General features: G+C 42.6%; 5 protein-coding genes across 12 annotated transcripts; 2 read left to right on the top strand and 3 right to left on the bottom strand.

The window, feature by feature from the left end:
* The first annotated feature begins 51551 nt into the window (after positions 1–51551).
* On the top strand, positions 51552–91580 carry rbbp8 (retinoblastoma binding protein 8). Of its 5 annotated transcripts, none has more exons than XM_046356006.1 (17): positions 51552–51690; positions 81556–81744; positions 81898–81940; positions 82358–82453; positions 82616–82728; positions 86786–86858; positions 87085–87242; positions 87435–87530; positions 87660–88165; positions 88656–88839; positions 88978–89066; positions 89209–89302; positions 89528–89695; positions 89875–89920; positions 90002–90092; positions 90407–90548; positions 91034–91580. In XM_046356006.1, exons 2-17 carry the CDS (start codon positions 81624–81626, stop codon positions 91132–91134), a joined length of 2121 nt encoding a protein of 706 aa, XP_046211962.1. In that variant the 5' UTR covers positions 51552–51690; positions 81556–81623; the 3' UTR covers positions 91135–91580. The 5 variants fall into 5 exon arrangements, with proteins under 5 accessions (XP_046211962.1, XP_046211961.1, XP_046211959.1 ...); XM_046356005.1 differs by lacking the exon at positions 51552–51690 and adding an exon at positions 77821–78057; XM_046356003.1 differs by lacking the exon at positions 51552–51690 and adding an exon at positions 78000–78104.
* Positions 91581–91582: 2 nt separating this feature from the next.
* Positions 91583–98732, bottom strand: LOC124039727 (transmembrane protein 241). Of its 3 annotated transcripts, none has more exons than XM_046356011.1 (14): positions 98624–98732; positions 98070–98116; positions 97857–97934; positions 97493–97574; positions 97197–97274; positions 97076–97101; positions 95099–95199; positions 94927–94972; positions 94786–94821; positions 94438–94472; positions 92636–92705; positions 92401–92494; positions 92069–92133; positions 91583–91851 (listed from the first exon to the last, which is right to left on the bottom strand). In XM_046356011.1, the coding sequence occupies exons 1-14, from the start codon at positions 98630–98632 to the stop codon at positions 91785–91787; spliced, it is 834 nt and encodes a 277-aa protein (XP_046211967.1). In that variant the 5' UTR covers positions 98633–98732; the 3' UTR covers positions 91583–91784. The 3 variants fall into 3 exon arrangements, with proteins under 3 accessions (XP_046211967.1, XP_046211966.1, XP_046211965.1); XM_046356010.1 differs by lacking the exon at positions 98624–98732 and adding an exon at positions 98412–98605; XM_046356009.1 differs by lacking the exons at positions 98070–98116; positions 98624–98732 and adding an exon at positions 98166–98405.
* A 10689-nt stretch (positions 98733–109421) lies between these two features.
* Positions 109422–127742, top strand: nsmaf (neutral sphingomyelinase (N-SMase) activation associated factor). 2 transcript variants are annotated; one of them, XM_046356002.1, is made up of 31 exons: positions 109422–109450; positions 110468–110554; positions 110667–110745; positions 110975–111039; positions 111123–111159; positions 111289–111339; positions 111474–111545; positions 111656–111703; positions 111922–111974; positions 112147–112276; positions 112419–112490; positions 112787–112895; positions 113102–113278; positions 113560–113639; positions 114844–114934; positions 115100–115163; positions 119609–119660; positions 119780–119900; positions 120009–120140; positions 120259–120301; positions 120413–120579; positions 120806–120917; positions 121039–121097; positions 121262–121329; positions 121436–121503; positions 121966–122089; positions 122246–122329; positions 122456–122606; positions 122885–122987; positions 124366–124475; positions 124630–127742. In XM_046356002.1, exons 1-31 carry the CDS (start codon positions 109437–109439, stop codon positions 124722–124724), a joined length of 2718 nt encoding a protein of 905 aa, XP_046211958.1. In that variant the 5' UTR covers positions 109422–109436; the 3' UTR covers positions 124725–127742. The 2 variants fall into 2 exon arrangements, with proteins under 2 accessions (XP_046211958.1, XP_046211957.1); XM_046356001.1 differs by lacking the exon at positions 109422–109450 and adding an exon at positions 109463–109635.
* A 72-nt stretch (positions 127743–127814) lies between these two features.
* On the bottom strand, positions 127815–132141 carry LOC124039169 (syndecan binding protein (syntenin)). The gene is made up of 9 exons (XM_046355074.1): positions 131940–132141; positions 131004–131062; positions 130820–130910; positions 130493–130602; positions 130056–130217; positions 129696–129871; positions 129336–129507; positions 129067–129158; positions 127815–128756 (listed from the first exon to the last, which is right to left on the bottom strand). The coding sequence occupies exons 1-9, from the start codon at positions 132019–132021 to the stop codon at positions 128702–128704; spliced, it is 999 nt and encodes a 332-aa protein (XP_046211030.1). The 5' UTR covers positions 132022–132141; the 3' UTR covers positions 127815–128701.
* A 7449-nt stretch (positions 132142–139590) lies between these two features.
* Positions 139591–142960, bottom strand: LOC124039168 (protein FAM110B-like). Its single transcript, XM_046355073.1, has one exon. It carries the CDS (start codon positions 142444–142446, stop codon positions 141370–141372), a length of 1077 nt encoding a protein of 358 aa, XP_046211029.1. The 5' UTR covers positions 142447–142960; the 3' UTR covers positions 139591–141369.
* Positions 142961–144179: the final 1219 nt, after the last annotated feature.

The raw sequence follows: 144179 nt of genomic DNA, 5'->3' as shown, positions 1-144179 counted from the left end.
TGGTCACTCTTCCATAAACCCCAGCTCTGTGGAGTGTACGGCTTAAAGTCTTCCTATGGACAGATACTCCAATCTCTGCTGTGGAGCTTTGCAGCTCCTTCAGGGTTATCTTTGGCCTCTTTGTTGACTCTGTGATTGAGTTTTGGTGGGCGGCCATCTCTTGGCAGGTTTGTTGTGGTGCCATATTATTTCCATTTTTTATAATGGATTTAATGGTGCTCCGTGGGATGTTCAAAGTTTCAGATCTTTTTTTAATAAACCAACCCTGATCTGTACTTCTCCACAACTTTGTCCCTGACCTGTTTGGAGAGCTCCTTGGTCTTCATGGTGCCGCTTGCTTGGTGGTGTTGCAGACTCTGTGGCCTTTCAGAACAGGTGTATGTCTACTGAGATCATGTGACAGATCATGTGACACTTAGATTGCACACAGGTGGACTTTATTTAACTAATTATGTGACTTCTGAAGGTAATTGGTTGCACCAGATCTTATTTAAGGGCTTCATAGCAAAGGGGGTGAATACATATGTACGCACCACTTTTCCGTTTTTTATTATTTTGCATTTTTTGAAACTAATTTGAAAATTTTTACTTCACACATTTGGACTATTTTGTGTATGTCCATTACATGAAAGCCAAATAAAAATCCATTTAAATTACAGATTGAATGCAGAAAAAATGGAAAAACGGCAAGGGGGATGAATACTTTTGAAAGGCATGGTAACAAATCTATATTTGAATCAGTGAAACAGGTTACTAAATGTTAACTGATCTTGTCACGCCCTGATCTGTTTCACCTGTCCCTGTGATTGTCTCCACCATCTCCAGGTGTCGCTTATTTTCCCCAGTGTATTTATCCCTGTGCTTCCTGTCTCTGTGCAAGTTTGTCTTGTATGTTTCCAAGTGAACCAGCGGTGTCCACATTCTCCTGCTTTTTGCATTACTTTTGTACCCGCCTACCTGACCATTCTGCCTGCCTTGACCACGAGCCTGTCTGCCTTGACCACGATCCTGTCTGCCTTGACCACGAGCCAGTCTGCTACTCTGTACCTCCTGGACTCTGATCTGGTTTTGACCTTTTGCCTGTCCACAACCATTCTCTTGCCTACCCCTTTTGGATTAATAAACATTGTAAAACTCCAACCATCTGCCTCCTGTGTCTGCATTTGGGTCTCACCTTGTGCCTTGATAGTACGAACTGGCCACCAACGCTGTCTTCCAGGCTTTGGCCAATGATGTGCTTCGGGACATTCTAAACCGGTTTGTGTGCATCTACCTGGACAACATCCAATTATTTTCCCGATCTGCCCAAGAACATGTACTCCATGTCAGACTGGTCCTTCAGCATCTCCTGGAGAGCCAATTGTTCGTGAAAGCTGAGAAGTGTGAGCTACTCTGCACTTATATCACCATTCTGGGATATGTCATTGAGGGCAATGTTCAGAAGGATCATGGAAAGGTGAAAGCAGTGGTGGATTAGCCTCAACCAACATCCAGGGTTTAGTTGCAACAGTTTCTTGGGTTTGCAAACTTCTACCACCGTTTCATTTGGTATTACAGCACCCTTGCGCCCCCCCTCTCAGCACCCACCTCCCCCAATGTACCGTTCAAATGGTCTCTAGCTGTCGACAAAGCTTTTGTGGATCTGAAGCATCGGTTCACCTCAGCCCCCATCCTCATCCATCCGGACCCCTTGCGTAAATTTGTGGTGGAAGTGGATGCTTCGGATGTTGGAGTGGGGGTCATCATGTCCCAGCGATCTGACCAGAAGCTTCATCCCTGTGCCGTCCTGTCCAATCGTCTCAATCCTGCTGAGAGGAACTACGATGTTGGCAGCCGAGAACTCCAGGTGGTGAAGATGGCATTGGAGGAGTGGAGGAACTGGTTGGAAGGAGCAGAACAGTTGTTCTTGGTCTGGACCGACCATAACTTGGAATATCTCTGTTCAGCCCTGCGCCTCAACTCAAGGTAGGACCGTTGGGCCCTCCAGTTTACAAGATTCAACTTTACCATTTCCTACCGTCCTGGGTCTAAAAATGTGAAGCATGATGCTCTCTTCCGCCTATACAGTTCCTCTGCCACACCCTCCGAAATACACCTCATCCCTTGCTGCCACTGTGGATTGGGGTATTGAGAATCTGGTTAGCGAGGTGCAACGCTCCCAACCTGGACCTGAAGGGGGCCCGGCTAAACGGCTGTTTGGCCCTAACCCAGTCTGGTCCCGGGTCCTGGAATGGGCTCATTCCTCCAGGCTGACCTGTCATCCAGGGTCCCGTCGTACACTAGCCTGCCTTCGACAACGTTTCTGGTGGCCCACAATGGTCCCTGACGTCTCTGCCTTTGTCACCGCATGCACTGTGTGTGCTCAAAACAAGACTCCACGGCAAGCTCCTTCTGGCCTCTACCGGTTCCTCATTGTTCCTGATCTCATATATCTGGACTTTGTCACTGGGCTCCCTCCGTCTGATGGCAACACTGTCATTCTGAAGGTAGTCGAACAGTTCTCCAAGGCCACCCATTTCATCCATCTCCCCAAATTACCTTCTGCCAAGGAGATGGCCCAGCTTATGGTGCAGCATGTCTTCCGGATCCATGGACTCCCGGTAGACATGTTCTCCGATTGGGGTTCTTGTCTCAGTTCTGGAAGGCATTCTGTACCCTTATTGGATCGTCGGCCAACCTGTCATCCGGATTACATCCCCAAACTAGCAGTCAGTCGGAGCAAGCCAACCAAGACCTGGAGACCACCGTAAGGTGCCTGGCCTCAACTAACCACACTACCTGGAGCCGTCAACTGGTCTGGGTGGAGTATGCCCGGAACACGCTTCCCAGTTCTGCCACAGGACTCTCCCCTTTCGAGTGCTCCATGGGTGTCAGCCTCCACTCTTCCCTGAACAAGAGCAGGCCAGCGTACCCTCGGCCCAGTGTATTCATCCCTGTGTTTCCTGTCTCTCTGTGCCACTTCGTCTTGTATGTTTCCAAGTCAACCAGGATTTTTCCCATTCTCTTGCTTTTTGCATTCTCCTTTGTTTAGTCCTCCCAGTTTTGACTCCTTCCCTTTTCTGGACTTTGTAACCGCCTGCCTGACCATTCTACCAGCCTTGACCACGAGCCTGTCTGTCACTCTATACCTCCTGGACTCTGAACTGGTTTTGACCTTTTGCCTGTCCACAACCATTCTCTTGCCTACCCCTTTTGGATTAATAAACATTGTAAGACTCCAACCATCTGCCTCCTGTGTCTGCATTTGGGTCTCGCCTTCTGCCTTGATAGAACTAGAACCATTAGAATTGGAGCTACAATTTTGTACCTTAATTTAGCCAGCTTCATTTTGCAGATGAGCCCTGCATGAACACATCAATTAACAATAATTACACTATACATATCAACACCTTGCTAACATTTACCCCCCCCCCCCCCCCCCCGCTTTGCCCTCAGAACAGCCTCGATCCATCAAGGCATGCTCTACAAGGTATCGAAAGCATCCCACAGGGATGCTGGCTCATGTTGACTCAATGATTTCCATTCCAGCAGCATTACAGTTATTGACACAAACCGTTGCACCTACTACCATACCCTGTTCAAAGTCACTAAAATATTTTTCTTGCCCATTCACCCTCATGTGAAGGGACATGTACTCAATCCATGTCTAAATTGTCTCAAGGCTTAAAAATCCTTCTTTAACCTGTCTTCCCTTTATATACACTGATTGAAGTGGATTTAAAAAGTGACATCAATAATGGCTTTGGTAGGCCACTCAAGGACATTCAGAGACTTGTCCCAAAGCCACTCCCACGTTGTCTTGGTTCTTGAGCTTAGGGTCTTTGTCTTGTTGGAAGGTAAATGTTCACCCCAGTCTGAGGTCCTGAGTGGTCTGCATCAGGTTTTCATCAAGGATCTCTCTGTACTTTGCTACTGTCATCTTTACTTTGATCCTGACTAGTCTCCCAGTCCCTGCTGCTGAAAAACATGCACACAGCATGATTTTGCCACCACCATGTTGGGATGGTGCCAGGTTTCCTCTAGACGTGATGCTTGGCATTCAGGCCAAAGAGTTCGATCTTGGTTTCATCAGACCAAAGAATCTTGTTTCTCATGGTCTTAGAGTCCTTAATGTGCCAAGCGGGCTGTCATGTTATTTTACTAAAGAATTGGCTTCAGTCTGGCCACTCTACCATAAAGGCCTGATTTGTCGGAGTACCGCAGAGATGGTTGTCCTTCTGTCAGAGTGACTATAGGGTTCTTGGTCACCTCCCTGACCAAGCCTCTTCTCCTCGATTGCTCAGTTTGGCCGGGCTGCCAGCTCTAGGAAGATTTTTGGTGGTTCCAAATTTCTTCCACTTAAGAATGATGGAAGCCACCGTGTTCTTGGCAACCTTTAACGCTGCAAGCATTTTTTGGTACCCTTCTCCAGATCTGTGCCTCGACACAATCCTGTCTCTGAGCCCTACAGACAGTTTTGCATTGTCAACTGTGGAACCTTATATAGACAGGTGTGTGTGTGCCTTTTATATAGACAGGTGTGTGTGTGCTATGATAAAATGTGCCCAATGGCTTCAATACAGTGGCAGTTGCATTCATATAGACAATATTGCCATAGACAATAACTGCATTGCAGTGCTAACTGTGGCACTAGTGATCCTGGTTCGAGTCCAGGCTCTGTCACAGCTGGCTGCGTCTGGGAGACCCATGGGGCGGCGCACAATTGGCCCAGCGCCGTCTGGGTTAGGGGAAGGTTTGGCCGGCCAGGATGTCCTTGTCCCTTTGCGCTCTAATGACTCCTGTGGCGGGCCGGGTACATGCACGCTGACACGGTCACCAGGTGTACGGTGTTTCCTCTGACACATTGGTGGGGTTGGTTTCCGGGTAAGGTGGTCATTGTGTCAAGAAGCAGTGCGGCGTGGCTGGGATATTCCCCTCTCCCGGGTCTGTAACAAAGTTGCAACGATGGGACAAGACTGTAACTACCAATTGGATACCACGAAATTGGAGAGAAAAGGGGATTTTAAAAAACATGCTTTTTGAAATATTTTTTCTTTAATCTAGATGCCCAGATATTTAATAAGCGGGGAAACGGTCAATGAGGGCAAAATCTTAAGTACGTATGCATAAATCAGTGATTTGGATGATTTACGTGATTTGGAAAATAACATATATTTACATTTTCAGTTCACCAAAGGCTTTCTGCAGGGGAATATTGCAGATTGAAGCTCTGACAGAGCCTGGTCCGCTGTGGGGGTAATAGCATATACCACAGTGTCATCTGCATACAGGTGAAAGTACATTTTTGTACAAATAAACCAACATTGCTAATGTATATGGTGAAACGAACCTGACCAAAAATCGATCCCTGTGGGACACCCTTTGTTATGTCCTGATTTAACACCATCTGTAAACACACACTGTGTTCTGTCCTTTAAACAGTTTTCAAACCAGCTACAGCAGCCTGGTCCAGACCAATTGATGAAAGCCTCTGAATAAGTAATGAGTGTCCACAGTGTAAAATGCTTTAGACAGGTCAATAAAAAGGGTTGCAAAGTGTTTGTTGTTATCCAAACTATTAAGAACATCATTTCAAACCAAAGAAGTAGCAGAGATGGTGCTATGACCTGGTCTGAAACCTGAATGGTGTACATTTTGAATACATTTTGTAGTTAAAAAGGATCTAAGTTGAGTATTTAAAAAGGATTCTAGACATTTTTGCTAGACAAGAGAGATTGGAAATGGGGTGATAACTATTTACGTCACACGGGTCACCACCTTTGTGAAGGGGGGAGTACATGGGCCACCTTCCAGAACCTGGGGATGGTACCATAAATAATTATAAGGTTAAAAATATGTGTTAAAGAATTTGCAATCAGAGGAGAAGAAAACATCAGCAACAAAGAATCAAGCAAATCAGCGTACGTAAATCTTGCACAAGGCATCTAGCATATCTGTTATGCAGGTGAATGAGGACCCAAAAGCGACTTGGCGAAAACAGAGTCTTTATTCCAGTAAAGGAAATAGGCAATACTCCTGGACAATCAGAGCAGAAAACAAAACATAAAAAACTTAATTCCACTCGTAGTGACGAGGACAGACTGGAGACTCGACCATTAACTGTAGGTTGCCTCGGGAAGGCACCGACCGTAGCAGACTCAGACACCTGCTCACACGCAGCATCTGAGGGAAACAAGACACGACAGGGCGAGACAAAGACACAGCACGGCGAACAATATACAAGGATCCGACAGGACAGAAATGGAAAACAAGGGGAGAAATAGGGACTCTAATCAGAGGACAGGATAGGGAACAGGTGTGAAAAGACTAGATGATTGAGTAGGAGAATAGGAACAGCTGGGAGCAGGAACGGAACGATAGAGAGAGGAGAGAGAGGGAGGGAGAGAGAAAAAGGGAACGAACCTAATAAGACCAGCAGGGGGAAACGAACAGAAGGGAAAGCAAAATGACAACACAATATAAGACAAAACATGACAGTACCCCCCCACTCACCGAACGCCTCCTGGCGCACTCGAGGAGGAACACTGGCGGCAACGGAGGAAATCATAGATCACAAACGGTCCAGCACGTCCCGAGAAAGAACCCAACTCCTCTCCTCAGGACCGTAACGGAAAACGATAAAAAGGGAAACTAGGGTACTACTCTAAAAAAAAAATGAGACACGGGTAGAGAACTGAAAGCTTTAGAGCAAACAGGACCAAACAGGCCAGGAGAGTAACAACTAGGGACAGACTGAGACACAGCAAAGGCAGGAACAAGAACAGGAGATATGCGGTGGCAGGGAACAGACTGAGACCCAGCAAGACCAGGAGCAGAAGCAGAAAAAAAAATTACCAGACTTATTCTGCGCGCAGTCCGAACACGCAGCCACGAAACGGCGCGTGTCACGCTCCTGAGTAGGCCACCAAAACCGCTGGCGAATAGAAGCAAGCGTACCCCGAACGCCGGGGTGGCCAGCTAACTTACATTTACATTTACATTTAAGTCATTTAGCAGACGCTCTTATCCAGAGCGACTTACAAATTGGAACTTGGCAGAGTGCGCCCACTGAAGAACAGCCAGACGAGTAGAGACAGGAACGAAAAGAAGGTTACTAGGACAAGCGCGCGGCGACGGAGTGTGAGTGAGTGCTTGCTTAACCTGTCTCTCAATACCCCAGACAGTCAACCCGACAACACGCCCAACAGGAAGGATCCCCCTCGGGATCGGTAAAAGCCACAGAAGAACTAAAGAGACGGGATAAAGCATGAGGCTTGGTGTTCTTAGTACCCGGGCAATAAGAAATAACGAACTTGAAACGAGCGAAAAACAATGCCCAACGAGCATGACGCGCATTCAGTCGTTTGGCAGAACGGATGTACTCAAGGTTCCTTTGGTCAGTCCAAACGACAAAAGGAACGTCGCCCCCCTCCAACCACTGTCGCCATTTGCCTAGGGCTAAACGGATGGCGAGCAGTTCGCGGTTAGCCACATCATAGTTACGTTCCGACGGTGACAGGCGATGAGAAAAATACGCACAAGGGTGGACCCCATCGTCAGTATCGGAGCGCTGGGACAGAATGGCTCCCACGCCCACCCCCGACGCGTCAACCTCAACAATAAACTGTTTAGTGACGTCAGGTGCAACAAGGATAGGAGCGGATGCAAAACGCTTCTTGAGGAGATCAGAACAACAATCATACGACCGGTGAGGAGGAAGGGAGTTGGCTCTGGACCGACTGAAGACCGACCGCAGATCATGATATTCCTCCGGCACTCCTGTCAAATCACCAGGTTCCTCCTGAGAAGAGGGGACAGAAGAAACAGGAGGGATAGCAGACATTAAACACTTCACATGACAAGAAACGTTCCAGGATAGGATAGAATTACTAGACCAAACAAAAGAAGGATTATGACACACTAGCCAGGGATGACCCAAAACAACAGGTGTAAAAGGTGAACAAAAAATCAAAAAAGAAATGGTCTCACTATGGTTACCAGATACAGTGAGGGTTAAAGGTAGTGTTTCACATAATATACTGGGGAGAGGACTACCATCCAAGGCAAACATGACCGTGGGCTCCCCCTAACTGTCTGAGAGGAATGTCATGTTCCCGAGCCCAGGCTTCGTCCATAAAACAGCCCTCCGCCCCAGAGTCTATTAATGCACTGCAGGAAGCTGCCGATCCGGTCCAGCGTAGATGGACCGGTAAGGTAGTACAGGTACTTGACGGAGAGGACCGTCTAGTAGCGCTTATCAGTCGCCCTCCGCTTACTGATGAGCTCTGGCCTTTAACTGGACATGAAATGACAAAATGACCAACGGAACCGCAATAGAGACAGAGGCGGTTGGTGATTCTCCGTTCCCTCTCCTTAGTCGAAATGCGAATACCCCCCCAGCTGCATGGGCTCAACGCCAGAGTCAGTGGGGAAAGATGGTAGTGTCGGAGAGAGGGGAGACACAGTTAACGCGAGCTCTCTTCTATGAGCTCGGTGACGAAGATCTACCCGTCGTTCAATGCGAATAGCGAGTTCAATCAAAGAATCCACGCTAGATGGAACCTCCCGAGAGAGAATCTCATCCTTAACCTTAGCGTGGAGTCCCTCCAGAAAACGAGCGAGCAACGCCGGCTCGTTCCAGTTACTGGAGGCAGCAAGAGTGCGAAACTCTATAGAGTAATCCGTTATGGATCGATTAACTTGACATAGGGAAGACAGGGACCAGGAAGCTTCTTTCCCAAAAACTGAACGATCAAAAACCCTTATCATCTCCTCTTTAAAGTTCAGATAATCGTTAGTACACTCAGCGCTTGCCTCCCAGATAGCTGTGCCCCACTGCCGAGCCCGACCAGTAAGGAGTGATATGACGTAGGCAATCCGAGCTCTCTCTCTTGAGTATGTGTTGGGTTGGAGAGAGAACACTATATCACACTGGGTGAGAAAGGAGCGGCACTCAGTGGGCTGCCCAGAATAACATGGTGGGTTATTAACCCTAGGTTCCGGAGGCTCGGAAGACCCGGAAGTAGCTGGTGGCACGAGACGAAGACTCTGATACTGTCCTGAGAGGTCGGAGACCTGAGCGGCCAGGGTCTCAACGGCATGCCGAGCAGCAGACAATTCCTGCTCGTGTCTGCCGAGCATCGCTCCCTGGAACTCGAGAGTAGAGTAGAGAGAATCCATAGTCGCTGGGTCCATTCTTGGTCGGATCCTTCTGTTATGCAGGTGAATGAGGACCCAAAAGCGACTTGGCGAAAACAGAGTCTTTATTCCAGTAAAGGAAATAGGCAATACTCCTGGACAATCAGAGCAGAAAACAAAACATAAAAAACTTAATTCCACTCGTAGTGACGAGGACAGACTGGAGACTCGACCATTAACTGTAGGTTGCCTCGGGAAGGCACCGACCGTAGCAGACTCAGACACCTGCTCACATGCAGCATCTGAGGGAAACAAGACACGACAGGGCGAGACAAAGACACAGCACGGCGAACAATATACAAGGATCCGACAGGACAGAAATGGAAAACAAGGGGAGAAATAGGGACTCTAATCAGAGGACAGGATAGGGAACAGGTGTGAAAAGACTAGATGATTGAGTAGGAGAATAGGAACAGCTGGGAGCAGGAACGGAACGATAGAGAGAGGAGAGAGAGGGAGGGAGAGAGAAAAAGGGACCGAACCTAATAAGACCAGCAGGGGGAAACGAACAGAAGGGAAAGCAAAATGACAACACAATATAAGACAAAACATGACAATATCACAAGTAGAAAGTCAAAAATAAAATACAAATATTCACTAGAAGTTGGAACTTCCATTGAGCCAGCTAGAGGATGGGAGAGCGGAAGGCAGTCGACTGGTTGACCTGGGTCAATTAAACCACCATATCTTTCTAATAAAAAGCCTCCCGAGATAAATTGCTGATAAAAAGCATCACTTATCTAATTTTTCTTTGTAACGACGCCAGAGTTTGACAACTTGCTTAGGCAGGGAAGGAGAAATGTTGCTATCTTGATTGAGGAAGTGCATCTATTTAGGAGCTACACAACAAATACAGTATGTCTTTAGATCAGATGTGACATACTGTATCGTGTCCCCACACCCCTCATGAAAAAGTGCTACTGAATTACTACACAAAACCTATTTGTGCAGTAGTAACTATGAAGAAAGTTGTAGGGAGTGCATGGTGAATGTGCAGTTTATGCACTACTCAAGATACACAAGTAGAGTTTTGTAGTTTTTAGTAGGAAAACGGTAGGGTTTCCAGTATTAATCAGTTGGAGATTTTCGCTTCCTGATGTTGGTAGTAAATACAGTAAGTACTCAAAACACTACACAGGCTTGACAATAGTAATCAGGTAGAGTTTTTACTATTTGATGTGAGTAGTAAATAACAAGTAACAACACTAAAGCCAGACTACACCAGCTTTTCACGACCGTAGAGGAAGACAAACAAGGAGTAGTTGGTTGTTGTTAGCTCGCCACTGTTTTGGACAATTCGGAATGAAGTCATCTTCCTTCCTTCGTCGTCCTGTATTTCAAAGCCCTTCTACTGGCACCATCTGTAAGTTTAAAATTCCTTTATGTTTTATGGATATTTTCATGTCATTGCATAGCCGTTTATATAACTTTGTACCACATACAAAAATATTGATATCCAAAACGGTCTTGTGTTTAGCCTAGCTGTTTGCTAGCCCCATTGAGATGTCGCTATGTAGCCTCTGTTAACTTTGCTAACTAATATGTTTGTGTGTCTGTATGCAAATGTGAAGCGTCCCAATTTATCACCATTTACTACTTAAATTACTACATAAATCACTACTGGTTTCCTACACATCTCAATAGCAATCGAGTAGTAAAACCAGTAGGTTTTGTGTAGATCTTGTGTAGTAGGGCTGAGTGGTGATTCAGTAGTACTTTTTGATGAGGGACTTCTCTGATAATGAATCCTTCATACTCAGATGAAACACTATCAAAGAGGTGTCAGGGTACAGGCTCACCTCCTCTCACTAAAGTTAGAGATATTTGTGGGTTTCTCCTCCACGCTTGAGGTACTGGCCAGGAATGTGTTCTTTTCCTGGTCCATTGGGATAGGCTAAGCTTGCAGGGGTCAGTCCAAACCATGCTGAGCTTAGAGTTTGTCTGGCCCGTTCCCCAGTGCTTCCCCAGTTACTGCCAGTAAACCAGTCAGTCTGCCAGCAAGACTCCAGTGAGCAGTCTGGACTCCGATCTATAGGTCTTTTGTTGCTCAGTCATTCCAAATTTGAGACACTACAACATATAATTTTACAGTTTGTTCTCCTTTTTCAAATATAGTACATACATTAGACAGACTGCATAGAGGTTTATCGTTTGTTCATGTTATTGGAAGAGATCTGGAATGATGGTAGCAGAGAAGCTTAGAGGGAAGAGAGGCTTAGAGAGAAGAGGCTTAGAGAGAGAGACAGAGATAGAGAGAGACAGAAAGAGAGGGCGAGACAGAAAGAGAGGGATAGAGAGAGACAGAGAGAGACAGCGAGAGAGAGAAAGACAGACATAGAGAGACAGAGAAAGAGAGGGAGAGACCAAAAGAGAGGGAGAGAGAGAGACAGAGACAGCGAGAGAGAGAGAGAGAAATAAAGATAGAGGGACAGAAAGAGAAAGAGAGACAGAGACAAAGACAGTGAGAGCGGGAGAGTGAGTTTAAAAATATATATATGTCACAGTATCTCCATTTTGAAATATCCTCTGCCTCAGCCTCTTTCAACACTGTACTGGCTCTCTTTATATCTCCTGGTGTTATGACAGCTGGGCGAGAGGAAAGATCCTGCTGGGTACCAATGTAGCTAGCGCAGCTGAAATCATGCTTATTTATCTTTCTTTGTCTCCTTCATATGACAATATGAGAACAGTACAGTACAGAGGATTTCCTGGTCACTCATTCAGTCTAGTGCTTCTCTAGGTCACAAACTCTCAGTGACATAATAGATTTGATATGGTGTACATGTAACGTGGAGGATGTAAAGATGTACTATGCAGAAATCCGCCATTTCCTGGTTGCGAAAATTCTAATAGCCTAATTTCAGTTTATTTGACAACACAAGCGAGTATAGTGTAGAGCAGTAGTTCCCAAATGTTTTATAGTCCCGTACCCCTTCAAACATTCAACCTCCAGCTGCGTACCCTCTCTAGCACCGGGGTCAGCGCACTCTCAAATGTTGTTTTCTGCCATCACTGTAAGCCTGCCACACACACTATATGATACATTAATTAAACATAAGAATGAGTGTGAATTTTTGTCACAACCCAGCTCGTGGGAAGTGACAAAGAGCACTTATAGGACCAGGGCACAAATAATAACATAATAATAATAAATTATTTTGCTCTTTATTTAGCCATCTTACATATAAAACCTTATTTGTTCATCAAAAATGGTGAATAACTCACCACAGGGTAATGAGAAGGGTATGCTTGAAAGGATGCACATAACTCTGCAATGTTGGGTTCTGTTAGAGAGAGCCTGTCTTAAATAATTTTCCACACACAGTCTGTGCCTGTATTTCGTTTTCATGCTAGTGAGGGCCGGGAATCCACTCTCACATAGGTATGTGGTTGCAAAGGGCATCAGTGTCTTAACAGCACGATTTGCCAAGGCAAGAAACTCTGAGAGCAACCCTATCCAGAAATCTGGCAGTGGCTTCTGATTAAATTCAATTTTCACAGAATTTTCCGCTTGTTGCAATTTCGATGAGGCTCTCTTGTTTAGATATTGGTAAGTGGACTGGAGGCAGGGCATGAAAGGGATAACGAATCCAGTTGTTTGTGTCGCCCGTTTCGGGAAAATACCTGGGTAATTGAGCACCCAGCTCACTCAGGTGCTTCGCTATATCACATTTGACATTGTCCGTAAGCTTGAGTTAATTTGCACACCAAAAAAATCCTACAGGAATCCACAGGAAAGACCTGTGTGTTGTCCTTGTTAATGCAGACAGAAAAGAGCTCCATCATAGCCTCAATTTTGTCCCGCACATTGAATATAGTTGCGGAGAGTCCCTGTAATCCTATATTCTTATCATTCAGGTGAGAAAAAAACATCACCCAGATAGACCAGTCGTATGAGAAACTCGTCATCATGCAAGTGATCAGACAAGTGAAAATTATGGTCAGTAAAGAAAACTTTAAGCTCGTCTCTCAATTTTAAAAATTGTGTCAATACTTTGCCCCTTGATAACGCTGCCCATATAATTGTATAATGCAGAAAATACACGAGAGTTCAGGGGCCTTGCTTTAACAAAGTTAACCATTTTCACTGTAGTGTCCAAAACATCTTTCAAGCTGTCAGGCATTCCCTTGGCAGCAAGAGCCTCTCGGTGGATGCTACAGTGTACCCAAGTGGCATCGGGAGCAAGAAAAAGCACATTTCTTGCAATTCTTCACTTTTTGTCATGGGGCAGGGATTTTTTTCCTGTTTTCTATCTTATCTCGTGCTTTTGTTCACATTTTGTCATGAGGCTGAGAGAAAATGTTACAGTTTTAAAACGAATTTGCTATCATATATGATCCCACGGGAGCTCACAAATTCCCTATCACAGGACATAAAAACATGTACAAATCCACAATTCAATTAAACAGAGGCTTGAGTCACTGCATACACACAGATCAGATCAATATTCCGCACAGGCAAAGAACATGTGTTGTGCAACACCTCGGGAGGGTGTACCCAGGGACAAGGAGAGTGGGTTCAACAGGCATACGGGCAACCTTGCCATAAACACATTTACGACCCATGGAAACACTTCTGAATTTGAACTAGGCCAATAACCCCACTCCCATCATCCCTGCGCATGTCAACCTTCACATGGTAATCTCTACAACAGGGATGGGCAACTTTGAAGGGGGCCACAAAAAAAATATGAATTCATCATGAGGGGCAACAGTTGCTCAGCAGCACTAAGTGGGGCCGCCAGTTGCCCAGCCCTGCTCTAGAACGGCAGGAACAGGCAGGTTAAATACTGAAGGCCACACCTTTAATTACAATCAAGAGTCTCATACACCTGGCACTGACAGACTGCATTCACCAACTCAACAGTTCCACCCTGTTACATACATACTATACAGTACACATGCCTGTTGCTCAAATGCATTACAGCAGGGGTGTCAAACTCATTCCATGGAGGGCCTAGTATCTGTGGGTGTTTGGTTTTTCCTTTCAATTAAGACCTAAAGTACCAGGTGAGGGGAGTTCTTTACTAATTAGTGACCTTAATTAATCAATCAAGTACAAGGGATGAGCAAAAAACCTGCAGACACTCGGCACTCCGTGGAATGAGTTTGATACGTGCATTACAGGAGAGACCAGTTTGACAGAAAAAGTACAAAAGACAGATTGATTTAATAGAACCTTACATATAGACCGAGTGAATGCATGGAGTTTAATGTTTATGCTCAGCATACAAAAACCATATGACACACACCACTGTCAGTAAATCACTCTTAATCCCTCCAACCTTGTCTCAGTGCTGCCCATTATTGTAATCTAGCATGCCACATATTAAACGGGCAGTTTACACTCATTCACACACAGCTTGTCACAATTTTCTCTCATTCACACTTGCATTATCACAAATACACACAGTTACACAGATAGCTGGATTGAATGGATCTACTGCAATGCTGGGTGGATGGTGCATGGCCAATAAATCTGACGGTGCACTTCTCTGTGACTAACAACCAGAGTGAAACCCAACACTGAGTCAAGGACAGGGAACCAGGAACATCCATCTCCCCAGGCATTAGAAGGCAGCCCAGCCTAGCACTCAGTCCCAACCACACTGCACTACAAAACAGTTTCACCCGGAACTCACACTGGCTACTCCCTTCACAGGCATTAATTACAAATTAGAATTACAAAAATCACGTATCAAAATAAAATATAGATTTTTGCAAAGTATTGTATTTCATTAAAATACATGTATTTTAAAATACAAACGTACATTTGCTTTGTGGCAGGCCGAACAGCAACAACATTCTCAGTAATGGTTACAGAACCGTCTTACTTTCTATGACTGTGATATGTTGTTGTCTTTCTATCTTGGTTGAATGCACTGTCACTCTGGACAAGAGTGTCTGCTAAATGACCAAAATGTAAATGTATAAGTGAAAATGAACATCTGTAAAGCACACTGGGTATTGTCATTGGTCTTGTTTTTCGGAGCGGGGAGTGCATTAGAATGATACTCAGCATGCTTTGCAATTGTTCATTTTTACACATTTACATTTAGTTCATTTAGCAGGCACTCTTATCTCACCATAGTGCCATAAGACTTTTGAGACCAATGTAGGGTGAAAAGGGGCTCCAGAAGGCCAAACTGCTATAAAGAAATGGTATAGAAAACTATTTTGTATTTTAATATACAAATGACAACTTTCGAAAGTATCTTGTTACATTATACATTGGAGTGTAGTTCAGGCCAGTGCAATACAACACACAAAATAATCAGAAGTAATTAAAATATATATTTCAAATACATGTGTCTGAATGTATGATGTCTGGTGTCTGATGTCAGGTGTCTGAATCCTGTAACAGAAATACTGCCCATCTATGACATCATCGACCATAAAAAAAAAAATTTAAATAATGAAATATGTGTAAATTCTATCAATTGATAACACATTATTGACAAGTATTGACAATGTGAGAGCAAGCCCAGTGGGGGTTACTGTGGATGATGATGTGAAACGTGAGATTTGGCTGGAGATCCATGTTTTAACCTTTTACTTAGATGTTTAAAGTCTCAAAGGACAGAGTCCCAGGGGGTAAAAAAAAACACGAAATAATAGCTGAGAAACTTATCAGATGCCAAATGTAACCTTTTGATTAAATGAGTGGTAGAATGTGGGCATACTGGCTACTGAAACAGTTTTTTTTTTTTTTTGTCTCTTGTTTAGGAGTTGACGTGAGATAGGCCGCTGGACTCACAGGCAGGGTTGGGGAGTAACGGAGTACAAGAAAGTGTAACTGTAATCCATTACCAGCCCAAATATTGTTATCAGATTAGTTACTTTAAAAAAACAAGATTATTATTTCTAAGATTACTTTTAAATTCCGAAATTATGTTTGCAAAAAAAAATATTCGACACCTTTCTTCTGTTTTCTCAATGACCTTCAAATCAGTTTGGTTCCGTCTGAGTGAATCTGAATAGAAATCTGAGACCACCATGATGACAAACCAAATACGTTTGATGGATCGCGGGGAAAGACCAGGAACATGCTTTTGTAGGCTACAGTCCAAGCTACAGTTTAATAAACGCTTGGAGGTAAGGAAGACAGCAGTGGTGTAGCCTAACTGCGATACGGATATCGCGTAGACCTATTATAGGCTACATAGCGCATTCATTTAGCAATTTGAGGTTTTTGTTGATAGCTGTTAACAAATGTATATGTGTATTTTAACCCAATACTGGTTCAACTGAAGAAATGTACGCTGCCAATCGTTGTTTTTGCGACCAGGGGTGTCGCCTATTCCTTAAGGAAACCATTTACCGTTTAAGAACCAAACGGAAGAAAATGGAGCAAAATTAGAGTTTCTATTGGACAAATGCAGGTATGTCCCGCCCCGTTTGTTTCCGTATAAGGATATTTTTACAACAGAATCGGTGTAATATATCAGCCCCGGTGGAAAATGCGCTCCTGCAAAAGCGGATTTCAGCCTATGGAATAAAGGTTAGAGTTCCTCCCTTCTAAACTGCCCCTGTGGTATTGTGCTCCATACAGTCAAAAACTAGTTTAATTTAGGAAGACCAGGAGTGAGGCTTTTATTGCTCCTTTTTCTTCTTCATAAGCCCAACAGAAACATGCTCGAACAATTTTGAACAGCTGCAAATTATCAATATATCATAGTGTCAATAGGACTAATTAAATGCAGCATATGGAATTGATTTCTCACATGCAAATAGCACTTTTCGGTGGTGCTCAAAGCATGCCATTCCAAGAGCAGCATTTATTTTTTAATTAGAAGACATGAGCCCAGTCAGTCTTCCGTGACAACAAAATCATAAACAGGGTAGGCTAATTAGTCTTTCGTTTTTGGGTTATGCTAAATATAAAATTCCACTGTGTTAACGCACTGCTTACTCTAAAGCTTTATTTGCATATTTCCTAGAATGCCTTGCCTTTGTCGTGAATTGGTGAGTTACCATCCATGACTGAATTTGTTAGTGACAGATATTCTTGTTCCATACATCAATTTTCAGCCCTGTGGACTTCAAGTAAGAACATAAGTTAATATAACTCAAATCTATTGTTTTAACACAATACTATTTGTATTTAAGGACTTATTTTGAGGGCTACTCTAAAAGGAAATACTTGTTATTTTGGATGAACCGGTTGCAGGCATTTGGTCACTAATACTGAACAGAAATACAGTGAGGCAAAAAAGTATTTAGTCAGCCACCAATTGTGCAAGTTCTCCCACTTAAAGATGAGAGAGGCCTGTAATTTTCATCATAGGTACACTTCAACTATGACAGACAAAATGAGAGAAAAAAATCCAGAAAATCACATTGTGGGATTTTTAATGAATTTATTTGAAAATTATGGTGGAAAATACGTATTTGGTCAATAACAAAAGTTTCTCAATACTTTATTATATACCCTTTGTTGGCAATGACTGAGGTCAAACATTTTCTGTAAGTCTTCAAGGTTTTCACACACTGTTGCTGGTATTTTGGCCCATTCCTCCATGCAGATCTCCTCTAGAGCAGTGATGTTTTGGGGCTGTTGCTGGGCAACACGGACTTTCAACTCCCTCCAAAGATTTTCTATGGGTTTGAGATCTGGAGACTGGCTAGGCCACTCCAGGACCTTGAAATGCTTCGTTGCCCAGGCAGTGTGTTTGGGATCATTGTCATGCTGAAAGACCCAGCCACATTTAATCTTCAATGCCCTTGCTGATGGTAGGCTTTGTTACTTTGGTCCCAGCTCTCTGCAGGTCATTCACTAGGTCCCCCCGTGTGGTTCTGGGATTTTTGCTCACCATTCTTGTGATCATTTTGACCCCACGGGGTGAGATCTTGCTTGGAGCCCCAGATTGAGGGAGATTATCAGTGGTCTTGTATGTCTTCCATTTCCTAATAATTGCTCCCACAGTTGATTTCTTCAAACCAAGCTGCTTACCTATTGCAGATTCAGTCTTCCCAGCCTGGTGCAGGTCTACAATTTTGTTTCTGGTGTCCTTTGACAGCTCTTTGGTCTTGGCCATAGTGGAGTTTTGAGTGTGACTGTTTGAGGTTGTGGACAGGTGTCTTTTATACTGATAACAAGTTCAAACAGGTGCCATTAATATAGGTAACGAGTGGAGGACAGAGGAGCCTCTTAAAGAAGAAGTTACAGGCCTGTGAGAGCCAGAAATCTTGCTTGTTTGTAGGTGACCAAATACTTATTTTCCACCATAATTTGCAAATAAATTCATCAAAAATCCTACAATGTGATTTTCTGGATTTTTTTTCTCATTTTGTCTGTCATAGTTGAAGTGTACCTATGATGAAAATTACAGGCCTCTCATCTTTTTAAGTGGTAGAACTTGCACAATTGGTGGCTGACTAAATACTTTTTTTGCCCCACTGTATAAATGCAACATGCAAGAATTTGAAAGATTTTGCTGAGTTACAGTTCATATAAGGAAATCAGTCCATTTAAATCAATTAATTAGGCCCTAGTCTATGTATTTCACATGATTCAGCAGGTGGGCCTGGGAGAGCATAGGCACACCCACTTGGGAGCCATGCCCACTCATGGGGAGACAGACCCAGCCAATAAGAATGAGTTTTTTCCCTCAAAAGGGCTTTATTACAGACAGAAATACACCTCAGTCCCCACCCCGTCTCTGATGATCCTGCAGGTAAAAAAGACAGATGTGGAGATCCTTGGCTGGCGTGGTTACACGTGGTCTGCGGTTGTGAGGCCGGTTGGACGTACTGCCAATTTCTCAAAAACGACGTTGGAGGCAGCTTATGGTAGAGAAATTAACATTAGATTCTCTGGAAAAAGCTCTGTTGGACAATCCTGCAGTCAGCATGCCAAAGCACGCGTTTCAAACCAAAGCATACCGGACCTATTTTCTCTCCATATCCCCGGACTCCCACCGCACGCTCTGAACTTTTTCACCTGAATCATTAGGGTTTGCACTAACAGGGATATAAATACATTTGTACACAACATTTTTTGAGAAATAAGCTTTTTGTGCATATGGAACATTTATGGGATCTTTTATTTCAGCTCATGAAACATGGGACCAGCACTTTATATGTTGCGTTTATATCTTGGTTGAGTGTTTGGTTATTTTTAAAAAGAGCAAGGTTTGTTTGCTGATAATGGGTTATTGACCCAGTGGGTCAGATCAGAAGACTCGAGGCTTGGTTTCACAGGGCTGTGGCTTTCAGGAAGTTATTTTTGGCCACCTGTGAGAGTTAATGTTGTTCCGGTTCATCTGTTCTGTTGAATTGTTATCACATGCTACTGGCCAACACTGACAAGTTTGTAGCTTTAATGAATCTTGCAGAAATGTATGAATTTCTTAGAAGTCCATGCAAATTCAAGCGTGAGATACCCAATGGTATATTAACCACTTTGTTACCTTATCTAAATAATATTGTTAATATAATCTTTTAACAATCTTTATTAAATCTGCAGATCCCTCCATGGTGTAGCAAGAAATTCAGGTTGCTGGCAACCGAGAGGTTCGGAGTTCTAATCCCATTGAGATGAACTTCCAAGAAATCAGAATTTAGCTGGTCTGCAAAACCACACCCATCACTATCATATTTCCCAGCATGATGTATTGCAGTTGTCTGTTTTTTTCAATATCTGTGTTTTTGCATGTACATTGACTGATTAATACATGAATTAATCTAATGTTACACCTATCATACATTTATAAACAAGTTGGACTTCCACCTGTTACTGAAATGGTTTTCCACATTACCTTTTTTAGCTAGTCTCATTAATGTGTATTCCTAACCCATGGCAGTCATTCTGAATGCAGATTGTGGGCATCCACGCTGGCGGGTTTTCAATCAAAATTAAACATTACCTTGCAAGCCAGCGTAATGTGACTCGTAATGTGACTTGATGCTGGTTTTAATTTAGTTTATGTTGGTCACCAGTATCCGAAACATAGTGAAGGCTGGCCACCAGCAAAAAAAAACAACTAAACAATGAAGGCTGGTCTGCCAGCATAACCAGCAGAGATAGGTAACTCCAGCCGTGGGGACTAGAGTAGTGTCACACTTTTTCCCCATGCCTTGCAAACATTAAAATGAATTGCATTCTAAACTGAATATCATGATTAGTTGATTATTGGAGTCAGCTGCGTTAACTGAGGCTGTGGCAAAAGCGTGAGACCAATCAGGCCCCCGAGGACTGGAGTTGCCTATCTGTATCGATGTGCACTGAGCGTAGGGAAGCAAGTTTAGGGAGTGAATACATTTTAATTAATAAATAAAACCAGAAACACAATCAGCGCACCAACATGAAACAGAAACAATGACGACTGGGGAAGAAATCAAAGGGAGTGACATTTAAAGGGCAGGTAATCAAGGAGGTGATGGAGTCAAGGTGAGTGTCAATATGCATGTACCGCTGGTGACAGGTGTGCGTCCTAACGAGCAGCCTGGTGACCTAGAGGCCGGAGAGGGAGCACGCGTGACAGTACTCCCTCCCGACCGCGATCAGTCGGATCACCGGGCTCTCCTGCCTCAGTCGGCTCTAGGTCACCAGGCTGCTCGTTATGGCGCACACCTGTCACCATCGTAACAAGCATCTGCGCTTCATCACTCACCTGGACTCCATCACTTCCTTGATAACCTGCCATAAATATGTCACTCCCTTTGGTTCTTTCCCCAGGCGTCATTGTTTCTGTTTCATGTCTGTGTGCTGTTAGTGTTGCTTGTTTGGATTATGTTTATTTTATTGAAACACTCACCCCCTGAACTTGGTTCCTGACTCTCAGCGCATATTGTTACACTGTCCATGCAGGTAGATCTGAGCTAGACCAGGTTGAACAGCATCCCATCAGCATTGACCACCTTGAAATGTATGTTGGTCTATGCTGTTTTTTTCAAGAGGGTTAATGGGGAGGTCTGGAAAGATGGCTCAGAGAGGAGATACGGGACAGAGAGGCTTAGAGAGAGAGAGAGAGAGTAGACAAGACTATTACGTTATCTAAAGTATCTCCATTTTGAAATGTCCTCTGCCTCAGACTCATTCAACACTGTACTAAGGCATGGATAGGCAAAATTTACAAAATACAACTACAAAATACAATTACAACATACCATAAAGATCGATGTATAAAAGTAAACTTCAAAATACTTGCATTTTGTAAAGTATTTAATTCAAATATATAAAATACATTTGTAAGCAGCAACAACATTCTCAGTAACAGTTTTCATAAATGTTTTACTTGCTATGACTGTGATATGTTGTTTATCTATCTTAGTTAAATGCACTGACTGTAAGTCACCATGGAAAAGAGTGCTAAATAACCAAAGTGTAAATGTATTTGTGAAAATGAACATAGCTAAATTAACTGCAAACCACACTGGGTATTACTATTGGCCTTGTTTCACAGGCAGAGCTCATTAGATTAATACTCAGCATGCTTTGCAATTGTTCCTTTTTACATATGCATTTATATTTAGTTCATTTAACATGCTCTTATCACACCACAGTGCTATCATACTTCTGATGCCAATGCATTGTTAAATGGAGCCACAAAATGTGAACTGGTATAGAAAAGTATTTTGTATTTTGAAATACAAATTGCAGCTCTCAAAAGTATCTTGTTACAAAATACATTGGAGTGTTAGTTTAGCCTAGTGTAATTTAAATGTCAAAATACTCATAAGTAATTGAAATACATATTTCAAATACATGTAACAGAAATACAGCCCATCTCTGTACTCAGGGATGGGCACAAATTACATTTACGAAATACAACTACAAAATACCATAAATATCAATGTATCAAAATCAAATATAATAAATACACTTTTACAAAGTATTGTATTTCAAGGTCATGAAAAGTCAAAATCATGTTTTTTATGAAAAATTCTTACAATTACTATTTTATTAAATTTGTTGATATTTATTACATTTGTTGATATTTGAATGAAACCAGATCAAAGTAGGATGACTAAAGTATGAAAAATGACTGTTGGTTCTACATTGATACAGTTTGATCATAAAGTTACTGGTCCCTTCCCCATGTCAAACACTTGGATTCAGGAGGTGGGATTATTAAAATGAACTCTCATTTGAATACACCTACTTCCGGCGCCGACAGAGATGGCCGCCTCGCTTCGTGTTCCTAGGAAACTATGCAGTTTTTTGTTTTTTTACGTGTTATTTCTTACATTAGTACCCCAGGTCATCTTAGGTTTCATTACATACAGTCGAGAAGAACTACTGAATATAAGATCAGCGTCAACTCACCATCAGTACGACCAAGAATATGTTTTTTGCGGATCCTGTGTTCTGCCTTACAAACAGGACAACGGAACGGATCGCATGCAGCGACCCCAAAAAAAAACGACTCCGAAAAAGAGGGAAACGCGGCGGTCTTCTGGTCAGACTCCAGAGACGGGCACACTGTGCACCACTCCCTAGCATTCTTCTTGCCAATGTCCAGTCTCTAGACAACAAGGTTGATGAAATCCGAGCAAGGGTAGCATTCCAGAGGGACATCAGAGACTGTAACGTTCTGTGCTTCACGGAAACATGGCTCACTGGAGAGACGCTATCCGAAGCGGTGCAGCCAACGGGTTTCTCCACGCATCACGCCGACAGAAACGAACACCTTTCTGGTAAGAAGAGGGGAGGGGGCGTATGCCTTATGGCTGACGAGACAGGGTGTGATGAAAGAAACATACAGGAACTCAAATCCTTCTGTTCACCTGATTTAGAATTCCTCACAATCAAATGTAGACCGCATTATCTACCAAGAGAATTCTCTTCGATTATAATCACAGCCGTATATATCCCCCCCAAGAGGACACATCGATGGCTCTGAATGAACTTTATTTAACTCTTTGCAAACTGGAAACAATTTATCCGGAGGCTGCATTCATTGTAGCTGGGGATTTTAACAAGACTCCCTAAATTTTATCAGCATATCGATTGCGCAACCAGGGGTGGAAAAACCTTGGATCATTGTTACTCTAACTTCCGCGACGCATATAAGGCCCTGCCCCGCCCCCTTTTCGGAAAAGCTGACCACGACTCCATTTTGCTGATCCCTGCCTACAGACAGAAACTAAAACTAGAGGCTCCCACGCTGAGGTCTGTCCAACGCTGGTCCGACCAAGCTGACTCCACACTCCAAGACTGCTTCCATCACGTGGACTGGGATATGTTTCGTATTGCGTCAGATAACAACATTGACGAATACGCTGATTCGGTGTGCGAGTTCATTAGAACGTGCGTTGAAGATGTCGTTCCCATAGCAACGATTAAAACATTCCCTAACCAGAAACCGTGGATTGATGGCAGCATTTGCGTGAAACTGAAAGCGTGAACCACTGCTTTTAATCAGGGCAAGGTGTCTGGTAACATGACCGAATACAAACAGTGTAACTATTCCCTCCGCAAGGCTATCAAACAAGCTAAGCGTCAGTACAGAGACAAAGTAGAATCTCAATTCAACGGCTCAGACACAAGAGGCATGTGGCAGGGTCTACAGTCAATCACGGACTACAGGAAGAAATCCAGCCCAGTCACGGACCAGGATGTCTTGCTCCCAGGCAGACTAAATAACTTTTTTGCACGCTTTGAGGACAATACAGTGCCACTGACACGGCCTGCAACGAAAACATGCGGTCTCTCCTTCACTGCAGCCGAGGTGAGTAAGACATTTAAACGTGTTAACCCTCGCAAGGCTGCAGGCCCAGACGGCATCCCCAGCCGCGCCCTCAGAGCATGCGCAGACCAGCTGGCCGGTGTGTTTACGGACATATTCAATCAATCCCTATACCAGCCTGCTGTTCCCACATGCTTCAAGAGGGCCACCATTGTTCCTGTTCCCAAGAAAGCTAAGGTAACTGAGCTAAATGACTACCGCCCCGTAGCACTCACTTCCGTCATCATGAAGTGCTTTGAGAGACTAGTCAAGGACCATATCACCTCCACCCTACCTGACACCCTAGACCCACTCCAATTTGCTTACCGCCCAAATAGGTCCACAGACGATGCAATCTCAACCACACTGCACACTGCCCTAACCCATCTGGACAAGAGGAATACCTATGTGAGAATGCTGTTCATCAACTACAGCTCAGCATTCAACACCATAGTACCCTCCAAGCTCATCATCAAGCTCGAGGCCCTGGGTCTCGACCCCGCCCTGTGCAACTGGGTACTGGACTTCCTGACGGGCCGCCCCCAGGTGGTGAGGGTAGGTAACAACATCTCCTCCCCTCTGATCCTCAACACTGGGGCCCCACGTTCTGAGCCCTCTCCTGTACTCCCTGTTCACCCACGACTGCTTGGCCACGCACGCCTCCAACTCAATCATCAAGTTTGCGGACGACACAACAGTGGTAGGCTTGATTACCAACAACGACGAGACGGCCTACAGGGAGGAGGTGAGGGCCCTCGGAGTGTGGTGTCAGGAAAATAACCTCACACTCAACGTCAACAAAACTAAGGAGATGATTGTGGACTTCAGGAAACAGCAGAGGGAACACCCCCCTATCCACATCGATGGAACAGTAGTGGAGAGGGTAGCAAGTTTTAAGTTCCTCGGCATACACATCACAGACAAACTGAATTGGACCACTCACACAGACCGCATCGTGAAGAAGGCACAGCAGCGCCTCTTCAAACTCAGGAGGCTGAAGAAATTTGGCTTGTCACCAAAAGCACTCACAAACTTCTACAGATGCACAACCGAGAGCATCCTGGCGGGCTGTATCACCGCCTGGTACGGCAACTGCTCCGCCCTCAACCGTAAGGCTCTCCAGGGGTAGTGAGGTCTGCACAACGCATCACCGGGGGCAAACTACCTGCCCTCCAGGACACCTACACCACCCGATGTTACAGGAAGGCCATAAAGATCATCAAGGACATCAACCACCCGAGCCACTGCCTGTTCACCCCACTATCATCCAGAAGGCGAGGTCAGTACAGGTGCATCAAAGCTGGGACCGAGAGACTGAAAAACAGCTTCTATCTCAAGGCCATCAGACTGTTAAACAGCCACCACTAACATTGAGTGGCCGCTGCCAACACACTGACACTGACTCAACTCCAGCCACTTTAATAATGGGAATTGATGGGAATGATGTAAATATATCACTAGCCACTTTAAACAATGCTACCTTATATAATGTTACTTACCCTACATTACTAATCTCATATGCATACGTATATACTGTACTCTATATCATCGACTGCATCCTTATGTAATACATGTATCACTAGCCACTTTAACTATGCCACTTTGTTTACATACTCATCTTATATGTATATACTGTACTCGATACCATCTACTGTATCTTGCCTATGCTGCTCTGTACCATCACTCATTCATATATCCTTATGTACATATTCTTTATCCCCTTACACTGTGTATAAGACAGTAGTTTAGGAATTGTTAGTTAGATTACTTGTTGGTTATTACTGCATTGTCGGAACTAGAAGCACAAGCATTTCACTCCACTCGCATTAACATCTGCTAACCATGTGTATGTGACAAATAAAATTTGATTTGGTAACATGTTATTCTCTTACCTAATTAAAATAAGTACCACATTGTAACCAACATTGGAGAAGGTGTGTTTGCAGAGGGATGTGGTTTAATTAAGCAATAAGGCCAGAGGGGGGTGTTGTATATGGCCAATATACCACCGCAAGGGCTGTTCTTAGGCACTGCAATGCAGACTGCCTAGACACAGCCCTTAGCTGTGGTAAATTGGCCATATATCACAAACCCCGAGGAGCCTTATTGCTATTATAAACTGGTTACCAACATAATTAAGGCAGTAAGTATACATGTTTTGTCATACCCATGGTATATGGTCTGATGTACCATGGCTTTCAGCCAATCAGAATTCAGGGCTCAAACCACCCAGTTTATAAATGGCTATATACTATAGCTACTCTACTGGTGCCAAAATTTGACTGTCTGTGTCAGCAAATGTAATCAAAAGTTTACACATTTCATCTATGGTAAAGATACATCATTAATGCAATTTCAATGTTTGAGTTGCTTTGTGTATCACCAAATTAGCTTGAGATGATTTGACAGCAACACTGCTCACTGCATCCAAGTTTCTTTACTTAGGCATTTCAAAGAGCTGTCAGTCAAGCGGAGCTCATAAATATAAGCTCCCAAGCCCACTCAGCCTCTTTTCAAACTTCTTGGTAGTTAGCCATTGGCGAAAAAGTACTTTTCTCAAATTCTGAGCATTTCTACCCAACTTTTTTTTCATGGGTGATATTTTAGTCACTCAAAAGGCTATTTTACATGGGAATCAGAATGACTGTTCAAGACCTTTTAATGAAAATACATATATTTAGTATTTTAAAATACAAAAATACATTTGCAAGTAGGTGGGCAAACAGTAACAGAATTCTCAGTAATGGTTACAGAAACTTTTACTTGCTATGACTGTGATATGTTGTTGTCTATCTACCTTAGCTGAATGCTCTGTCACTCTGGATAAGACCGTCTGCTAAATTAACTAAATGGAAATGTTTATGTGAGATTTAACAACTTTTGATACCAATGTAGGGTGAAAGGGGGCTACAAAATTGTTAACCTCTATAAAGAACTGGAATAAAAAAGTATTTTGTATTTCGAAGGTATCTTGTTACAAAATACATTGGAGAGTAGTTCAGCCCAGTGTAATACAACATACAAAATACTCAGACGTAATTAAAATACGGATTTCAAATACATGTCACAGAAATACTGCCCATCTCTGATTGTACTCTCCTTATGACGTGATCACGTGTGATCTCATGTGATTTTATTTGAAGTTAATGTGATAATTTGAAAACATTATCTTGTGAAATAAGTGTGACAACATGGGGATTTAAAATGTCAACATGTGATACCAAGAAACTACACGTGACAACATTTGACCACATGTGAAAACCAAGGTGTCAAATGTCATTCAGAATATTTTACTTTAAATGCATAGTTGACATTGCTTAAATTTAAACAGACACAGTCGCCTGCAGGTTTTATCTAGTTCCCCATTAGTTCCAGGGACACCCCCCCCATCATTTTTTTTAACATTGTGTCATAGTCCCCTGGATCCTTTGGGATTTAACCTCACTTGGATTTGAACTCACAACCTTTTGTTGTTAGGTAACTGAATTTCCTTCCCGCGGAAACACCAAGTCTATGTGGACTAAAGGTGACTAGAAATGTCACATGAAGTTTTTCAAAAACACATTTTCACAGGATTTCACATGTGAAATTTGGTGATTTTCCATGTTAGATAATGTGGTTTTTCCTTAAGGGGGGGGGCTCTGTACTGTCTCATTATCTCTCCTGGTGTTATGACAGCTGGACGAGAGGAAAAGTCCTGCTGGGTACCATGTAGCTAGCACAGCTACAGCCACGCTTGTCTTTCTTTGTCTCCTTCATATGACACAATGAGAACAGTACAGTACAGAATATTGCTCATTAGTCTCTCAATCAGTCTAGTGCTTCTCTAGGTCATAAACCCTCTGTGACCTAATATATTTGTGTTTGGTGTACATATTATACACAAGCCTGGCGCTCAAACGCATTACAAGCGAGACCAGGGTGACAAATAAAGTATGAAAGAGAGATTGATTTAATAGAACTTTACATACAGACAGAGTGAATGCATGGAGTCTAATATTTATGGTCAGCATACAACAACCATATGACACACACCACTACATTTACATTTAAGTCATTTAGCAGATGCTCTTATCCAGAGCGACTTACAAATTGGTGCATTCACCTTATGACATCCAGTGGAACAGCCACTTTACAATAGTGCATCTAAATCTATTAAGGGGGGGGGGTGAGAAGGATTACTTTATCCTATCCTAGGTATTCCTTAAAGAGGTGGGGTTTCAGGTGTCTCCGGAAGGTGGTGATTGACTCCGCTGTCCTGGCGTCGTGAGGGAGTTTGTTCCACCATTGGGGGGCCAGAGCAGCGAACAGTTTTGACTGGGCTGAGCGGGAACTGTACTTCCTCAGTGGTAGGGAGGCGAGCAGGCCAGAGGTGGATGAACGCAGTGCCCTTGTTTGGGTGTAGGGCCTGATCAGAGCCTGGAGGTACTGAGGTGCCGTTCCCCTCACAGCTCCGTAGGCAAGCACCATGGTCTTGTAGCGGATGCGAGCTTCAACTGGAAGCCAGTGGAGAGAGCGGAGGAGCGGGGTGACTTGAGAGAACTTGGGAAGGTTGAACACCAGACGGGCTGCGGCGTTCTGGATGAGTTGTAGGGGTTTAATGGCACAGGCAGGGAGCCCAGCCAACAGCGAGTTGCAGTAATCCAGACGGGAGATGACAAGTGCCTGGATTAGGACCTGCGCCGCTTCCTGTGTGAGGCAGGGTCGTACTCTGCGGATGTTGTAGAGCATGAACCTACAGGAACGGGCCACCGTCTTGATGTTAGTTGAGAACGACAGGGTGTTGTCCAGGATCACGCCAAGGTTCTTAGCGCTCTGGGAGGAGGACACAATGGAGTTGTCAACCGTGATGGCGAGATCATGGAACGGGCAGTCCTTCCCCGGGAGGAAGAGCAGCTCCGTCTTGCCGAGGTTCAGCTTGAGGTGGTGATCCGTCATCCACACTGATATGTCTGCCAGACATGCAGAGATGCGATTCGCCACCTGGTCATCAGAAGGGGGAAAGGAGAAGATTAATTGTGTGTCGTCTGCATAGCAATGATAGGAGAGACCATGTGAGGTTATGACAGAGCCAAGTGACTTGGTGTATAGCGAGAATAGGAGAGGGCCTAGAACAGAGCCCTGGGGGACACCAGTGGTGAGAGCGCGTGGTGAGGAGACAGATTCTCGCCACGCCACCTGGTAGGAGCGACCTGTCAGGTAGGACGCAATCCAAGCGTGGGCCGCGCCGGAGATGCCCAACTCGGAGAGGGTGGAGAGGAGGATCTGATGGTTCACAGTATCGAAGGCAGCCGATAGATCTAGAAGGATGAGAGCAGAGGAGAGAGAGTTAGCTTTAGCAGTGCGGAGCGCCTCCGTGATACAGAGGAGAGCAGTCTCAGTTGAATGACTAGTCTAGAAACCTGACTGATTTGGATGAAGAAGGTCATTCAGAGAGAGATAGCGGGAGAGCTGGCCAAGGACGGCACGTTCAAGAGTTTTGGAGAGAAAAGAAAGAAGGTATACTGGTCTGTAATTGTTGACATCGGAGGGATCGAGTGTAGGTTTTTTCAGAAGGGGTGCAACTCTCGCTCTCTTGAAGACGGAAGGGACGTAGCCAGTGGTCAGGGATGAGTTGATGAGCGAGGTGAGGTAAGGGAGAAGGTCTCCGGAAATGGTCTGGAGAAGAGAGGAGGGGATAGGGTCAAGCGGGCAGGTTGTTGGGCGGCCGGCCGTCACAAGACGCGAGATTTCATCTGGAGAGAGAGGGGAGAAAGAGGTCAGAGCACAGGGTAGGGCAGTGTGAGCAGAACCAGCGGTGTCGTTTGACTTAGCAAACGAGGATCGGATGTCGTCGACCTTCTTTTCAAAATGGTTGACGAAGTCATCTGCAGAGAGGGAGGAGGGGGGATTCAGGAGGGAGGAGAAGGTGGCAAAGAGCTTCCTAGGGTTAGAGGCAGATGCTTGGAATTTAGAGTGGTAGAAAGTGGCTTTAGCAGCAGAGACAGAGGAGGAAAATGTAGAGAGGAGGGAGTGAAAGGATGCCAGGTCCGCAGGGAGGCGAGTTTTCCTCCATTTCCGCTCGGCTGCCCGGAGCCCTGTTCTGTGAGCTCGCAATGAGTCGTCGAGCCACGGAGCGGGAGGGGAGGACCGAGCCGGCCTGGAGGATAGGGGACATAGAGAGTCAAAGGATGCAGAAAGGGAGGAGAGGAGGGTTGAGGAGGCAGAATCAGGAGATAGGTTGGAGAAGGTTTGAGCAGAGGGAAGAGATGATAGGATGGAAGAGGAGAGAGTAGCGGGGGAGAGAGAGTGGAGGTTGGGACAGCTCGATACCATCCGAGTAGGGGCAGTGTGGGAAGTGTTGGATGAGAGCGAGAGGGAAAAGGATACAAGGTAGTGGTCGGAGACTTGGAGGGGAGTTGCAATGAGGTTAGTGGAAGAACAGCATCTAGTAAAGATGAGGTCGAGCGTATTGCCTGCCTTGTGAGTAGGGGGGGAAGGTGAGAGGGTGAGGTCAAAAAAGGAGAGGAGTGGAAAGAAGGAGGCAGAGAGGAATGAGTCAAAGGTGGACGTGGGGAGGTTAAAGTCGCCCAGAACTGTGAGAGGTGAGCCGCCCTCAGGAATGCTCGTTGATGAACTCTCCGAGGGAACCTGGAGGGCGATAAATGATAAGGATGTTAAGCTTGAAAGGGCTGGTAACTGACAGCATGGAATTCAAAGGAGGCGATAGACAGATGGGTAAGGGGAGAAAGAGAGAATGACCACTTGGGAGAGATGAGGATCCCGGTGCCACCACCCCGCTGACCAGAAGCTCTCGGGGTGTCCGAGAACACGTGGGCGGACGAAGAGAGAGCAGTAGGAGTAGCAGTGTTGTCTGTGGTGATCCATGTTTCCGTCAGTGCCAAGAAGTCGAGGGACTGGAGGGAGGCATAGGCTGAGATGAACTCTGCCTTGTTGGCCGCAGATCGGCAGTTCCAGAGGCTACCGGAGACCTGGAACTCCACGTGGGTCGTGCGCGCTGGGACCACCAGATTAGGGTGGCCGCGGCCACGCGGTGTGGAGCGTTTGTATGGTCTGTGCAGAGAGGAGAGAACAGGGATAGACAGACACATAGTTGACAGGCTACAGAAGAGGCTACGCTAATGCAAAGGAGATTAGAATGACAAGTGGACTACACGTCTCGAATGTTCAGAAAGTTAAGCTTACGTAGCAAGAATCTTATTGACTAAAATGATTAAAATGATACAGTACTGCTGAAGTAGGCTAGCTGGCAGTGGCTGCGTTGTTGACTTTGTAGGCTTGCTGGCAGTGGCTGCGTTGTTGACACTACACTAATCAGGTCGTTCCGTTGAGTGTAATAGTTTCTACAGTGCTGCTATTCGGGGGCTAGCTGGCTAGCTAGCAGTGTTGATTACGTTACGTTGCGTTAAAAGAACGACAATAGCTGGCTAGCTAACCTAGAAAATCGCTCTAGACTACACAATTATCTTTGATACAAAGACGGCTATGTAGCTAGCTATGTAGCTAGCTACGATCAAACAAATCAAACCGTTGTACTGTAATGAAATTAAATGAAAATGTGATACTACCTGTGGAGCGAAGCGGAATGCGACCGGGTTGTTGAGTTCTATTCGGTAGACATTGGCTAGCTGTTGGCTAGCTAGCAGTGTCTCCTACGTTAAGGACGACAAATAGCTGGCTAGCTAACCTCGGTAAATTAAGATAATCACTCTAAGACTACACACTCTAAACTACACAATTATATTGGATACGAAGACAGCAAAGACAACTATGTAGCTAGCTAACACTACACTAATCAAGTCGTTCAGTTGAGTGTAATAGTTTCTACAGTGCTGCTATTCGGTAGACGGTGGACGTTTGCTAGCTGGCTAGCTGCTGGGCAGATGGCAGTGTAGACTACGTTAGGACGACGAAATACGATAATTACGCAATTATCTTTGATACAAAGACGGCTATGTAGCTAGGTAAGAAGAAATTGCTAAGATTAGACAAATCAAACCGTTGTACTATAATGAAATGTAATAAAATGTAATGAAAAGTTATACTACCTGCGGACCGAAGTGGGGATGCGACCGCTCGCTCCACCCGGAAGTCAAAAAAGAAAAAAAAAAAAAAAAAAAATCCTTTTAATTCCTCCAACCATGTCTCAGTGCTGCCCATTATGGTAATCTACAGTGGTTCATCCTTTGAAAATTGCGGCGTACTGCAGCACAGCTTGCGGGGTGCCGCAGAATTCTATGGCACGTTATTTAAGTGTCAAACATTGTTGCAAGAAGGATGCAATTTACCAGAAACTCCACCATCTCATCTACCACAAACGGTCGCGGCATAAACTCAAAACCTTTAAATTAAGAACCACTGTAGGTGCTACATATTTGATAGGCAGTTTACACACACACACTCACACACAGCCTACCACAATTTCCTCTCATTCACACTTGCATTATCATAAATGCACGCAGTCACACAGAGACCAGGGTTTAAATGGCTCCACTGCAGTGCTTGGTGGATGGTAAATAAATCTGACGGTGCACTTCGCTATGACTAACAACCAGAGGCGACACCCAATTCTGAGTCAAGGACAGGGAAAACTGGGACATCCATCTCCCCAGGCATTGGGGAGGCAAACCAGCCTAGCACAGAGTAGCACTCAATCCCAACCACATTGCACTACAAAACGGGTTCACCCGAAACTCACATCCTCCTTCCTTCACGTCATTGACTATAACTAGTTTCTAGGAAATATGTGTCAATTCTGTCAATTGGTGGAGAAAGATGTTAAATATTGACGACACATTATTGACAAGTACTGAGAATATGAGAGTAGGCCTTACCGTGGATGTTGATGTCAAACATCAGATTTGGCTAGAATGAGCGCATAATATTTTCCTGGACATAGGTTTCATGTTTTTACCTTACACCTATTTGTTTCTGAGTCTCAAAGGACACAATGTCCCACAGAGGTTAAACACACTAAACAATATAGCTGAGAAAGTCATATGTGGGAGTTCTGGCTCCTGAAACAATATTTTTTTAATGGGCTTTCATGCTTACAGTATGAGTTTATATGAGATATGCTGCTGGTCTCACAGGGAAAAAACGATCTAATAGAAGCTTTTAAGCACCATCCAACAGTTGTGAATCTGTACTCAATCAGAGATATGAATGTAGAACTACACACTGTAGCAAACTGTACATTTTGGGAACTATGAGCTCCAACAGCATGGAACTGTGGGCCCACAAGCAGGGATTTTTCAAAGTCGGGACAATCCTTGTCCAGCAGGGAAACTATATTTTTTATAGCTGAAAAAAATGATATTGCTGCCTTATTTGAGCTTAAAGATAACAATTTCATAAGTGAAAAGATTTTGGGGGAATTTTCTAAATACTTTCAATATTATTTATTTCCATGTCAGCTCTATGCCTGGAAATGCCGTTGTCCGGAGCAAATAATGGATATCAACTGAAAAAATGATTGTATGTTGTTTCTTACAATAACCCTCTGTGACTTTTAAGAATATTTCTCTCAAAACTTTGATTCCTAAAAGATGTGTCTGGAGACTTGATCAACACCGTCATATTTGTCTACAATCCTAAATTAGTCATGAATGAGCAGGGTCAGCTCATAAGGACCACTTACTCATCTCCTCATTAAATGTAGTGCTACAACACCACTCATGGTCTGTAAAGTTCTCTACTTTTGATTTAAACAAACAATATTAGAATCTCCATGGTCACAACCATAAACTGTCAAGTTCATCTGCCCGAATACTAAATTGCTACTGTGTATACCACTCGAATGAAGAAGAAAAAGTATATTTTTGTAAAACATTAACTCCGTCAGGTTTTTGTCTAATGTCAACTCCGTCACAGTGTTGAAACATCTGATAGAATGGTTATGTTTTTATTGGGGATTAATAGTTTTCCATATTTTACAAATGTTTGTGTTGAATTTTTATTTTAGAGACAAAAATATGAATGTTTTAAGTATCTGTTGTCAAGTATCTGTTGTCATTTGTAGGCCAGTTTGTAGCAACCTCATGATGGGTATAGGAAAAAATGTTTGTATTGTGTAGTAACCTAAACCCATCGATGTTACATTGAGCTGGGTGAATGTAATATCATCTAATAGACAGTCATCTAATATGCTGTAAAAGAAATAAGGCCATACTTATAAAAAATACAAAATTGTCCTCCCTCATCTTCAACGGCACTGGTCGCCACTGTACACCAGTGATCAAGTGATAAAATACCAAGCAAGTGTATACAATGGTATAGTCCTTCATACAGATTGGAATTTGGATTGTGTCTTTTGTCTATAATATATGGATGCAGGCTGGGGACTCATGACATAATGAGGGTGTCAGGTGATATGTTGGGTCATATATACTGTAACTTATCCAACAATATGAATGTGTTCATGTTTAAAACCAGTTTATAAGAGGACTTTCAAATAGTGCTACAATTATTATAATAATCATTATTTAACATTCACATTTCCCAGTATTTCTACACTTTTACCTCTATTTCTCATCTGATCAACAGCAAAGTCTACAACCAAGGCACTTGTGGTCACTCAAACAGGATATTTGCCTCAAACATCAACAGCAATGTTATTACATGATAATCCATGGGAATGTTGTATTAGACAGGAAGATATCCTCTATGTTAAATAATGACCAGAAAAATTCAAATATTTGTTGAGTAGATTTGAACTTGTATTTATTAAAAGAGAAGATTGACCTTGGGGAATATTTGTTTGTTGTTCATTAAACTGTGTGCTGGGAGGCAGATTGAACTCAGATTGAATTAATCTTTTCCCAACCATGTGTCCAATGCACAGCTGTGAGGCCTTCAGCACTAAGCTATTCACTAGTAAACAGAGGAAGGCTATATAGCCTCACCATAACTGCTACAGCTAAATGGGAGTATGAAATAGTATGTGTATAGAATTATATAAAGTCAAGTTTTAAAAAACAGAGAACCATGTGTTTTTATTTTTATTTTATTTAACCTTTATTTAACCAGGTAGGCTAGTTGAGAACAAGTTCTCATTTGCAACTGCGACCTGGCCAAGATAAAGCGTAGCAATTCGACACATACAACAACACAGAGTTACACATGGAATAAACAAAACATACAGTCAATAATACAGTAGAACAAAAGAAAACAAAAAGTCTATATACAGTGAGTGCAAATGAGGTAAGTTAAGGAAATAAATAGGCCATGGTGGCGAAGTAATTACAATATAGCAATTAAACACTGGAATGGTAGATCGGCAGAAGATGAATGTGCAGGTAGAGATACTGGGATGCAGAGGAGAAATAAATAAATACCAGTATGGGGATGAGGTAGGTAGATATATGGGCTGTTTACAGATAGGCTAAGTACAGGTGCAGTGATCTGTAAGCTGCTCTGACAGCTGGTGCATAAAGCTAGTGTGGGAGATGTGAGTCTCCAGCTTCAGAGATTTTTGCAATTCGTTCCAGTCGTGGGCAGCAGAGAACTGGAAGGAAAGACGACCAAAGGAGGAATTGGCTTTGGGGGTGACCAGTGAGATATACCTGCTGGAGCGCGTGCTACGAGTGGGTGCTGCTATGGTGACCAGTGAGCTGAGATAAGGTGGGGCTTTATGGCATTGAAGCTCTTCTGGAGGTTAGTTAACACAGTGTCCAAGGAGGGGCCAGAAGGGTTGTGATCAGAAAAGCAAGTTAAGAATAAATATGACTTCTATATAGTTATACTACTAATACTGTGACGTTCATAAAAAATCCACAGTTTTAACATGAATGGGATCATAGAATAACCCAAATGACTATAAACTCTCTCAAAACAAGTAGATTATGAGTAATTTTTATTTATTATTTATCCGTTATTTTACCAGGTAAGTTAACTGAGAACACGTTCTCATTTGCAGCCACGACCTGGGGAATAGTTACATGGGAGAGGAGGTGGATTAATGAGCCAATTGTAAACTGGGGATTATTAGGTGACCATGATGGTTTGAGGGCCAGATTGGGTATTTAGCCAGGACACCGGGGTGTTAAGTAACATACTAACTGCTTTAAAACTTTACACTTATTGTACACAATGACCAACATCTCTGAAGTATATATTGGAAATATTTCATCCTTTTGATTAAGCAATTGTGTGTTTACTGGTTCAGTTTTTCCATAGCCACACCTCGTTCTGTTTTTAATTGAATATTTGGACTGAAGTCATTAGTGAGGTCCTAGTGAGGTACGAGTATTTTCTTTCGAGCCTCTGAATACACATACAGGAGGGGAGGCGATAGGGACGGTGTGTCACCTTGGGAGGCCCTTGGTTTTCCACACTATTCTATTCCTAACTAGCTCACCTACATAGAACATTACCTCCCCTAGCCATACTGATAAGGCCACACCATTTCACTAGGGAGGTTATCACACTAGAGCAGTGGAAACAAAGCTTATTTGAGTCAAAATCACCTTCTGAGTCAAAATGCAAGCCGAGATCTACTTTTATATATATTTTTAACATGACTTAAGAAACATAAGCCTATGCAACACCAATGTATTAAAAACAGTACTGTAGTGATGAGGTTTGTGCAGTAGGCTATAGGCCCAAAACATTATATTGGCTTTGCTTAAATTGTCCTGATAATGCATTGTTGTTCTTCTCAGACCATTCAAAAAGTGTACATTTCAACATATTTGATGTAGGCTATGTGATCACACCGGTAATAGATCAGTTGTTGTATTATTTGTGAGGCACAGCTGAGTGAGCATACACTTACATGTAATTTTTATTTTATTTTACTGAACTGATATAGCCTGCATCTGATGGTCAGTCTCAATGGAGGGAAAGAGCAGCAGACTGAGGGTCTGCCTTTCAACGTCCCTCCGCTTTCGCTTTCCTCCAAAAAGGGACACCGTCTTCCAGCACAGCATTATTTCTGCCTCATGCACAAATTCATGATGTTACTCTTATGACCAGAAAAAGTGAAATATTCCTCAATATTAAAAAAGACCCAGGCTTCTAATAACAAAAATGCAAGCCTATTGATACACTTTCCTACTCATACATTACAACTACAGTGCTGGTTGTAGCACTCCTTCCATGACATAGACCGGCCAGGTGGTCGAGGTGATCCCTTATTGATGTCACTTGTTAAATCCACTTCAATCAATGTAGGATTTGTAAGCCTTGAGACAATTGAGACATGGATTGTATATGTGTGCATTCCCGTGGGGAACACTGTCGACACCTTGTAGAGTCCATGCCCCGACGAATTGAGGCTGTTCTGATGACAAAATGGGGTGCAACTCAATATTAGGAAGGTGTTCCTAATGTTTTGTACACTGAGTGTATGTTACCTTTACAATTAACATTGAATTGAACATTTGTCAGTCAGCCTCTCTCTTTTTCTCTCTCCCATCATTCCTCCCTCCACCTACAACCCTGGCACCACTTTCCCCATGAATTCTCTCCTCCTCTCCTCTATTGCTGCTCATTCAGCCAACCCCTTAGTTCACGGCCCACTAGCTCTCCTGTCTATGGTTCACCTCCATGCCCCTACTTTCCTGTGGTATGCTTGGGAGAGGGGCTAGCATTACCCAGGGAGAGTAAAGTTTCCCGAGGAGCGGCAGGGGGTCAAGTCTCTCAGGTTACCACGTGTTGGCAACTGCTTGCCCTGCAACCTCTCAGCTGACTGGCCACATACTGTATTTGTATGCTTGACGTAAGCGAATAGAGACATAGGGCTCCATTTCATCAAACTCGTATTACGGGGAAAAAATAGTATAGATTAAGAGAATGCACGGTCCAATAAATAAACCCATTCGTTTCATTCAATTGGTTTCAATCAGTAAGCATAGTAATGTAAGTGATTTCAAGCTTTTTCTTGGTGGGGCGCCATTGCATTTATTATGCAATGCTGGTTTGATTTACATTGAACCCACGGTCCAGTCAAGCCACTTTATTTGAAGGACCATTATATCATCATAACTGATTGGGTGATAAAATATGTACTGCACTTGGCATTGTGTTATACTTGGCACTGAAGCATTCATTTCATCAGACAAGCCAATGATAATATGTATTATTATTACTGACTATTATTTAATTATCTCTGCCATCAAGGATGTGGATATTGTTACACAACAAAGAGCTCTTGTTTAGCAAAAATCTATTATTTTATTGGAGCATGTATATTAGTGATTGAATATCACCATTTATTTTCACTTTGAAAATGTTTAGTGGTCTGCCCTGAACAGTTTTTAGTAGTTTCACTTGTGGATGTGGTGTAAGGGTGTGTGCAACAGTGCTGGTATCTGTTTTAAACAGGCATCTAACCAGAAGATCCCAATTTCATTTCAGTTGTTGATTGTATCAGTGTCTACTGCATGCTTGACTGCAGATACACACATCAGCTTGCACGCACACACATAAAACAACCCACATCTCCCTAACACATTCACGTGAAGGCACATGACATGTAACAGCATTCACATGCAAACACAGAAATTCACACAGACACACACTTTTTGAACATAAAGTTTTCTGGACACAAACTGGTGACTAAGTCAGTGGCACTGATGATAAATCTCCTTCAAAAGTTGATATTTGTCACATGTGCTCCCTCTCCGGCCTCTAGGTAACGAGGCTGCTCATTATGGCGCACACCATTGTTACGCGCACCTGCGCGTCATCAGACTCACCTGGACTCAATCACTTCCCTGACTACCTTCCCTATATATGTCACGCCCTTTGCTTCCATCCTTTGAGTTGGCGTCCTGAGGCTGGAGGCGAATGTATCTGGGAGGGGTACCGTCAGGTATGCACTCTCCCCGGCGCTCTAGGGCGCCATGCTCTTGCGTCTCAGCCGGATTGACAGGTTTCCCACGCCTCTGCAGAGTTGTCCGCTCCTGATCCCCGGGATTGTCATTTTGGTCGGTGGTTGGGGAAGGAGTACTGTCACGTGTGCTCCCTCTCCCGGCCTCTAGGTAACGAGGCTGCTCATTATGGCGCACACATGTCACCATTGTTACGCGCACCTGCGCGTCATCAAACTCACCTGAACTCCTTCCCTGATTACCTTCCCTATATATGTCACGCCCTTTGGTTCCTTCCCCAGGCGTCATTGTTTCTGTTTCATGTCTGTGCGTTGTTCGTGTTTCTTGTTTTGTATTATGTTGCGTTTTATTTAAAACACTCACTCCCTGAATTTGCTTCCCGACTCTCAGCTCATATCATTACAATATTTGGTTGCATCGACAACCAAGTAAAATGCAATATCACTTTTGATATACAATAATTAGCCTATTAACTTGTCGACAAGATAACTAATTATTTATTGTATTCACATCTCCAACTCAGCCAAAAATAACAGTTAAAGAATGAGATTAAGGCAATGGCTCAGATGGAACTATTTAAAGCAGGAGATACATGTCCTTTGAATATTGATATTTGGGTGCATTGTCAACAATAACTATTCAATATTACTTTTGTAATACAGTAAGCCTTTCCGCTCTTTCGGCCATCTTACAAACTAATGTAACATTGAAACTTAAAATGAGTATCGCATCCATGGTCTCATTTTGATGTGACTTTAACAATACATTTCTTCTTATGTAATCATGAAGCATGCATATTAAAAATATTACGCATAGGTCAACGCAGGTCTGTCGAAATGTACAATTGTTGTAATCTGTGCAGAATCTCAGCATCAATCACTTGCACCATGTATTTTTAACTGGATCGGTGCCCCGAAATCGGGACAAATGTTGCTCAATATGCAATAATATGACTAGAATGACGGTGTAAACAGCCAACTTCCTGGGACAAAGACATGTCTTATGTGGGCAGAAAGCTTAAGTTGCCTGGTTCTGCCTTGCCTGGTTCACCAACTACTTTGCAGACAGAGTTCAGTGTGTCAAATCGGAGGGCATGTTGTCCGGTCCTCTGGCAGTCTCTATGGGGATACCACAGGGTTCAATTCTCGGGCCGACTCTTTTCTCTGTATATATCAATGATGTTGCTCTTGCTGCGGGCGATTCCCTGATCCACCTCTACGCAGACGACACCATTCTGTATACTTCTGGCCCTTCCTTGGACACTGTGCTATCTAACCTCCAAACGAGCTTCAATGGCATACAGCACTCCTTCCGTGGCCTCCAACTGCTCTTAAACGCTAGTAAAACCAAATGCATGCTTTTCAACCGTTCGCTGCCTGCACCCGCATGCCCGACTAGCATCACCACCCCGGATGGTTCCGACCTAGAATATGTGGACATCTATAAGTACCTAGGTGTCTGGCTAGACTGCAAACTCTCCTTCCAGACTCATATCAAACATCTCCAATCCAAAATCAAAATTAGAGTTGGCTTTCTATTTCGCAACAAAGCTTCCTTCACTCACGCCGCCAAACTTACCCTAGTAAAACTGACTATCCTACCGATCATCGACTTCGGCGATGTCATCTACAAAATAGCCTCCAACGCTCTACTCAGCAAACTGGATGCAGCTTATCACAGTGCCATCCGTTTTGTTACTAAAGCACCTTATACCACCCACCACTGTGACCTGTATGCTCGTAGTCGGCTGGCCCTCGCTACATGTTCGTCGCCAGACCCACTGGCTCCAGGTCATCTACAAGTCCATGCTAGGTAAAGCTCCAACTTATCTCAGTTCACTAGTCACAATGGCAACACCCACCCGTAGCACACGCTCCAGCAAGTGTATCTCACTGATCATCCCTAAAGCCAAAACCTAATTTGGCCACCTTTCCTTCCAGTTCTCTGCTGCCTGCGACTGGAACGAATTGCAAAAATCTCTGAAGTTGGAGACTTTTATCTCCCTCACCAACTTTAATCATCTGCTATCTGAGCAGCTAACCGATCGCTGCAGCTGTACCTAGTCCATCGGTATATAGCCGACCCAATTTACCTACCTCATCCCCATACTGTTTTTATTTTATTTACTTTTCTGCTCTTTTGCACACCAGTATCTCTACCTGCACATGTTCATTTGATCATTTATCACTCCAGTGTTAATCTACTAAATTGTAATTATTCACTCCTATGGCCTATTTATTGCCTACCTCCTCATGCCTTTTGCACACAATGTATATAGATTATTTTTTTTCCTACTATGTTATTGACTTGTTTATTGTATACTGCATGTTTAATTCTGTGTTGTTGTCTGTTCACACTGCTATGCTTTATCTTGGCCAGGCTGCAGTTGCAAATGAGAACTTGTTCTCAACTAGCCTACCTGGTTAAATAAAGGTGAAATAAAAAAATATATTGTTAACCTACAGTGCCTTTCGAAAGTATTCGGCCCCCTTGAACTTTGCGACCTTTTGCCACATTTCAGGCTTCAAACATAAAGATATAAAACTGTATTATTTTGTGAAGAATCAACAACAAGTGGGACACAATCATGAAGTGGAACGACATTTATTGGATATTTCAAACTTTTTTAACAAATCAAAAACGGAAAAATTGGGCGTGCAAAATTATTCAGCCCCTTTACTTTCAGTGCAGCAAACTCTCTCCAGAAGTTCAGTGAGGATCTCTGAATGATCCAATGTTGACCTAAATGACTAATGATGATAAATACAATCCACCTGTGTGTAATCAAGTCTCCGTATAAATGCACCTGCACTGTGATAGTCTCAGAGGTCCGTTAAAAGCACAGAGAGCATCATGAAGAACAAGGAACACACCAGGCAGGTCCGAGATACTGTTGTGAAGAAGTATAAAGCCGGATTTGGATACAAAAAGATTTCCCAAGCTTTAAACATCCCAAGGAGCACTGTGCAAGCGATAATATTGAAATGGAAGGAGTATCAGACCACTGCAAATCTACCAAGACCTGGCAGTCCCTCTAAACTTTCAGCTCATACAAGGAGAAGACTGATCAGAGATGCAGCCAAGAGGCCCATGATCACTCTGGTTGAACTGCAGAGATCTACAGCTGAGGTGGGAGACTCTGTCCATAGGACAACAATCAGTCGTATATTGCACAAATCTGACCTTTATGGAAGAGTGGCAAGAATAAGATATCCATAAAAAGTGTCGTTTAAAGTTTGCCACAAGCCACCTGGGAGAAACACCAAACATGTGGAAGAAGGTGCTCTGGTCAGATGAAACCAAAATTGAACTTTTTGGCAACAATGTAAAACGTTATGTTTGGCGTAAAAGCAACACAGCTCATCACCCTGAACACACCATCCCCACTGTCAAACATGGTGGTGGCAGCATCATGGTTTGGGCCTGCTTTTCTTCAGCAGGGACAGGGAAGATGGTTAAAATTGATGGGAAGATGGAGCCAAATACAGGACCATTCTGGAAGAAAACCTGATGGAGTCTGCAAACGACCTGAGACTGGGACGGAGATTTGTCTTCCAGCAAGACAATGATCCAAAACATAAAGCAAAATCTACAATGGAATGGTTAAAAAATAAACATATCCAGGTGTTAGAATGGCCAAGTCAAAGTCCAGACCTGAATCCAATCGAGAATCTGTGGAAAGAACTGAAAACTGCTGTTCACATATGCTCTCCATCCAACCTCACTGAGCTCGAGCTGTTTTGCAAGGAGGAATGGGAAAAAATGTCAGTCTCTCGATGTGCAAAACTGATAGAGACATACCCCAAGCGACTTACAGCTGTAATCGCAGCAAAAGGTTGCGCTACAAAGTATTAACGTAAGGGGGCTGAATAATTTTGCACGCCCAATTTTTCAGTTTTTGATTTGTTCAAGTTTGAAATATCCAATAAATGTCGTTCCACTTCATGATTGTGTCCCACTTGTTGTTGATTCTTCACAAAAAATACAGTTTTATATCTTTGTTTGAAGCCTGAAATGTGGCTAAAGGTCGCAAAGTTCAAGGGGGCCGAATACTTTCGCAAGGCACTGTAACTGCAGTGTCCAATTTGCAGTAGCTATTACAGCAAACAAAATACCTTGCTATTGTTTGAGGATAGTACACAACAACAAAACACTTATCACGGTAACTGGTTTGTGTCACAATTATGAGTGAAGAGGTGTGGAGTCAGGCGCAGAGAGCAAAGATGTGGGAAAAACAACACGCTTTAATGTCCCGAAACACAACATGTACAAAGTGAAAACACAAATGAACAGAAATATAACCGGACAGCGTGTAACCCAAATTACAACAAAATACACTCAACCAACAAAACAGACGAACAAGCCCGCACGAAACAGAAGCGGGCTAAACAGACTATATATACCCTATCCTAACAACCAAACTAGAAACAGGTGCTACCAATTAGACAAAACTAAACGAACACAGAACAACGGATCGGCGATAGCTAGTAGACCGGCGACGACGACCGCCGAGCTCCACCCGAACAAGAAGGGGAGTCACCTTCGGTAATATTCGTGACAGTTTGATACATTCACCTCTGAAGGTAAATAATGTACTTGCATTCAGTAATCTTACTCTAATTTGTCATCCTGAGGGTACCAGAGATAGAAATGTAGCATAGTTTTGTTTGATAAAATTCATTTTTATATTTAAATGTAGGAACTGGGGTCTACAGTTTGACCCCACTGCTGTCTCTGGCTCCACACCCACCCCTCCTGGCCATCTAGATGTTTGAAGGTTAATGTCTTTTCTTTAGGGAAGGTACTGATCCAACATGTGTTATACATTCCTGGGTGTGTAAAATGTTTTATTACCAAATCAATTTTTTTTTTTTAAATCAAATCAAATTGTATTTATTTGTCACATACACATGGTTAGCAGATGTTAATGCGAGTGTAGCGAAATGCTTGTGCTTCTAGTTCCGACAATGCAGTAATAACCAACAAGTAATCTAGCTAACAATTCCAAAACTACTACCTTATAGACACAAGTGTAAGGGGACAAAGAATATGTACATAAAGATATATGAATGAGTGATGGTACAGAGCGGCATAGGCAAGATACAGTAGATGGTATTGAGTGCAGTATATACATAGAAGATGAGTATGTAAATAAAGTGGCATAGTTAAAGTGGCTAGTGATACATGTATTACATAAAGATGCAGTAGATGATATAGAGTACAGTATATACATATACACATGAGATGAATAATGTAGGGTATGTAAACATTATATTAGGTAGCATTGTTTAAAGTGGCTAGTGATATATTTTACATCATTTCCCATCAATTCCCATTATTAAAGTGGCTGGAGTTGAGTCAGTGTGTTGGCAGCAGCCACTCAATGTTAGTGGTGGCTGTTTAACAGTCTGATGGCCTTGAGATAGAAGCTGTTTTTCAGTCTCTCGGTCCCTGCTTTGATGCACCTGTACTGACCTCGCCTTCTGGATGATAGCGGGGTGAACAGGCAGTGGCTCGGGTGGTTGTTGTCCTTGATGATCTTTATGGCCTTCCTGTGACATCGTGTGGTGTAGGTGTCCTGGAGGGCAGGTAGTTTGCTCCCGGTGATGCGTTGTGCAGACCTCACTACCCTCTGGAGAGCCTTACGGTTGTGGGCGGAGCAGTTGCCGTACCAGGCGGTGATACAGCCCGACAGGATGCTCTCGATTGGGCATCTGTAGAAGTTTGTGAGTGCTTTTGGTGACACGCAGTCGTGGGTGAACAGGGAGTACAGGAGAGTGCTCAGAACGCACCCTTGTGGGGCCCCAGTGTTGAGGATCAGATGGGTGGAAATGTTGTTGCCTACCCTCACCACCTGGGGGCGGCCCGTCAGGAATTCCAGTACCCAGTTGCACAGGGCGGGGTCGAGACCCAGGGTCTCGAGCTTGATGACGAGCTAGGAGGGCACTATGGTGTTAAATGCCGAGCTGTAGTCGATGAACAGCATTCTCACATAGGTATTCCTCCTGTCCAGATGGGTTAGGGCAGGGTGCAGTGTGGTTGAGATTGCATTGTCTGTGGACCTATTTGGGCGGTAAGCAAATTGGAGTGGGTCTAGGGTGTCAGGTAGGGTGGAGGTGATATGGTCCTTGACTAGTCTCTCAAAGCACTTCATGATGACGGAAGTGAGTGCTACGGTGCGGTAGTCATTTAGCTCAGTTACCTTAGCTTTCTTGGGAACAGGAACAATGGTGGCCCTCTTGAAGCATGTGGGAACAACAGACTGGGATAGGGATTGATTGAATATGTCCGTAAACACACCAGCCAGCTGGTCTGCGCATGCTCTGAGGGCGCGGCTGGGGATGCCGTCTGGGCCTGCAGCCTTGCGAGGGTTGACACATTTAAATGTTTTCCTCACGTCGGCTGCAGTGAACGAGAGTCCGCATGTTTTAGTTGCGGGCTGTGTCAGTGGCACTGTATTGTCCTCAAAGCGGGCAAAATTTTTATTTAGTCTGCCTGGGAGCAAGACATCCTGGTATGTGACTGGGCTGGTTTTCTTTTTGTAATCCGTGATTGACTGTAGACCCTGCCACATACCTCTTGTGTCTGAGCCGTTGAATTGAGATTCTACTTTGTCTCTATACTGACGCTTAGCTGACGCTTAGCTTGTTTGATTGCCTTGCCGGGGGAATAGATACACTGTTTGTATTCGGTCATGTTTCCGGTCACCTTGCCCTGATTAAAAGCAGTGGTTCGGGCTTTCAGTTTCACGCGAATGCTGCCATCAATCCACGGTTTCTGGTTTGGGAATGTTTTAATCGTTGCTATGGGAACGACATCTTCAACGCACGTTCTAATGAACTCGCTCACCGAATCAGCGTATTCGTCAATGTTGTTGTCTGACGCAATACAAAACATATCCCAGTCCACGTGATGGAAGCAGTCTTGGAGTGAGGAATCAGATTGGTCGGACCAGCGTTGAACAGACCTCAGCGCGGGAGCTTCTTGTTTCAGTTTCTGTCTGTAGGCAGGGATCAACAAAATGGAGTCGTGGTCAGCTTTTCCGAAAGGAGGGCGGGGCAGGGCCTTATATGCGTCGCGGAAGTTAGAATAGCAGTGATCCAAGGTTTTTCCAGCCCTGGTTGCGCAATCGATATGCTGATAAAATTTAGGGAGTCTTGTTTTCAGATTAGCCTTGTTAAAATCCCCAGCTACAATGAATGCAGCCTCCGGATGAATGGATTCCAGTTTGCAAAGAGTCAAATAAAGTACCATAGCATTTTTGTATGTTCTCTATAGTTATGTACTTGAAAATGTATCAATTGACCAATTCGGCACATTTGGGAAAACTGGTGAAGAACACCTGGCAGACTTGATCTAAAATATTGTGTGATGATGTAATTCTTCAATGGATCAGTCTGAAACTTTGCATACACTGCTGCCATCTTGTGAACAACATCTAAATTACACCTAGAATCCTACTTCACTGTCTGGCCTTTCTCTTGCATTTCAAAGATGATGCAACAACAAACAAAAATGTTTTTTGGTTTGTATAAAAATTTTAAAAAATCTTGGTTTGTATTATCTTTTACCAGATCTAATGTGTTATATTCCCCTACATTAATTTCACATTTCCACAAACTTCAAAGTGTTTCCTTTCAAATAGTATCAAGAATATGTATATCCTTGCTTCAGGTCCTGAGCTTCAAGCAGCTAGATTTGGGAGTCATTTTCGGCGGAATTTGAAAAAAAGGCGCTGATCCTTAAGAGGTTTTTAATGTAATCTCAACTGCAATCCAGGTCATTCGGTTTTGCAATAACAGTGTTTCCCAACTCTGGTCCTCAAGAACTCCCAATTCCTGATTCATCTTGTCAAAGGCTTGATGATTAGCTGACAAGTAGAATCAGGTGTGCTTGTCAGGGGCCCCAACAACAATATGTACTTTTGGGGGTACTCAAGGATCGGAGCTGGGAAGCACTGTGCTATAAAATGAAGCACAGCGATAACACATTCATCTGTATAAGTAAATACAATATTTGAAGTGATATTCCCATTTGAATTTTGCTGTGCTTTTAAATGGTTGAAAGCCCAGTGAGACATTTGGGTGACAACTAAACCAAATATCTGACATAGTTTTTCCATTGGAATTTGGTTTAGATGGTTAAATGAATAGTTATAACACATCAGAAATTCTACTGACTTTTGGCTGTCTTTTGGAGTGGGTGAATATAGGTTATAATCTCATTGATCAACTTCTCAACCAAATTGTACCCAATTATCCACGTTGAAATGACGTGGTGTGCCCAGTGGGATTGTTGTGCAACAACAACAGTAGTTGGTCCCGCTTTAGAAAATGAATCTTTGTGGAAGGATTATTCAAATCCTCTCTTCCCCTGCTCCCTCATACACATGCAGCATATAATCGTGTGGACAAGAGATTCAGTGAAACCAGGAAAATATCAAATTCCCCAAAAGGTCTAAGCTTGTAGACATAACCTTTATAAACAAAGAGTCTTAGAATTACAAGATGGCCGTCTTAAAATGCTTTGGAATAATGCAAAAAATATATATATTTTATGCAATGTGTTGTGTGCGCAATAGTCAAGGGGTAGTGTGAGAGACAAAGAGCAAAGTACTCTATGCATCACAAAACATCCCTTGCACCTTACGGGAACATAGGCCTTTGCACTTTGGCACCATGTTTGTACAATAAAATTGGTTTGAATGTAAACAAGAGTCTATGCAAAGAGATCTGGTCATTGATAGCCCTATACACAAGCCAAACCGTTTTTTGAGGTATGCAAGGGACTATGGGGACATTCTTCAGAGACACTAGTGTATGACAGCCCTCATGCTCATAATCATTTTTACAGATTGGAGATTGGAGTGTGTCTCTATAGTGCCTGGATGCAGGTTGGGGCGTGAGATATGAGAATATCAGGTGAGGTGCATAGCTCACGCGCAGCTGCGCAATGTGTGTGGCGCCACCAAAGGACTAGGATCGTGGGATCGTGGCATATCTCAAGTCATAATTCAACTTCGGATGATATGGCTTGTATAACATTTGACAAGGACGTATTGATAGAAGATTTTATTTGTGAGAAGCAAATGACTTATTGCCCTCTCACTCTCTATCTCCTCTCTCTCTATATATATATAAATCTATCTCACACGCACATGTAGATGCAGTCTCTTACACTCTTTTGTGGTTTGTCTGTCTGTCTGCTTATGGAGACTTTTGGGGAAGTAGGTTTATACTTTTCACAGGAACATAAGCATGTGATTAAATAAAGCATCTGTACAGATAGGACCTTTACTTTCTCATAATGTGGAAAGTTCAGAAGGTGAAAAGTTCAGGCAATCATAACTTCAGCAGCCATGCGTTATATATAGATCGTATGAGGAACAAGGAAGGCTTCCCTTGGGTGAAACTAAAAATGTTTCATGTGGGTTCTTATTGTACTCTTATGTATTCCAAATACATAATAATAACACTCATTTTTTACAAATCATTTAATCCAACTGATGTACAAAATATTGGAACAAACATGGAACATTCACATGACAAATTCTGCATAAAGTGATAGATGATGACATCATTCCTTTGAGACAGCCCTGCACGTCTGGACAATACATTGACCTGCTGTACAAGTTAAAATGGTACTCAGTTACTGTAAACAGGAAAAAGGCTGCAGACGATATTGAACTGTTCAGTGAATTCACTCAGAGCTCACGGTCACCGGTCATGCGTCATGGGTATAGGGCCCTGAGCTGTTCCAGATCACATAGTCAGGGAAAACTCAGGGCCTCGTGGGAAGAAGAAGGAAGAGGGAGAGTTTCAAGGAAGAAAATGCGTTACTGCATTTATTGGTTGAGTTTTGATTGCAATTCAACTTTATTGAGTTAGAAATGCACCTGAGGCTCGATCCAAAATGTTGTCAAACTTTAGCTTTGGCAGCAAACATTGGAAGGGTTGACTTCCTATTTGACAGCCAATAAATGTACACAATTGATGTCTATAACATGGTAATATACATTTATTTAGTATTATGATGCATAGAGACAGTTTAGTTTTATATTTGTGTAACCAGTGTCTGCCGCTAAGTGTGTGGCCACACATCACATGATCTGCAAGATGTCCCTCTGTACATTGTATCACAGTGTTAAAATTCCACTCTAACAACAATTCACAGACATGTTCTTATGTAATCGTTTACATGTACTATACCTTCCACCCATAGACCCAGCGTTTCTAGTGACCGTATATATAACACACTCTGCACACACCAGCCGGTTGATTACTATGTGATGTGTTTTACATTAAAAGGAGAAATTCCATCGGAGGGTAAATGTGTAAAAAAAAAAGAGACACATGCTATGGTCACTTTGAGGTCATTTTGTTTCAGGAATTACCATGGTTATGTGAGCTATATGGATCACTCCAATATATTGGTATCACTCCGCGGTGGAGGGATACATCCGAGGTAAGGATTTACAGATTTTCTCTTGGGTACACCTGTGGTCCACCCCTATATATAGACCCCATGGCCACGACAAATGTTCCCTACATCATTTTTGAGGCGCCTCTAGCACCGTAGAGGATTGGGGTGATCCATATAGCTCACATAACCGTGGTTACATACATAACCTTCGTTATGTTTCACTATATTGGATCACTCCAATATATTGGTATACCCGTACCAGATTTAGTCGGTGCTAGAGGGACCTGGCCAGCCAGCGGCGAACGCTGGACCGAGACACAGGGGCCGTCAATGTGGAAGTGGGGTCCCGGCACAGTCCCCGGAAGGGGAGGCGATGCCCAGGACTTATGAACCAACTGCCGAGGGAGGTGGCACGTTTACCCGATAGTACCTAGCAAAGGAGCAAGAGCAAGCCCAGGCAAACAGGTCCACCTGCGCCCTCCCGACCTGGGGATGTAGGCTCCAGTCCCAAGGTGGCGGGCCCTCCCTCAAGAGCGTATCCACTGCCACATTCAGGATGCCAGATATGTGCCCTGCGCATAGATGCTAGATGTCCCTGAGCCCAGAGAAGGAGCTCCCGTGCCATAAGATGGAGACAGTAGGACCTCAGTCCACCCTGATGGTTGATGTAAGCCACCACTGTGGTGTTTCCATTGTCACCAGGACATCAGATGTGGAAGGATAGACCGCAGGGCCAGCAGTACAGCTCGGAGCTCTAGTGTATTGATGTGCCTGCCGCTCCAAGGAGGTAACTAACAGCCGCTGGCCGACCTGCCCTTGATCACAACCCCCAGCTGATCTGGGAGGCGCCTGTGCTGACTAGCTCCCGGCAACACATCCTCAGCATCTCCAGCCCACCTGAGAGAAAGGAGCGACAGCACCACCTCAACAATGCACTGAGGCATTGTGCGGTCACCTGCAGCTGGCGGTAAAGGTGGTGCTTCGGGTGCAGCCGGTGGGAGTTGAACCACCGTTGAAGAGGCCGGAGATGCAGCAGGCCCAGGCGAATTAGCAACGAGGCCACCGTCAGCAAGTCAGGGCGGATACCACCCGCCCCTGCCGAAAGTCGAGGCAAGATAAGATCACCTGAACCCTTCTGGTGGGCAGGCGTGCTCTGATGAGGACTGAGTCCGGTTCCATGTCAATGAAGGCCACCCTCTGGGACTCTTCTTGTCATTTACAGTAATGCCCAGCCCGCCGACATGGGTCAGGAGCATGTCTCCTGTCTGACAGGACCTGGGTCCTGGTTGGGGCACAAATCAGCCAATCGTCCAGGTAAATGAGGATCAACAATCCTCGGTATGTGAGAGATGCCAGGACAGCATCCATGCACTTTGTGAAAGTGCAGGGTGCCAAGGAGAGGCCAAAGGGAAGAACCATAAATTTGTAAGCCCTCCCTTCGAATGCAAATCGGAGGTACTGCCAATGTAATGGGTGAACAGTAACATGGAAGCACGCCTCCCTCAGGTCCAGCGTCACAAACCACTGGTCCCTGGACACGGCCTGCAACAATCAGGCTGGGGACAGCATGTGGAACCTCAGTACCTTGAATTACCAATTGCAGAGGTCCAGAATCGGTCAAATCTCTTTTTGAGACCACAAAATAAGTACAACCCACCTAGCCGTTCTGATATCTCGATCCTGCAGATGGCACCCTTGTCTTGGAGTGAGGAGATCTCCAACCGCAGGGTTTTCTTCTCCAGAGGGTCAGCCACCGTGGTGACATGATGGCCCCTGAAGTACGGGGGCCGGTACTGGAATTGGAGTCAGTACCCCTCGAGCATTGCGGACAACTCCCAGTGGACTTCACACCCTCCTCCCACTTTGTCCTTTGAGACCGGGAGAAGCGGCCGGGGAAGGTTGTGTCAGGGGTCCTGCCGGGGCCCGCCTCTCTTCTGATACCCTGGGTCCCCCAGGCACATACCTATGGTGGTGACAGTTGCTCCCCCGCAAGCTGTGCCCCTCCCCGCTGTCGCCCCTCAGCACGATATCCAGTGCATTGGCTACCCGAGTGAGTAGGCTCCTCATAGCCTCTCGATCCCCTGAGGGCGATGAAGACCTGCTCACGGTGGTGAACAGTGCCAGCATCGTCCCTCAGGAACAGCCTATCACTGGCCAACAGGGAACAGCAGTCGTTGCCATCGAAGCTATCAACCTCCTGAGGCAGGGCATGTGCCCTCCATTCAAGGTGGTCCCAGCGGTCCGACTCCTGGCCTCCAATCGTGCCATGCGTTCTGAGAACACCACACAAAACAGGCATCCAGTAGGGTGCTCCACCTCCCTCTCTGCGTGGCTCAAACCCAGGCAGTACATAAGGTATGCCCATCCCCAGGGGGGAGGCCACCATCACACCTGTCACAAATGTAAGCCATAAGCTCAGCCAAGCCAACAAGACCACGGAGCAGGGGTCCAACGCCCTGGGAGAGCTTATGTCGTGACGCGCTTAAAGGAATAGGAACCCAGTGAGGGATAAATTACCCAGTATCTCTGCAAAAAATGGGGAAGACCCGTGTGGGAAAAGCAGGCAGACAAAAAACAGCAACCAGGTAATGGATTTCTTTATTTGTTTTTGTTTCAGGCCAACTGCAATATTACCTAGCCGGTTTAATATCCAAGCAGGAAAAACAGCACCATATGATGGAGTAACTCCATTAAGGAACTCCAAAGTTAATGTCTCAACGCAGTAGAAATCCCACCACAATACTCTTACACTCTGCAGGGGAAAGAACAAGAAAAAACCCTGCAGGGTAATTATCAGAGAACCCGCGTCTACGGTGCTGGGAGCAGTATGTTAAAGCAATTCACAACACACACATAGACCAAGCTAGTGGGCAAGTTGGGTAAGGTAAATTACAGTTTGTGGCAGCAAGAGCCGCCATACTAATGGATACACACGGAGTCGTAGTGTAACGCTAATGAAGCACAAGTACGACAAACCATGGGTGGAAGGTACAGATCAACCACGTGCAGCAAGTGGAACACTCAAGAGGAGGGGCTGGCCATGTGGCCAGCTGCAAACAGCCAGTGAGTATACTTCCACGCAAGATATTACACTTACCAGTGACTTACCAAGCAAACTTCAGAAAGTTTGTACCTCAAACCATACGGACGTCTACAGAGAAAATGAAAGAGAACATGCGGCCATGGGGTCTATATATAGGGGTGGACCCCAGTCGTGAGACAGGTATACACGGGAGTAAATCTGTAAATCCTCACCTCGGATGTATCCCTCCGCCGTGGATTGATACCAATATATTGGAGTGATCCAATATAGTGAAACATAACACAAGTTGCGTGCAAGTAGTTATTTCTCATTAAGCCCCCTCCCAAACAAAATAGTCAGTGAGTTAGTGAACTGTGCTGTGCAGTAGGGTGAGATTGGGTTGGGTTGCCCCCATTCTCCAATCTATCTCTGACCCTTACAGCTGGCACTGTATGGCTTTCTGATAACTGCAGTGTCTCTCTTATCTCACTCTACAACTCTGCAAAGTAATACCGCTTGGTCATTCCACGAAATGAGTGCCTTTAGCATCCCTTGGATATTTTAAGTAGAAATTGTGTGAAAAAATATAGAATTTTAAAACCCTGCTATATTAAATGAAGTGCCCTTTAATATAAACCCCATGGAAAATTCAATAAATCTGATTTTTAATATGAATCAAGAAGACTTTATTAAAGTGCATTTTGAATGGTCCCTTTTTGCACCCTGTGTGTCTTCTAGGAAGATTTTAACCCACTTAACCCTAACATTTCTCCAAGTTGTAACAATCATTGTAAAACCCTATTTATTATGTTGCCTTGACAAAGTCATTTCTGGCTATTATTATTGATTTAATATGATTAGTGATTCATTTTAAGGTAAACTCCTGTTACATGAACAGAACTCTCGTTTTAATATGGTGAAACTATTCCTTTAGAAATATTATTTTAAAGAAACATTGAACATCTTATAGTCAAACCCTAGTGTAAAAGCAGGTGAGCTGGTTCTACTCTTTTTGGCAATTTTCTGGTGTTTTGTAGTGGAAAACTGAGTGGGTCTAGCATAACACATAACCCCTGTTATCCATAGAAACTTGCATTCAATTGCCCCTCCCTGTTGCACACAACAAGCTTCCATTCGCCCTGTCACATGGGGATTTATGGCTGATTTAAGATGAAATTGTCAACCCTGTTACTTTACTTGGTACTTACTATGATCACTTTTTTATTTAACTACTTGAGATGGGAAAATATGCTTTTTATTAAGTTGACCATGTGCTCTTTATGGCAGAATGTAAAAATGTTTTTCGTTTTTTGTACCAAATGACACTACTCAAAAGGCACCCACTTGGTGGAGTGACCCAGTGTCATGTACTGTATGCATATGGACTCATAAATGAACACATGCAAGAGACCATTCAAAGAGAAAATTACGAGTGAACTGAGAAAACAAATGTGTATACTGTATCAAATGAAAAATTGATAGCAATTATTTTGTCACATCGACAAAGCAAACAAGCATTATTTCAATTCCATAACTATTTATTGAATGTGCCCACTCTAAAACTGACAGGATGTTTTGTGATGCTTCCCAGACAATAAAAATCCCCAATTGTATTCTGCTCTGCTGTAACTCTCCCCTAGGCCCAGAGCTTGTGTAAGGATATTAGGCCTGACAGCTCCACAGTAATTATGACAAATGGCCAGACGTGAGAAAAACACTGGGGTTCAGGGCTTAAGCAGGAGGATGTTGCAGTGCTCGCGCGCTTGTGAGAGTGTGTGCGTGCATACAGTATGCCTTCTGCTTATCACACTTTTGCATCAATGTGAAAAGGTTAAGAGACGGGTAAGAGAAAGATAAGAAAATATCATTCGATTTATAGCATACTATCTTTTCTCTCTTGCTAAGATGTGCTTCAGAGACACTTGAGACACATTTGAGATGTTTCATAATAATAATAATAACATGCCGGATGAGTAAGATGAACTCAACTCTGGGATCACAGACAGCTGCAAAATAGAAAACCACTCCAGAGAAAGAAATGTTAATATAGTATGTATCTTATTGGTGAATATGAACAAAGTTACAGACAATACATTTTTGGGGGGATTGCTCATTAAATCCTCACTGAAATATTAATTGGATTAATACATTAAGAACACATTTATATTGTGTGTTTTGTGCTATTTTTGGGGGGATAAAAACTTTTACAAAATTGATCAGCTCAGTTTATTTTGTATTAATACCTGTTTTCCCATAATCAATCAATCAAATTTATGAAGCTATTTTTCATTCAAAAAGCATCATCAGGCATCAGAAAGCCGATTGGATTTTCCTTTCTCTGTTATGTTGTCTGTAGAGCCAGACAGCTACTGTACTGTACAGTCTCCAAACCGCATCATAAGCAACTGACCTCAATTCCTGTTTTGACATATGGTGATTCCGTGCAGAAAATGAGGGAAATCCGTGTAAAACATGGCATGACTTCCTCACAAACAGACCGTCAGCAGGCAGTGCATAATGGTGGTGTATATAAAACATTTGATTTGCTTGTTTGAATCAGGTAGCCAACAAGTTTCCAACTTAAAAAACTTTACACACAGACGGTGCTGTGAAAAAGTATTTGCCCCCTTTCTAATTTTCTCTATTTTTGATATCGAATGTTATCAGATTTTCAACCAAAATCTAATATCAGATAAAGAGAACCTGAGTAAACAAATAACAATTACATACTTATTTAATTTATTTCATAAACAAAGTTATGCAACACCCAATGCCCCTGTGTGAAAAAGTAATTTCCCCCGTAAACTCAATAACTGGTTGTGCCACCTTTAGCTGCAATGACGCCAACCAAACACTTCCTATAGTTGTTCAAATCAAATCAAATTTTATTTGTCACATACACATGGTTAGCAGATGTTAATGCGAGTGTAGCGAAATGCTTGTGCTTCTAGTTCCGACAATGCAGTAATAACCAACAAGTAGTCTAACTAACAATTCCAAAACTACTGTCTTATACACAGTGTAAGGGGATAAAGAATATGTACATAAGGATATATGAATGAGTGATGGTACAGAGCAGCATAGGCAAGATACAGTATATGGTATCGAGTACAGTATATACATATGAGATGAGTATGTAAACAAAGTGGCATAGTTAAAGTGGCTAGTGATACATGTATTACATAAGGATGCAGTCGATGATATAGAGTACAGTATATACATATGCATATGAGATGAATAATGTAGGGTAAGTAACATTATATAAGGTAGCATTGTTTAAAGTGGCTAGTGATATAATTTACATCAATTTACATCAATTCCCATTATTAAAGTGGCTGGAGTTGAGTCAGTGTCAGTGTGTTGGCAGCAGCCACTCAATGTTAGTGGTGGCTGTTTAACAGTCTGATGGCCTTGAGGTAGAAGCTGTTTTTCAGTCTCTCGGTCCCAGCTTTGATGCACCTGTACTGACCTCGCCTTCTGGATGATAGCGGGGTGAACAGGCAGTGGCTCGGGTGGTTGTTGTACTTGATGATCTTTATGGCCTTCCTGTAACATCGGGTGGTGTAGGTGTCCTGGAGGGCAGGTAGTTTGCCCCCGGTGATGCGTTGTGCAGACTATCACGTCGCTGTAGAGGAATTTTGGCCCACTCTTCCATGCAGAACTGTTTCAAATCAGCTAAATTTGTGGGTTTTCAAGCATGAACTGTCCAGCCACAACATCAGGGGCATTGGGTGTTGCATAACTTTGTTTATGAAATCAATTAAACAAGTATGGAATTGTTGTGTTATTTTTTCACTCAGGTTCTCTTCTTTTAATACTAGGCAGTTGTACAAAGTACTTAAGTAAAAATACTTTAAAGTACTACTTATTAAGTAGTTTTCTTTGCTACCTGTACTTTACTATTCATATTTTTACCAACTTATACTTTTACTTCACTACATTCCTAAAGAAAATAATGTACTTTTTACTCCATGCATTTTTCCCTGACACCCAAAAGTACTCGTTACATTTGGACAGGAAAATTGTCCAATTCACACTTATCAAGAGAACATCCCTGGTCATCCTACTACCTCTGATCTGGCAGACTCACTAATCACAAATGCTTTGTTTGTAAATTATGTCTAAGTGTGCCCCTGGCTATCCGTAAATACATTTTTAAAAAACTAGAAATTGAGCCATCTGGTTTGCTTAATATAAGGAATTTGAAATTATTAATATTTTTTCTTTTGATACTTAAGTATATTTTAGCAATTCCAATTACTTTTGATACTTAAGTATATTTAAAACAAAATATTTTTAGACTTTTACTCAGGTATTATTTTACTGGGTGACTTTCACTTTTACTTGAGTCATTTTCTATTAAGGTATCTTTACTTTTAGTCATGTATGACAAATGAGTACTTAGGTTTTAGGATGAAGATCTGATAACTTTCAGTTTAAAAAACAGGAAAAACTACAAGAAATTAGAAAGGTGGCAAATACTTTTTCTTTTTTCTACTTGTACATGTAAACCATTTGAGAGATAAAAATGAAATCATATCTGCGAAGTTAAGGACAAAAACTCATTTGAACTGTTCATGACCTTCCTAAGTTAGTTGCATGTCTGGACTGCTGAAACAGGCGCCAGATCGGTCCAATTCACCCTGAAAATGTGGCCAAATGTTTCCCTCTGGATACACGTACACACACGCGTACACACACACGCACACACACACACACACACACACACACACACACACACACACACACACACACACACACACACACACACACACACACACACACACACACACACACACACACACACACACACACACACACACACACACACAGAGAGAGAGAACATCTCAGAGCATATCTCAGCATTGTTGGCAAAGCAAACACAAATACCTTTTCCATATGAAGGCAAAACAGACGCTCATAATAAGCCTTTCCGATGGCCATCAGGCTTCCTCCCCAGTGAGCGGGCGGTGCATGGCAGGGCATGAGAGGCCGACAGGGGCCTCCTGAGGCCAATGTTATGTAACCAGTCAGCTTCTGATGAGCATACAGACAATAGCCTGTCTAGCCCACATTCACCCAGATAAGCACATGGTGCACACAAGGATGTGTGAAACATACTCCTCAGCCTGAAGTGTCCCCACTTGCGGCAACAAATAGCTAGCTTTTCACGTGGCACTGAATGGTAAGACCCTTCAGGACGGTGTGCTAAAAATCCGAATCAGGAGGAAGTAGTACTCGCTAAGCAAGCAGCGTGATATCCTTCACAGTTCTACCGTGACCTGGATCTACAGTTGCGCTCAGCACTAGCTGGAGTCGCTGTTGAGTAAGTTTGAGGGGTGAATGTAGCACGTGATGATGTGTGAAACGTACTCCTCAGCCTGAAGTGTCCACACTTGCGCCGACGAATAGCTAGCTTTTCTTGAGGTGCCGACTGGTAAGACGCTTTAGGACACGGATGATCAAATACTACAAAGTACAGATACAAAATAAAGTTTTGTAATGTATTTATTTAAAATACATTTATTTTGTATTTTAAAATACACAAAAAAAAATCTAAGTAGCCGGTCTGAGCAGCAACAACATTCTGAGTAACTTTTTCTTGCTGACTGTGATGTGTTATTGTTTATATACCTTAGTTGAGCAATTCACTCTCAGTAAGAGCGTCTGATAAATGACAAATGTGAATGTATAACTGCAAATCACACTGGGTATTATTATTGGCCTTGTTTGTGGGGGGAGTGCATTAGAATAATACTCAGCATGCTTTGCAATTGTTCATTTTTTACATTTACATTTTTTACATTTACATTTTAGTCATTTAGCAGACGCTCTTATCCAGAGCGACTTACAATTAGTGCATTCATCTTAAGATACTATAGCTCGGTGAGACAACATATCACAATCATATAAAGTACATTTTCCCTCATTTAAGTATTTATCAACCTTTTTACATATTCAAGTACATTTAGTTAATTTAGCAGACACTTATATCACCATAGTGCTATCAAACTTCAGATGCCAATACAGGGTGAAAGGGGATCACAAAATGTGAATCAATATAACAAAAAAGGTATATAAAATTATTTAGTATTTTGAAAATACAAATTACAGTGTTTAGAATATACACAATACAAAATACATTGGAGTGTAGTTTACACGGTGTAATTCAAATGACAAAATACAAAATAGAAGTAATTCAAATAAATATTTCAAATATGTGCCTCTTTCTGCTTCAGGAGGGCGGTCATGTGTGCTATTAGCGAGGCGGAGGTCCTGGGTTTGAGCCGAATTAGTAGGAAATGGTACTTGCTAAGCAAGTATCGTGACGTCCTTTACACACAAATATTTGAAGCGAGGAACTGGTTTTCCAAATAATATAGCCTTTACTTTGGCCGCCTCTCCTTCCAGTTCTCTGCTGCCAATGACTGGAACGAACTACAAAAATCTCTGAAACTGGAAACACTTATCTCCCTCACTAGCTTCAAGCACCAACTGTCAGAGCATCTTACAGATTACTGCACCTGTACATAGCCCACCTATAATTTAGCCCAAACAGCTACCTCTTTCCCAACTGTATTTAATTAATTAATTAATTTTGCTCCTTTGCACCCCATTATTTTTATTTCTACTTTGCACATTCTTCCATTGCAAAACTACCATTCCAGTGTTTTACTTGCTATATTGTATTTACTTTGCCACCATGGCCTTTTTTGCCTTTACCTCCCTTCTCACCTCATTTGCTCACATTGTATATAGACTTGTTTATACTGTATTATTGACTGTATGTTTGTTTTACTCCATGTGTAACTCTGTGTCGTTGTATCTGTCGAACTGCTTTGCTTTATCTTGGCCAGGTCGCAATTGTAAATGAGAACTTGTTCTCAACTTGCCTACCTGGTTAAATAAAGGTGAAAAAAAACAAGGATAAGCATCACACATCCAAATGTCTCAAATGTACTGCTGGTTCAGTGGCCCTGAGGGCATCCACATACATACATTTGGTTTGTTAGTCTGCGCGAAGTGATAGTGCCTTAAAATACATTAGCTTGAAAAAAATGGCAATATCAATGTTTGCTCCTTTTGAGACACTGTATCAACAAGATAGCCAGTACACTTCCTCAAAATAGTCAGAATTAATATTTCCTGTTGAGACACTGTATCAACAACATAGCCAGTATTAATCTATGATAATTCAAGAAATCTGTCATTAATTTAGATGTTTTTGCAGAGTAATCTTAGTCGCACAATTTTACATCTAAGATGTTTGATGCAGTATTTCTCAAGTGAAAAAGTGTGCATGAAAACGAGTTGTCTGTCATTAAATGACAACAAACACTTAATTGAAGAAACCCTACTGTCGACCAATCACTGACGAGGGGATGTAGATTTTGGCTACCGAACTTCGACAAGGCTCAAGGAAAAAATAAGCCGAAAACCCCTTGCTAAATGCTGCTAAACACCAAAACGAACAAAAACGCCACGTGAATGCAGTAATATAGAAGCTTACTGCTCGATTGTACAGCACAGCCCTTTATTGTGCAGTATATCGTGAGAAGAGTTCAGGAGGTTTATTCATTCTCGGCCACGCGAATTAGTTGTGCATTGACAATGAATTTTACCATCGAGTCACGCTTGCAAGCATCTGAAGTGAGAGTTGACTCGATTACACGACACACCCAAGCAGAGACAATCTGCTCTCAATCAGCTGATGATGGACTGACCTGTACATTTGACATTAAGCCTTCATTGGTAAACTACAGATTGATGCAATCTTTTGCATTTATTCACATGATCATTTAACCTTAACCTGTAAGTAGCAGTGCTTATTTTTTCAATATTAAAGAGGTCAATGACTGGTAAACATTCAAAAGTAAACAGCTGCTTAAACTGCAGTATTCCAAAATAGTTTTGGATGAAATGTCTTTCCGTCTGTTTAAAATGTTATTTTGGGCACCGCGGGGGCCGTTTACTGGACATAAAATCCCATCACACTACACATTCCAATAATACATTTGTATTCTAAAGTATCACAGGAGTAGAGATGATTTAGAGATTTTTTAAAAACCTTTATTTAACTAGGCAAGTCAGTTAAGAGCAAATTCTTATTTTCAATGACGGCCTAGGAACAGTGGGTCACAACAGCACAACATGCCTTGTTCAGTGGCAGAACGACAGATTTTCAGCTTGGGGATTTGATCTTGCAACCTTGCGGTTACTAGTCCAACACTGACCACTTTGCAACCTGCCGCCCCAGATGTTGTTGTTGAGTAAACTGAGTCAGTCTGGGGTTTTCAGCGATTTGACGACAGCTATGCTACTGCACAGTGAATGAAGTGTTGTACAGCTAAAAAAGATGGCTACTCAACTTGTCTCTATGCTGAATAGACATAAATAAGGGAAAATCTGTTCTTGCAGTGTTCCAATGAAACAACCTTCTGTGGCTAATATTTTAAGTCTCAACAAGAACTGAGCTGGATTATAATAGCATACTTATGTACTTCCATCTCCATAAAATGATTACACAGGAACAAAGGTCTGCATTTATTGCCGTTTAAGATTGGTGTAATTGTTTTAATCCACCAGTACTTTGCACCTGAGGCTTAGTTATGCTTCAGAGACACAAACATTCGAACGAGGAAGTCGCATAAATCCCGAACAGCCAGTCTTTTTAATTGTAATTCTGAAACAATGTAAACCATTATGAGAAGTGCTGAGTTGGTAAAGGCCTCTGCCATCACATTAATGGGTCAAGGTTACAGGTCTCAGGGCCAGTCGTGAGAAAGTAGATCTCATTATCTTAAAAATAGAACACAACGCTTTAATCGTCTTAGTGAAATCCAAAAGTATTACCACACACCCAAGCATTCACTATGGCAATTCCGTGTCTCTGCCTAGTCACAGACTCGTTGACATTGTTAGACAGGGTTACTAGGATTTCAGATTTCACATACTGTAAGGTGGACCCCAGTGCAGACCACAGAATCTCTTGAGAATCAGTGTTCACACAAGCATTGTTTCTTCCTACCCTATTGACTCCTGAATTTGACTTATACATGCACTAATTGTTCAAAGAATGTTGATACAACTTCTTACCATGCATTTGATTCTCTATTTTATCCTGTGATGAAAGACCTCTGTGAAGTCTGTTGAAAAGGGGGTGCTTTCCCCTGTGTAAATATAAGATCTAATTGCATTTCCTTATGTAGAAGTCTCAATTTCGAGGTATTTCCTGTATAAACTGTATACTGGGGGTCTACAATCCAGCGAGACCAACTTCATGCAATTAGAGTGATCATGCGAATGATAAGATAAACTGCATGCATGGCCCTCTGGAAGTCACGTCCCATAACGGAGCAAACGGTATACGAAGGTCAAACGTTCAAATAACCCCCAAGTCCACTTTGTGTTGGACAAACAAGATCCTCCAGTCTTGCCATGCTTTGATGTATGATGTTTATTGTCAAAACAGGCTTGGTCAAAACAGTGATCTAGACAAAACAAGATCTTATGGTTTCATTGCCGTGAAACACGTAGATTATCCTGAATTTCAATTTTGAGATTGGGTTCAACTCAAATTTTGGTTAAGTTTAAGGTCAGGATATTCCACACGTTTACAGCACTAATATGGTAGTTGCATGTGGTCATAAATGTCCTACTTCAATTATTCATGTTTTGTTATGTTCTGATGCATTACCATATTTGATTGATGATTTCCATACCCATCTGTCATGTATTTGACATATTTGACCTTTTTCCCCTGTAGAATAACAGGTGCTGTTAATTTCCCTAATAAATCTACAGTGAGATTCTCCCACAATCCTGCATGTTCTCAAAGCCCCATGGGTATCCCCCCCTTGTCTTTCTGGTCCCTGGCTCACTGGAGCTGGCTTTGGTTCTGCTTCCTCCTGAGGGGGGAGGGGAGTGGGCGGAAGGGGGACACTGTGCCAAGTATAATGTATGTGGGACGCAGATCAGGGTAAACCATGGGCATGGAAATAACAAGGCAAAGCTACTCACTGTTTGTATGTGCCCGATCCTGACAGAATGGGAACAAGAGGAATGCCTGCAGTGACATACATAATTTCATCCAGTTTACACCCAAATACATGGCTACTGTTTTCTAGAGCGGTTTTTATACAACAGTCGCAACCAGGGTGCGTTTTATTAAGAAATTCGGAGTTCCGACCATCGTCCCTAGTGTTGCCAGACAATCCTCCCAAGTGTCGTTCAGGTTCCCCAACAATGCATCACTTGCTTGGTGAGTGAAAAGCCGTCCTTTGGAATCACATTGGACCCGCCAGACAAAGGCTAGAATACAAAAGGTAGATTTTAGCATTCGTACCACATTCAACGGTCTCAAACTAGTCTTTTCACGATTCAATGGTGCTTTAGTTTAGAGGAGACCTTGTGCATAGATAGGGACCATGGCCAACTGTAATCTCATTCCATTCTGTGGTTCATAGGTTTTGGTAGCCATGACAACATGTTAATCTCTTATTATGGATTGGTGTCAAAAAATAAATAAATAAGCCAACCAACCAAGATCAGTGTTGGTTCTGTAAACAGAAATGGTTGGGGTTTGAGGGTAAGGGTGGTTTTCCTGATGGCAATACATGTGATGTACGCAAACATTCAAAGAAAGTTGGCAGGAGATTCAGACTGTGGTACATTGGTATTTAATATTATTGTCATAATGATTTTTCTTGTGGGCCAAACTCAGTGTGTGCTCACTTCATTACAGCCAATAGAAAAACAGGAGAAAATAGACAGGGAACATTGGATATTTTCCAAAAGCCCATGTCCATCCCCTTTTAGCTGGCTGGATCAGGGGAGAGCATAGGATCAACATACTGATTTTTCATCACTTCTAGCCTAGTACATCTGTCAAATGCAATTGAGAGTGCTTCCTTGATTGTAAAAGTGGTGGCACAACATCAGTTATATTTGCTTGAAACAAGTGTAACAAGAAAACATTCTCAGCAGTGTCGTAGCATTTTCTAGTTACTCAACTGTGGGCCTTTTCTAGTTATTCAATTGTTACCAAAGTTACCCTTGGGACAAACTCACAAGGACATGAATGGAATATCAATAGTTTACGGTTGGACAGTTTTCCGCTGTGGGCCCAAATGTTCTATGGACAGCTCGAAACCTGTTGGAACGGTTTTCATTCAGATGCCAATGAAGCTTGAAATTGCAGCCTCTCTCTCCCTCAGACTCTTATTGAGAGTCTGTCTTTCTTTGACAAAGCCACTTTCACTCTGAATTTTCTGCAGTCCATTCACCTTTTGCTTGAGAATGTGGGATGAATAGTAAAAAGTTCCTGAAGTTCATCTCCAAGTGACTGTTACAAAACCATAGACGCAGGATTTGTCCAAAGGGATGCTGAAAGTAATTTCAAGACTAGAGACATTTGTTATGTGTGTGAATAGATTCAAATCACTTTGATCTCACTGCTGGAAAACACGCAGTAGATACTGCAATGAGATGGTATCAGAGAATTACATTTTGGTTTGTTGTAGTTGCTTGTGTGAAGAACCCTAATAAGCAGTGAGCCTGTTTATTACATCAGCAACAGATATTACATTGTTGATTCTATTGACCTGTGACCTGAAAGTCAACTCCTTTTACTGTGTGTGTGTGTGTGTGTGTGTGTGTGTGTGTGTGTGTGTGTGTGTGTGTGTGTGTGTGTGTGTGTGTGTGTGTGTGTGTGTGTGTGTGTGTGTGTGTGTGTGTGTGTGTGTGTGTGTGTGTGTGTGTGTGTGCTTGCAATACAGTAGGTTGGAGCATCAGTTCATTTTACATTCTCTACTCATCTACTGTGTACAAGTTTGGAATGTGGTGCAGTGTTTTACATACCGCATAGATGTACTGTACCATTTGACCTTATCTGTGTGTGGCTTTATTGGTCCCAATGCTGTAGACAACTATGGCAGAGTTCCCAGATTTATAAAGATTTTTCACCCCTGTTCAGCTCTACGGATAACCAAGGACATCAGTCTACCACTTCCTGCAGTACCAACTTTATATTGCTCAATGTTAAATTATCTTTTAGCACTTGACAAAAAATATGCTTGGTGAAAAAGGTAATAATAATGTAATCTACCAGCTATCCATTTACAAAACATGACTATATATATTCAAGAGTAAACACATCAAAGTACATCAAAGTGCATCATAAATTGTCAGAATATGCACCAAACCTTTTGGCAACCACATACTGGTGGCTTGGTTTTTATTTTATTTTATTTTGAGTAGATTCTAATCCATTATTTAATCAGACCTGAAATCTAGATTGAATACAAAATGGGATTATGTGGCTCTTTACATAATGTAATACCTAAAGGAGGGTAAAGCCAATATCAAAGCTGAACCCTGAACAAAAGGACATCTTCTGCCTATGTGGCCCATTTCCTGTTGAAACTCAGGAGGAGATGTGCTGTACTGTACTGTGGTGAATACCCTATACAACATTCAATGCACGCCAGAAGAGACATCTGCATACCTTCATGCTTTAAACAGCTTTCCAGAAAATGTGTCAAATTATCTATATGTCCTCTAGGTTCTTTACTTGACCTCTATTTGCTGGAATATTGTAGTATTAGGGGTCATATGCAGATGAAAGGTACTGTAGCTGTGTCTATTCAAATCAACAAAATAAAAATACAAATCCTATATCATGAGCCAGCACTGAGTAAATCTAAATCTATCAACTGATACAACCAAGGTTGGAATAATAACAAATGTTCTTACCAAATATGGTTTGATATAAGAGATGTGTGCTACAAAATCAATTTGATGGATGAATCCATACCACTCTGATTATGTAAAAAGGTCATGAATCAATTACTGCCAAATGTATTGTCTGTGCTCAGTTTGGGTATTTTTTGGAACCCCGTCTGTACAAAAGCCTGTCAGGCAGAGAGGAGAGCAAGCACAGAAAAGATCTGTGTGTTTTCCTATTGGAGCAGGGAAATGTCTTATTATTTACCCTCCAAATGGCTCCCTTAATTTTTTTCAGGCCACTGGTCCATGACTAACTTCCAGTGCCCCCAGTCCAAACTGGCTGTCTCTCTGTGCTCTCTGTCTGCCTTATTTGTGAATTAATGTCCTACTTTCCTCCCTGTAACAACCCATCATGTCTTCATCTAAAGCTGTTACATCATCAGTAGTCGTCAGGGAAGCCCTATGGTTGATACAGTATGTTTGAGCTCAATTACTAGGAGTAAGAAGTCAATTATTATTATAACTGATGTCATACAGTACCAGTCAAAAGTTTTAGAACACCTACTCATTCAAGGGTTTTTCTTTATTTTTACTATTTTCTACATTGTAGAATAATAGTGAAGACATCACAACTATGAAATAACACGTAACCAAAAGTGTTAAACAAATCAAAATCTATTTTAGATTTTAGATTCTTCAAAGTAGCCAGCTTTTGCCTTGATGACAGTGTTACATACTCTTGGCATTCTCTCAACCAGCTGCACCTGGAATGCATTTACAACCATCTTAAAGGAGTCCCCACATATGCTGAGCACTTGTTGGCTGCTTTTCCTTCACTCTGCGGTCCAACTCATCCCAAACCATCTCAATTGGGTTGAGGTCGGGTGATTTTGGAGGCCAAGTCATCTGTTATCGCACTCCATCACTCTCCTTCTTGGTCAAATAGCCCTTACACAGCCTGGAGGTGTGTTGGATCATTGTCTTGTTGAAAAACAAATGATAGTCCCACTAAGCACAAACCAGATGGGATGGCGTATTGCTGCAGACTGCTGTGGTAGCCATGCTGGTTAAGTGTGCCTTTTAACTCACAGACAGTGTCACCAGCAAAGCACCGCCACACCATCACATCTCCTCCTCCATGCTTCATGGTGGGAGCCACACAAGTGGAAATCATCCGTTCACCTACTCTGTATCTCACAAAGACACGGTGGTTGGAACCAAAAATCTCCAATTTGGACTCATCAGACCAGAGGACAGATTTCCACCGGTCTAATGTCTGTTGCTCGTGTTTCTTGGCCCAAGCAAGTCTCTTCTTATTATTGGTGTCCTTTAGTAATGGCTGCTTTGTAGCAATTCGATCATGAAGGCCTGATTAACGCAGTCTCCTCTGAACAGTTGATGTTGAGATGTGTCTGTTACTTGAACTCTGTGAAGCATTTATTTGGGCTGAAATTTCAGAGGCTGGTAACTCTAATGAACTCATCTGCAGCAGAGGTAATTCTGGGTCTTCCTTTCCTGTGGAGGTCCTCATGAAACACAACTAATTTGCTCAAACGCATTAAGAAGGAAAGAAATTTCACAAATTAACTTTTAACAAGCCACACTTGTTAATTGAAATGCATTCCAGGTGACTACCTCATGAAGCTGGTTCAGAGAATACCAAGAGTGTGCAAAGCTGTCATCAAGGCAAATGGTGGCTACTTTGAAGAATCTCAAATCTCAAACATATTTTGATTTGTTTAACACTTTTTTTGGTTACTACATGATTCCTTATGTGTTATTTCATAGTTTTTATGTCTTCACTATTATTCTACCATTTAGAAAATAATAAAAAATAAAGAAAACACTTGAATTAGTAGGTGTGTCCAAACGTTTGACTTGCACTGTATATAACAGTGAATTAAGGATGACTTGCCATATGTTGTAACATGCAAAGCAGTACTATGACACTTGACACTGTCGACCATGTTCTGTTTCATGCAGGCGTTGGCCCCCTGCTGAGTGGTTTGACTGATGGTCCAACAGCCTCAGTGTTTCTCCAGCTGCCTTTAGTCTTACCAGAGCTGGATATAGTCATCAGTTCCAAGATGATCTTCACCTGATCTGTCTGAGTGGGCACGCGAAGAGAGTGACCCTGTACCCGTAGCGTGTTTGGGTGGATCCATCTGAGGGGCACGGTGGATGAGATATGGTACTCTTTGTACCCAATGACAGGCGGGGTGGTGATGCAGCCCGACTTACTAGATGTAACATAGTATAGTGTGATGGATAGACCACAACCACACCCTATGTGGAGAAGCTGAAGTTTACCACAAATAAATGTGTCAGAAAGATAGGTGTAAAGATTACCAGCATGATTTAGATCTATAAACAGGAACAATACCAGTGAAGACATCCACCTGCCTGCTCTAAATGTCATAAAAGCAAGCTAAAGATCCATTTCAGCCATACCCATCAAATAAATTGTGTTGAACAATAACATCTTTCATAGAAGCTCAGTCGACTGCAGACTTCCTTAAAATTTGTCATAAAATGGCTTGACGGTGAGCAAACAAACCACAAAAATGTACAGTATAACACTTTTTATGTGAAATGTTAAACATTTGTACATTTATTTTGCTCCTACACGCACAATCACAGCTGACGCCCAACTAATGAGGCCAACAGATACAGTAGCAAAATAAAAAGCCAAACAAAATGTTACATTCACAGCTGGACATTCAAATATGACCACATGACTCAAAAAGCTCTAGCAGGCTCTAGACAGCATCCATAAAACCAGGCTGCGCTGGGCCCTGAAGGACTGCAGTTGTTAGCCACTGACCTGACCTACAATATTAGACTCTATATATAGCCCTGACTGGCAGCTTCCTGAGGCTTGTGGTGCATCAAGGCCCTGATGACTGCCTCTGCAACTTCAAAGCAGCAGAGCCTACCATCACCTCAGTGCTATCCTGAGATCCTTCTGAATCTAATTACTGTACGTCTTAATAATGGACAGAGAGGCAGATCGCAATAAATCAGCTTCAGTACAGAAACAGACCTATTTTATGCAGCCATTTCCCTGTGTGCCAATTTTCTTTATCAGAGGTGATGTTTGAATGGAGGATGTTGACTTCAAAGATCAAATCGGTGAGATCAAAACATTTGATTAAAATTAATCTGTGTTTGGGGAGGTGGGGGTACAGCTTGTCGGTTGCGTAATGTCGCTTTGGTGGAGAACTGGGATCGTATCTGGGACTTTGACATACATCAGAGAGGGGACACAATGTGTTTGAAGTTCTAAATCCACAGTGTAGAGCACATACATATTAAGAGAAGCTAAAAAATATTTCTGAGGGAGAGACGGTGATTACTAATTTTCTGTTACATTTTTTAAATATGTATTTCAATTCTAAGTATTCTGTCATTTTAATTACATTGCACTGAAGGACACGTTAATGTATTTTGTAAAAATATACTTTCAAGAGCTGCAATTTGTATTTTCTAAATACAAAATACTTTGCTATACCATTTATTTGTAGCAGTTAACTTTTTTGGGCTGCCTTTCAGACTGCATTGATATCAGAAGTCTGATGGCAATATGGTGTGAAAGGAGTATCTGTAAAATTAACAATTGCAAAGCATGCTGAGTATTATTCTGAGAGCTGCCCTGAAACAAGAACAATAATAATACCCAGTGTGCTTTGCAGTTGTTCATTTTCACATATACATTTCCATTTTGGTCATTTAGCAGACAGACACTCTTTTCCAGAGTGACTTACAGTCAGTACATTCAACTAAAATAGATGAACAACATCCCAGTCAGAGCAAATATAAAGTTTATGTAAACTGTTTCTGAGAATGTTGGTGCTGTTTGGCTGGCTACTTGCAAATGTAGTTTAAATTGCACAATACATGTATTTTTATTAAATATAAGTATTTTGTAGTTTATTTTGATACATTGATCTTTATGGTATTTTGGAATTTTATTTTGTATTTTTTTCCCATCCCTGCTCATTTTATGGAGAATATGCCACTTACACAATTATGTTACTGGTATATGAAGCTCACTTTCTGACCAGTAAGAGTCATTGTACATTGGAATGATTTTGATGCATTTTGCTCTGGAAGGTAAATTAATATTTGCATTCTGTGTAGATCATGTAGAAAAGGCATCAGTTATTACCCACAATATGAGTGGGGCCTAAATGTGGGTAAACAAAATTCAATAACATTTCCTCAGATTCAATGATTCACAATTACAACACTGCACTCTCTAGGGGTGAAACGAGTCTCAAGTTAGTCTAATATTGACATAAATGCATGACTAAGTGAAAATTTGAAGTGGAAGTTTGGATTCGCCTCTAGCAAACATTGCCTTTTTAATTTAACCTTTATTTAACTAGGCAAGTCAGTTAAGAACAAATTCTTATTTACAACGACCGCCTACACAGGCCAAACCTCGGCCAAATGGCCGCCGCCCTATGGGACTCCCAATCACAGTCAGTTGTGACTGTGGATTCAAACCAGGGTGTCTGTAGTGACACCTCCAGCACTGAGATGCAGTGCCTTAGACAACTGCACCACTCGGGAGTGCCTTTACAAGAGAGAGGGCAAGGGTTACGGCAGGGGCGCATAGTAAGAAGAGATACAGCCAACAAACAACTTGTACATTTACGCCAAACTGTACATGTGGGAGAGAAATAGTTGTTACATAATGCAGACCTTTTTTCCCACACAAAATACACTATAAAGTGTCTTCGGGAAAGTATTCAGACCGGTTGACTTTTTCCCAAAATTTGTAGGTTACACTACAGCCTTATTCTAAAGTTGATTAAATTGTTTTTTTCCCCCTCATCAATCTACACACAATACCCATTAATGACGGAGCAAAAACAGTTTTTTATAATTTTTTGCTCATTTATATAAAAAATATTTAAAAAATACATAAATAGCCTTCATTTTGCAGAAAAAGAATAGACTGACGAGTTTCAGAAGATAAGTTATTTGTTTCTGGCCATTTTGCTGATGCTCCAGATACTCAACTAGTCTAAAGAAGGCCAGTTGTATTGCTTCTTTAATCGGCACAAAAGTTTTCAGCTGTGCTAACATAATTCCAAAAGAGTTTTCTAATGATCAATTAGCCTTTTAAAATTATAAACTTGGAGTAGCTAACACAACGTGCCATTGGAACACAGGAGTGACGGTTGCTGATCACGGGCCTCTGTACACCTATGTAGATATTCCAGAAAAAATCTGCTGTTTTTAAGCTACAATAGTAATTTACAACATGAACAATGTCTACACTGTATTTCTGATCAAGTTCATGTTATTTAATGGACAAAAAATTGCTTTTATTTAAAAAACAAGGATATTTCTAAATGACCCAAAACTTTTGAATGGTAGTGTAATATTCAGACCCTTTACTCAATACTTTGTTGAAGCACCTCTGGCAGCGATTACAGCCTCGAATCTTCTTGGGTATGACGCTACAAGCTCGGCACACCTGTATTTGAGGAATTTCTCCCATTCATCTATGCAGATCCTTTCAAGCTCTGTCAGGGTGGATGGGGAGCGAGGCTGCACAGCTATTTTCAGGTGTCTCCAGCAATGTTCGATCAGGTTTAAGTCCAGGCTCTGGCTGGGCCACTCAAGGACATTCAGAGACTTGTCCCAAAGCCACTCCTGCATTGTCTTGGCTGTGTGCTTAGGGTCGTTGTCCTGTTGGAAGGTGAACCTTTGCCCCAGTCTGAGGTCTTGAAAGCTCTGGAGCAGGTTTTCATCAAGGATCCGTTTATCTTATCTCCGTTTATCTTTGCCTCGATCCTGACTAGACTCCCAGTCCCTAAAGGTGAAAAACATCCCCACAGCATGATGCTGCCACCACCATGCTTCACCGTAGGGATGGTGCCAGGTTTCCTACAGACGTGACGCTTGGCATTCAAGCCAAAGAGTTCAATAGCATTTCATCAGACCAGAGAATCTTGTTTCTCATGGTCTGAGAGTCTTTCGGTGCCTTTTACTGAGTAGTGGCTTCTGTCTGGCCACTCTACTAGGCTTGATTTGTGGAGTGCTGCAGAGATGGTTGTCCTTGTGGAAGGTGTTCCCATCTCCACAGAGGAACTCTAAAGCTCTGTCAGAGTGACCATCGGGTTCTTAGTCACCACCCTGACCAAGACCCTCCTCCCCCGATTGCTCAGTTTGTCCAGGCGGCCAGCTCTTGGAAGAGTCTTGGTGGTTCCAAACTTCTTCCATTTAAGAATGATGGAGGCCAGTGTGTTCTTGGGGACCTGCAATGCTGCAGAAATGTTTTGGCACCCTTCCCCAGATCTGTGCCTCAACCCAATCCTGTCTCGGAGCTCTACGGGCAATTCCTTCGACCTCATGGCTTGGTTTTTGCTCTGACATGGGATCTTATATAGACAGTCATGTTCAATCAATTTAATTTACCACAGGTGGACTCCAATCAAGTTGTAGAAACATCTCAAAGGATGAACCTGAACTCAATTTCGAGTCTCATAGTAAAGGGTCTACTTATGTACTTATATACATAAGGTATTTCAGATTTTTATTTTGCAAAAATGTCTAAAAACATGTTTTCACTTTGTCTTTATGGGGTATTGTGTGTAGATTGTTGAGGATTTAATTTAATTTAATCAATTTTAGAATAAGGCTGTAACGTATCAAATTGTGGAATAAGTCAAGGGGTCTGTAAACTTTCTGAAGGCACTGTATATACAAAAGTATGTGGTCAGTTTGTTACATTTCTGCCCTGCTAGAGCTGCCCTGATCAAGTGCTGTTCTTGTGAAGTGGAAACGTATAGGAGCAATAACGGTTCAGCCGTGAAGTGGTAGGCCACAGAAGGTCACAGCACGGGACCATCTGACACTCACTACCGAGTTCCAAACTGCCTCTGGAAGCAACATCAGTTAAGAACTGTTCATCGGAACTTGGGTTTCCATGGCCGAGCAGCCGCATGCACACAAGCCTAAGATCACCATGCGCAATGCCAAGTGTCAGCTGGAGTGGTGACAATTTTGTGCTTCCAACTTTGTGCCAACAGTTTAGAGAAGCCCCATTCCTGTTTCAGCATGACAATGCTCCCCGTGCACAAAGCGAGGTTCATACAGAAATTTTTGTCGAGATTGGTGTGAAAGAACTTGACTGGCCTGCACAGAGCCCTGACCTCAACCCCATCGAACATCTTTGGGATGATTTGGAATGCTGACTGCGAGCCAGGCCTTATTGGTCAACATCAGTGCCCAACCTCACTAATGCTCTTGTGGCTGAATGGAAGCAAGTCCCTGCAGGAATGTTCCAACATCTATTGTAAAGCCTTCCCAGAAGAGTGGAGGTTGTAATAGGAGCTAAGGGGGGACCAACTCCTTATTAATGCCCATGATTTTTGAATGAGATGGTCGACTAGCAGGTGTCCACATACTTTTGGTCATGTAGTGTATGTGATTCCTATATGCTTCTCTGGGACCATAGGAAGAGATATTTTTCATGCAGGCCCTTGATGATTAACTCAGGGCTGCAACAACAGAAGGACAACCTCTGTACGACCTTAGTGTTTTTTGTGGCTCGGATATACATCACCGCCATGAACGCAGTGGTTGGATACCCTGCAGATGAGGCTGTGTTGACTCAGTGCTCCATCAGCTCAGTATATGTTACCGTGCAAGAAAACAAATGTCGGTGAGAAAAAAGGCACCCTCTATCTCTAACGGGGGGATGGGTATAACATAAATAAATCTTCAATCAACAGTTCTGCACTCTGAATCAGCACTCTTGTCATCTTGTCCAAAACAGCACCCCAAAAAAGATGGCAAAGATTGGGACCTGGTATCTGGAAAAAAGAGTGTAGCAGTTGAAAAAGCCATTAACGGTTGGAGATAAGATCGGTAAGAGGTAATGGACATAGAAACTGAATGGGACCGTTTTATACGTTACATAATCACTTGAAATAGGGGTGAGAGAGGTTGAAAGACCAAGGGGGAGAGACATGGGAGAGAGCGTCAAAGACAAAAAGATTGAGACATAAACAATGAGAGTGAGGGACAGAATAACTAACAGAGGTGCAATGAGAAAGAGAGAAATTGGGGACATAGAGAGAGAGAAGGAATAAGAGTGAGGAGAGAGGGGGGGGTGATAGGGAGAGATGTTTCACTATGAAAAGCCTCCGATATGTAGTACATGTAAATGTACTGTACAAGCCGCACTGTTCAACTGTGTCATGGTGCTTCTTGTAAGGAGTGGGGGTGGTGACCTTGAAACCACTGCGTCATAATGTAAACATTTAGGTTTCTGGCGCTGCCAGCTCTGCCAGCGATCAAAGTTAAAGGGCAAGACAATGTCACAATGTGTTACCGTCTAATCAAATCAGCTATTCCAACCTTCTTCAGCTTGTCTTACACATAACAGAAAATTACAAGAATATATTACAACAGGTCAAAATGGTGTGCAACAATGACAATACACTTTATTTAACCAGATTCAAGTTTTTGTGGGTTAAAACTAGAAGCATATCCCAGAGAAGGGAGATTAGGAGAAATATGGGCATAACATCTCATATCATGCAAAAATCAAAGATGCCCTCAAAACGACTTGAATGAAGCCTCTGCGCTTGCCTTCAAAATGACCTTTTGGCACTGTTGCCACCTAGAGGTGAGGGATAACATGTTTATTTAGTGGTTGCGGTAGTCTACAGGGTCATAAGGATAATTATATCATAGCTATTTCCATCCCCAGGCTGGACTATAGAGGGAGAACACAAGGTGCCTTATGTGACTCCGTCTGGACCTGAACTCTTGAAGACCAGTAGTTCTGAGACTCCCAAGTACACCTCTCCAAATTGGTCCGACTGAACAATGCCTTTTTTCCCTTTGTTACTGAACAAATATTTTCATAATAGCTCTCCACTGTAATGTTTATATGTACAAGTTATTTGTCCTCATTTTCGGTATGGTATGTTGTAATTGTTTATTTAGAGGGACAGAACAGTACATCCTGATGCTCCTCTGTTGTCCCTCTTCTCTTCCTAGGAAGTTGTGGAGGCGCCAGTGATAGGCTAAGTAAACTGTTATGGCTGATGCTTTTAGCGACCATTGACATGTCTGCAATATTAAACACAGTGATCCAGAAAGAGGATCAAAAATAAACACAAGCATGGACAAACAAATAGATGACTGTCACCAAGGAAATACATAACAATGCATGGTTATGACATGCAATATAGCCAGTGTCTCCAATCCAGGTACATCTGAATTCTATTAGCCAGCACACGATTTGGTTCTGTGTTCTATTAGTCATCTATTTTAGAATGGCATATGGGCAGACACCCTATTGAGGTCATAATGTCAAGATACAGTATCATACAAGATAGATGTTCAGTATACACCCCCCCCCCCCACCACCACCACCACCCCGCGCTTCTCTGTCTGCGTGTTGCTTGTATTAATCAGGGAAGCGGAAGTGTGTGTGTGTGGGGGGGAACAATGCTGGAGCCATGCTTTAGTCAGGATAAGAAACCCCAAACAAGGAGTTTAAATTAGAAGTATTCTCCTATGGGATACCCTGCTGGGTTTTAATTAGGGCAAATCTAATAACATCACACACACACACACGTGTGCACACTGCTACACATGCACGCATTCGCACACACTCTTTTAAGTGACTTAACTTGATGAACCAGGGGAAGGAAATGTTTACTAACACACAATCAGATGATTGCCCGGCTACGTACTTCCTGGTCGCATGACCTTCCCTGCATAAAAAACCCACTCCCTAATGAAAAACAGCACAAGTTGAATGAACCATTCATTTTCTGTGTATGGATAGTTAATACCTAATCATAAGTGCATATGCCCAGAAATGTCATACCACTAGAGTTAAAGGAAAGCTTAACCCAAATGTGTTAATCTGTCAGCAGATGCAGAATGTCTCTGTCTAGTAGACTGATATTGCCTCCTGCTGGAAAATGTTTGAAACTATTTGGTACTGCAATGGGATACGCATCACACACGTGGTGAGAACTAGGTATATTACTTTTTCACCGATACCAACATATATCCTTGTAACACATCCTTGTCTTTCTCTCCCTCACACACACACACACACACACGCACGCACGCACGCACACACACACACACACACACACGCACGCACGCACACACACACATCCCTAGTTGAGTCACAGCAGTGACCAACATCATATGACTGCTCTCAGTGGCCAGTCATTCTCCACTATCCCCTTCCTTCCATAGTTAACCGAGAACCGTGCAGACATAAGCAAGATTTTTGGATTACTACCTGCTGGTCAAGGGCACAAGAAATAACAACCAGTCTGCAGTGACCACACACAGCTCAACCCAATCTTTCCCAGTGAACAAACATGCTTTTTTATTTTACTAAGAGCTACTGGGCTAAAAGGCTACACTTAAAACATTTTTAGGTACACCAAATACCAAAATAGCTTATTTTGAGCATAGATTGAGCCAAATTAGAGACCAGAGAAAGACATAAAACATAATTGTGTGGCCATTCTTGGGCTTTAAAAGTAGTACACTGATGACCCCTTGTGTCAGTCTGAGGTACCTAGTCATCAGAGATAGAGAGGGCAATGGGCATCACATTTACATTTAAGTCATTTAGCAGACGCTGTTATCCAGAGCGACTTACAAATTGGTGCATTCACCTTTTGACATCCAGTGGAACAGCCACTTTACAATAGTGCATCTAAATCTTTTAAGGGGGGGGGGGGGGTAGAAGGATTACTTTATCCTATCCTAGGTATTCCTTAAAGAGGTGGGGTTTCAGGTGTCTCCGGAAGGTGGTGATTGACTCTGCTGTCCTGGCGTCGTGAGGGAGTTTGTTCCACCATTGGGGGGCCAGAGCAGCGAACAGTTTTGACTGGGCTGAGCGGGAACTGTACTTCCTCAGTGGTAGGGAGGCGAGCAGGCCAGAGGTGGATGAACGCAGTGCCCTTGTTTGGGTGTAGGCATAGAGTGAGGTACAGAATAGACTTGTTTCCTACATATGAAAGAAAAAAAATATGGTTAAAAAATATATACATTCGGGTCCTTTACCAGGGGTTAACTTTTTTCTCAGATAATATGCAGATAAATTCTACATTACCACCTTCATGATCAAATTCAACTTTAATACATTCATTATCATATTCCTAATATTGAGTTGCACCCCCCTTTTGCCCTGAGAACAGCTTCAATTTATCCAGGCATGGACTCTACAAGGTGTCGAAAGCATTCCACAGGGATGCTGGCCCATGTTGGCTCCAATGCTTTCCACAGTTGTGTCAACTTGGCTGGATGTCCTTTGGGAGGTGGACCATTCTTGATACACACAGGAAACTGTTGAGCGTGAAAAACCTAGCAGCGTTGCAGTTCTTGACACACTCAAACTGGTGCACCTACTACCATACCCCCGTTCAAAGGCTCTGTCTTGCCCATTCACCCTCTGAATGGCACACATACACAATCCATGTCTCAATTGTCTCAAGGCTTAACAATCCTTCTTAAACCTGCCCCCCCCCTTATCTACACTGATTGAAGTGAATTTAACAAGTGACATCCACAAGGGATCATAGCTTTCACCTGGATTCACCTGGTCAGTCTATGTCATGGAAAAGCAGGTGTCCTTAACGTTTTGTACACTCAGTGTACAGTGATTTGATATGTGTAAGTGAAACACAATTAAATGTAATTTGTACTTGTTTTTTTTATCTCATTCATTTTCATCGTGAAAAATAGGATGTTGAGGAATATTTTTAGTCATAGTTATTGTTGACTAAATTAACACTGGGCGACACGATGGCTCGTTTGGAGCATGAGCTGTCTGGCAAGACCATCATAACAGCATTTCATTCTAAACTTGCCAAGGCAAACTCACAATGCCATATTGTGGCTTGCTCTCCCACAGTTTGGCCAAGTTCTTCCTGGCGCCACTCCACAGGTTATTAGAGTAGTTGTCCTGCAGTTTGTTCTTATGCTTGTAGACGTGCAGGAAGAGGATGGAGAGGTAGAGAAAGAACACAATGAAGAAGGGCACAATGAAGACAATGACAAGTGGAGGGAGGACCCAGCCCCAGTAGTCTATATAGCTGAGGTAGTCCTGAAGGTCTCCCAGTCTTTCTACAGCTGGAACAGGCAGGAAACTGCTGGGCGTCAGTGCAGGAGTGATTTTCACAAGTCATCCTGGCTGTCTCTGCACAGCCACCAGAGATGGCCGAGGCATCAATGCTTTACGTCTGCCTTGGTCCACACCTACATCATACTAAAACCAGGAAGTAGAGAAACAACACATTAGCTTGTCTGCAAACAAATAGCCCACTGCAGGGATCATCAACTAGATTCAGCCGCGGGCCAATTCTTTCTTGAGCGGATGGTCAAGGGCCGAAACATAATTCAAAATACATTGTAGACTGCAAATTGACAGCAAGAAGCCCAAACCGATACAATATTTGACTAAAACAGAATCATTTCCAACCTTGTTACATTTGTATATGATCACGTTTCTCTATTATGTGTGGGAATACTTGGGAACAGACTTCCAAAATTAAAATAACTTTGCATAACTATTCAACTTAGAGGATGGCAAGGTTTCTATCAGTCACATAAACAAATATAAAGCTGGCTGTGTGTGTTATCATTTAACAACAGCTACATATTGATATAAACATTTGTATCAACAAACCTAAATTAGTGGGAACACCCCACGATGCCACATCTGGGGTGTATTCATTATGCCAATTATGTTGCAAACTGTTTCGTCTATTGCTAAACGTTTTGCAGCGTGAAACCGTTTACTCCAAACGAAAAACGTTTTGCAAAGAAAACGAGAGTTTCTATTGGATAAATTCAGGTAGGTCCTGCTCCGTTTCGTTCAGTTTGCTTTTATATAAGAAGATTTTAGCAACAGAATCGGAGTAATGAATGAAGCTGATACTGTGGTTTGGTTTACATCAGGGGCATCTTCCACTGCCCGTGTCTATTGAATTATCCGTGGCAAATAAACTCGTCTCTTTAGCTCTGATCTAAATAGTTTTCCGTTTTCATGTTTAGCTAAATCGGACGTGGAAGAGAAAGCGCTGTTGCTGACACTTGTTGCTTTTTAACATTGATCTGTCTTTCAAAAACATCGACCATGTGACACAAGAAGGGTTGTCATCCCAGCATGCAATGCGAGGCACGAATTCTAAAAGACGTGAGTGAACTCGAGCTAGCTAGGTACCAAATTGATTAGCCTGCTAGGTAAGTTGGGAAATTAGTACATTTTTACACATTTAAACACATAATGTATTTACCGTTGGCTATAGAGTCATGCCTTACTTTATTTGTATATGTCTGTCTAAGGTAACGATGAAATTGACTGTGTTTAGCTAAAGGTAGTTAGCAAACTAGTGTTGGCAAGCTGGCTGTCTTTACCAACTTGACTTTGCTTGCTATATATATATAGGGTAAAATCAATTCTAGGATTGTTAGGGAATAATGTATGAGTTAACTAAAGAGCTCTAACTAGGAAATTATCATAGCTAGCTATAGCCAGCAACATTTTTCCATTCAAAGAAAACTCTCTTCACCTCTCACCCTTGCCAGGATATCCCGACCCTATTGTTACGCTTGTTTACACTTAGCTGCACTGGGGTCAGAACGCAATCAAGGTTACATTAAGACACATTGGAGGGAGAGGGAAATATGGTTCGGAAAACTTAGGGATGGTATATGCCACTGTACACCAAATTTTACCAGAACAATATTGTGTGTAATTGCAGACTATTCTTAGGGTGCTTAAATCAGTCGTTTTTGATTACATAAAATGAAGTTAAGTCGGAGCTCCAGTCCGTCCACACTAGTAGCTGCTCAACTGCATCGCAAATCGTGGAGTTGAGTTTAAATGGCTACCCTCACCCCAACCTCCCACAACAGAAAATGATAGCCCCCCTCCCTCTTACCCAGCCACGCATGTGCCAATGCTAGATTTATATTGGTACAATTACAAGGGGCATAGCTATATCATTTTAGCAATTTAGCAGATTTTCTTATGTAGTATGACTTACACTTAGTATAGCCTAGTATTTTACAGTATAGCGACTTGCAGTATATCCTGCAGCAGCATAACCTATATTTATCTGTGCTGTGACCAATAATCTCTAGTGGTTTGCAGAGTGAGAAATACTGTTATTACCAATGGTCTTTGGTGTGTGTCAGTCTATTTACTGTAGGTGGTGCTGATGGCTAATAGTGGTAGGCTGCTATGCACCCAAGACTGAGAAGCTGGCCATTACGAGGTAGTCCTAGGTCAAATACTCTTCTTTCAAATACTTCAGCTGGACATTTATTTAGCATGGTACAATGGAGCTAATGAAATAGACCCAAAAGTGCAAACTTCAAGCTAATTCGTGTGCATCAGACTTTTGACCCAGGCCTGTCATGCAGCTCACAATCTGATTGCATGTCACCAGCATCTTTAATTTGACATAGGCCTAGTTCAGAGGAGGCATCAACGCATCACTGCTTTATATATTTATGAAAGCGTTTATTGCAGTGCCCCCACGTAGTCCTGCTGGAATGCATCTGGCTGGCACAGGCTTGTCTTGCAGGATGTCTGGGACATCACATACAACACCACCCCTTTCGTGCCCTTGCTTGTCAGAGAACAAAATCCCCACTGACACAACACTAGATCTTTTGTTTTCTTTCTTCCTCCATGTTAGTTATTTTAAGAGATACTTTTAATGAGTTAGCCTAATGTGTGATTTTGTTTTAATCTGCAGACAACCAAAGGTACAGGTGATATCGATATATTGCTGTCAATGGTTAATAAAAATGTATTATCCAAATTAACCTGTGACACTAAAATGTCCATGAAATTGGGCATTTTCCTAAAATTGAATATTTTTTTGTTTACTTCTGTGGGTTCAGTCTTTCAGAGTGGGGCTGAAATGTCATCTGAAATTACCCCGCTGCATTGGAGTTTATCGTCATTCATTGGCCCTGGATAGTTGTGAGTTGACAGTTAGGGCCTAACAATTAGCCTATACTAGTACACCCTAGACATTAGGCCTAGTTTAATCGTTTAGGAAGGATAGCACAGGCTGGAAGGATAACACAGGCTGCTTCACATTAAGCTAGTTTGGACAGTAGAGACCAGACTGGTATATACGCCTCGGCTTCTGGGTATTGCATGGGAGTGGAGTTAACGATCTTAATAGCTGCAGGCTACAACATTTGCCTTGTCTCTGCAAAGGCAGGGAGGAGTGTCTGTGCAGCTGCCATTTGTGTTTGCTAATGTATGTGCCTTTTTTTTTGTGTGTTTGGGCATGTGATTGTGTGTATGGGTTGTGTACGTGCATGTGTGCTCCTGTCTGTCTCCTACTGTGTGTGTGTACAGGTAGAGGGAGAGTGTGTTGCTATTCTTCTGAGCCAGCTGCTACACATCCCAAGCTCTCCCCCCTCTCCCCTCCCTTTTCCTTTTTGAGCCGACTGGCAAGACCAGTTTGTGTTTGATCGGGAAAACCAGCTCTTCCAGTTGTCCATGCCAACAAATTCTGGTATGATCCCAGCCAGGTCCCTGGGAATGCTCAAAACGCCCGGCCAATCCCATGAAAGGCATATTGGGTTATCACTGGTGGTAGTTTAGTTGGTATAGCAGTTGTTCCCTGGTTTCCTCCTCTCTATGAAGTTTGGATCTGTTGAGTGGCTTTTGTGTGCATTGAGTATACTTTGACTGACAGTTCATTCTAGTGGGGTGAGTGAACAAGGCTCTTTTATTCAGTTTGATATAGGAGGACATTTTGCCTGGTGAATATCAGTGAGGACTGTTAGCAGATTTAGTAGCTAGGATTAGGCTACAAAGTGAAATAGGCTAGTTTATCATGTCTATGCTCAATAATGGGTGGAAATATATTATTTGGCCTTAGTTATTGGATGATTTAATGATTATTATAAACCGGGTGGTTCGAGCCCTGAATGCTGATTGGATGAGAGCCGTGATATGTCGAACCGTATACCACGGGTATGACCAACATTTTTTTTTACTATTCTAATTACGTTGGTAACCAGTTTATAATAGCAATAAGTCATCTCTGGGTTTTGTGGTATATGGCAAATATACCACGGCTAAGGGCTGTATCCAGGCATTCTGCGTTGCGTCGTGCGTAAGAACAGCCCTAAGCGGTGGTATATTGGCCATATACCACAAAACCCAGAGATGACTTATTGCTATTATAAACTTATTGCTTATTTCTCCAATGGTGATTAAGCCAAACCTACTGTACCAGCTTGGGAAGGGACAGGAAAGAGAAGTCCAGGCAAGCTTGAACTGTGTGTGTGTGTGTGTGTGCGCACTCGCCTGCACTAATGTGTTTGTGCATTATGTGCTCTGGCTACATTGCCTTCAAAACCCGATTTACAAATTTGACTGCCCTTTAGGATCAGATATGGTCATGTGAATGAAAGAGAGGACTCTATGAGCATGCCCTGGATTGCAGTCACTTCTCAGTGTCTACATAAGCAAAATACTGGTTGTAATTACCTTGTATCATATTTGACCGGTATTGTATCATATTTTATTACAGGTATTGTAGTGACCTGTCAGTGCAGCCATTTCCTTTAGGGGCGCTCGTGAGTAAAATAGGGTCCTCTCTTGACTCATCTTACCCTCTGTTTTCTTTATCTTTTTTGCTTTCCCTTCCTCTCGCAGATTTCCGGTTTGGTGCTAGATGGAGTTGTGTATTGGCTGAGTGAAGCTACCAACCAGTGAGTGATTGGATGATGAGCAGTCCTCTGCTAAGTGGGAGCAGCCCCGGCTCCAGTGGGGCCTCGGAATCCACTGACCTCTTCAGGGACCTATGCGGTCGACTCAAAGACTGTCACGATAGTGCACTGCAAGGTAGGCCTACTGTCTACATGCCAGGGAACCTCCACCAAAACAACTAAGGCCAGTGGGACATGTTTAATACAACTATCAGTGTTAAGAGTACTTGTCAAAATAAATCATTCAACAATCCCCTTTTCAAGCTCTTTTTTTTTATCCTGTGTTTAGGTTTGCAAACCAAAGTGAACAAGCTGAAGAAGGAGCGATGTTTGTAAGTACAGTCATTTTAGTTGAACGTTGTGTTGATGATCAATGAATAGAATCTGAAACTTCATATTTTCTGACATTCTACTTGCCATTTCAAAGAGTGTGATTATTGTTTTACGGCCGCACTTAAGATGAGACCATTTTCCATTGACTCCCCGTCAGTGTGTAAGGTTTCAAATGTCACTGAGAAAGTCAGTCTGACAAAGGCCTCTTTCACACTCTTACTTCAGTAGTACAGCATTCTGAGCCCTACTCATTTACCAGGGCTCTGTGATGGGAATCCCAAAATATAATTCCTCTTGTACCCCAAGAATGCACATTCAAATACATTACTTATATACTCAAACACTCCCATGTTTATTAATTCAAAGGATTTAAACCAATGTGTTCCTTCCTTTTGTCCCCCCCTCTCACCCCGTAGAGATGCCCAAAGACTGGAGGAGTTCTACAGCAGACACCAGCAGTTGAGGGAGCAGCACAAAACCCTGCGGGACACTGTCACAGTTCTGGAGGACAGGTAGGTACCCCATCAACCTGTCTGTCCCTATTTGTCTGTCTCCCTCAGAGAAAAAGTCAATCTACCTATATTTCTCTCGATCTCTCCCTTTTGTTAGTCCTTTGGTTAATCTTTTCTCCTCTGTCTTTCTTCTTTCCCGTCTGTCTCTCTCCCTCTGCCCAGGCTGCGAGCAGGGCTGTGTGATCGCTGTTCTGTTACAGAGGAGCACATGAGGAAGAAGCAGGTGGAGTTTGAGAAAGGCCGTCAGCAGAACATGCGCCTCATCGCAGAGATCAGTGAGTTGTACATCATTCCCTTCTCACTTGCACATACCCTACATTCTGTATCTGAGATTCATTTACCTCCACACTGGTCCCTCTTTTACACAGGCCATACAGCTCCTAAGCTTTTGGCTAAAATAGGATATGATTATGACAAAGGATGGGGGCGGTCATGAGTCATTCACAAGGGAACTCTCTCACTACCACCCCCATCTCTTTGTCCACTGCACTCCTTTTTTTTCCTCTGTAATAGGTTCCCTCATAGATCTACACGTCACACAATATAGCCTTTCTCTTTTTCGCTAAGTCTGGGGGTAGCGGGGGAGGGGGAGACGGACACACAAGTAGTCTCTTTTTACATTGATGGAAAAGGCAAACCTGAATGATCTCTTTGTTTCCTAAGTTATCTCCCAAATGTAACATTCCTCCGTGCTCACAAAAGGGATGCAGTTCTTCCTCTATACCACTAGTGCTCTGCAAATAAATTGACTAAGCCCAATCACCGCTGTAGTAGGGCGATTCCATTGGGAGGAAGGATGTTTGACAAGCATTTTACATTTGTATCATAAATAATGTTTAAGCAAAATCATGATGAAAGTGGCCATTTTAGGCCTATACTTGCCTCCTGTAAGACCCTATGATCTGTGCATCTTGGTGTCGTTATACTTACAACATGATACAGACAACATCTTGGTGTCATTATACTTCTTATAGTGTGTTCTCAAATATGTATTATGTCTACATTCTGAAATACACTTTTTCACATTAATGTATTCAATTATAAAAAATATTAATTTGAATATTTCAAAATTACCCTTTTTAATTCTGTGTGTTTTTAGACATTGTTTGGAAAATTATACTCTTCAAACATGTCAAGTGTCCAGATTGGGCTCTCTGTACTTTTGAAGATCTAACCCATTTCATACATTTACATTATAGGTCATTAACCAATCAAAGCCCTACTTCAGGATTGTTTGCACATTCAGCAAATCACCAGCAGAGGGAGTTCCCTTTGAATCCATTTTACCATTCACTGTGTTGCTTGTGCTCATAAAATGTATCATAACTTCAAAATTTGCACAGAGCCCACTATGGAAATGTGATGTACTTGTTGAGTATATTGTTCCAAACAATGTCTTAAAATCTAAAAGGGTACTTTTGCCATATTCATATTTTTCATGTTGAATAATTGAATATAGTTTTATTTCAGAATCTTGACTTACTCTATTTGTTAGAGCACACTAATGAGTATAATGACATCAAGATGTTCACAGATGATACAGTTTTACAGGAGGCATGTATAGTTCTAAAAATGGCCACTTTCATCATGATTTTCTTAAATTCCTCCCAAATTAAGTTTGTGAAAATTGCAAGAACAATCTGAGATAGCTAAAATGTCATTTGCATAAGTATTCCCACCCCTTTGCTATGATACTCCAAACTGAGCTCAAGTGTATCCAATTTCCTTTAATCATCCACCTGTGGCCAATGAAGTTGTTTGTACATGATTTATGATTTAGAACAAAATGCGTCTGTCTATGTACACTACCGGTCAGAAGTTTTAGAACACCTAATCATTCAAGGGTTTTTATACATGTTTTACTATTTTCTACATTGTAGAATAATAGTGATGACATCAAAACTATGAAACAACACATACGGAATCATGTAGTAACCAAAAAATTGTTATATCAAAATATATTTTATGTTTGAGATTCATCAAAGTAGCCACCCTTTGGCTTGATGACAGCTTTGCACACTGTTGGCATTTTCACAACCAGCTTCACATGGAATGCTTTTCCAACAGTCTTGAATGAGTTCCCACATATGCTGAGCACTTGTTGGCTGCTTTTCCTTCACTCTGTGGTCCGACCCATCCCAAACCATCCCAATTTGGTTGGCAAAGTAGCCCTTACACAGCCTGAAGGTGTGTTGGGTCATTGTCCTGGTGAAAAGCAAATGATAGTCCCACTAAGCACATGCCAGATGGGATGGTGTATCGCTGCAGAATGCTGTGATAGCCATGCTGGTTAAGTGTGCCTTGAATTCTAAATAAATCACAGACATTGTCACCAGCAAAGCACCCCCACAACACCACCACCTCCTCTATGCTTTACGGTGAAAAATGCACATGCGGAGATCATCTGTTAACCCACACTGCGTCTCACAAAGACACGGCGGTTGGAATGAAAAATCTCCAATTTGGACTCCAGACCAAAGGACAAATTTCCACCAGTAACTCAGGGTCTTCCATTCCTGTGGCGGTCCTCATGAGAGGCAGTTTCATCATAGCACTTGATGGTTTTTGCTACTGCACTTGAAGAAAAGTTCAAAGTTTTTGAAATGTTCCATATTGACTGGCCTTCATGCCTTAAAGTAATGATGGACTGTCATTTCTCTGCCTATTTGAGCTGTTCTTGCTGTAATATGGACTTGGTCTTTTACCAAATAGGGCTGTCTTCTGTATATCACCCCTACCTAGTCACAACACAACTGATTGGCTCAAACGCATTAAGAAGGAAATAAATTCCACCAATTCACTTTTAAGGCACACCTATTCATTGAAATGCATTCCATGTGACTACCTTATGAAGCTGGTTGAGAGAATGCCATAGTGTGCAACCTGTCAAGGCTGCTATTTGAAGAAACTCACATATAAAGTATATTTTGATTTGTTTAACAATTTTTTTGGTTACTAAATGTTTCCATATGTGCTATTTTATAGTTTTGATGTCTTTACTATTATTCTACAATGTAGAAATTTGTAAAAAATAAAGAAAAACCCTTGAATGAGTAGGTGTTCTAAAACGTTTGACCGGTTGTGTATTTCAGAGCAGAAACTATACCATGAAGTCCAAGGAACTGGCTGTAGATCTCCAAGATAGAATTGTGATGAGGCATATATCTGGGGAAGGGTATGAAACATTTTCTAGAGTGTTAAAAGTTTACAAGAGCTCCATCATTGGGAAATGTTTAAAAAAAATATATGGAACCACCCAGACTCTGCCTAGCGTTGGCTGTCCGCCCAAACTGAGACACCAGGCAAGAAGGAGCTTGGTAAGGGAAGTGACCAATGACCACTCTGACAGAACTACTGAGTTCCTTAGCTGAGATGGCAGAACCTGCCAAAAGGACAACAGTCTCTTCCGCACTTCACCAAGTGCCACTCTCCCATAACGCCCAAATTGGTGAAGTGCTGTAGAGGCTGTTGTCCTTTTGGCATGTTCTCCTATCTCAGTGATGGCACTTCTGGAGTTGGCAAAAAGACATGCGAAAGATGGCGCATAAGTCAAAAGTTTGTGATCTGATGAGACAAAAATAGAACTCTTTGGCCTGAATGCACATTGAACCTTTTTGCCTGGAGATAACCAGGCACAGTTAATCACCCATCTAACACCATCCCTACCGTGAAGCATGGTAGTGGCAGCAGCATGCTATCGGGATGCTTTTCATCGGCAGGAACTGGGAGACTGAGAGGGAACAATTAATGGAGCCTAATGCCGGCAAATTCTTGATGAGGACCTGCTTCAGAGTGCAAATGACCTTAGACTGGGGTGAAGATTTGCATTCCAACAGAACATTGACCGCAAGCATACAGCCAAAGCAATGCTGGACAGGCTTCAGAGCAAGAATGTGAAGGTCCTTGAGTGGCCCAGCCAAATCCCATTCAAAATCTGTGGAAAGACTTTCTGTGGAAAGGCTGTTCACTGCTACTTCCTATCTAACTTGAGAAAATATGCAGGGGAAAATGGGAAAAAATGCCCAAATCCAGATGTGCAAAGCTGATGCAGACATACCCAAGACGACTCAAAGCTGTAATCGCCGCCAAAGGTCCTTCTACAAAGTTTTGACTCGGGTGTGAATACTTATGTAAATGAGATATTTCTGTATTTCCTCTTCAATACATTTACAAAGATGTCTAAACACGTTTTTACTACGTCATTATGGGGTATTATTGTGTGTGTGTATATGGGTGAGAAAAATACATATTGAATCCATTTTGAGTGGAATAAGTCAAGGGGTATGAATATTTTCTGAAGGCACGGTATATGTGGTTTGATGTGACTTCCAGTGACTGAGAGGAACAGCCTGCAGGATGAGAACAGAAAGCTGAGTCTTGAGTTGGATAGACTGAATGGAGCTCTGTGAGTTAAAACCATCCCCATCCGGCACTACAGTACTTTTGTAACCAGGATTGTTGATTCCAAAACAATATTCCTATTGCACATCGAGAAAGCATGGTTGAATTAGAGTTCTCACTTTGAGCTTAATACAGTATATTATTATTTCTGTGTATTATTAATACTTTTTATTATTAATATGGTGTGTTACGCCGTTGTATTTCTGTGGTGCGTCTGTTTTGGTTTCCAGCTCCGTGTCTCCTGAGCCAGAGGAGGCGGTGATTCCAGACTCTCCGCTGCAGAAGATCTCGCTGCCTGTGGTCAGCAAGATGAGGAGGAGGAAGGAGACCCACCACGTCCGCTACGCCGAGAAGTCCCTGTCTCAGTCTCAGAGCTCGGCGCTCAACGGTCAGTCTTGATTCATATAAAGAAATTCATACACAGGTACAGCATTCAAGGGTCACCCTCAGAATCAAACACACATGCAGGTGCGTGCACACTCAGTCACACTCACACACAAACACACTCAATATTAGTTTCTTACGATATCAGTTTCATAGACTTCATTGAAGTTCATTTTTTTTGTTTTCATAATGGTAGAACCAAGGAAAGGATTGCCCTCCCAAACCGCGCAGAGCCAAGGAAACTGCATACTGGTCCCTGAAACGTGTTACATGGACGCCACCCAGACCCAACGTAAGGCCTTCATTTACTAACTGATGTCTGATAACATGCGTTTGTAATTATGTTATTGCCTCTAAATGTCTGAGTGTCTTGAAAAGCACTGTAAAAAAAAATAATGTAGTATTCTTCTTGTTGATTCAGAGTGCAGCAGCCAGGGCCATGAAGGTGCTGTAGTGGCAGAGACGTGTCGCCTGGATCTCCCTGATGATCCACTGCCTATCCCCCAGAGAAAGGGTCCCCTCCTGGGCTGTCCCGGCACCACCACCACTGAGGACGGCTCCCTGTCCCTCCTCCCCCGCCTGAAGCTCATCCCCGCCAACGCCCAACGGCGCCACCTGGAGGGGATAGCCCGCATCGCACCTCTTAGAGCCACTTCCACCCCATGTGGCGCCTCTCACCGAGAGCTGGAGAGAGGCAAGAGGAGGAAAAGTAGCGAGAAGGAGGAAGATGAGGAAGTGGTTGACAAGCCTCTGGACCTTTCCGACTCCCCACAGAAGGCCCTCGTGCCTCCACTCAATGCCCAGAGAGGTAGCAGCGTCCCTGCATCAGAGAACCAAGACAGAGGCCAAAAGCAGCACATCCTATTTAAACATCCCTCTACCTCTCCAAGTGATGACCGATCCAAAAATGTGTTGCTTAGTCAGCAGGTAGAGCCATGATTTTTCATGTAATTTTCTTAACAAATTACACAAGATGTTATACAGGTACATTAGTCACATTTGAGCCTTGTTACATATAGATGGGCTCATCTGGAAATCCAGAACAAAAATCCTGATAAATCCAAATAACCAGTGACATAAAACCAAAGCACCAGAATTTTTGGGGGGTTTGTTTGATCATTTAAAACTAGGTACACATTACACAGAAAAGTACACAACTTATTTCCATTGTGATCCTCATGAAGGTCTATGTGGCAGGATAAAAAAAAAACAGATGCTAAAATGGCAGGTCAACTTGGTTATGTTAGTCGTCGCATCCCACAGTCTTTTGACAGACGATACCATTTGTTACGTTGTCTGTCTGAGATATTATAGATGGGTATATCAAGAGCTCTTTTTCTTGGACACGTTCACCCGTCTTATGCATCAACATACTACTGTTCCCGAGTAGCCCCAGCTTTCCTATTTGTCCATTTAGACCCACGATGTCCACCACGAGCCAATCAGAAAGCGGAGTCGGGAGGATACTGAAAAACTGAAGCAGACCTCTGTCCTGCAGGCCAACCCCTGTGCTCGTGTGAAGAGGAGCCCTCCACAGGACAACAATGGTACTGCATCAACAACACTGCCCTCCAATGCCCCTGAAACTCCACTGGGAAAAGGTATTGTGTTGCAACTCTGCATAATAGTCAATCATTGATACTGAAAATATTTTTTTCTCGATTGACTGGCCCTTAAGCATAGTCTAAGCAAGCAATTTGAGTAGAAATGTCATGTTTCATTTCTTACCTTTTGTTTAGCCAAGCTGATGCCAGCAGAGCAGATGTGGAGCCTTGACCCAGAGGCAGCCCTCTCCCAGTATGATGTAGACACCCCAACTTCAGCAGAGGTATGACGTTCACCAAATTCATCTGATACTTTCCTATACCCTCTGTGTATACCTGCAGTTCTTCGTGTGTGTGTGTGTGTGTGTGTGTGTGTGTGTGTGTGTGTGTGTGTGTGTGTGTGTGTGTGTGTGTGTGTGTGTGTAGCCCCCCTGTGAAGGTGAGTCTGTCGATATGGACTGCACCTTCGTCAGCCCCAGCCTGCTCCACCGAGGAGCTCCAAGAACCAGCTCTGTTACCGGTACAGCTTACTACATTTTCGCACAAAATCTTTGATACATTCCCAATCATCTGATTTTAATTTAATCAAATACGGTAAAGAGGAGAGAGCAATTAAATCCTTACTTTTATCTTTCAAGTTGCATTAGATCACTTCAGTGATGGGAGGAAGGACGGTTACATTCGAGCAGGACCCATATAAACAAACCAACCAACCATGTAACCAAACTCAAAACCCTTCTTTTAGGGATTGGTCAGAGAGCCAACGACAGCTTGGCTGAGATATTCGACCGAACAGGCTACGGGGACTACGAGTCATGTCCTCAGCATAACGGCTCATATTTGGACAAAGAGGAACCCCATCATGGGGAGGAAGAGTTTGATGATAAGGAGGAGGAGAAAGAGCATAAGGATGGTAAGGACTTTACACTGTATTTTCTCTATAATCTTGTATACTTGTTTCTTTTATTTGACCAGGCAAATTGTTTGAGAATGACCTGGTCAAGTAGTACAACACTTGAGATGAATTTGCGCATTCATTGTTAAATATTTATATCAATATTTTAAACTGTTTTATTGTCCTCTCATTAAAAGCACACATGCCTCAAAGTGGAACACCCAATGGAGAACACAAAGACAGGTGAGATTATAATCGTCAGACTAACGTAGAACACTTTCATGCTAGGTTTCTAAAAGGTTTCTTTGCCTCATTGTCCTGTAGTAAAAACCTATCGTTTGCACACGTGGAGGTGGTCCGCAAGAAAGCTGAGAGGAGGAAACTCAAGGGGCACACGTGTAAAGAGTGTGAAATCGTGAGTTTACACGACAGTGTTTTGATGTGTGGAGCTGAAAGTGCTTGTCCATGGTCATGTTCAGTACATTTACATTTGAGTAATTTAGCAGACGTTCTTATCCAGAGCAACTTACAGTAAGTAGTGAGTGCATACATTTTCGTACTGGTCCTCCGTGGGAATCAAACCCACAACCCTGGCGTTGCAAGCACGATGCTCTGCCAACTGGACCTCACTGCACCAAACTGAATAAATGTGGTGTTTTCCGTTTCAGAACTTTTTGCCAGATCAAACACAACCCATGATTTGTGACATATCTATTCCATCTCCCTCAGTACTACGCCGACCTTTCAGAGGCAGAGAGGGTGAAGAAGTTGTCAGCCTGTTCTCGGCACCGCTTCCGTTATCTTCCTCCATCAACCCCAGACCACTTTTGGGAAGTCGGCTTCCCTTCAACACAAACCTGTGTGGACAGAGGTATGCTACCCTACTCAATTGGATCCATTCAACAGAACGCAATGGTCATCAAATCCATAGTATTTAATACTGTAGTCTTCTCTACACAGAAGATCATACACAATTGCCTGATGATCTTCCCTAATGTTTTCCTGAACTTTCCAAAATCTCCCTGGTGTATTTCAGTCACGTCAAACCATTCTTCCTTCAGATTGAAATACTGTCAGACTGAATTGTAATAGATAGCCCCATGTAAACACTGGCTGATGATTATATCATTTGTCACACGGTTGCGTTGTTAGAATTTTCTGATATCAAAATGGGGTTGTGGGCCACAAAGGTTTACAAAGCCCTGGTATTAATTTTGACTGATGTCAGCACTGATTTCTTCTGAGGAGTGCATTGCTGTTGTCTCAGCCCTCAAAGGGGTATTTTCCCCCTTGCATTCAATGTCAACCTCCACTTAATGAGTTTAACAACATTGTGCTTCTTGTTTCTCGTACCAGGTTATGTAAAAGAAGATAATGATCCAGAACAGCGCTTAAGGAGGAGAAGACCTTACAATGCTCTCCCCCAAAGGCAAAGAGCAGAAGACTTAAACCAGTAGGGGAAAATACCCAATCAAACAATGTAAAACTGTATTTAATTTTCAGTGCAACAATCTGCCAGTATCATAATCCTAGTGCCTCAAAAGGTATACGTGTGCCTTTAGTGGTATATACACCCAGACATATTTCAGATTCTTATAATTGTTCAAAACAATTGAATGGACCATCAGGTCTCCCAATTTCCTCAACAAAAAAATGAATACAGAATATGCAGCAAGAACCTCTGCTCAGTTAATTATTCTTTGTGAAACTAATATGCACCACTGTCCCCATAGGGAAGAAGTACTTTACACCACTGCCTATGGGGACAGCCAAGGAACCCTTTTCAGTCTGTTTTATTTTGGTGTATTTGTAGAAAAAAAAACCTTAATGCCATTTTTTAAATGTTACTCGCCTTCAAGTATATCACATCCTAGGAAATTGTATTTAAGTTCAAATAAGCAAATATTTTAATGGAAATATATAGAATCTTTATTTCTGCTTTACAGCAAGTGGTAGAAAAGGCATAGTAAATGAAAAAGAATCTCAATTGAAGCATACATTCTTGTGATATCTGTTCCAAAAGCAAAACAATATCACTGGGAAATTGAGTGCAAGTAAACTCGTTGAAACATTTAGTGAGGTAGAAGTAGTTTCTTTCGCAAAGGTCTCATCGCACTTGGGAAGTACTTTCAGAGTACACCAGCAGGGCTTCTCCAACATGGCTGAAGAAAACACTAAGGAGCAAGCCAACACAAAATCACTGAAGTAAATAGTATACCTAAAAAATAGTAACTTCAACAAACACCATGATCACCAAACTTGATATAGGCTTTAAAGTAGCAGACTACAAAATGACTGAGTCTCCAGGGAATATCATCAGCTGCTATTTGTCTTGAATGTAAAATTGGTGACTGGATAGATAGACATTATTTACACAGGTAGAGAACTCACCAGCAGAAAGATGGCGTGTTAACTTCAATGTTAAAAACAAGTGGGGATAGGCATGTAGCAAACACCTAGACAGGGTAGAGCAAGACATGGATATGTAACTGGCACATCCACTGTCCTTGAAGGAAATCGAAAACAGAATGAATTTACTATTAAACTGTCGGTTTTATGACAATCGTTTACTTAGGTTATTACGGCAGGTTTTCTGCCAATTACTAATACCTTTTTCTGTAGAGGGGAGATGGTGGTAGAAGGTAACAAATAAAGAAAATAATCTTGTGGAAAATAAAGATATGTTTACATTGATCATTAAGTTGAGTTCTGACTTTCATTACCTTGGACAAAAAGAGCCAGACCCCGCAGTGCTCAAGGGGTAAACCACTCTTTAGTTTGACTGATGCCAACAGCAAGAAAAAACCCAACAAGGCACTGTGGAAGATAAGTGTTTAAGTTACTACAGTGTACAATGCCAAAAGTGTATATTTTAAAGATTTGGAAACCCTATTTGCAAGTTGATTTTGAGATTGCTTTTAACATGCGCAACTAGACATCTGAGTTTTAAAAAATTACCTGGCACAACAGCCACCGTGAAATCTTGGGGACAGGAGGAAAGGGAATTCCAAGGCACCAAATAGGTCACCTAGATGGAATAAACAAAGATAAACCCAGCCATCAAAACAGATTATGTTCTCTCCTCCAAACAGGAAGGGAGGGGGGGGTTGAGAGATGTAAAATCAGCACTTGACCAAGATTTAAATCAGTGTAACATTGGGATAACTGTCCCAATACACAGTTACATAATTGCAAAAGACCAAGAAGAAGGCATTGAAATAGCAAACAGCTGTTCATATACAGTCAATTCGGAAATTATTTAGACCCCTTCCCTTTTTCCACATTTTGTTACGTAAACAGCCTTATTCTAAAATTGATTACATTTATTTTTTACTCATTAATCTACACACAATAACCCATAATGACAAAGCAAAAACAGGTTGACATTTTTGCACACAAACAAAAAACAGAAATATCTTATTTACATAAATATTCAGACCCTTTGCTATGAGAATCGAAATTAAGCTCAGGTGCAGCCTGTTTCCATTGATTTTCCTTGATGTTTCAACAACTTTATTGGAGTCCACCTGTGGTAAATAAACAGACATGATTTGGAAAGGCGCACACCTGTCTATATAAGGTCCCACAGTTGACAGTCCATGTCAGAGCAAAAACCAAGCCACGAGGTCGAAGAAATTGTCTGTAGGCCTCTGAGACAGGATTGTGTCGGAAGCACAGATCTGGGGAAGGGTACCAAAACATTTCTGCAGCATTGAAGGTCCCCAAGATCGGTAACCTCCATTATTGTTAATTGGAAGAAGTTTAGAACCACTAAGACTCTTCCAAGAGCTGACCGCCCAGCCAAATTGATCAATCGGGGGAGAAGTGCCTTGGTCAGGGAGGTGGAAATGGGCGAACCTTCCAGAAGGACAACCATGTCTGTAGGACTCCACCAATCAGGCCTTTATGGTAGAGTGGCCAAACGTAAGCCACTCCTCAGTAAAAGGCACATGACTACCCGCTTGGAGTTTGCCAAAAGGCACCTAAAGGACTCGCAGACCATGAGAAACACGATTGAACTCTTTGGCCTGAATGTCAAGTGTCACGTCTGGGGGAAACCTGGCACCATCCCTACGGTGAAGCATGGTAGTGGCAGAATCATGCTGTGGGGATGTTTTTCAGAGGCAGGGACTGGGAGACTTCAGGATCGAGGGAAAGATGAACGGCGCAAAGTACAGAGAAATCCTTGATGAAAACCTGCTCAGGACCTCAGACTGGGACAAAGGTTCACCTTTCAACACGACAATGACCCTAAGCAGACATCCAAGACAATGCAGGATTGGCTTTGGGACATATCTCTGAATGTCCTTGATTGGCCCAGCCTGAGCCCGGACATGAACCTATTCGAACATCTCTAGAGAGACCTGAAAATAGCTGTGCAGCAACACTCCCCATTCAACCTGGCAGCTTGAGAGGATCTGCAGAGAAGGAGAGAAACCCCTCAAATACAGGTGTGCCAAGCCTGTATCATCAAGTCTTCCTGGGTATGAGGTTGTAGTCGCTGCCAAAACAAAGTACTGAGTAAAGGGTATGAATACTTGTGTAAATGTGATCATTTTATTTTCTAAACACGTTTTACTTTGTCATTATGGGGTAGTGTGTGTAGATTTAGGAACATTTTCAATTTAATCCATTTTAGAATAAGGCTGTGACATAACAAAATGTGGAAAAAGTCAAGAGGTCTGAATATTTTCCAAATGCACTGTAGCTACAGAACTATTTGATCGATTGGTGGGGAAGAGACGGTCCAAAGGTCTTACCAGTAGGGTGTGCAGCAAAGGCCAACAGCAACACACTAGTTTCAGGATTAATGACAATTAGCTTACATCAATTAATGACAAAAACGGATTGAAGAGTGCACTGCACATACACAAAAAGACACATCTCAGGTGACATGAAAGGACAGTAAAACTATGCAAAGACCCCAAAAGTTATTCCCCCTCAAACTTACTCTGACAGCAATTAGTGACAATAACTTGATTGCCTCTGTCTACTGAATCTATAGATTGTAACATTTGAACTTTTTACAGTCAATTTAAAAATGTTTGGACAATAAAGCAGTGCTTAGGCCATTAACAGTTTTTTGGAACAAAGTATTTCCCTCTTACCTGAACAAATAGTTGATGTATTGTTGTTCAAGGTCACTGTAATATAGATCATGAAAACAAACATGTTTCATAGTATTCACAACAGGAAACCAGTTTTTCAATCCTTTTTCTTACACAAGGGATACACAAATTATAGCTTACCTCAAATGACTGGACTTGAAGTGTGTCTGGAACACTCTATAGGCACCTGAAATTGATGTATTTCTGTATTAATATTGTGTTGCTAAGTGTATTCAGCGATTTATATTTATATGCTATACACTTTAAACATATGAAACAATCCCACAGCTGGTTTTATTCCAGCTAGACTTGCCAACACAGAAGAGATGTGCCAGGGCCCACATGTAACCACCAGGGTCAAACTGAGGGTCATAGAGGGGGAGGTTGATGGCCGACATCAACAGCAGACTCACACTAGAAAGAAAGCCAATAGCTTACAATTCCATAGTCTTCAAGGACCATCAGGCTAGCTTCCAACAGCAGTTGTATGGGGTATAATATAGTATTTCAAGGGGAAGTTAACCTAATATCCAAAATGTCCCAAGTGATTCCTTACATTGAAACTAGTTAAGTGGAGTTTGCCTTCTTTCCCTGCAGTCTAGAACTGGAAAGCTGCAAAAACGGGTCAGACTGGTGACGTGCCTTTGCATTGCTAGCTCTGCTCTGTTGTCAGTCAGTGATTGAGAAATCCGGAAATTGTGGACAAATTGTTTTATTGAAAGTGTATGGCCGAATGAGCAATTTTTTTTATCAAAAGTACTATCGGTTTTGAGTCAGGAAATGTGAACTTCTCCACCTAAAACTATTGAGATTATTTTATGTGGCTGACAGCAACAACAGTAGAAATTAAGATGGGTAACAACTGCGCGCGTTGTGTGGCCAACTCTGACGTATATGCCCTTATTTGGAGCTTTTAGTCACAGATGTAAGTTTCCAGAAGAGAAAGCGAGCTTTCGGAGGTATGTAGTCTAATTGCAGTTGAGTTGATCTTATTGTGTTGTCAAGCGCTTTACCAGTTAGCATATGTTGAGGAGATAATAGACCGTAATTGTGTCATCTTACATTGCAGAATAGACAGAATAAAAATGAAAGCTGTTACATTTTAATTACTTAGGATCGATCGGGTCTATTCACTTTTTTCTTCTCCATAATCTCTGATGTCTGTGTTGGCCAGCAATGGTTAATTCGCATCACATCATTTCACAGAGGTGCAACTTTGGTTTTAGAAGTGAGGGGGACATAATTATTATATATTTTTTTTATCCAGTCAGATAAACACTCCAAACAGCCTACCCTTCCGCTCGGAGGTGTCAGCATGGTCCTAAAGCACACCATTGCCTTGTTTTGTATCACATTCCAATGATAAAAACTAGGGGGGGACAAAAATACAATTTCACAATGTGGGGCATGTCCCACCTATCCCCAGTGAAAGTTGCACTCCTGACATTTCATGCTTTTAACAACTGTATAGGTTTGTGTGAAATACATGGCCCCAGGAACCACCTGGGGTAGGCATATTTGGTTGCATGTAGTCTGGTCTATTGTGTATTCGTAACCCCCACCTTCCCCTATCAATAGTGGCCATGAGTATCATACCAATATAATTACTTTTAGCCACGTGGCCATAAATGCATTACAGATAAAAAAAATATCAGCACCCCTCCAAGTAGTTTCTAAATCACTCGTGAGTATTTCATCGTCAGACCTGTCTGTAGGTTGTTATTTACTTAGTATAACTAATCTGAAACATTGTATGTCGTTGTGAATAAGGGCCTTAATCTATGCCATTTAGCAGACAATTTTATCCAAAGCGATTTCGACATGCGTGCATACGGGTGGCATGAGAATTTAACCCACTATCATGGCGTTGCAAGTGCCATGCTCTACCAACAGAGCTACAGAGGAGTTTTTACGTTAAGGGGTTCCCCCACGAGAGCTCAGTTGTTACCCATCTCCGCTGTTGCAGTCGGCCACATAAAATAATGATAAAATAATTGTTGTCTGACTGACAACGGAACAGATTTTGCAGTGCACAAAGACACGTAACCAGCCATGTGACCCGTTTTTGCAGATTTCCAGTTCTAGGCTGCAGGGAAAGAGAGGCAAACTCCACCTAACTAGTTTCAATGTATTGAATCGTTTAGGGAATTTTTTTATTTTAGGTATACTTCCCCTTTAAAGTCAATAAAACCAAAACAAATCCAGTTTTGAAAACTTACTAGCTACTTTTTCTGTTACACTACTGAATATCCAAACTTTTATTATATTAACGATAAGACTTGGAACAAACCTTAATAGCTTCATCCATGGAATTTGCTGTTAAAAAAAAATATATATATATATATATGTGTAATTGCGTGCGTATAATCGACCTTGCCCAAAGTTCAGTGTGGGTAAAAGCTTACACTTACCTCCATCTGGGTTAACTTCAGGATCAGGCAATTCACCACTTCAGAAGCATTGTGAAGAGTGAAGAAGAAAGGGATAGGCTGGAATATGACAAGCGGACATCTTAGATCAGTGTCTGTCATGATAGTAGGTATACAAAATCAAGACCTAGAGCAACGTGGAGACCTTATCCCATGGTGAGAGATGCCCCCATCATTTGGGTTCATTTGATTAGTGAAATCCTAGTGTTTGCCCAGTTCTACCTTAAAGTGTTGTTTGTAACAGAAAAGGCTTGCATGATTAGGAGTGAATGACTCACCAAGCGTGAAAGAGCTCTGGACCCTGCATAAATATTCCCTACAAACAGGAGGGATCCCGGAAGCCAGGAAAGTGCTGCTGACCTGTAGGATAATGGGGAATAATACACAAGGGATTAAAGTTCTGTCACTGCCATGGATTTTCATCATGGATTTCTTTTTTTTTTTAACATGAAGGGGGGGGGGTTAACTTGGCCCTGCAACCAATCAATCTCAGATCAATTTAAATTTCAGTCTTGTGATTTTGTTTTGCTTTAATTCCTGTCATCAACCACTAGAGGGTGGTCACAGTCAGACAGTGCCACCTTGGATAACCCCCTTGCATTCCCTAATGCTGGGAATACACAGGACAAATGCAGAGGTTACCTGGGAAAGCCACTTATATCCACCAATCCAAGCTTCCCAGAGAGCAGAAGCAGCAGGCCCCCAATAAAAGTCTGCCATCTGTACAGAATATAGGAAGATGTTTGTAGCATTATTAATTTGCGAGAATCATCCGTAAACTAATGCTCTAATTACGCAAAAGTTTTTTAATCGGAATATTGCAGAATATAACTAGTGTATACAAATGTTACTTACCCCTGAAATAGGGTTGGATATGTAAATTTCAAGACAGACAGGACATACTGTAAAACAAACGACAAAATGTATCTATATGGAATTAAGAATTACTACCTCAACTGTACAGCGCTGAACGGCGGTTTAAAACCCGGAAGAGACTGAGGTCTTGTTACAATGTTAGAATACAGCCACACATCGTTGCTTTCTTTATCTTTGATACAGCGACATACTTGCATGCCAACCAGCTAAAATCAATAATTGATCACTGATAAATCAAGCAACCGTTGTTGAGAGCATTGATGTTGTTAGGTCTGTTTGCCTGACTAGCCTGTATCTGTGGGAAAGCCAGCGAAAACTCACCTTATTCGTGAAATACGATACTACATAAAATAAACAAAACATTAGACCAGTAACATGTCTTTTGAAATGCATTTGTCTTTCTGTCTCTCGCAGTTAACGATTGATAATTTTACATCATCAAGCTTTTGGTTCACCCTCAGAATGGCCGGGTATCTTTGAACGGGGTTCGAAGTCATGACACGTCATCACACAACCAAGAAATTAACCCTTACCTTAACCATTCGGAACCAGTTTAACCCTATTCCAAACTTTTACCCTTATGGAGAGAACGCTATTTATAATATGGGTTACATGGATAAATTAAAATGGCTGACCCTCCCTTCAGCAAAATATATATTTACCTAAACCCTCCCTGAACGCTTGAGAGAGAAAAACAAAACAAGTGACCCTCCCCTATACCCAAAGTAATAATTAAAACATGTGGAGAACAACCTTTTACCCTCACTTCTTGGACAGACCAGAGCTGTATATGCAGTTTCAGAAACTGTTCAAACTGTATGCATTACATGGCAACGAAGCAAATTTGATGTTGCGCAGGGCTGCGGGCCAGAAGGCTGATGGTTCGCAGACCGCCATGGACAAGAGTAGGATCTTTATAGTAAAATCATTGCATGACTATCATCGTATTTGCAGGTCCGAGAAGAGAAATGGATATATTTCATGCAATTCTATGTGATTTTACATACTAGCTAAGTATATTTTTATACCACACAAATTACTCAAATTACAGGCAAAGAATGGACAAGTAGATAGGCCTGTGTTCATCTTATCATATTTTTCCAATGCCAAATCAGTGTGTCTTGTTTGCAACAAAAGTGTCTAAAAAATCTATGGATATAGCAGCCTATAACCTAATTTAATCTGTCAAACAGGTAGGCCTACCTCTTAATTCTTACATAGGAAGAAATAGCCATCAAGACACAGCCCTCTTGTTAGAAGTCTAATTAAAATTAAGACGTTTTAAATTAGTTATGCCTACTTTCAGCACCATGAGCTGTCCATTTCCAAATGATTGTGCTGCAGCTGCTGCTTCAAGTTTCAGCACCAAAATATAAATTACTCGAATCTGGCTTATTGTGAGTTCAATAACTCTAATTAAAATGAGACACAGAACTGAGTCTGCTGTTCCTCAGTACTGGCTTGTCAGCTTCAAGGGCCTTGATCTCCTCTGTGAAACTATCCCTCTGGGCATCTTTAAGCAGGAAAGTCTCCATGTCTTGCCTTGAGGGCTTGGGATCCCCAACAGTTGGAATCATAGTTCGGTACACAGACTCACAGAGCTCTTTCCAACTGTGAGGTGCTCCAGTCTACCTTTACAGGATCAGGAGTAAGGTTGACCTGACCACAGAAAGTAGATTTGTGAGCATTCAGCGGTGTCCTCTTCTCTTCTCTAGCTGTTCTGGGCATCACAGGCCAGGTGTCAGGCGACTGTTGTAGGACGGGTACACCTTGAGTCCAGTGGTTCACTCAGGTTAGCTCAGCCAGAGTTTTTCCCCCTCGTGATGACATCTGCTGGGTTGTTAGCAGTGTCGACATATCTCCACTCCCTAACGTGAGATATTGTATCTCAGCACCTCTGGAACTGACAAACACTTTGCAACGTCAAAACTTTTATTGCAGCCAGTGTAAGTCGGTCATTGAATCTGACCACAGGGTAGTCTTGCGGATCTCCGAAGTAAGCTCAGTTTTCAGAAGACGAGCTAGTTGTGTTCCAGTCAGGGCAGCACTGAGCTCCAGGCGGGGTATTGTGAGTTGGAGCTTGGGTGCCACACGAGATCTTGCCACGAGGAATGAGACATGTACTTGTCATTGGTCGTCCTCGGTGCGGAGATGGCTCTTTCTGGAGGATCGCAAAAGATGTGGATGTTGGTGGTCACTATGGCACTGTCTATATTTGGAGGGACATAACACCTAGGGATGACGACCTCTGACAGTGTCGGAAGTTTACGCTCCCACTCTTTCCACTGGTCTAATAGGGGTGCCTGTAGGATGGTGTCTTGCCATCCTTCTTCCAGAACTCCTGTACCAGGATCTTTGCTCTCGTCGTGTAGGGGATGATATATCCCAGGGGCTCGTACTGGCTGGCAAGAGTACGGTAGATGGTCCTCATGGTGGGTGTCGGCTCCACCACAGGGTGGTACTTGTACCCCAATGTATCTGTAGGGCAGTGCCAGCGGAGTCCTAATGTGGGCTCTTCAGGGTCCACACAGTCTTGGAAGAGCCACAGTTCTGTGCTCACAGATCTAGCTTCTTTAGGGAGATGCTCAACAATGGCTGGGACATTACTCGTCCATTGACAGATCTCGAATCCTCCCGTGGCAGGCAGAGTCTTTGTCATGTTCACCAGCTGGCGTGCTTCCTGGGATGCAGGGAGGCTATGCAGGCAATTGTCGATGTAGAAGGCATGTTCCACCATCTGTAGCACATCCTCATTATCATCCTTGTGATCTCACATGTTGCTGCAAGGTGATTGTGGCGCAGCAGGGGCTGTAGGTCATGCCAAAAGGAAGAACCTGCCATTCGTAGACGCTTGGTCCTTGGTCACTCTTCAGATCCCTCCACGGGAATCGGAGAAGGCCTCGGTCTTAGGGTAGTAGGCGCACTTGATTAAACATGGCCTTGATGTCTCCACATATGTCTCCACTGTGTGCTGCCTGAATTTCAGGAGGATGCCAAGCAGGTAAAGGACGCAAGGTAGGTCCTGGTAGGAGGAGTTTGCTAAGAACTTGGCCCTTGTATGCTAAGGAACAGTTGAACACTGTTATTTTCATTGTGGTGCAGGATGTACCAGGACTCCTCTTCCATGTCAACCTCTTCTTGGGGGAACTTGATCACATAGCCTGCAGTTTCTAGCTTCTGAAGTTCTTGGCAGTAGATCTTCGACCTGTTCTGGGTTCTTGGGTAAACACCACCCAGGGCTCCTCAGATGAGCCGAGACTGCCTCCTTTCAAGCGTGGAGAGTCCTTAACTCGGAGTAGAGGAGTGGCATTCAACATCTCCTGCAGTCACATGTACGGTGTCAGTCTCAAGGGTGCGGATAGCTTCATGATCTTGCTTGGAACGGGTCACCATCTTCTTGTTGTGGTAAGGCATGGTATCAGTCTCAAGGGTGCGGATAGCTTCATGATCTTGCTTGGAACGGGTTACCATCTTCTTGTTGTGGTAAGGCATGGTATCAATATGCCACAGCTTCTCCTCATGGCAGAAAGGGGCCATCTGAACAGGAGATGGTGGAAGTGAACAGGCACTGATGTTCCTTGCCGGAATTGGACGGGGAGTTGGAAGGGCCTTGGAGTGGTTAACCAAGTGTTCTGTTGACTGCAACAGGTCCACCTTGAGGGCCCATGTGCACCGGTTCCATTGGTGTCAGCGAGTGGGGGTGATCTGAACCGATCAGGGGACTGGCCTTGGTGAAGGTCTTGAGGCGAAGACCTCGGAGGTGTTGGTAATGCTTCTGCAAAGCCTCCACTGGGTAGGAGTACTCTGCGAGGTCTAGGTCATCAGCAGTGAAGGCTTTGGTTATACTGAACTGCTTGGACGGGTTGCACACTGGTGAAAACTTAAGTGACTGAGTGGCATTTTAACTGCACCACCTCTTGATGTACGGTCCTAAGCATCAGGGACGCCAGCTGCTGAACAGCAGAGGGAAGGACAATGGTACGCTCTGAGCTGTCATCTAGGACTGCATAAGTTTCGAGGTGTCTGTTCCCATTGTGGAGCCGGACTATGACCACCTTTAGCATCACACGGCCAGAGTGATTTGGTCGGTCCAGGTAGACTGTAGTCGGAGGTGTCTTTGCTGATGTTGCACGGCTTCTTTAGGGTGCAGGTGTCCTCGCCCACACCGCCAGCACCGGTCTTTATCCTTGACCCACTGAGCTATTTGGTGTTTGGAGAGCTTCTTAAACTTCTCACAAGAACTGAGGTAGTGCTCTTGGTTCTTGCAGAAAGGGCAGTATGGTTTGGGCTTCCCTTTTCCCTTGGATGACTTCCTTTCCTGCGGAGCTGACTCTGAATGCTCAGTAGTCTGGTCTGTGTTGTAGAGGGCGGTGGCAGACTTGTTCTTGTGGGGAGGCGGGCACTGTTGTTTAGCGCTCTTTTTCTCTTTCTGGTACAACTTGAAGGCTCGACTGGTGTTCTGCTTGGCCCAAGACTTGACATGTAACCATCCAGTCAGGTATACATGTGGTCTGTGTCCAGAGGGAAACAGGATCAAATAAATAGAAAACTGATACAATGTAAATCCAATAAACACTATTACATTAAACAGTAATGTCAGTCATCTCTATGCACAATTTACAATAAGAGAAAATGAACACCATAATTCCTCTCAAGAATTAACATTAGTTACTCCAACTGGTAGGTGATAAGGTGCTTAAAGTTATGCTTAAATGTAATGATTAGAATATTCCACCCTGAAACCATATAATTGTATGAAATTTATTAGAATCATAAAACTTTAATCTGATGATGTGTGTAGTTTTAGTCAGAATTAGAACAAGGACCTTTTTGTTCCTTTTTAGTAGGTAAGCAGGGAGCAAGTGTGAAACAAATTATACGAGGAGCTATCAACAGACAAGCTGGACTACTGTGTTCCTTACAGGACATTCTGTCTCCACCCGTGGAGGGGAGAAACTGTTAGGCTTGCAGACAATTATAAAACATGTTGCAGATTAAACAATGCATCTGTATAAGTGGAAAAACACAGACTGTCTGAGCAAGGCGTAGTTTAAGATTTGAACTTGTATGTATGTGCGTAGAGTATCTACTGTTTGTGTGGAAGTATGTGCGCAGCTATAAAATGTATGTCTTTGTATAATAGACTTCAGAACGTTCTTGTGAATAAACGGAACTATCTTTTTGCATAAGCTGAGTCTTTGACTAATTATTATTAAACCCATGGTCTTACAGATCTCGGGGATTGGTCAGAGTTATTGATTGTCAGTTATTATCATTGGGATTGAAAATTCTCGTGATAGTAGGCTAATTACATAATTGTGCAAAATGGTATGAGAACTGGTGAAGAAAGTTACCCCTCTACATACACATTTCTTGTATTTACATATAACAATAGGAATACTATAAAATCATATGTTCTGACTTCCATTTGGTAAAGAAACGCACAAATATCCCCTCCACGAAAGCCAACGAACTGAGAAATTACTTTTTGTTTATATACTAACAAGTGGTTGCCATGGTAAATAATCCAATAATAATTGGTAGGACATATGAAAGGAACCTTTAAAGAGTTTACCGGAATCTCTAAATGAAAACACTGGCTGATCAATTAAATTTAGAGGATTCTAAATGAATATCTAAGGGGCTTTTATACACTATTAAATAGACCTACTGTCACACCAGCCTTCACTCTGGCCCCCCCTCTTGTCCAGCTCAGGCGTTCGACGTTGCCGGCCTTCTAGCTGCTGCCGAACATACTGCTGGCAAACGTCCTTCACTCATCAACTCCGGACTTGTCTCGTCCTCATTACACACACCTGGTTCCAATCCCCACTCTATCACTGTATAATTACCCCCTCTGCCATTTATCTTTGTCTGTCATTGTAGTTGTTGCTTATTTTCTTGAGAGGAACCTCTCCTACTATTTCCTGAGTACTTTATATTTTGCACTTTGGGTTCGCCCTGTGCCTTTTTGTTTAAGATATATTTTGAGCACAACATTGTTTAGGTTTCGTCTCCTGTCTACTCCTCTCTACACCAGTGACAGAATGACTGACCCAAGAAAACAGGAAGCAGCAGGACATCCAGACCTCTCTGCTGTAGGAGCGAAACTCCGCCACCACGACTCGTGCCTGGTGCACCTCGGGACTGCCATGGACGAGGTGCTCTGGGTCGTACACCAACTGCAGGCTACACCACCACCTTCCCAGACCCCACCTGACCCGTCTCTGCCCTTCATCGTAGAGGTGGAAGCCTCCGAGGTTGGAGTAGGGGCTGTTCACTCCCAAAGCACTGGAACGCTGCCTAAACTACATCCATGCGCCTTCTACTCACGGAAGCTGACTCCTGTGGAGCAGAATTACGAGATGGGTGTTCGTGAGTTGTTGGCCGTCAAGAAGGCACTGAAAGCATGGCGGCACTGGCTGGAGGTTGCTGAACACCCATTCATTGTCTGAATGGACCACAGGAACTTGGAGTACATTCGAGCAGCGACGATGCTGAACCCGCGTCAGGCCAGGTGGGCCCTATTCTTCTCCAGGTTTGACTTTACCCTCCTGCCGGATGGGATTAAAGAACGTTAAGGTCGATTCATGGCCCTGCATGACACAGAGGATCGGCGGGAGAAAGTGAGACCCATTATTCCCCTGTCCCGCATTGTGGCTCCTGTCATGTGCACGCGGACATCCATCGAGCCCTGCGACAAGAACCTTCACCTGCCCACTGTCCCGAGGGGCGTATCTACGTGCCCTCTGATGTGCGGGACCGTCTCCTCGCCTGGGCACACACCGCACCTGTGTTGGGACACCCGGGTATAGCCCGTACTATCGACTGTCTCTCCGCCAAGTACTGGTGGTCCACCTTGGCCCGAGACGTCCAGGTTTTCATCTCTTCCTGCTCCACCTACACACAGAGCAAGACACCTAGACATCTCCCCTATGGCAAACTCCACCCGCTACTGGTTCCACAATGACCCTGGTCCCATCTCTCTGGACTTTGTCACAAACCTTCACCCCTCGGAGGGGCACACCACCATCCTGGTTGTTGTGGACTGGTTTTCCAAAGCTTGTCATTTGATTCCTCTGCCTGGTCTCCCTATGGCCCTGCAGACTATGGAGGCTCTCACATCTTCAGGCACTACGGGATCCCGGAGGACATCGTGTCTGACCGGGGTCTTCAGCTCACCTCCCGTGTCTGGAAGGCCTTCATGGAACGACAGGGGGTCACGGTCAGCCTCACCTCCGGGTACCAACACCAATCAAATGGGCAGGTGGAAAGGGTAAATCAGGAACTGGGTCGGTACCTTCGTAGTTAATATCAGGACTGGCTGGGGGAGTGGGCTGCATTTCTGCCTTGGGAAGAATACGCACAAAACTGCCACTAACCTCACACCCTTTCAGTGTGTTCTAGGCTATCAGGCACTGGCACCGGAGTCAGATCGAGGCTCCTGCGGTGGACAATTGGTTCCGGTGTGCCAAGGAGGTATGGAACATCGCGCACACCCGTCTCCACTGCGTCGTCCGCCTGCAGAAGGCGCAGGCCAAACGTTACGACAGTGTGGCCCCGGACTTTCACCCCAGTGACAGGGTCTTGCTTTCTACAAAGGACCTTCCCCTCCGGCTGCCCTGTCGGAAGCTGAGCCCGCTGTTTGTGGGGCCGTTCAAAGTCCTGAGGAGAGTAAATGAGGTGACGTACAGATTACAGCTCCCTGTAAATTACCGTATCTCACCCTCATTTCATGCATCTCTCCTCAGGTCGGTGGAAACTGGTCCCTTGGCTAGTGCTGGACACCACGACGCACCTCACTCTCCCTTGGATGTCGAGGGGGCCCCGGCATACTCTATACGCAGCCTGTTGGACTCACAGCATCGTGGGGGGCTTGTCCAGTACCGGGGGGGGGTGTACTGTCTCACCAGCCTTCGCTTTGGCTTCCCCTCCTGGCCAGCTCAGGCGTTTAGCGTCGCTGGCCTTCTAGCTGCTGGCAAACGCCCTTCACTCATCAACTCTGGACTTGTCTCTTCATCATTACACACACCTGGTTCCAATCCTGTGTGTGTGTTTTCCCCCTGCCATTTGTCATTGTAAATGTTGTTTTCCTGTTAGGAATCTTTCCTATTTCCTGAGTATTTTGTACTTTTGGTTCGCCCTGTGCCTTTTTGTTTATGAAGATGTATTTTGAGCACAACGGCATTAAGGTTTCGTCCTGCTTTGATCTATGGTGCGTAAATTCAGTAGTTCTAAACCTGCGACTGCCTACTCCTCTCTACACCAGTAACACCTACGTCATGGGCAAGAAACATTGTTTTTAATCAAAATCAATTATAGTAGTAGCAAGCTATCAAAGTTGACCTCCAGTCCATCCTTCTCATCTTCGCTCTCTCCTTCTCGAACAGAACATAGGCTAGTCCTAATCCCACATTTTTTTTGCCTCTCCTGAAATGCCGCGGTAGACCTACCCAGCACAGCCATTGGTAGGCAGCACAAAAAAAATATTTTTGATCAGAAAGAGCAGAGCAGGCCTGGGCTCAGGGGTGGAATAGCCATTGAAGTGTGTAATGCAGCCTAGTTTTATTTGCATCCCAGCAGTGGTCTTAGAAATCATTTTGCTCTGTGCTTCTCCAAGCATGCACTTTGTAGGCTATTGATCGTTGTGAAATACTATGCCTATAGGTGCACTTTGTAGGCTATTGATTATTTTGAAACAACACTAAGCTTATATGTGCACTTATTGCACAGCTAGCAGAGAATCTGAGATGAAGGGTGGCATCGGGCACACAATATATAGCATAATAAGAAAGTAATTCTAAAACAAATATTTACATTTCATGACGTTTACCTTAACCATTCAGAATGAGTGCCTAAACTTAATCCGTAACTTAACTTTTAAGCTTGGATAAATTTAATACAGAGTAGCATGAAAAACACTTTGAAATGTGATGTTTGGAGAATGTGGATGATCTAATTCTGCAGTGAGACTGTGAGAGCTTGGGGGCATTCTTAAAGGCACAATCTATCATTTCAATGGCCTGACCTGGCCACTTCAATGATTATTGAAATAACATCTGCTCATGCCCAATAAATTGTGGAACATAGGTTGATCATATTGTAAAGCATGTACAGTTGAAGTCAGAAGTTTACATACACCTTAGCCAAATACATTTAAACTCAGTTTTTCACAATTCCTGACATTTAATCAGAGTAAAAATTGCCGGTCATAGGTCAGTTAGGATCACCACTTTATTTTAAGAATGTGAAATGTCAGAGCAATAGTAGAGAGAATGATTTATTTCAGCTTTTATATCATCTATCACATTCCCAGTGGGTCAGAGGTTTACATACACTCAATTATTATTTGGTAGCGTTGCCTCTAAATAGTTTAACTTGGGTCAAATGTTTCAGATAGTCTTCCACAAGATTCCCATAATAAGCTGGTAGGCCTATGTGCTCGCACACACTTTTTCAGTTCTGCCCACAAATGTTCTATAGCATTGAGGTCAGGGCTTTGATGGCCACTCCAATACCTTGACTTTGTTGTCCTTAAGCCATTTTGCCACAACTTTGGAATTATGCTTGGGGTCATTGTCCATTTGGAAGACCCATTTGTGACCAAGCTTTAACTTTCTGACTGATGTCTTGAGATGTTGCTTCAATATATCCACATCATTTTCCCTCCTCATGAAGCCATCTACTTTGTGAAGTACACCAGTCCCTCCTGCAGCAAAGCACCCACAACATGATGCTGCCACCCCCGTGCTTCACAGCTGGGATAGTGTTCTTCGGCTCGCAAGCCTCCCCCTTTTTCCTCCAAACATAACGATGGTCATTATGGCCAAAGAGTTATATTTTTGTTTCATCAGACAAGAGGACATTTCTCCAAGAAGTACAATCTTTGTCCCCACGTGCAGTTGCAAACCGTAGTCTGGCTTCTTTATGGCGGTTTTGGAGCAGTGGTTTCTCCCTTGCTGAGCGGCCTTTCAGGTTATGTCGATATATAGGACTCGTTTTTACTGTGGATATAGTTACTTTGTGCCTGTTTCCTCCAGCATCTTCACAAGGTCCTTTGCTGTTGTTCTGGGATTGATTTGCACTTTTTGCACCAAAATACGTTCATCTCTAGGAGACAGATTGCATCTCCTTCCTGAGCGGTATGTTGGTTGCGTGATCCCATGGCGTTTATACTTGCATCATTTTGTTTTTACAGATGAATGTGGTACCTTCAGGTGTTTGGAAATTGCTCCCAAGGATGAACCAGACTTGTGGAGGTCTACACATTTTATTCTGAGGTCTTGGCTGATTTCTCTTGATTTTCCCATGATGTCAAGCAAAGAGGGACTGAGTTTGAAGGTAGACCTTGAAATACATCCACAGGTACACCCCCAATTGACTCAAATTATTGACTCAAATTATGTACACCCCCAATTGACTCAAATTAGCCTATCAATAGCTTCTAAAGCCATGACATCATTTTCTGGAATTTTCCAAGCTGTTTAAAGGCAGTCAACTTATTGCATGTAAACTTCTGACCCACTGGAATTGTGATACAGTGAAATAATGTGTCTGTAAACAATTGTTGGAAAAATGAGTTGTGTCATGCACAAAGTAAATGTCCTAACCGACTTGCCAAAAGTATAGTTTGTGGAGTGTTTGAAAAACTAGTTTTAATGACTCCAAACTAAGTATATGTAAACTTCTGATTTCAACTGTGTATATCAACCATGCCCATTTAGATGGTTCGTTTGACAAAGTCTATGAAGAAAAGTGATGGCGTTTTTGTAGGGTTTTTGAATAAACGCTGAAAAGAAAGTATGCGGTAGACCCAGGCTTAGTAGATTTTACACGTTTTTTTAATATGAGATGATCAGCTAACATCACTTTTTGTGATTCTTGAGGAATGTAATGTTATTAAAAAAGGCTTCATAATTCATAAAGTTCATGTTAACTGACTGCTATTATCTCATATAACAAAACGTATAAGATTTCCTAAACCTGTTAACCTCAGACCTTATTTTCTGCGGTTTACCTTAAATCCCCATTCTTTCCAAATTAGTTTATCCCATATGGATGGCTGAATGAACTAGATCAAACTAATTTCCGGGTTTTAAGACTACACGCTGGCGAGCTCTATTGCGTTTCAAATACAACGTTTTTTCAATTTCGGATCAACTCCACCTACCTGGCTCCTGGTATCGAATTGAAAGCTTGCTTCGTCATTTCTGTCGCAGTAAGTTTCCGTGTTTTTGCCGCGTTCAAAGCAACTGGGAACTCGGAAATAATTCAAATGATGACGTCAGTGATCTTCAGGTCGGAAGGTCTGTGCTCTCCAGTTCCCACGTTGGAATTCCGAGTTGGATGACCTTTCAAATGTATTTATTTTTCCCAGTCTGAGCTCGTTTTTTTCGAGGTCCCAGTTGTTTTGAATTCGGAAGTCAGAGGTTTCCGAGTTCCCAGTTGTGTTGAACGCGGCATTAGCTACAACAACATCTCACATATGCTATGGTTGGTGTGCAGTGATGGCTTTTATAAAGAGGAAAGAACGAACGAAAGAAAGGTTCGTAGTTGGAAAACATTATAGGCTTCCTATGGGGTTGTGTTGGAAGAGATTCTTGCAATCTAATGTTGTCGTCGTCGTCCACTTGGAAATTGCCAGGGCGCGTGCTGACAAGCCTGACCGAGCACAGAGGTCTGACTTCGGGCAAGGAAATGCAATTGAGATCCTGGGATTTCCGTGTTTGTAGGCCAGTCTGTCTTGTGATTTGACCGTAGATGCTGTTTGTTTTGCCTGTCTGGCGGTGAAGAGAATTGATACATTGTTACACGTCTACTAGAGTAGACGAGACGTTAACGATGTATACATTTTCCCAGGACATTAGAATTAAGTTTAATGTACAGTCTGTGATAATTACGCTACATTTGTTGCATTCATTGTTTACCTACTGATTCTTTAAGAATATAACTGATACATTCTTCATGACCTTAGTACAGCTATCTTCCCCCGCCATGAACTCAAATTAGGTTGTGTACTATAGGCCTATTCCATTATAAATATTTTTGCTATGAAAACTAACCAATCGGATTCAAAATATGTTTAAAACTGTTATTTTAAACTGGATGGACTGTCAGTCCGTGAATCCATAGCCCCATCTATGAATTTGAGAGTGGTTTACATTTGTCCAGCACCATACCATCCGTTATAGCCAGTGGCATTGTCCAAATGGCAAATCAATTGGAACTTAATGTTATTATGCGACTTAGTCATTAGATGGGAAAAATGTAGTTGAGGTTATTCTAGGTAGTTCTAGTAGTTCTGTGTGAAAATGCAGCAAAAAATGTCTGAATTGAAGCTCTTCACCGCCATTGTTTTTTCGGTGTCTTTCCCCTAGGTTTTCTCTCCTGTTGCTGGACCTGGAAGAGTATTACTTTGAACAGCACACAGTGTATCATGTGACAACCAGTTCAGCCAAAAAAAGGTAATGTCTGAAATTGACTGACTGACAGATCCACCCAATTTCTATCCCCTATCTAAGTCATGGTGGATAGCAGCACAGTAGTAGTAGCACTGATACTCTTTACTCCTTGCAGAAGGATCAGAGGGTCACTCAAAGTATGCTCCAAATCCATCATATTTGAACCTGAGGACCATGTGGAGCCCATTTTAAAGGTGTGTTTTTGTGCATTGTAGTACAGCACCACTTGCGAAGGAGGATTTACTCAAATGGAGCTCAAGAGCCCGTATTTACAAAATGTTTTGAAAAGGAGCACTGATCTCGGATCAGTTCTGCCTTTAAAATCATAATGAATGGATAGGAGGATCTGATCCTAGACCAGATCGTTGCTTTATAAATAGTGTACGTAGGTTTGTTATTCATATGGATTTTAACCTCCACCAGATTCCTCTCAGAGATTGCAAAAAGATTGAAGCGGTTGAAGAAAAGGACCAGAATCCTTTCAATGAGTAAGTCTAATTAAACTGGGTTTATGCACATACATAAACCAATAAGATGACAACTTCATTGATTTGAATGTTTTATTTTATAGGAGCAAACCAGCTGGCCTCACCATTTTATGCAAACAGGTGTGTTTAAATAAAGTGTTTACATTTTAATTAAGGAACATTTACCAACATTTTGTCATAGAATGTTGCTGACATTATTCTGTATAAATAGGTTTAGCACAACTAATCTAATGCACATTTTAACTTTAGGTTTACCTCATCAAAGAGAACAATGTCGTTGCACCTTACAGAGTTGAAAGGGTGAGTACATGAAATGTCAATTAGATTTGTGATGCAGGTTGTCCGATTATAAACATGACATGATTTAGAATCAGCAGCTGTAGGAAAATTGATACTTTTGCACATTGTATGACTTTTCAAACCATTTCTAATAGGGAGACAGTACCTTTCTCTTCCATCTGGAAGTTTCCAGTAAAACGGAGGATGTTGTCCAAACATTACTTCAGGTATGCAACAGTACCATAGCCGGATTATTACAACCGTGAAAGTGCTTGCCTTCCATGTTGTAATGCAGCTTTAGCTTGTTCTCATTTATTGTTTTCATCCACTTCTCCAGCTGCATAGGGCCTCTTGTCTGGACAAGCTTGGAGACCAGACTGCAATGGTAAATCATAACTGTACAAAACTGCAACACTAGAAGTACCAAAACATTGTGAAAGCAGATGGTTTTATCGTGCAACTGAGAATATTGTTTGTCTACATACAGTAAATCGAACTAGATTGAACGGTTGAATAAGTAGTTTCAAACCCATTTAGCTTCCCTGTTTACCACAGCGTTGTTGTATACAGGACATGTAAGCAGTTTATTTTTTGTGCTTCTAGATTGCTGCTAATTTACAATCCAGATTGGCAAGAACTTCATTTGACAAGAACAGGTATGTACTTAAATAATATGAGAATAAGCTCTTTGTCACAACCTTGATGTGATACTGAAGTACTTACATAATGCGCTGAGTGTCTAATTCCTCTCCAGCTTGCTACAATATATATCACAATGTATGTTTTGTTAGTTTAAATGCTTATAATACAATATTTTGGGGTTCTCAGCTTTCAGAATGTTTCAGAAATTCCACACATGGAATGCGAGGCGGAGATGGTCACTCCATTGGTTACAAACCCTGGTCACGTGTGTATAACTGACCAAAGCCTCTACTTCCAACCACTCAATGGCTATCCTGTGAGTTATCCATACGTACACATGTTATGCCAGTTTGCTATTATTAATTGCGATTTCTCTAACATGGAAAATGCATTCCTTGTTGGGATTTTGTGAAGATACAATCTGGTTTCTGTCTCCTCTGCCGCAATGTTCGTTTCAGGAACAGGTAGTCCGAATCGAGCTCCATCGAGTGAAACAAATCTATAAGAGAAGGCATGGACTCAGGCCATTGGTGAGTGCGATGCTCAGGAGGTTTTTCAACCAAGCAACGTAGAAACCGATTAATTTCTCATTCTGGTTATTATCTAATGACCTGAAGAGTAGTGGTTGTATGCGTTTCAAGCGTCATGCGTCATTCATCTGAAATATTTGCATCATGTTTATCTAACTAGTCAGAATATGCCGCTTTTTCATACCCCGACCAATTTTAGTTCCATAAATGTAGACACGCCTGAGGCTGCTCTGTCCCCAACTATAATGTGTTTTACTCTCCCTCCCAAACTAACTGACTCGCTCTGTCTTGATCAGGGGCTGGAGGTGTTCTGTACCGAAAACGACTTCTGCTCGGACATCTATCTGAAGTTTTACAAGACCAGCGACAGAAATGACCTCTACTACTACATCGCCACGTTTCTGGGTCAGTGACACAGCAAGTTACGGAGCAAACATACAAACACATTTTGCAGGAAGACCTCGCGTCAGCTCTTTCTCTCTGAGTTGATCCTGGTGAGACCATAAATACCTCTATGGGCCCTGGTCAAAAGCACTGCGCTATAGGAAATAAGGTGCTATTTGGATTGCATTCCGTAAACGTACCAGATTCCTGATTTTGTTTCTCTCCAGAGAACCACATGGTGGAACACACAGCGGAGAGTTACATGCTGCAGTGGCAGCGAGGTCACCTCAGTAACTACCAGTACCTTCTGCACCTCAACAACCTGGCTGACCGCAGCGGCAATGATCTGTCTCAGTACCCCGTTTTCCCCTGGATCATCGCTGACTACAACAGCACAGAGCTTGGTGAGTGGGGCGCAAGGTCTAGTTTTGGGTAACACCTTTTGACAGACAGAAATTTGACGGACTGGAGTACATTGGGATCATGTAGCGCTGTAGCTTCGGGCTAAAATATTTTTGATCCAGTGTTGTATATTAGCATACTTGGATGTTGTCCATCTTTCCTATTCATTTGGAATTGCTCTATACCTGTGTAGTAGCACTATAATTACTGTAGTAACACCAACATGTGGCTCCGTAGTTATTAGGTCATTGTTTTGTAATGGATCCTTTTGATTCTGTCTCAGATATGATGAACCCCGCAACTTTCCGTGACCTGAGCAAGCCTGTTGGAGCGCTGAATAAAGAGAGACTAGAGAGATTGTTGGTGAGACTACCCTTTGTCCCAGGCTCAATGACCCCTTGCATTATTTCCCCCTTTGAGTCAGGACTGATGTGCCGCAGTTTAGAAAATAGGATTAAATCATTGATATTTGTAAAAACCTAAGGATGTTAATCGGTTAGCCGGTCTTATCGGTCTAGAGGTTAATTTGCATACTTTTGTGGAATGAAATTGGCAAGTGTGTATTTTCATTAGTCGTTATCTTTCTTATTTATCACAGGCCCACAGCATACAGAGCCTAGTTTGAGGAGCGGAATGGCCTACCACCTGTCCGACAGCTCCAGAGTAGTTACTCAAAAAGTTGGTACTGGAGTGAAGCCTGCTTTTGTAAGCCCAGTCATTGCGCAACAATTTACAATTCTAAATGTAATCGCGTGCTAAACTGTTGTGATGGCAACGATTTAAAAATGTATCTAATTAAAGCGTGCATCCCAGTCGCTATTCGATTGCGTAAGCTGTAGTCAACGATAGGCAAGCGATCAGCACGTCACCTACAACTTTACAATGTGAGGCAGAATTTTGGGGGAAACCTGAACGTTTTACTCTACTTCAAATAATGAGGCATGTCTAAACTTGCTTCAAAGTAGCCTAGCCAAAATCCATCCATAGAAACACGGAGGTAATTATTTCATAAAGACTTCCTCGTGCCATTAACCAGCATTTCTCTCCTGTTCTATTGGTTTTTTTTTTATATCAACTTTCTTTCGTGGTCCAAAAGCTAAAGGCACAATCCTAGTCATATTAACAACCCCCATCCTAGTTGTTCCTTGTAGATTCCCCCTCATTCTATGTTTTTAATAGATCTTTTCTCTGTCACATATGGAACCGCTGACATTAGGTGTGCAGTTTAGAACAGTTTTCTTCCCCCAAATTGCATTTTGGCAAATGTTTGAAAATGACGTTTAATTAGCTGCATTATTACAGCAGTTCCTGCTATATCCTTTTGACTGTAAGACATAAAGCTTGCTATTGTTGCATGTTTTCATTGAGCTCTTGATGAAAAATGTCAGTTCCTTGCATGCATGCATAGTATTTTCTGTTGTTCACATCATTTTACTGGTTGGAAAAGAAATGTGACTGTTTTTTAATAAAGGTTGGTTAGTCGGCAGTCAAATTGACTGAAATTTGCATCCCGACTAAAAGCACGATAAAATGTTCTAACTAGGGTGCATCTCTCGCTTCCTTACAGTCCCGGTACAGAGACATGCCTGATCCTCGTTTCATGTACGGCAGTCATTACTCCTCTCCAGGCTATGTGCTTTTCTACTTAGTCAGAGTTGGTATGTCAACGCCTTCTTATATTGTTTGACATATAGTACCACATTTTGACTGTACAAACATTGCCGCTGTGTGTGTGGTTATTGCAAACGGAAGCTTTTACATTATTTAATGTACTCTCTGAGAAGGCTTTCATGACAAACTATTTATTTTTGTCTCCCTTGCAGCCCCAGAACACATGCTGTGTCTTCAAAATGGCCGCTATGACAATGCAGACCGCATGTTCAATAGGTTAGTAGCTTGCTTCTAGTTCTGCCCAAGAAAGTTAATGTCACCAGTTTTGGTTATTTATTTAAAGAAGGAAAAATCACCTATTACATAACTATTAGAGAATAATATAAAAGCAATGTAATGGCCCATTTGGTGTAAGGTATCTGTGACCAAAAGATGCATATCTGTATACCCAGTCATGTGAAATCCATATGGTAGGACCTAATTAATTAATTTCAGTTGACTGATTTCCATATATGAGCTGTAACTCAGTAAGATCTTTGAAATGATTGCATGTTGTGCTTATTTCTGTTCAGAGTACTATGTAGTTCAAGTGTAACAAACTTTGCAGACAATAACCTAACCAGGATAAATTAGGAGACAGATGGAAATTATGTGTAACCCTTTTAGTAACATTATAACAATCTTTAGCAACCAACTCTGTAATTACAATGTTGTTACAAGGATATACTGTGCGTCTATTTACAATGTACTTACCCAGGACCCTTTAGAATCAATGTCAGCTCCCCCGCAAACATCAAATTAGCATATATATTTTTTTATTCTTTCAGTTTAAGCTAGAAATGTTTTTTTTTGCTTTGGATGCATCTCCGTTCATCACATCCGCCAATGTTGCACTTCTGCATCTGCGGTGAAAGGTGACAGAGCTAGAGCGGTGTTTGTCAGATCATGAGGCACCTCTAAAATTGGTCTTCTCACAAAATTGAAGGTTTGGCCTACTCTTGAAAGATGAGACTTGCTCTACGAAAACGTCTTGGGACTCGTCTGAAGTTGGTAAAGCCCGATCAGCCTGTAGCATCCGAAGAGTTTGGGCTACACACTAATATGACCCCTCTATGGAAAGGTGAGACTGTTTTGCTCTAGGACGCCACAGGCATCACGAGCCTGGTCTGAAGTTCCCCCGGTACCTGTTGAAATAATGAATGGAAGTATACAGTGCATTCGGAAAGTATTCAGACCCCTTCCCCCTTTCCACATTTTGTTACGTTACAGCCTTATTCTAAAATTGATTTAAAAAATGTTTTCTCTCAACAATCTACACACAATACCCCATAATGACAAAGTGAAAAAAGTTTTTTTGAATTTTAGAAACAACAGAAATACCTCATTTACATAATTATTCAGACCCTTTGCTATGGGACTCGAAATTGAGCTCAGGTGCTTCCTGTTTCCATTGATCATCCTTTCCGATGTTTCTTTGACTCTATTGGAGCTACCTGTGGTAAATTCAATTGATTGGACATGATTTGGAAAGGCACACTTCTGTCTATATAAGGTCCTACAGTTGACAGTGCATGTCAGAGCAAAAACCAAGCCATAAGGTCGAAGGAATTGTCCGTAGAGCTCCGAGACAGGATTGTGTCAAGGCACAGATCTGGCGAAGGGTACCAAAACATTTCTGCAGCGTTGAAGGTCCCCGAGAACACAGTGGCCTCCATCATTCTTAAATGGAAGAAGTTTGGAACCACCAAGACTCTTCCTAGAGCTGGCCGCCCGACCAAACTGAGCTATTGGGGGCGAAGGAACTTGGTCAGGGAGGTGACTGAGAAACTTCCAGTAGGACAACACCAATCAGGCCATTATGGTAGAGTGGACAGGCGGAAGCCACTCCTCAATGAAAGGCACATGCCAGCCCACTTGGAGTTTGCCAAAAGGTACCTAAAGGACTCTCAGACCACAAGAAGCAAGATTCTCTGGTCTGACTAAATGAAGATTGAACTCTTTGGCCTGAATGCCAAGCGCCACATCTGGAGGGAACCTGGCACCATCCCTACAGGGAAGTGTGGTGATAGCATGGTGGTGGTAGCATCATGTATGGAGATGTTTTCAGCGGTAGGGACTAGGAGACTAGTCAGAATTGAGGGAAAGATGAACAGTGAAAAGTACAGAGAGATCCTTGAATAAAAATCTGCTCCAGAGCGCTCAGGACCTCATACTGGGGCGAAGGTTCACCCTCCAACAGGAAAACAACCCTAAGCATACAGCCAAGACAATGCAGAGTGGCTTCGGGACAAGTCTCTGAATGTCCTTGAGTGACCCAGCCAGAGCCTGGACTTAAACCTGATCTAACATCGCTGGAGACACCTGATAATAGCTGTGCAGCAACGCTCCCTATCCAACCTGACAGAGGTTGAGAGGATCTGCAGAGAAGAATGGGAGAAACTGCCCAAATACAGGTGTGCCAAGCTTGTAGCGTCATACCCAAGAAGGCTTAAGGCTGTAATCTCTGCCAAATGTGCTTCCACAAAGTTCTGAGTAAAGGGTCTTTGATTTTAATTTTTATTGTGTAGATAGTTTTTTACTCAATTTAATAAAATATATATTTATTTCCCATCGCTGCAACTCCCGTGCGGACTCAGGAGAGGCGAAGGTCGAGAGCCATTCTCCCCCGAAAAACGACCCTGCAAAGCCGCACCACTTGCTTGACCCGGAAGGCAGCCTCACCAATGTGTCGGAGGAAACACCATACAACCGTGTCAGCGTGCATTGCGCTGCCTCATGGGTCTCCCGGTCGCGGACGCGGACGCCTCAAGCACTATGATGCAGTGCCTTAGACCGCTGCGCCACTCGGGAGGCCTAATTTCATACATTTTAGTTTCAGGCTGTAACGTAACAAAATGCGGACACGGTCCAGGTGTCTGAATACTTTCCAAATGCACTGTTTATGGAGAATATTTAGTGCCAAAAATAAGGTGTAAAATACTTTTTCTTATATCGCTCAGAAAATGGGTTTCCATGGCCTAAGATCACCATGCACAACGCAAAGCATCTGCTGAAGTTGTGAAAAGCTCGCCGGCATTGGACTCTGGAGCAGTGGTAATGTGTTTTCTGGAGTGATGAATCACGCTTCACCATCTGGCAAACTGACGGACAAATCTGTGTTTGGCGGATGCCAGGAGAACGCTACCTGCCCCAATGCATAGTGCCAACTGTGAAGTGTGGTGGAGGAGGAATAATGGTCTGGGGCTGTTTCTCATGGTTCTGGTGAAGGGAAATCTTAACGGTACATCATAGAATGGCATTCTAGTCGATTCTGTGGTTCCAATTTTGTGGCAACAGTTTGGGTAAGGCCCTTTCCTGTTTCAGCATGACAAAAAAGTGCAACGCGAGGTCCATACAGAAATGGTTTGTCCAGATCGGTGTGAAAGAACTTGACTGGCCTGCATAGAGCCCTGACCTCAACTCCATCGAACACCTTTGGGATGAATTGGAATGCTGACTGAGCCAGGTCTAATCGCCCAAAATCAGTGCCCGACCTCACTAATGCTCCCAGCAGCAATGTTCCGACATCTACTGGAAAGCCTTCCCAGAAGAGTGGAGGCTGTTATCGCAGTAAAAGGGGGACCAACTCCATATAAATGCCCATAATTTTGGAATGAGCTGTTCGGTGAGCAGCTGTCCACATACATTTGGTCATGTGGTGTCGCAGTAAGGCCAAATCAATTTTTAAATCAAATATTTTTTGTATATATTATTGGGATACTTCAACGGGTCTTTATTTTATTTTTTTATCAAATCGCAAAAGGATGCTTGGTATGACCTTCTTAAAACAATTCCATATAGCTTAGTAGCACTTCCCTCCCCTGGCTTAGACAGGGCTTAGACTCTTATGGATTTGACAAAGATTCATATTCCAGACTCAAAGCAATAACTATTAGTAAAATGTACTAATTAGTTAGTAAAACGTACTAACATAGTCTAGGACCTTCACCAACCTATTTATCAACCTTTGTATTACATGTGGTTGGTAGTGGCACATGTAACAAGATCAGATTTTGGTTTGAGTAAGTGACATGGTAATTCAGAGCTGACTTTCAAACATGTAATTACAAAAGGTTAGTTACACAGTGAAACAAGAAAATGTGCAATAGCATCAGTATTTACACATGTGGAATAACCTTCAGCAAGTAGATGTTACACATTTCTTGTTCCAATTGTGCAACTACTATGTTACTACAGTTGTTGCTGTGTAGTTATATAGTAGTAGGGGCAATTTAAAGATGCACTATGCAGAAATTGCTGCGCCATTTCCTGGTTGCTAAAATTCTAAAAGTTTGCATAATTTCAGTTGATGTGACAAAACAAGCAAGTATAGGGCAGAGAATCATTGTACCATCTAAACTGCTGTGAAATATATTTTCCATAACCAAAAATGTATTTTCAGCGGTTTGAAGCTGGTGTACAAATCCAAACGTAGAAGACTCAAAAAATAAACTTAAGAATGGGAAACATAGAAAGAGTGTGTATAGAACTACCGTTTTTTAGACTTGCTTTCAATGAGAATGACAGATCTATACACACTCTTCTGAGTGAATTTGGTCTGGTCACACGAAAAGTTGCATATTGCAGCTTTAATGTAAAGTGTTAGCCAATTAGGTTTACAATATTTGACTGAATCAACCATGCCATATTGTTAAAAAATTGGTTTATTAATGTGTTTGCAGCATTGGAGAAACGTGGAAAAATTGCTTAGAGGGTGCAACTGACTTCAAAGAGGTAAAAAGTACCTTGAGTGGAAAATATTTTATAATGATCAGAATTGTATAATACCAAATCTCCCTATGCACATTATTTCTGTAACATGTGGCTGTTTCCTCGTCAACCATCTCTTTCAGTTAATCCCAGACTTCTATGGGAATGACCCCAGCTTTCTGCTAAACTGCCTTAGTCTGGATTTGGGGAAGAGGCAAGGTGGAAGCTCGGTTCAAGATGTAGTTCTTCCGCCATGGGCTGCAGGTAACAACTACAACAGGGAAACCATTTTTCGGGTGTTGTATTTTTAGTGATATTATTTTGGTTGTGTGTATTGTTTATGTTCATTATTCTCCTGCATGTATGTTGTAGATGCCAGTGATTTTCTTCAGAAGAGTCAGAAAGCGCTGGAGAGTCAGTACGTGTCAGAACACCTGCACGAGTGGATCGACCTGGTGTTTGGCTTCAAGCAAAAAGGAAGTGAAGCCGTGGCAGCCCATAATGGTACAAGACCCCTAGATCTTATCAGAGACTGAGTATCCATTTGCCTGATGATGAAACCTTGTTTTTAATTCATATGGGTGTGATGTAATGATGTTGATTTCCCTGGTTTTAATGGCAGTGTTCCATCCGTTGACATATGAGGGTGGCATCGACTGTGATAGGTAATGAAAACATTCGTGTTTTCCACCTCTCCATATTTCAGACATATCCAGGAAACTGATTAAATGATTGATGAAATACTGTTTCCTTCTCTGTTCTCTCCCTCTGAACAGTATAGAGGACCCCAATGAGAAGATTGCCATGTTGATTCAGATCCTGGAGTTTGGGCAAACCCCGACGCAACTGTTCACCACCCCACACCCACAGAGGATAACACCCAGATTCCAGAGCATATCGCGAACACCCAGTGTAAACACACCCCTCAACGAGCTTTCTCCAGGTAACAGCCTCACCCACACACTGACCGACAGACAAACACAGGGAACAAACGCACTCACTTGTACTCACAGACAGACAGTCAATCAAATACTGACATTGAAAAATGCCGGTTTGTTGGATCTTTTTCCCAGTCAGACTCAACATTTTTGCTTTTGCGATATAATCGCAAATGCCAGTTGTTGAAGTTTGGAGGTGTAGTGTTAATTAACCCGTTCTTCTTTTTTTAGCATCCACCAGTGAGGACTCCTCCTTTGAAGACCTAACCGAAGAGACTAGGAGACTGGCTTGGAACAACATAGCTAAACTCAAATTGATGTCCACCCACAAAATCCATAAAGAGTGAGTGAGAATTTAAACTGTCATTTTTCTCGCCGCCCCTAAAATATGTTCACCCTGTTATTGGACGGTGACTTTTCAACTTGATCACCTCTGACTGAATACACTCCTTGCAAAAACACAGGGCTGTGACGGGCATCGCAGTGACTCGGACCGCGTCGTCTGTCTTCACAACATCACACGGTCTGGAAAACCTATCAGCTTGTAATGTAGACTTTGGTTATGTTTTAGCATATGGTGAATTGAAATATTGCTGAGCCTTTCTATTTGAACATTACTGTCCAATTAATATGAGTATCATTTGCTATTGAAGTCTGATAAGGACTAAAAGTACTTGTCTCCTCCAGACTCAACACTGAAGATGTTCTCCAGAGAGTCTAATGGATTGCAGAGAAGCATGTCCTTCTCCAACATGGTACTGAGCAGAATGTTATCCCCTCTCGCCCCCTTTACTGTTAACCCATTTCCATTATTATGAGATGAATGTATGAATTGGTATTCTGCATTTTTTTTCCCTGCAGGCGTTATCATCGTGCTTGATGCTACCAGAGGATAAGGCCGTAGTCTGCTCCTCGTGGGACAATAATGTGTGAGCATTATCAGTTCATCACTTGACCATTACCTTAACATTATTCATCACAACATGGCCTATTCCAGTCAGCACAGCATGGCCTATTCCAGTCAGCACAGCATGGCCTATTCCAGTCAGCACAGCATGGCCTATTCCAGTCAGCACAGCATGGCCTATTCCAGTCAGCACAACATGGCCTATTCCAGTCAGCACAACATGGCCTATTCCAGTCAGCACAACATGGCCTATTCCAGTCAGCACAACATGGCCTATTCCAGTCAGCACAGCATGGCCTATTCCAGTCAGCACAGCATGGCCTATTCCAGTCAGCACAGCATGGCCTATTCCAGTCAGCACTGCATGGCCTATTCCAGTCAGCACAGCATGGCCTATTCCAGTCAGCACAGCATGGCCTATTCCAGTCAGCACAACATTACTATTTCATCACATCCATTCATACCCAGTGTTCTTCCTCCCCAGGTATTTCTACTCGATACCATTTGGCAGGCGTCAGGACACGTTGATGGGCCATGATGATGCCATCAGTAAGATGTGCTGGAAGGACAACCAGCTTTACACTGCATCCTGGGACTCGACAGTCAAGGTTAGGGACACATCATGATCTTGATGATGAACACCATGGGTGTAAAAGGACAGTCTTTTTCCAAATGATCTTTGTATAGCTTAATTCATTTCTAATTCAGCTGTTTGACAATATAATAGGCCTGTATGAATGTTAATATTTCTATTTCTATTGAAGGTTTGGCAATGTGACTCTGCCGATATCGCGAATAATAAGAGATGCCAATTCCAGTTGCTGGCAGAGTTTGAACACGAAGCGGGGGTAAGTGCCTGCCTATCACCTCACATGATGCTAACGTGTCTCTCAGAAATTACTTTACTGTTTGTGATCTGTTTGAGTCTTTCTGTCCAACAGCCTTACCCTAACCTATGTTTTCTCCATGTCCAGGTGAACACTATTAACCTAAACCCAGCAGGTACTTTGTTGGTGTCGGGGACTAAGGATGGAACCGTCACCATTTGGGATACCAGTAGCTCAGTACAACTCCATCAAGTCCACTGCCATTCAGGAAAGATCCACGATGTGGCCTTTAGTCCTGGTACGTATGTAATATTAAATAATACGTCCCTCGGTCCCAGTATGGACTATACATGGGAGCATTTAAAACACGTTTACTGGTAGTTTAACCCTTATCATTGAGGCCGCCACCCACAGGAATAACTGTACTAGAGTAATACAATTAATGATGAGGTCTGCTGGTCATTGTCAATGGGGTTTATAATTACTCCCTTTCACTCTACACCTTCGCTATCTCTGCATAATATACACCAAGCATGACTGATCCAGCTTATCAAAGACATTTATTTATTTTCACAGACAGCAGACACGTCTTGAGTGTAGGAGAGGACTCGTGTCTGAAGGTAATCGACGTCCAGACGGGCATGATGATCTCGTCTGTGCAAGCTGATGAGGAGCAGCGGTAAGGCCACACCCACGCTGTCTCACTGCCATTTCTGTCCATGGCAACTTCCTTTAGTCAAAATCAAATCCAATTTTATTTGTCACATACACATGGTTAGCAGATGTTAATGCGAGTGTAGTGAAATGCTTGTGCTTCTAGTTCCGACAATGCAGTGATAACCAACAAGTAATCTAACTAACAATTCCAAAACTACTGTCTTATACACAGTGTAAGGGGATAAGGAATATGTACATAAGGATATATGAATGAGTGATGGTACAGAGCAGCATACAGTAGATGGTATCGAGTACAGTATATACATATGAGATGAGTATGTAGACAAAGTAAACAAAGTGGCATAGTTAAAGTGGCTAGTGATACATGTATTACATAAGGATGCAGTCGATGATGTAGAGTACAGTATATACATATGCATATGAGATGAATAATGTAGGGTAAGTAACATTATATAAGGTAGCATTGTTTAAAGTGGCTAGTGATATATTTACATCATTTCCCATCAATTCCCATTATTAAAGTGGCTGGAGTTGGGTCAGTGTCAATGACAGTGTGTTGGCAGCAACCACTCAATGTTAGTGGTGGCTGTTTAACAGTCTGATGGCCTTGAGATAGAAGCTGTTTTTCAGTCTCTCGGTCCCAGCTTTGATGCACCTGTACTGACCTCGCCTTCTGGATGATAGCGGGGTGAACAGGCAGTGGTTCGGGTGGTTGATGTCCTTGATGATCTTTATGGCCTTCCTGTAACATCGGGTGGTGTAGGTGTCCTGGAGGGCAGGTAGTTTGCCCCCGGTGATGCGTTGTGCAGACCTCACTACCCAATGGAGAGCCTTACGGTTGAGGGTGGAGCAGTTGCCGTACCAGGCGGTGATACAGCCCGCCAGGTTGCTCTCGATTGTGCATCTGTAGAAGTTTGTGAGTGCTTTTGGTGACAAGCCGAATTTCTTCAGCCTCCTGAGGTTGAAGAGGTGCTGCTGCGCCTTCTTCACGACGCTGTCAGTGTGAGTGGACCAATTCAGTTTGTCTGTGATGTGTATGCCGAGGAACTTAAAACTTGCTACCCTCTCCACTACTGTTCCATCGATGTGGATAGGGGGGTGTTCCCTCTGCTGTTTCCTGAAGTCCACAATCAGAAAGATCTGGAAGGAACTTACCGGGTAAAGCAATAGGGTGATAGCCTCTTGAATCCCTCTAATTAGCTGAGTGGAGCTTCTGCCGTATTTCTTACACCTATCCAACCCTGAATTTGTGAACAGAGGCGAGGGGCCAGAATAGAACAGGTTACTATATCTGTATCCTCATTCGTCTCTGGCTCATAATGTGCATCTGCATAAATATAATGACCCTTGCCTGACTGTTACCATGTCCCTGGGGACAGGTGTTTCTGCTGGGACGGGAACACGGTCCTGTCGGGCGGTCAGTCCGGACACCTCCAGGTCCTGGACCTGCTAAGCAATAAAGTGACCACCAGGATCCCTGGACATTCAGGTACACCAAACATCATCACTAAAATACCAAAACACAAATTAAACAGCATAAATGAATACCAGTACACTTCAATTAAATCTGGTATCATTCAAACGGTCCCTCGTGTATACATGTGCAGAATAAATTGCTCTCATTTTTCTTCGGCCCTGACCAGGTGCAGTCACAGCGATGTGGATGAACGAGCAGTGTAGCACGGTGATCACAGGTGGCGAAGACAAGCAGATCATCTTCTGGAAACTTGACTGTTGACCACGGTGCTAGATAGTCCCTCTGTACGTGTATGTACAGAGGTTAAGTCCAAGGGGGACACTCACAATGAGACATCTTTTATACTCTGGCTCCAACCAAAGAGACTATCATCGTCGGTCAAGGTAACTACATAGGCTGGCTGGCCTGCTGGCTGGCTCACCCAGAGATGGTAACGCATTATCATTGCACATATGACTTTACAAATGTACTGGTCCAGTTAGCAGGGACAACAATCATACTCCTGTCTGGAGTTCTCAAACAAAATCTAATTATGAACAATATAACCATCCTCAACCATGTTAGCGTAACATATTGGCCATCCTCAACCATGTTAGCGTAACAACTTGGCCATCCTCAATCATGTTGGACTAACATTGGCCATCCTCAATCATGTTGGCGTAACATATTGGGCATCCTCAACCATGTTGGCGTAACATATTGGGCATCCTCAACCATGTTGGCGTAACATATTGGGCATCCTCAATCATGTTGGCGTAACATATTGGCCATCCTCAACCATGTTGGCGTAACATATTGGCCATCCTCAACCATGTTGGCGTAACATATTGGCCATCCTCAACCATGTTGGCGTAACATATTGGCCATCCTCAACCATGTTGGCGTAACATATTGGCCATCCTCAACCATGTTGGCGTAACATATTGGCCATCCTCAACCATGTTGGCGTAACATATTGGCCATCCTCAACCATGTTGGCGTAACATATTGGCCATCCTCAACCATGTTGGCGTAACATATTGGCCATCCTCAACCATGTTGGCGTAACATATTGGCCATCCTCAATCATGTTGGCGTAACATATTGGCCATCCTCAATCATGTTGGCGTAACATATTGGCCATCCTCAACCATGTTGGCGTAACATATTGGCCATCCTCAACCATGTTGGCGTAACATATTGGCCATCCTCAACCATGTTGGCGTAACATATTGGCCATCCTCAACCATGTTGGCGTAACATATTGGCCATCCTCAACCATGTTGGCGTAACATATTGGCCATCCTCAACCATGTTAGCGTAACATATTGGCCATCCTCAACCATGTTAGCGTAACATATTGGCCATCCTCAACCATGTTAGCGTAACATATTGGCCATCCTCAACCATGTTAGCGTAACATATTGGCCATCCTCAACCATGTTAGCGTAACATATTGGCCATCCTCAACCATGTTAGCGTAACATATTGGCCATCCTCAACCATGTTAGCGTAACATATTGGCCATCCTCAACCATGTTAGCGTAACATATTGGCCATCCTCAACCATGTTGGACTAACATTGGCCATCCTCAATCATGTTGGCGTAACATATTGGGCATCCTCAACCATGTTGGCGTAACATATTGGGCATCCTCAACCATGTTGGCGTAACATATTGGCCATCCTCAACCATGTTGGCGTAACATATTGGCCATCCTCAACCATGTTGGCGTAACATATTGGCCATCCTCAACCGTGTTGGCGTAACATATTGGCCATCCTCAACCGTGTTGGCGTACCATATTGGCCATCCTCAACCGTGTTAGCGTAACATATTGGCCATCCTCAACCGTGTTAGCGTAACATTGGCCATCCTCAATCATGTTAGCCAAAAGAAATGTCAATTTGAACCTAGTGAGGGTGGTATGGCGATGATTAGATTCTGCACATGCCCTCTTGCAGCATTCCCTTGCTAATTTTGCACTTCAATGCTTTTGCCAGACTTACTGTACAGCATGTTTTGCTTGTCTGTCTATTGTTTAAGCGTTCATTCAGTTGTCATAGTGCCTTAGTGACTGACCATTTAATCATGATGTAATTGACCCAAAACAAAACAAACTGTATAGCAAGCAGTGTTTCAGAAATACCTGCAGTAGAGATTATCATGACAATAAATAAATGTACAATGTAACACACTTTGAGCAGCTGGAAAAGCTCTATATAAATCCACTCCATTCATAGTATTATTAAATACACACATGCTACATAAAGATATATTCATTCGATTTATTTTCACCCACAATTTTCATTTGAGAGCAGCAGTAATTCATTGCTAATGCATGGGAAATGTCCAAGAGTTATTGTAGATTTAAAATTAAAAATAAATAAAAAAGGAATATATTAATGCACCTAACTGTTGAACTTACACTGAGGCATAATTCAAAATAATGTTTATAAGCGCTTTGGCCCAACTGTATTTGGGGAACTGCTTTACTGTGACTGAGTAGACTCAGGAACTTTCACCCATGCAAAGAGTGCATTTCTTTCAAGTTTGTCAACCTTGTTATAGCAAGATAAATATGTGTGTTACTGAAGCGTTGTGCTATGGCATAGACTGCCAATGCACTGTGTAACTAATCATATACCACCCTGTACATCCATTTTAATAGAGATGACCCATCTTGTTTTATTACTTTAAATTTTATTTACATTATGTGGAGCTTAAACCTGTATTAACAAGGTAGTTACATAGCCAAGTACTGTAGAATGTAATTGCAGTATTGGAACATAGTTTTAAGTACTATGATACATGTTTTCCATTTGTGTAAAATTACACATTTAGACTTTTTTTATACATCGGATTTGTGAGGGGGAAACCTCCAATTTAGATGTAGTTTAACCTCCCCTTTTCCTATTGCTTTCGATTGCACAGTTGTCTCCACTGTGATCAGTTTATTTGCGAGTCCTTGTAATCCTTAGACAGGTGTAACAGTTGTAAGTAATATGTAACAAAATGTACTCAGAATCTAGTACCACTACTAGCGCTGTAAGTAAAAGCTGCCAGCAGCATTTGGCCTAATGGGAAGTAGCTAAAAACGAAGCAGTGCCCTCCTAGTGACGTAAGTGAATGTATTTGAGTGAGGTTGCTGAGACAAACTATGCTGTAAATGGGGATGTCTACTATCTTTCATGCCTCGGGGCTAACAGTGTTATGTTGCTGCAGTATTTCCTCCCAGCTTTTGTGTTCTGTACAGATCCTGCTCAATAAAATATTGCACATCTGTGAATATAAGTTAATTTTTTCTTGGTGTCATTTTGTGGTAATCTTAGGTTTCACTGTAAACATAGCAGAAGACATGAAACGAAGAGGAAAGTTTGTATGGCTTTATTTAATTAACACTGGAAAGCTGTCATAGTAAAACACAATTGTGTATTTTGTGCGAAAATGACGTTGATGATCATGCAGGGCATTTTAACCCACCAATATATGCAGGAATGGATTGATAAAATGACATACAGTTGAGATTCAACTAAATTATAGTATCTACATATTATTGTGGGCTGGTTTTGAATATTATTATGTTAGGATACCTTCGAACACCCAAGCATTTTCACTTTCTCAGGGAAATAGTTTGTTCTTAAAGCTTACAACATGTACTAGAAGGCATACATGTGAAACATTTCAAACGTATACAATAGAAAACAGGTAATTCAAAGTACAGAAGAAGATAGATTGTGTCGCCTGACTACAAAGTCATAAAAGAGGAAAGTCATTTCCACTGACAAAAAAAGGAGGGTATGAGATTTGTTAATTGATGAGCTCAAGGTAATCATTCAATCCAAAAGACTTCCTACAATGTTGTTTTAGCCCATTGGGCAAGACGGGGGTCTATTGCTCAGAACCCTATAAAATCAAATCTGTTAAACTGAATTTGTGGGGTAATTCAAAACCATAACTCCTCTAGCGCTGCAGGAATCAACATCTGAATCCATATGGACTTATTTTAGAGCTTGAAACAAACATACTGTACAGAGATGATTTTACACACTACTTGTTTTAATCGCAGAAACATGGTTATGGGTTTTGATTGAAGTAATGGCATGAAGATGCACATGTGGACTGGTCTGTTTCACGAACGCAGGATGCAGCGTTGAGACATGGGGTTATGAGCACGACTCAGCAGAATCATCGTTTCTCATAATTCGTATAACGTTATTGGTATTCCTCTTCATTTCCCATCACATGACTGCCGGCCTCACACCTCCGGGATAGAGTGATCCATTAGGCTCTTCACAATGCTGGAAGACATCCTGGAGAAACGTAGAGAGAAACAGATGGACAGTATATCAATGATTGTTCCTCCCAGACTGTCCTGTGGGCGTGACCGCGTCCTACTACCCTCGAGATGCCAATCGCGGTTTCTCCAGAACGAAAATGAGAGTTCTGGGATCGCGAGACTAGTGTCCTACAAAGACAGACTTATATTAGCATATTCCCATAGGCATTTCCACCCCGTATGTGGTTTCAATCAATATTCTGTTAATTTTAGATTTCTGGGGCGATTAGTGGTTAATGGTTTTTTCGTCCGTTTCAACAGATCCCTCGATACATCGTACTCACTTTTTCGTCATGTGCTCAAAGATGATGGTGGGTGTCACTGTGACAGTTATCACTCCACCAGCGGAGGTCAAGATGTCTGTAATCTGAGGATCCTGAACCCAGGAACAAAAGCAGAGGGGAAAAGTGAGCAATTGCTGGCACAAAGAACAGAACAGCAAATTGACAAAAATACACATTTTCTGATGAATACAGCAAAATGATCAAAGAAAAAAATTATTGTGAAAACATTGCTTGTTTTTGAGTGCAACCAATCAGGACAGCTTGTTTACCTTAAGTCCAATGACATTCTGCCCATTGACTTCACAAATGTGGTGATCAGTCAGGAGGCCGTTTCGGGCAGCAGAACTGTCCTTCACGATAAAGGTGATCTTCCCCTTCTTAAAGATGAAACCCAATTGGCCGTTGATGTCTTTGTGCAGGGTGATGGTGCGCTCAAATGGTCTGTCAGAAGAAATGTACAGTTGCAAACACTATAATACATACCATAGTACTATAATGATATCTGTTGCAGCTAGAGTGTTTTGTCACACAGTATCCTCATCCAGAAGCATGATGGACCAAGTCAAGTCAATAATTCAGTGATGTAACTGGATCCTCAGTTGAATTATGAATGGCTGGTGGGAGCTCACCTGTCCCGTACCACAAAGGCTATCCTCTCGGCGCTGGCGTTCTTCAGCACCTTGTGGGCCTTGTCCGTGCTCCACCCAGCGCAGTTCTCCCCGTTTATCTGCAGCACCTGATCTCCGAAGCGCAGGCCGCCCAATGCCGCGGCAGTGTTCGCCTGTACCAGCTGAACAAACACACCCTGCCAAGCAACACTGATACTCAGCAACAGAACTGTATCCAAGGGAGACATTTTGAGTACAAAAGTGGCGCTATAGTCAGGCTTGCTAAAGGGAAAACCCAGGGCAGCCTACTATTTTGTTCATACTTCCAACTGGATCGTTTTATATTACTTGACATGCCATTGAATAGTGCCAGTGTCTTACATTGTCCACAGATTTGAGGCGCAGTCCGATCTTGCCGTCGCTGTCCTTGCAGAGGATGACCTCCCTAATGCCTTGCCGTATCTCAGCCCTGCGGATGCCACAGTCATTCCCTGTGATCGGAGCGCTCATGTAGCTCAGAGCGGAAGTCCTGGGAGCCACTGCCTGCAGAAACCACACAGAGCTAACATATCACTCTCAAAGAGCCACAGAGGTGAGAACATTCATCAGCATCCCATGGAGTAGATGATAATTAATGTTACTTTATGGTTCATTTCTGCAGTTTTAGATTAAACAGAGACATGATAGTAAAGTAATAGCAAACAGAGTTGGTGTCAATTGTATTTTATTTCAGAACCGTGGACTGAAATTCAACAAAATCAACCCTGACAATAACTGCCACCATTTTATATCAAATTATAGACCCAGAGTGTGATTACCCCAGAGTAGTCTTCTGCTGGTACCATGGACAGCGCCTGGCGAAGTGTATCCTCACTGAGGTTCAGCCCCATGAACTCTGAGAGCTCAGGGTACAGTTTGGGGTAGAGTCCTGCAAGGCAACCAACACCAACAGATACAGTGAAATGAGAAACAAAGGCATGCTACGATCAATAATTATTTCCCATTTGCTCTAAAAGTGGATACAATTCTACCATCATATGTGAGACATGATATCAAAAGGTTAGTAGAGTCAGCACGTGAAGACATTACAACATATCCAGACTGCATTATTGATAATGGAGGCATTTTTGGGAGGAATTGGTTACCCATTTCTTCCTCCACAGGATTTGGAGCATTCTGTACAGCAAGTAGAGCAGGTGTCTTGCTTGGACTGGCAGAGTAAGTACTACTTCGAGCCTGGTAAATTAAAGAGGCCAATTAGTTATACATGTGCTCAATAACAAAACATTAGGTGTTTCTGAAGTGTTGAAACAAATGTAGGACTCTTACCTGTATAAATTGATCCACCTTCATGTCCTCCAATGATGGATACAGCGACATGGTGGTTTCTAAATAGAAAAGTTGCAAAGGATTGACAGCAAAGACTCACAGCTATTCTAATAGGTTTCCCTTATTCCTCTGTGTAATTACAGGCTTTCAGCATCTGTAGGCCTAACTGGTAATGTCTAATACATCAACAACTACCTCATTTATGTCTGAAAAATGTGCATCAAAGGTCGTCTTGGTCTAGCTGGCAGTCCTATCAAATGTTGACTAAATGCGGATAGGCCTAAACCCAATATTGTTATTTCAGTAATCCAGGGCAGCACCAAATCGATCACATGAAAACAATCTCCTGTCTATTTGAATTGATGTTTATCAAACTGCACATGAGTTAGGCTATGTTCTCATTCCCCGTAAGGGATTTATTCATGAGACATCAAAGCATAAGCCTAGTATAAAAATTCATCGAAAAACCGCATTATGACGCGAACCCCATTGAGATGCTTCCAGCTATTTTTATACAAGGGAGCATTAGACGCAGTGAACCTAAACCAGAGGGACGAATTAGTCAACTCCTCAGATATGACCTGCGAATATAATCGGCTACTCATATTTGATACGAATAAAAAGCGTGAACTAAACACTGTAGCCAAAATGTAAGAGAGGGAAACGGGAGGCAGAGATATAACCGTGTCCAACATTGATAAATACCACGCGCAATATTATGCTAACAATAGACTACCACCCTAATATGCCGGACAAAAAATAACTAATGTCGGTTATTTGGCCTTTTTCTTCTAAAGCATCAGTTTAAAGACTATATTGAATGCATCATTGTGGCTATTTGCAATATAGATGGAGATGTGTAGCTTAATTGAGAAATTGCCTACATTGTTATGTTTGAAAAAATATTAAAGACAGGAGGAAAACGCCTAAACTCACCTGGCAAGCGCGAGGAAGACCGAGAGAATAGCCTACTTATATGTGTTTTTATTATGCGATATATTGACTGTCCGTTATACATGCACCGTCGCAAATGGTCTAGTCTACTCTGCTGTTTTTTTCATTGAGGTGTAACCGTTTCTTATATCCGTACGTTTGTTGTGGAGACAGCTAGACGGCTATGCGCGTCTTGCGCGACCTTGTCCAGCCCATTTATTATAGGACAAGGTAACGTAACAGCCAGATCAGTTACCTAGAACGGCTGCTGTATAGCTTAAAAGCACAAGAAGAATAGTCCCTTAAGGCGTTTTACTGCGTTAGATATCTATATAAGTGAACATAGTGGAAAATAAAAACATGTGTTTTCTTTAAATTAATATTATCAGAGAGGTTTTAATAAAACATGACATTTTTCAGTATTTTATTCGTTTCCTGTCCCTCATCTAACTGCTTTACCATTCATCTAACTGATAATTGATTGAACAATTATATGTAGTAGCCTAGCAGAGATTCGTCTTTAGTCAACTGAGAAAGCAGTTTGTGTCATAGAAATAGCCTATTAGCCTAATCTCTATGGTTTGTGTATTGGAGACAGAAATGGAGGAGAACCCATTATTTTATAGATTTATTTCTAAGAATATTTGGTGTAGGGGCATACATGTGAGAATGGAATGCTAGTTTACATAGGGAGTAGAACAGCACAGACAGGATAGGACCATAACACTGGAGTACCATAATATCATCATTCTGGTTCTGGAGCATCACAATGCTGTTGTCATGACAACATACCCAACAATCTAGATGTTGCGAAAATAAATTCCACTTCTGAGTCACTTTTGCTGAACACTTGAAGCAGAGCACAATGCAAACCTATACGTCTGAATCCTTAAACTCAGCAGGTGGAAATGAATAGATAATTTTTTTAATTCCTTTTTTTTCTTTTTCACAGACCTGAAAAAACAGAAACAGGATAATGGACAACGTTCTTGTGCTGTGAGTTTCCATAATCAATCATCTGTAATTAAGTAGCCTATTTGGTGGGCTATTACAATCTAGCTGTAATACAACTTCCCCTCTGTTGAATTAATGATACAATCTGACTTTGCCATGTTAATTTTACCTAGCTAGACTAAACTAGACTGGACTAGACTGAACAAACCAGTAGACTGGACTGAATAGAATAGATTCTCAGAGAGAGAGAGGGCTGGAGGAGAGAACTGGAGAGGGAGATGGAGAAAGCGTTAAAGAGAGTGCAGATGCACAGGGGAAGGAAGAGACTTTGAAGGCTCTCTATGGACTGCTGAGAGAGAGAGAAAGATGGAGGTAGAGAAAGCGGTATAGAGGATGAAGGAGAGAGAGAAAGAGGTAGAGAAGATGAAGGAGAGAGAGAAAGAAGCATAGAGGATGAAGGAGAGAGAGAAAGAGGTAGATGATGAAAGATAGAGGTAAAGGATGAAGGAGAGAGAGAAAGATGTAAAGAGGATGAAAAGAGAGCGAAAGGAAGAGAATATGGAGAGAGAGAAAGAGGAAGAGAGGATGAAGGAGGGAGAGAAAGAGGTAGATGGGATGAAGGAGAAAGAGGTAGAGAAGTTGAAGGGGTAGAGAAAGAGGTATAGAGGAGGAAGGAGAGAGAAAGAGGTATAGCAGATGAAGGACAGAGAGAAAGAGGAAGAGAGGATGAGGGAGAGAGCGAGAAAGAGGTAAAGTGGATGAAGGAGAAAGTGGTAGAGAAAGAGGTAAAGTGGATGAAGGAGAAAGTGGTAGAGAAAGAGGTATAGAGGATGGATGAGAGAGAAAGAGGTATAGAGGATGGATGAGAGAGAAAGAGGTATATAGGATGGATGAGAGAGAACGAGGTATAGAGGATGGATGAGAGAGAACGAGGTATAGAGGATGGATGAGAGAGAAAGAAGTATAGAGGATGGATGAGAGAGAAAGAAGTATAGAGGATGGATGAGAGAGAAAGAAGTATAGAGGATGGATGAGAGAGAACGAGGTATAGAGGATGGATGAGAGAGAACGAGGTATAGAGGATGGATGAGAGAGAAAGAAGTATAGAGGATGGATGAGAGAGAAAGAAGTATAGAGGATGGATGAGAGAGAAAGAAGTATAGAGGATGGATGAGAGAGAAAGAGGTATACCTACCTCATCCCCACAGTTTTTATTTATTTACTTTTCTGCTCTTTTGCACACCAATATCTCTCTACCTGTACATGATCATCTGATCATTTATCACTCCAGTGTTAATCTGCAATATTGTAATTATTCGCCTACCTCTTCATGCCTTTTGCACACATTGTATATAGACTCCCCTTTTTTTCTACTGTGTTATTGACTTGTTAATTGTTTACTCCATGTGTAAGTAACTCTGTGTTGTCTGTTCACACTGCTATGCTTTATCTTGGCCAGGTCGCAGTTGCAAATGAGAACTTGTTCTCAACTAGCCTACCTGGTTAAATAAAGGTGAAATAAAATTGAAAAAATAATAAAATAGCAGATGAAGGACAGAGAGAAAGAGAGGATGAAGGAGAGAGAGAGAAAGAGGTAGAGATGATGGAGAGAGAGAAATAGAGGATGAAGGAGAGAGAGAGAAAGAGGTAGAGGATGGAGTGAGAGAAAGAGGTAGAGAGGATGAAAAATGTGAGGGAGAAAGAGGGAGTATATGGAGAAGAGGGTCAAGAACGAAATAGAGCGGGTGAGAGAGGAGGTGCAGGGAGAAAAGGAGAGTGAGCGAGATGATGGAAGGAGAGAAGGAAGAAATAGAAAAAGAAAGACAAGGAAGCATACATAGACACATTGATGGAGCTGGAGAGAAAAAAGATATACCGGAGAATGTAAGACACAACCTGGGAGACGTGAGACAGTGTGTTGAGAAGGCGAGAGATGCTCAAAGACAGAGCAGAGAAAGAGAGAGCAGGACTATGAGATGAAGATTAGTGAGTTGCAGGATGAGAAGAGGGAATTGATCTGCAGACTTGTCAAGTAAAATAGACTGGGGATGGAAAATCCAGATACAGGAACTCCAAATGACCTTCTGTATGTATTCTGTTTGGTATACTGCACATAGCCTGAGCTATAGGAATAGAATAGAAACACTATACAGGTGCCTCCATGGCCACAAACACTTTTCACTTTTCAGGTCATATACACAACCAGAGACACTATTCACTAACATTAGGTCATATACACAACCAGAGACACTATTCACTAACATTAGGTCATATACACAAACAGAGACACTATTCACTAACATTAGGTCATATACCTACCCAGAGACACTATTCACTAACATTAGGTCATATACACAACCAGAGACACTATTCACTAACATTAGGTCATATACACAACCAGAGACACTATTCACTAACATTAGGTCATATACACAACCAGAGACACTATTCACTAACATTAGGTCATATACACAACCAGAGACACTATTCACTAACATTAGGTCATATACACAACCAGAGACACTATTCACTAACATTAGGTCATATACACAACCAGAGACACTATTCACTAACATTAGGTCATATACACAACCAGAGACACTATTCACTAACATTAGGTCATATACACAACCAGAGACACTATTCACTAACATTAGGTCATATACACAACCAGAGACACTATTCACTAACATTAGGTCATATACACAACCAGAGACACTATTCACTAACATTAGGTCATATACACAACCAGAGACACTATTCACTAACATTAGGTCATATACACAAACAGAGACACTATTCACTAACATTAGGTCATATACACAACCAGAGACACTATTCACTAACATTAGGTCATATACACAACCAGAGACACTATTCACTAACATTAGGTCATATACACAACCAGAGACACTATTCACTAACACTAGGTCATATACCTACCCAGAGACACTATTCACTAACATTAGGTCATATACACAACCAGAGACACTATTCACCAACATTAGGTCATATACACAACCAGAGACACTATTCACTAACATTAGGTCATATACACAACCAGAGACACTATTCACTAACATTAGGTCATATACACAACCAGAGACACTATTCACTAACATTAGGTCATATACACAACCAGAGACACTATTCACTAACATTAGGTCATATACACAACCAGAGACACTATTCACTAACATTAGGTCATATACACAAACAGAGACACTATTCACTAACATTAGGTCATATACACAACCAGAGACACTATTCACTAACATTAGGTCATATACACAAACAGAGACACTATTCACTAACATTAGGTCATATACACAACCAGAGACACTATTCACTAACATTAGGTCATATACACAACCAGAGACACTATTCACTAACATTAGGTCATATACACAACCAGAGACACTATTCACTAACATTAGGTCATATACAGTGCCTTGCGAAAGTATTCGGCCCCCTTGAACTTTGCGACCTTTTTCCACATTTCAGGCTTCAAACATAAAGATATAAAACTGTATTTTGTTTGTGAAGAATCAACAACAAGTGGGACACAATCATGAAGTGGAACGACATTTATTGGATATTTCAAACTTTTTTAACATATCAAAAACTGAAAAATTGGCAGTGCAAAATTATTCAGCCCCCTTATGTTAATACTTTGTAGTGCCACCTTTTGCTGCGATTACAGCTGTAAGTCGCTTGGGGTATGTCTCTATCAGTTTTGCACATCGAGAGACTGAATTTTTTTCCCATTCCTCCTTGCAAAACAGCTCAAGCTCAGTGAGGTTGGATGAAGAGCATATGTGAACAGCAGTTTTCAGTTCTTTCCACAGATTCTCGATTGGATTCAGGTCTGGACTTTGACTTGGCCATTCTAACACCTGGATATGTTTAGTTTTGAACCATTCCATTGTAGATTTTGCTTTATGTTTTGGATCATTGTCTTGTTGGAAGACAAATCTCCGTCCCAGTCTCAGATCTTTTGCAGACTCCATCAGGTTTTCTTCCAGAATGGTCCTGTATTTGGCTCCATCCATCTTCCCATCAATTTTAACCATCTTCTCTGTCCCTGCTGAAGAAAAGCAGGCCCAAATCATGATGCTGCCACCACCATGTTTGACAGTGGAGATGGTGTGTTAAGGGGGATGAGTTGTGTTGCTTTTACGCCAAACATAACGTGCATTGTTGCAAAAATCTCAATTTTGGTTTCATCTGACCAGAGCACCTTCTTCCACATGTTTGGTGTGTCTCCCAGGTGGCTTGTGGCAAACTTTAAACAACGCTTTTTATGGATGTCTTTAAGAAATGGCTTTCCTCTTGCCACTTCCATAAAGGCCAGATTTGTGCAATATACGACTGATTGTTGTCCTATGGACAGAGTCTCCCACCTCAGCTGTAGATCTCTGCAGTTCATCCAGAATGATCATGGGCCTCTTGGCTGCATCTCTGATCAGTCTTCTCTTTGTATGAGCTGAAGTTTTAAGGGGCGGCCAGGTCTTGGTAGATTTGCAGTGGTCTGATACTCCTTCCATTTCAATGTTTAAAGCTTGGGAAATCTTTTTGTATCCAAATCTATTTGTGTAAAAAAAAAAAAAAAATGTTTTAAAAGAACTTACTCAAAGTTTTGCAATTCAAATGTGATGAAATATGTCTTGCTCCCAGGCAGACTAAATCACTTTCTTTTTTTGCCCGCTTTGAGGACAATACAGTGCCACTGACACGGCCCACAACCAAAACATGCGGACTCTCCTTCACTGCAGCCGACGTGAGTAAAACATTTAAACGTGTTAACCCTCGCAAGGCTGCAGGCCCAGACGGCACCCCCAGCCGCGTCCTCAGAGCATGCGCAGACCAGCTGTCTGGTGTGTTTACGGACATATTCAATCAATCCTTATCCCAGTCTGCTGTTCCCACATGCTTCAAGAGGGCCACCATTGTCCCTGTTCCCAAGAAAGCTAAGGTAACTGAGCTAAACGACTACCGCCCCGTAGCACTCACTTCCGTCATCATGAAGTGCTTTGAGAGACTAGTCAAGGACCATATCACCTCCACCCTATCTGACACCCTAGACCCACTCCAATTTGCTTACCGCCCAAATAGGTCCACAGACGATGCAATCTCAACCACACTGCACACTGCCCTAACCCATCTGGACAAGAGGAATACCTATGTGAGAATGCTGTTCATCGACTACAGCTCAGTATTTATCACCATAGTACCCTCCAAACTCGTCATCAAGCTCGAGACCCTGGATCTCGACCCCGCCCTGTGCAACTGGGTACTGGAATTCCTGACCGTCCGCCCCCAGGTGGTGAGGGTAGGTAACAATATCTCTACCCCGCTGATCCTCAACACTGGGGCCCCACAAGGGTGCGTTCTGAGCCCTCTCCTGTACTCCCTGTTCACCCACGACTGCGTGGCCATGCACGCCTCCAACTCAATCATCAAGTTTGCGGATGACTACAGTGGTAGGCTTGATTACCAACAACGACGAGACGGCCTACAGGGAGGAGGTGAGGGTCCTCGGAGTGTGGTGTGAGGAAAATAACCTCACACTCAATGTCAACAAAACTAACGAGATGATTGTGGAATTCAGGAAACAGCAGAGGGAGCACCCCCCTATCCACATCGATGGGACAGTAGTGGAGAGGGTAGTAAGTTTTAAGTTCCTCGGCGTACATATCTCAGACAAACTGAATTGGTCCACCCACACAGACAGCGTTGTGAAGAAGGCGCAGCAGTGCCTCTTCAACCTCAGGAGGCTGAAGAAATTCGGCTTGTGACCAAAAGCACTCACAAACTTCTACAGATGCACAATCGAGAGCATCCTGTCGGGCTGTATCACCGCCCGGTACGGCAACTGCTCCGCCCACAACCGTATGGCTCTCCAGAGGGTAGTGAGTTCTGCACAACGAATCACCGGGGCAAACTACCTGCCCTCCAGGACACCTACACCACCCGATGTCACAGGAAGGCCATTAAGATCATCAAGGACAACAACCACCCGAGCCACTGCCTGTTCACCCCGCTATCATCTAGAAGGCGAGGTCAGTACAGGTGCATCAAAGCAGGGACCGAGAGACTGAAAAACAGCTTCTATCTCAAGGCCATCAGACAGTTAAACAGCCACCACTAACATTGAGTGGCTGCTGCCAACACACTGACTCAACTCCAGCCACTTTAATAATGGGAATTGATGTAAATTGATGTAAATTATATCACTAGCCACTTTAAACAATGCTACTTAATATAATGTTTACATACCCTACATTACTCATCTCATATGTATATGTATATACTGTACTCTATATCATCTACTGCATCTTTATGTAATACATATATCACTAGCCACTTTAAACTATGCCACTTTAATATATACTTTGTTTACATACCCTACATTACTCATCTCATATGTATATACTGTACTCGATACCATCTACTGCATCTTGCCTATGCCGTTATGTACCATCACTCATTCATATATCTTTATGTACATATTCTTTATCCCTTTACACTTGTGTGCATAAGGTAGTAGTTTTGGAATTGTTAGGTTAGATTACTCGTTGGTTATTACAGCATTGTCGGAACTAGAAGCATAAGCATTTCGCTACACTCGCATTAACATCTGCTAACCATGTGTATGTGACAAATACATTTGATTTGATTTGATAAAAGACAAGGCCTAAGCAGTTAATAAGCTATTTAATACAGTAACAAGCAGAATTGAGTCTTTCATAGATATGGTAGCAGTTGAAGTGCTATGCATGTCCTTATACAGTATACATTATACAATACAAAAAGATCTTGGGCCACTGGTACATTGCATTGGTGATGCATTGACACGTAGAGCAAGCCAATAGTCCCCAAACGCAAACCATCCGGTCCTAATTCGCCAAATGAACACAACAGTGACCACATGGAGGGAACTACAGAACCAGTACAAAACCAAATAGAAGTTGATAACATGCTTTGCCAGCTAAAGAGTTTATATTCACACAGCGCTTGGACACAGACACACACGCGGGTATTGATCAAAGCACACAGGAGCAAAGCATCAACACTGAAGTGCAAATAGCAGGACATAATGCGCTCAGCCTCGGGAATGACTTTGAGTAACAGTCCATGAACCCAGACAATGCTGACTGTGCCAATGCTGCTTAACTCGTTTTTTCCCCCGTTTTTTAAAAAGATAGTAAGGTACTACAGCAGCCATCTTAAATTCAAGGTTCTGTCTGAGAACTGCAGGTTTGGGGAAGCATGCAGGCTGACAGGACAATGTTTTCAGGACCACAAATACCTATTGTAGATCAAATAATGCATAATGGATAATGAGTTACATCCACTGTGTCTACAGGAAGCATTTACAACCTTACTGTAAGCACTAGGTAAACATGATGAAACAGCAGCATATAGGGTTACTGTATGAAAACGTCACAGTTTGACATAGCATCACCCTATAGTGCATCTTATCCTTAAAGGACAAGACAGACCAACACGAATGTTGGCCGTGCGCAGTAGATCACCTGCTGGGTGTCAATGAACGGTGTCGATTCAACATGTAGAACCGTAGGGAAATAAAAAGAAAAGGAAGGCCAATGTTCTGTGGTCAGAGGCGTTAGGACTGCCACCAGCGTGTAGGTATGTCTTGTCCTTTCGTTGGAACTTTGGTTAGCAGTCCTTAGGTCCAAATTTGAATTGTGGGAAGGTTTTGTAATCGGAAACATTTTTATTTGAATGCCTGCTTTAGAATTCTTATAAACACTAATCCATATAACCGTGTTTACCTTTATACAGTATAAGGCCTGTTGTCGATGATTCAAGACATACTTTACACATATACATGTTTTACTATACATATGCATGTTTTACTTTACATATGCATGTTTTACTATACATATGCATGTTTTACTATACATATGCATGTTTTACTATACATATGCATGTTTTACTATACATATGCATGTTTTACTATACATATGCATGTTTTACTATACATATGCATGTTTTACTATACATATGCATGTTTTACTATACATATGCATGTTTTACTATACATATGCATGTACTCCAACAAGTGTTTTATGTTTACACATTTTACGTTTCTTTATCATGTAGATATTTCATAGTGTTTCTGGATGTCTTCATGAGTGACATTAGTGCTATGACATCTGGCATGATAATGAATAAAAAATAATTCAATTGTATTAACTTACTGTTAATAAATAAGCAAATGCATAATACATGATGATTTATAGTTTACTATTGATTTACAAATGGTTCAAAAATATCAATAATGATATTATACTTTCACATAAATGCACTGTAAGATGCTATGTTCAATACATCACAAAGCGTTTATCAAATACCTATATAGTATTTATATTTATTTAGTGCTTATGGATGGGTTATGAATGCCTTTTGTAGCTAGTTCCGCTAATCATGAACGAATAAAGCTTGAGTCCTCTCAAACATGGGAGACTTTCTGAGACTCTCGTGCATGTTTGATGCTATACAGCCATTTGATAACGCGTGCATTGCGCTCGACGGCAGATATTCCGTAGGGGACGCGCTCAGCCGAGTCCGCGTCGTCTGTCAGGTTGTCGTTGCTATGCAGCGATCGCTCGCAGTCGGAGCTGATCATGCTGGCGCTGCGGAAGTTGAGGGAGAGGAGGTCGGAGTTGGCCCGGGCAAAGCTCTCCACCACACCGAGGCCCTCCAGCTCCCCGGGGTCCAGCCCACAGTAGTTAAAGAAGCGCTCCACGTCAGCGCCTGCCCGGGCATAGCGCTCACTCAGGTCAGATTTGGATCGGTTCAGGGATGGTCTCCGGGGAACAGAGGCATGGGGTTTGGGTGGCGGGGGCGGGCCGGAGCCACCGCTAATGCCGGGTTTCACACGGAGGGGCAAGCGCAAGTCTGAGGAGCTGAGTGAGAGGTGCAGCAGGCCCTCGACAGGCCGCTCCTGCAGGAGGCTGGCGCTCAGGTTGAGGTTGGCACCCTGCGTGGGGAACACCCGCAGCGACTCAGCAAAGGAGCGGCGGTGAAGCTCGCTGGACCGGGAGCGCTGTGGGGCCCAGCTCCTCGCCCCATTCCCCTGGCCCGCCATGCAACTCTCTGAACTGTTGAGAAGATTCCGCAGGATCTCTAAATTGAGGTTGGCACGCTTGGCTTGGCCCACATCAGATTTACCGTTGTTTTTGTTGGAGGCTTTGAGGGCAGGGCTGCTGCCAGCTCTCTTGGGACCATATGCAGGGCCACCAGGGGGTCCAGGAGGGCTGGGCAGGAGTAGAGCAGCCGTCACAGGCTCCTGCTTGGCGTTGATCACCTCTTGGCTCTTCACGTACTTGGCCTTGTCCGCCTCCAGCCTCTCCACGGCGCTCATACGATGGGGTTGGTGCTGCTCTGCGGCCTGCCTACGGAAGTATTCAGGCCCCTTGTTGAGGATCCGCAATGGCACCGCGCCGGGTTGAGCCGGGCCGGCTGTGGCAGCAGGTAGGGTGACATCCTTGCCCACGCCTTCTGACTGAAGCATCTCCGTGGGCATGTCAGAGATTTTCTCCCCCGCCACAGTCGTGCTGGATTTGGTGGTACTACGCACCACTCACAGCACTGCCTCAGAATAACAGACATCCAGCCGGAGGAATGCCCTGCTGCTGCTGCTGTTGCTGCAACCTGCGTCTGGCCAGTATCGATAACACAGCCTCATTGCACCTCCCAGCAGGTAGCACCGGCCCTGTTTTGCCTCCCGTCTATATACAAATCTATATTTATCTATCTCTTTTGTGCTAAATCTATGACTCTCCCTGTATCTATCCCTCTCTCTCTCTACATCCTGAAATATCTCTCTATTTTTTTCTGGCTGTGCGCAGTCTCGGTCTGGGTCTCTGAGCAGACGTAGGTAATGGAGCCTGTGGCGTTGGTCTTCTTCTCCCAATCCAGTGGATTCTTCCAATGCAGAGATGGATGCAGCTTTCTCCCCCAGTCCTTTGTGCTGCTCAGCCTAGGCAGCGACCTGAAACCCAGCACAGCCTCCACAGCCAATAATTTCACAGGAGAGTTGACATCACTGTTCTAGCAACAACAGGAAGAGAGGGCAAGGTAGGGTTGTGGTTGGCTGTTAAAGCAAAAACTACGATCCGATTGGTTGATCAAGCACCAAGGGGAGGGCTGGGTAAAGGAGTCTCTGTAATAACATGTGGGAAGGTATTATACGGTGGAGCACTACTGATTCTTCAGAGAGGTGAATAGGATTTTCCAGAGTGGAATAAAAATGTTTCACATTGAAACATTAATTCCACTATGGTGATGATACTGTCCGCATATACTGAAATTATTCCAATCCATACCACAATATGAATTCAGGGAGAACCCTCATGGAAACAAATGTGAATTTAATATGATTTTATGGGGGTAGCAGGTAGCCTAGTAGAGTGGTTTGCCAGTGATTGAAAGATTGCTGGATCAAATCCCAGACCTGTTAAGGTAAAAATCTCTTGTTCTGCCCCTGAACAAGGCAGTAATCCCACTGTTTCCTGTCATTGTAAATAATAATTTGTTCATAACTGACTTGCATAGTTAAATAAAGATGACTTTTTTAAATCAACTAATGTGATAACGTGAAATATGATGTAATAGGATCTCATGTGAAATAAATGTGGCAACATGGGGATGCAAAATTTCAACATGTGAGAACATGTGACAACATTTGAGTACATGTGAAAATCCAGGTGTCAAATGTCATTCAGAATATTTTACTTTAAAAATGCATAATTTACATTATTTCAATTTTAACAGTCCCCCGCTTTGATAGGTGGGTGCAATGTATTGGTGGGGTCATTAGCATATTTGGGGACGTGGTCAAATATATTTGTGTCTACCGACAGTGTCAGTGTTGTAGCATTTTAACTGTCTGATAGTTAATGTTGTTGGAAGTTGAGTGTCTCTTTTGACATGGTCTATTTGACAAATGCTGTTAGAACATGTGGCACTGATGAGCGTCACTGTAAAAAAGGTATTGTCTGTTGTCCAGTAGTTTCACTACTGGAATTTGTCTTTTCCTATCTGGAAACCATATGTTAGTAAATTATTGTAAAATTCACAGTAACATACCAGCAATCTATTGTGCCTTATCTGACTCTTCTGTTGACAACAAGCAACCTTACTTGCTAATTGGCAGCCTATCAGAATATTGCAGGCATGGCTTTTAACTAGCTCTTTTTAGTCTCCCAAGAGTGAGAATGGCTTCCCAGTTAATATGACCTGTTGTGTTCTGTTTAT

This window comes from Oncorhynchus gorbuscha, linkage group LG07 (assembly GCF_021184085.1).
Source record: "Oncorhynchus gorbuscha isolate QuinsamMale2020 ecotype Even-year linkage group LG07, OgorEven_v1.0, whole genome shotgun sequence".
Taxonomy (NCBI): domain Eukaryota; kingdom Metazoa; phylum Chordata; class Actinopteri; order Salmoniformes; family Salmonidae; genus Oncorhynchus; species Oncorhynchus gorbuscha.
This window is presented reverse-complemented; position numbering and strand designations above follow the sequence as displayed.

Excerpts from the sequence above, each read along its gene's own strand:
- rbbp8 (XM_046356006.1), top strand. The coding sequence starts at position 81,624 with ATGATGAGCAGTCCTCTGCTAAGTGGGAGCAGCCCCGGCTCCAGTGGG. Across the intron at positions 81,745-81,897 it reads TCACGATAGTGCACTGCAAG|GTTTGCAAACCAAAGTGAAC; the intron begins GTAGGCCTACTG and ends TCCTGTGTTTAG. Across the intron at positions 82,454-82,615 it reads GTCACAGTTCTGGAGGACAG|GCTGCGAGCAGGGCTGTGTG; the intron begins GTAGGTACCCCA and ends CCCTCTGCCCAG.
- LOC124039727 (XM_046356009.1), bottom strand. The coding sequence starts at position 98,287 with ATGCAAGTATGTCGCTGTATCAAAGATAAAGAAAGCAACGATGTGTGG. Across the intron at positions 97,575-97,856 it reads GATATAAGTGGCTTTCCCAG|GTCAGCAGCACTTTCCTGGC; the intron begins GTAACCTCTGCA and ends ATTATCCTACAG. Across the intron at positions 97,102-97,196 it reads TGAAGTTAACCCAGATGGAG|CAAATTCCATGGATGAAGCT; the intron begins GTAAGTGTAAGC and ends TTTTTTTAACAG.
- nsmaf (XM_046356001.1), top strand. The coding sequence starts at position 109,598 with ATGGCTTTTATAAAGAGGAAAGAACGAACGAAAGAAAG. Across the intron at positions 110,746-110,974 it reads ATGTGGAGCCCATTTTAAAG|ATTCCTCTCAGAGATTGCAA; the intron begins GTGTGTTTTTGT and ends AACCTCCACCAG. Across the intron at positions 111,160-111,288 it reads TCACCATTTTATGCAAACAG|GTTTACCTCATCAAAGAGAA; the intron begins GTGTGTTTAAAT and ends TTTTAACTTTAG.
- LOC124039169 (XM_046355074.1), bottom strand. The coding sequence starts at position 132,021 with ATGTATAACGGACAGTCAATATATCGCATAATAAAAACACATATAAGT. Across the intron at positions 131,063-131,939 it reads GTCTTCCTCGCGCTTGCCAG|AAACCACCATGTCGCTGTAT; the intron begins GTGAGTTTAGGC and ends TTTTCTATTTAG. Across the intron at positions 129,872-130,055 it reads GCCTCAAATCTGTGGACAAT|GGTGTGTTTGTTCAGCTGGT; the intron begins GTAAGACACTGG and ends GTTGCTTGGCAG.
- LOC124039168 (XM_046355073.1), bottom strand. The coding sequence starts at position 142,446 with ATGCCCACGGAGATGCTTCAGTCAGAAGGCGTGGGCAAGGATGTCACC.